The sequence below is a fragment of the Apium graveolens genome, chromosome 6, assembly GCF_009905375.1.
Source record: "Apium graveolens cultivar Ventura chromosome 6, ASM990537v1, whole genome shotgun sequence".
In the NCBI taxonomy this organism is placed as follows: domain Eukaryota; kingdom Viridiplantae; phylum Streptophyta; class Magnoliopsida; order Apiales; family Apiaceae; genus Apium; species Apium graveolens.
The window spans coordinates 305,162,872-305,307,050 of NC_133652.1; the positions used below are offsets into that span (position 1 = coordinate 305,162,872).

Here is a 144,179-nt window from a genome sequence, read left to right on the forward strand (position 1 = left end):
TATATAAAGTTACGAGTATGAATCTATGATTCACGAGTTTTTAAATATTTTTTAAAGGATTTATTTACTAAAAATAGGGATTAATTGATCATTATATATTTTTATAAAATTATTAAAATATGATCAAGGTGCGAAATTTATTTTTTATCTCTGGAATAGTCCCAGAGACTTTCTAAAAATAATAATTGGACTTATTTTTAAAATGATTTTTACAATGATTTTTAAAAGCATATTGCTATTATTGGAGATTTAATTGTAAAATTTATATAAATTGAACCGGTTGCTCAAAAATTAATTTAAAAATACGGGTGAAGAGCTAATTTTATGTTTTGCTTTATAAAAATAGAAGTTTAGCTATTTGCACTTTGTGTGGAGATAAATTATATTTTTTATTATGTTTTTGCATAAATAAAAGTAGAAAAAGAAAAGAGAAAAGAAATTAGTTTTTTATGTGTAAAATTACCTTGGTTCCTATGCACCAAGTATATACCCTTTCCCCTCCATTTCTTTTTCTTTCCTGGTCTCTCCCTTTTTCTCTCACTCTCTCGAGCTCTCCCGTTTATCTTTCTCGCCAGTATCTCTCTCGGTTTCTTTGGACAAACGAGTTATATACTCGAATTTTTGAGTAAATAGTTCGGTTAATACTTGCATGTTACTTGTTGGTAAATTCTTGAGAAATCGGTGAGTTTTCGTCGAAAAAAATCCCGAATGGGGCATCCCCGAGACCTTGCCGCCGTCGGTGATGAACTCCGGTGAGCCGACAGTTGACTATGATGCATGTCTGAGTCCTATAATCTGTATTAAAGCTAAAATAGTTGGTGCATGTCAAAATGTTTATGTAAATTTATATTTTTGAATACGGGTTTATAAATTTTGATTCGAGTAATCATGAAATTGATATATATTTAGTCGATTAAGTTTAAGCCATGATTCTCAAATTTTAAGAATTGAAATGACTACTTTTATTAGGTTTTGAATTCGGGTTTTAGGCAATTCCGGTCAAATTATATGATTTTTGTGATGTACGAGTTGAATTATATGTTAGGATGAATGTGCATGTGAGTTTGATTATAGAATTGGACCTATGATTCAGTTTAAAAGTGAAAAAGGAATTGAGTTCATGGATTTGATCCTCGTGTTATAATGGTTCGATTTAGTGATAGTGTTATGTTGGTATTTGTATAGGTCGAGTTGCATGTTATCGTCGTGATTTGGTGTGTTAAGTTGTTAAAGCTATTAATCTTATAAAAATAAAGGTTGCATGTTATATGTTTCTAAGTATAAACGATTAAAGATCTTGGTTAAATGTTGTTACTTGTGATTGTGATATAAGGGAAAGCGTAATTATGAATATTTCATGCCCGATTTTCGAAAGAAACTAAAGAGTTATATAAGGAATATAGTTGATATAATTGGTCTTAATTGCAGTGTGTCGAATTATGTGACTATGTGATTGTTTGCTATACGTAAGGTGTCAAGTTATTCGGTGTTATAAAGCGTAAAAAGGTGTTAATCTATTACGTGTTACGTGTGATACATGTGTATTAAGATAAATGAATACCGAGATTGGGGTAGAAAGTTAGACGTTCTGAGAAACGTCAGGAATATGATAAGGTTTCTAATTAGGGATTTTTTGTGTTGTAGATTTGGAAAGCGGAGGCATTCAGACTAGAAAAGGAAAAAAAGTCTTAATGTGGTAATAACTCAAGTTCCGTGAAACAGGAAAGCTATCTGAGGCAAATAACTCTGCCTTCTATTGTGAATTGATTATAGAGAGAATATTGATGTTATACACTAATAGAGTAAAAAAATCTTCATATTATTTTTATCGAACCTTGTGATAAACCCTGTTATTAACCCCTTATTTTAAGCACTTATATCATGTTTTCATATTTTGATATTTTGTTATCTTTGTGACCCTTGACCCAAGTGACGTAATGAACCTTTCATACTTCGTACCTTGTTAACCTAGATTCCTCTGATATTAAACTTATGCCATGAATATGTGTCGTTCATTGAAACTATCCTGATAAAAAGCTTTGATATACCTTGATTAATGTTGATCATTTTTTGACTTACAATCCCTATTATTCCAATTTGCTAATTTTCCCTCTAATTCTTGAATTGAACCTAAGAATAACTTTTGACTTGAATGAGTCCGAACGATTTTCCATATTTTTAATGTTAAAATGAATCTAGTTAAAAACTTCCTTGTCCTCCAAAATAAAGGTTTTCCAAAATGAATTACTAAAAGATTGGATAGAGACGTAAGAGGCTACTGGGACTAGTCGAGTCACATAAGAGACTAGCGGAGCCAGTCCAATATAAAGGCTGAAATAATGCTATAGGTACCTTAATGACCAGATCGGGGTTAGTACGGGCTGATCACCCGTATTATATTTAAAAGATGGATATTCCAATCAAGGGTTCTTTATTGTTAAATAAAAGTTTTATAAATGTTGCAACAAACGTTATGCTTATCTTTTGATTTGAAATTGAATAGTTTGAATTGAATCTTCTTTAAAGTTCTGAGAAACTTATTTCGAGAACCCTGCAATGCTACTTTTACATTGATGCTCAAAAGCCTGGAGCGATCTTCTCTTAAAGTGTGAAACTCTTTGAGAAACCTATCGATTGATCTTGAGAAATGTTGAGTATACAAACTTGAATCTTGAGAGTTTTGAAACCCTCTTTTGACACCCCCTGTAGCGATTGGGATTTTTGCGATGTATTTATATGAATAAAGTGTAGTTTTTGTGCTGTTACGTGGATTTTATGGTTTATGTATAATTTCTGTGAAATAGTAATAAGGAACGGATAAAGTCTCGTTCCAGTTTGATGAGTCAGCTAAGGGCTTAAGCTGTGATTGTCGGGCCGTCTAGTGTTATGTGAATGTATGAAGTATATTTGATGTTCCTGTGTAACTGTATGTTATTTGATGGTTGTGTGAACGAACCTATGACTGTGGGATTCCAAATGAATATAGTTGATTTTATTGGGTCTTATATATTTTTATAAAATTATAGAAATGTGATCAAGGTGCAAGATTTATTTTTATTATCTTTAAAATAGTCTAAGGGACTTTTTAAAAATGATAGTTTGATTTATATTGATGTTATGATATTTTAAAATGATTTTATGGAATTTATTTCCATTATTTGGGATTTATTTGTAAAATCTAACTCGCTCAAAAATGTATTTTAAAATTCAGGAGGAGAGCTAATTTCATGATCTTTATTTTAAAAATAGAATTTGTGATATTTTCTAATTTTATAAAGATGATTTATATTTTACAAAATAATTTTAGTGTTAATCAAGAGAAAAGAAAACAGAAATTCAGAAAATTGATTGCATTTTACCAAAATGCCCCTGCCATTTTGGCTATATATACAAACCCCTCCCTTTTCTTTTTCTTTCTTCTCTACCCGGTCTCTCTCTTCTTTCTTTTCTTCTCTCACTCTTTCTCTCTCCCCCCTCTCTCTCTTTCTCCCTCGGTATACTCTCTCTTTCTTTTTGTTACTTCATTTTACGTTTTGTTTTTTTAATGCAAAATGGTACGTAGTGTGCTGTTTTGATATTTTGTTTTTTTTTTAATTTTTTTATAATGTGCAAAACGTTAGTTAAAGTAGCGTTTTGTCTCAAAACGGTATATCATATAGTATTTTGTACTAAAACGGTACTTGATCTACCGTTTTGCGCATAAAAAAATTCAAAATGCCAAAATATTACACTAAGTACCGTTTTATGTATTTTACATAAACGTTACGCAATGTACCATTTTGAAGTGACATTTGTGGCCCAAAGTTATACAAGGAGGAGAGGTGCCATCTCCTCCTCCTTGTTCATGCTAGTAGGCGGCACTAGCTTGCATATTCTTGAAAGTTACGTGTAACGCAAGATCTGTATCTGTATATATATTTTAATAATAATAGTATATAGGATTTGATAATAGGGTCCAAGCCATAACCCTAGATTCTAATGGCTGCGAAATCATTTTATTTATTCTTCAATACCGATGATGCTGGTCCTAGTTTGTACAAAATTGATCTGCCGCCAATAAAATCAATGAAAAACAAGTCACCTTCGCCTCCGATAATAATAAATCCAGTACTAGAGTTATCAGAGACTGAGTACTAGGGGATGGTTTATGTTTTGTCGGCTGGTGAAGTCGTTAAGAGGAAACTGATGTCTTGTACTTTTTGCAACCTGACCCCCGACTTGTTGAATACAGGAGATTTAGAGAACCCTGTTAGGCTTTTTGAGAAGTATGATCCAGTGGAGAACAAATGGCATGTTCTTGATGAGTCCGCGCTGAAATCCCTGGCTTACCTTGAAGGCTACATTGTGCTGGAAGACCAGCACCAGGTGGTGATCACTTCGCAGGAAAAGAATAATAATACTAATTGGGTTCTTTTAGTTTATGATCTTGATCGAGATTTTTGGCTGCGTAAGTTCTCTCTCGATCAACACATGCATAACCTTGGTATCAAGGGGCCTTGTCTGTATTTGGGGGAAGGCTTCTGTTATGGAGTTAAGCCCGACGGCCTGAACCTACCCACAAAGTCCGGGCCTTTCTATTGGAATAAGGAGGATGGGGAGTTTAAGGTTACCCCTCCTTGCAGAATTTCGTATGTTCATTCCCAGGATGATTTTCTTGGTGCACCTGAATCTCTCGAAGCTGTTTCTAAGCTACAGCATCTTGGCGGCGACTACTTCCTTTATGTTTCTGCTTCCCCTGACTGGATTGACAGGGGCACTAGTAAAATCATGATCACCATTTTCAAGGAGCTTCTGCCCACTGCTGGAGCAAGCACACAAGTGGATACCGCCTCCTCTTTCAATGCCAATGTTGTCTTTTCCCAGATATATGTTTGCAAGACGGATACTCTCAATCTCAGCTGCATCTTTGTCCCAACTGTGAGGCTTTCTGTTTCTTTGACTTGTATCATGTCTTTCAATTTTGAGCCCTTCCACTGTCGTTGATTTGACACGTATCAGCACATCGGGTTGGACATTTATTTAATTAATTCACTCTTTATCTCATTAGATGATTAATTGCATCTCTCTAACATGATGCACCGCTGGTTTCATGTTTTTCTTTTATCCTTTTAGTGACCAGTTGCTTATGATTGTGGCTTGTGATTAGACAAGTGAACCTTTCTGTTAGTGTTCGATCTGCACATATCAAGTAGCTCGTATTATTTGACTACACATTCATGTTAAATAAGATTGATGAAAGGCTTTCGATATATAATATATTATTTAGCACCTATATACTATAGTTGGAAAGCTTTCGGAATTCATTGAGAAGCACTTTCTTATATGTAGTAACTAAGCAGGAAAGAAAAAAAATATGGAGTAGAGCTATTAAATGCAACAAGAAATGCAGTGATTTTACTATCATTATAAGGAGTTTTTTCCTCTCTTTTTGGTCACTCTTAAACCCAGAGAAGCTTGTGTTGGTCATTTTATTAAGCTAGTTGTTCCTCGTATAAGATTATTGAAGCTAACTGACGACTAATATGAGCCTCGTGTAAGATTAGGATTGCTTCTGATTATACCTAAAAGCATCGGATGAAGTACTGAATTCTTTTGAGATGCAAAAGCATTTATACATACGTTAAGACTTTTCTGGTGTGGCTGACATTGGATAGCTTAACATTTTTAGTTAAGACTTTAAAGTCATTATACAGTATTTTAGTTAACATTTCATTTAGACACATATCTTGGTTCATTTTAGTCATTTTTTTAAGGAGATGTTAGAATATTGATTAATAGAACACATTCAGATACCGTGAGTGCTAATATCTGCAATGTTTGCATACATTGCAGTTTGAGGACCCTCTGATTGATGATGAGGACGATGAACATGATGAGGATGATGACAATGGCGAGGATGACGTTGAAGGTAAGAATGTAGAAAGTTGCATAGTCTTCTTTCTGCAATTTGTCCAAATCTATGAACTATTTTGTTCATTTATGAGTTTTTTAGTTCAGGTAAACTGGTAAAATTAGAGATTAGCTCTGTTAGAACCAGTTTTCTGCGTGAACAATTATTGACCAAACACCTCAGATTGCCCTGCATAGAGAAGAATGCTAGTAATTGTCCACCCGATTCACCTTTGGTGTGAGAATAAGTTAACTGATTTTAGGTAGATAAAAATGAACACGAGAGCTCTGAGAATATGTGAGAGTGTGTATTATGGTTTCATTATGACTTCCTCAAAAATGGGAAGACCCCATGGCTTCTACACCATCGGCCATTGAGCCGGCCGAGGAGAATGGTGTTTTACCAACTCCAGCAATAAAAAGAGCCTTACTCATAGTGACAATTTTTTTTATACTTTTCTCCCTTACCCAAGCGGCAAGGGAGGTCGGCCCGGACCTCAACCGAGGATTGATGCTTCCTGCTGACCAAGAAGTGTACGCTGCGGTGGACCTCTCTGATTCTTGGAATGAGTTGATGACACAACTTTCCCTGGTATGCCACTTTTTCCATGTTCTCACTAAGTTCCTCTTTCCCTATTACTTTCTTCTTCCGTTCTGACATATTTGTCTTGCGATTACTTTCAGGTTGTTCCTTGGGCCGCTGCTGTGGTCGACAAGATCCAGGATATGCAGATCCGGACGAGGGACGTGACCCAAGTGGAGGTTCGGGCAACCAAGGCCGAAGAAGAGTTGGCTAGGGTGCAGAAGGAGCTTGAGGTTTCAGTGATGCAAGCATCGTCCTTGGCTAAAGACAAGAGGAACATGGAGGGAGACTTGACCAAGCTCCGTGATCGCTTGGACAGAAGGACAGTCGAGCTGAAGACGTCTCGGAAGCAACTGCGCAAGGAGAAGAAGAAGTTAGTGCTTACTGAAGAGCGCTGCTTTCAGATGGGCTTTGACGAGGCTGTCACAAGGGCGCATGGGCAAGGTTGGGACCATAAACTTCTCCTGGATGAAGGTATGGAGGATCCCGTCGACCGAACCGATGTAGATGAGGCTATCATCGTCTCCTCCGGCCCCGATGAAGATATTTCTAATTGAATCAGTTTATTTATTTTGTTGTAAATTCTGCCTTCTGGCGCTACTTTGCTTGCCTTCATGCTTTTAACATTTACAGCCTTCGTACAAGTACAGTGGTTTGTTTTGGTCACTTATTTTGTGTGTGTTAAGACTTTAAAGTCATTATACAGTATTTTAGTTAACATTTCATTTAGACAGACACGTATCTTGGTTGAATCTTAAGATTTAAAGGTCGAAAATAAATATTTGTCCTTTATTCTCTTTTAAGGTAATTTTTTTCATGGAGGTGTTAGGATATTGATTAATGAAACACAATACCGTGAGTGCTAATACCTGCAATGTTTGCAGACATTGCAGTCTGAGGATCCTCTGATTGATGATGAGGACGATGAACATGATGAGGATGATGACAAGGGCGAGGATGACGTTGAAGGTAAGAATGTAGAAGCTGCATAGTCTTCTTTCTGCAATTTATCTACATATATGAAGTCTTTTGTTCATTTATGAATTTGTTTAAGTTCAGATAAACTGGTAAAATTAGAGATTAGCTCCCAAAAGTTTTTTTATTATTGAGTCTTTGTATGGATTTTAAAGAATCGGTCTGATCTGTATTCGACATGTCCTGTAACAGTAAAGGGCTGTAAAAAATCAGATACACCAGTGCTAATTGGTCTGATGTGTTCATAGTTCTCGCTAGTATTGATTATGCGGAACCTTAAAAAAAAATTAGCAGTTGCTTGTTAACTTACGATACTAAGACTACTGTTATGTGTCACCATTTGTTTTAGTAGTACTACTTATAAGCATGAACTAGCCCAGAGCTTCCCACGGGCAGGATTAGAAGATGCAACTGCTCAGGAGGACGAAGATGTGGTGGAGTTGGTGATGACTCAAGCAGCGGTGTCAAGATCAAAAGCTGTGAAAGCTCTCAAAAGTTACAAAAAATGTGTATTGTACCTCAGATGTTTTTATAGGTTACATAACTGTATTATGGAAAATCAGGTATATAAGATTGTGTAGACGAACTTTATTGTGTATTTACTACATATCTGCATCACTGTGTTCTTTCTTTTAGCTGCAATTTTCCGGGCTCACCTTAAGTTTTGCCTTTCCAAGAGATTGGAGGTTTTATAATTGTAGCTCATACTTGTGCGAAGTTTCTGAAAAATACTGATTACATTATTCTCCCACCTTCTGCGAGAAGAGTACTAAGGCAACCCCTATATTTAGTATCCAAAGTTCACGAAGAAAGAGCACACTTGGTGGTCTTTCTTTTAGCTGCAATTTTCCGGGCTCACCTTAAGTTTTGCCTTTCCAAGAGATTGCTATATTCGTACAATATGCTACAACTGATTTTATCTTTATTTGTTACTTTGTTTTTGAGGATAGCAATGAAGCGGAAAAGTGTTGCTGGGAAGAACAATACTGTAACATCTGTAGATGCAATACTGATCACACACTATTGGACTGCCCTAAGATATCGACAATGATGGCAATGGCTTGTTCTATCTGTTGTGAACCCTGTGAACTAAAAGAGCAACAAGATTTGCCGAAGAAGCTTAGACTCAGAACTTGTGCCCGTTGTGATGACATTGGTCATCACTGGAGTAAAGACTGTCCTGATCCAATTTTCGACGAATGTGATTTCTTCTAATCACGACACCTCACTGCCATTGGTCGTAATCCACTGGAGTATGTAACCCTGATTCTGTTATATGCTATTTTGTGTTACGGTTACAATATCCTTCACTGTTAACCTACTAACAGAGTTTAATATGTATTAGGTGTCCAGTGAAAAATAACAAACTTGAGAGTCAGTTACAAAAGTTTAGGAGACCGATGATATGTTAGCTTCTTTTCTTTGTAAAAAATTGTATGTTCTTCTAATGCACATATAAAATCTTGACAAAGAGCATTGTTGGATGTAGAGTTCTGCACTTTCCTTTCATTTGTTGGCCCGAAAATCCCTACATTTGTTGACAAAGAGCATTGTTGGATGTAAAATTGCCAGTACGACGTATGACACCATGAAGATTATCGGAAATAGGGTATATAAGCTTCACATTAAAACTTTCTTGAATGAAGGAACTCCTTGATCCGACTATTGTATTCTGATACGATTCATCCACGTGTATCGTTATTCTTGACAACAAAAAGAAAACAGATGAGCTTGTGATTATCATTGTTGTTTATCCCATTAGAAGTTTGTCTAGCATAAGTCATTATTTCAAATATAGTAGACAGACAGTTGTGATTATCATTTGCGATATCTTCTAGTCACGAACACTCACTGGCATTGGTGGTAATTCACCCGAGTAAAGACTGTCGTGATCCAATATTGGACGATTACTCTCTTAAGTCTGATGTTGATCTTAAAGATGATCATAAACTCTATTTGTCGAGTATACATAATCAACTTAGGTGCAGAAGATCAGCATGGATCTGTTGTCTCAGATCAGTAAACAAGATATCTCAACAAATGGAATCATAAACCGCTATATGCTCTGGATACTACAAAAAGGCTGCAACAACAATTGCATTGGTAATATATTTTTGTATATGCCAAATTTTGACTTTTTTTAATAAAAAATCTATAGTGAAAAATAACCATAAGTACACAGAATTGGTAAATTTTAACGTTAATTAAACTTTTTTTTGAATGTTAAATTTTAGATAATTCATTTAGGATTTTATTAATTATAATACTATGATACTTAATCTATTTAAAATCTAAATTCGTTGGTTAGAAATGATGAAAAATAAAAGTTTAAAAATTTATCCGTATTATAATACTGACAATAATAATGATATATTGAACATGAAATCATAATACAAATATTTGAATCCTAATCTAGTTGTAATATATTGATGGGACAAATCCGAATCAGATTCGATTCACAATATAAATATTTGAATCCGAATTTAATTGTAATATATTGATGGGACAAATCCGAATCAGATTCGATTCACAATACAAATATTTGAATCCGAATATAATTGTAATATATTGATGGGACAAATCCGAATCAGATTCGATTTCTTGCACTCCTCTTTATGTTATGTTGCATTGTATCCTTATATATAGAACAACAATCTCTCGGGATTATAACACAAATACTGGAGATCCTTTTCTCCAGTTAGCAATTTTAGTTATATAGTGTATTCTAAATTACTATGGGAGAAAGAAAAGTGTTGAGCAAGTACTATTCGCCTGATTTCATAAAAGTGCATGCAAACAACAACCAAATAAAGGTTCGTATGATGCTGTCCCTGAATATTCGATGCAATTTATGTGGAAATTATATTGGGAAAGGTACCAAGTTTAATTCGAGAAAAGAAGAGGTTATCGGGCAGAGATATGTAGATACTATCAAGATTTTTAGGTTTTACATCAAGTGCTCCGCTTGTTGTAGTGAGATCACTGTGATAACCGACCCACAAAATTCTGATTATATTGTCGAGTCCGGTGCATCCAGGATTTTCGAACCTTGGCGTGAGGAACAAGAAACTAGGGAAGTTGGGGATGCTCTTGAGAACCGGGCTCGGGGTTTGAAAAGAGAGATGGGGGATGTTGTTGCGTTGGAGGAGTTGCGGTTTATAAAATCTAGACATAATGCAGATGTTAGTGTTGATGCATTGATTAATCACCTGGTGCCCGAGAAGAAGAAGGATGAGTTGTGTCAAGAGGATGATGAAGCTTTGATTAAATCTGAGTTTGGTGGACTGGAAGATGAAGAAGAAGATATTTTAGATAGTAATAATAATAATAATATTGGCTTCAAGAAAACAAGAGTTTCCGGGGATTTTAGTTATATTTGTGGTAAAGGATCTTGTGCTACATCGGGTGGTAAACTCATTCTCAGTCACATTTGTGCCATGAAGAAAAATCCAGAGCAGAAAGCATTGGAGAGAACAGGAAATAAAGACAAGACGAAAGACGATCAGGCTAAGAAGACACTACAATCTTTGTTCAAAGATTATGAGAGTGATGAGGAGGATTCCTAAATAGGTGCCTGAAAGGTTGTTCATTCAGTTGATCACTGTTGATTTGTGATTTAATCAAGATTTGTTTGTTTAAATTAGCCCTCTATTTATTATCAATATGTGTGTATACAACTGGCTAACAGTTCACTTTATGGGATACTTTTACTGTCATCTGGTTTTATTATTAAACTCATTACTATTTGTTTATATTAGCAGTTTGATAGCTAGGCCTTAAAAATAATGAAGATTAGAAGAAGAGGAAAAATAATAAGCTGATCAGATATGCAGCGTCGTGTGTGCTGTGATGGGTGACTATCCAGCGCGGTTATTGAACTTGGAAACTAACCGCCACTCATACAAGGGAATTTGAATGACTGGATAATGTGATTCAGTGACAAGGTTAGTACTTTGGCTGTACTTGATAGAGTTTTTTCAGTGTCATCTGCGTTATCCTGGGAAGTTATTAGCGTAACATTCCTCAACTGGGATGTTTAAATTATGGAAGTAGTATGAAACTCAAGAAGTTTGTGGCTGTTTAACGAAGCATGAAATTGCTCAGAGTTCAGCTTACAAGTATCTAATCCACATAATTTTGTTTTTCTGTGGCTGTTAACATGTTGAGTTATTTGATTACTGCCTGATAGAATCAAAACTTCATTACTATTGGCTGACCAAGCTTTTTTCTGCATTTTGCATTTCTTTCTACCATAGGAATATGTATCTCTGCAGATAGTGCTAGTTGTAATCAAATAGATAAGCTCTCTTACTTTATTTGCTGATATCATTATGAATAAGTGAAGAAGGCCGTTGAGAGAGACCGATAAGAAATAAATGGCCTAAAGATTACCCTGCACTCATTTAATATCCCTTTTGGCAACAGAAAGTCTTATTGAAACCACTGAATTCGGAATATGGTCAATGGTCACAGTCTCTGAGCTATCTAAGCATATGCCAAGAATTCCTTCCCAGTCTTTCCTTGAACATAACCTGCACTGTATTTGTTTTCACTAATATTCTTTGAATTTGTCTATCGTGTAAATATGTAGCATCTCGGCCTATCCTTGTAAAGATATATTCATTATTTAAGTCTCTATAACAGTTTCAATATCCAGTCCAGGGGTCAACAAGCTGCCAATAGTCAGTTTCCGAGCTTTATCCAGATTTGGCAGCCCTGAAATCCATCCTGAAGTTCACATCTCTTTATAAGGCCGTTTTGACGTTTCAAGGCATCAGAGTAGACAATGTTGTGCTCTTTATGCATCTAATCTGAGGTGCTCGTATTTTACTTCCTTTTTCTTATTTGTTCTTTGTTTCAGAAGAAGTAAGGATATAAATACTGTGAATGTTCTGATGTTAATTATTCAATTGTTGTATACATGTGTTTCATGACTAGAGTTTGTGTAATGTGCATCTGGTTGTTATCCTATTATACATCTAGTTGTTCTGTAATATGCTATTTTGTGTTACTACAATTGCAACATATGACACCATAAAAATTATCGGAAAAAGTGGTATAAGCTTTACCTTAAAACAGAGATTTTATATAATCTTTTAAAATTTGAAGGTATTGAATTATCGCTTGTATCGGAAGGTGATTTATAATATAATAGAATTATAACAAAAGATACAGTGACTCCTTAATACGGAGATTTTATAATAGAATTATCATTCTTGCTTTTCATTTTAGATTTTAAATGGCTTGTTTTGCATATTTCCGACAAATAATATAGGAACAAAATTTTGTTTACAGAAATTTTCGGATTTTATGAACTGTTCTAAAACCTCTACAAAATAAGTGCAACCCCTTGCCACAATGTTTTCATGAAGTTTAGCAAGTTAATCAGTATTATTGGGTTTCAATAAAATAAAATAATAAATATAAATTATTAAATTATGAAAACAAATATGGAATCGGTATAGGTATTGATCAACCAAAGTGGTATTGTACATTTTTAAACGCCCAGCGCAACATCTCCACCAAATTTTAAAATAAAGAGGAAATGATATATATCTAAACGCCCTAAGCAACATCTCGACCAAATTTTAATATACAAAGTAGAGGATATAAATGTATGTATGTATGTATGTATATAACCTCAGACCATGAGTAACCCCATCTTGAGCCTGCTGGAAAAACGACAAAATTTGTGTGCCTACGATGATAACATGCCGGAACAAACGCCGAAGAAGCGTTCGAAGATTATTGATTTACCCAAGATCGATAGTGGTACGCGGTGATTTATGTTCTAGGGCTTTTTATGTTTTTTTTTTTTTGAATAAAACGTACTTGCTTATACTAATTTAAATCCAACTCAAGGTTACATGAAATAAAATCTGGAGCAGCACTAAACCACTCCGTAGGACCTGACATATAATATGCAGCTTGTGCTAATACATGAGCCACACTATTCGCAGATCGACTAGCAAAAACAATCGACACTTCCTTAAAGTGTTTAAGACTACTACTACAAGTTTCAACAATAGTATCAAAGTTTGATCTCCCTCGATCCCTCTGAAATGCATCCACTAGTAGCTTGGCATCTGATTCAAAGATGCACTTTTCTGTTCTCCATCCTCGAATCCATTCTAGAGCTTCTTTTAAACTGCACGCCTCCGCCTCTCGCACCTGTGCAGTTCCATGCAATACATTGCATCTTGCTCGAAGAAAACGGCCTCTGCTATCACGAGCCACACAACCAATCCCAACGTTACTGCCTCCTGCACAAAACGATGCATCGATATTTATCTTTATCCACCCTTCCGGTGGTTTCACCCATATTTTGCAGTGTTCAGTAGTCACACTCCGGTTTGCACCCTCTGAGGCTCGAGCACGTTTCCAATCAGCCACCAAATTAAGTGCCATGGCCTTAATACCAAAAGCAGACATATGGACTCTCTCCCACACCCATTTATTCCTCCTCGTCCATAAACTCCAACACATCAGACCCACCATAATCCATTGTTCCCGTGTACCCACTTCAAGCACTCGTTTAAGAATTGACATGACAGTATCATTTTGTATGACCCTGACCACATTTTGCAATCCCACTGAACTCCATACTTCTCTTGCAATACCACAAGTAAACAGAACATGTACTGCATCTTCTACATCTGCATGACACCAGGAACAACAAGAAGAAACATTCACCATTTTACTCCGCAAAGCCATTGCCGTTGGTAAGACATTAATACATGCCCTCCATAAGAAATTAATCATCTTTCCCGGTATTTGCAAACCCCATATCTTCTTCCAAAAGATTCGATCCAACCCTGCATATTCACCTCGAATTTTCCTGTAGCAACTTTTAACAGAGAAAATTCCTTTGTCTTCTAATGCCCAATACCACGAATCTTCTTTACTCTGTATAGGAAGTGGTATTTATAAAATGAGTCTCCTATCCCGTTCATTGAACAAATCTGAGACCACCTCCACATCCCATGTTCGTTGAGTTTCATCCATCAGATTCTGCACCTTGATATCCTGTAACTGTTCATATGGTTCCGTTGTGATATACCCATCATCCAGAGCAGGAAGCCAAGGCACCTTCCATACTGTAGTCGTCAAACCATTACCAATCCTCTTACGTACCCCCCGCTTCATCGTTTCCTGGGTTTCCATAAGACTCCGCCAAAGATAACTTGGATTTGAACCAAGTGAAGCATTTAAAAAATCTGAATTTGGATAATAACGTGCCTTCATGAGTTTACCAACCAAAGGGTTGCTCTCCACCATCAGCCTCCATGATTGCTTTGCCAACATCGCTATATTAAATTCATTCAATTTCCGAAAACCCAACCCCCCTTCTTCTTTGATTGTGCACATTCTATCCCACGATAACCATTTAATCCCCCCATTCGTTTCCCCCTTCCCCCACCAAAAGGCGTTCATGCGTTTTTCAATCTTGTCAGAAACTGTATTAGGTATCAAGAATAACTGCATCCAAAAATTAGGTATGGATTGCGCTGCTGTTTTGAGCAATGTAACTTTCTCATGTCTTGATATTATTTGATTGTTCCAGTTCTGTAATTTGTCATCCACCTTTTTTACCAGGAAGTCAAACTCCCCTGCCTTATTCCTTCCAACACGCATTGGAACCCCCAGATATCGTCCAGGTGTTTCTGTTTCTCGAACACCCAGTTTATGACAAACCGCATTCCTACATTCCACAGTCGTGTTAGGCGAGAATGTAACCACTGACTTGTTATAATTCACCATCTGACCTGAATTTTGTTCATAACGATTCAATATCCCTCTCATTACCCCTGCTTCACTTGCATTTACACGAAAGAAAAAGTAACAATCGTCGGCAAATAGTAAGTGCGATATTGTTGGTGCCCCTCGTGCAACCGTACACCCATGTACCAACCCGACCTGCTCACTCCTTCTAATCATGGCACTTAACCCTTCCGCACACATTATATAAATATAAGGTGAAATATGATCACCTTGACGTAATCCCCTTTGAGGCACAATATTACCAAAAGCACCATCCTCATGTGAGAAGCTATAAGACACAGATTGCAAGAACTTCATTACTCGAGTTATCCACAGCTCATGAAACCCGAATTTTACCATCATGTTGTAAACGAAGCCCCATTCCAAGCGATCATACGCTTTAGAAATATCAATTTTTAAAGCAGCCAATCCATTTTTACCTTGTGTCTTCCTCTTCATGTAATGATTTACTTCAAAAGCTAACATTGCATTATCCGTAAGTAATCTCCCTTCTATAAATGCACTCTGCCTATCAGATATAATCGATCCCAAGCACATTTTCAATCTGTTAGCCATAACCTTAGAAAGAATCCTCACCAATACATTACAAAGCGAAATGGGTCTAAGATCAGACATGGTTTGAGGCACTTTCACCTTTGGAATTAAGCAAATTACCGAATGATTTATACCATCAGGAAGAACACCTGTGTCTATGTACTGCTGACAAAACCGGACTACATCATCACTCACCACACTCCAAAAAGATTGAAAAAATGCAGGATTAAGCCCATCCGGACCTGGTGATTTGTCCGGATGCATAGAAAAGACTGCACTTATGACTTCCTCTCGTGTAACCTTAGCTATTAAATCGTTATTTTCTGCTTCTGACACCCGTTTTACAGCCTCCCCATCTGCAATATTTCCATCCTCACCCGATGCAGTAAACAATTGAGAAAAGTACCCCTCTACAACCTCTTGAATCTCCTGTTTCGTTTCTCTCCAGACACCATTTACGTCCTTGATTCTTTTCATGCGATTAGACTTTCTTCTCCCAGACGCATACTTATGAAAAAACCGTGTATTATTATCCCCTTCCCGTAACCAAAAATTTTTTGCCTGTTGCTTCCAGTACACCTCCTGTTTCTCCAACAGATTCATGTATTGCCACCTAACTTCATTATACAGATTAATCCCATAAATATCTCTTCGTGAACGAAGTTTTCTCAGCCTTGCTCGATACTCCTTACCCTGTCGCTTGTATTCTGAAGCTAAGCCACCTCCCCACTCCTTCAAACGGACAGCACATAAATTAATTTTATTCACAATATCCAGGCCCAATGCTTCATTCCACCCATTCCGAACCACCAACTCACACTCCTTTTCACGTAACCATGAGTTCTCGAATTTAAATCTGCGCTCCTTTACTTGATATACCTGCTTATTCAAATTTAAGAACAACGGCAAATGATCAGACGTAGCTACTTTCAGATTTTGAACCTCCGCTTGTGGAAATAGACTGCACCAATCTTGATTTGCTAAACCCCTATCGAGTCTCTCTTGAATCCAGTTCGGCTTACCACGAGATTTTTCCCATGTATACTTATCCCCCACGTAGCCTAAATCCTTCAATCCACACTCATTTACTACATCAACAAAACCTTGAATCAAATGAAACGGATGAGGTCTCCCCCCTCTTTTTTCATCCGCACTCATCATATCATTAAAGTCCCCGATAATACACCATGGAAGATTCGATCTACCCGCCAAATCCTTCAATAAATTCTATGATTCTTGCCTTCTTCCCCGCTCCGGACAACCATAAAAACCAGTATATCGCCATCGCCCAACTTGCTCGTTTACCACTTCGAAATCAATGTAATGGGTGCCCCCATCTTTTATCTCACACCCTCCTTCATTCCTCCAAATTAACGCCACTCCACCACTATGGCCTTGAGCATCAACCGACCAGCAATCAGCATAATTCAGAGCTTTACATAAATCACTTATTTTTTTCTTTTTTGATAAGGTTTCTGATAGAAAAATAATACTAGGTTTTATTTGTTGGGTAAGCTCTTTTAAAAACCGAATTGTACGTGGTTTACCCAGCCCACGACAATTCCACGATAACAGACTCATTGTTGTAGGCGGGCCTGCACAACAGGTCCCGCCTCTAGCAAGTTTTTTGGCCCGAAATTAGATATATCCAGCCCATTTGACTCCACATTAATTATCGCACTTGTATCTACCATAACATCCTCATTCCCCCTCTTTCGTTTTGAATCCATGACAACTGTCTCATCCTCACTTATGTTCCCGCTCACCTCTATCCCTTCCATAATTTTAGCACTCAAATTATGTTGTCCACTCTGTTGAGAACACTGGCCAAACCGTATTACACCTGTCTCTCCACTAACTTCGGTAATTCGCCCGTCTATCTCCATGAATCTCTCACCCATATTTTTCGCCTGATCCGCACTACCTGGTACCTGAATTCTACCGGAATTCGAACGCCAATTCTGTCCTCCATCCCCACCATTACATAACCACCGAGCTCCGATATTCTGATTCTTCCCCCCCCTAGTACGAGCTCGTAACCACGTCCCATATGACCTCTCGATAGTCTTATCAGGATTCGCATAGACAATGCCACAATCTCGGTCAGAATGTCCAAGCAAACCACATACAAAACAAAACGTACTTAATCGTTCGTATTTAAAATTTATCCATGACCATACACCTCCCTCCCTCTTGAGCTTCATTCTTCTCTTAATCGGCTTATCAACGTCCATTATAACACGAATACGATAGAATACTTTCCACCCTCCATGAATATTCTGAGAATCAGCCTTCACAAAAGTTCCCACATAGTTCCCTACATTCTCCAGTAACTTCTCTGACATCATGCCTACAGGTAGATCGTAAATCTGAACCCATATCTCCATTTTATTTAACTGGACTGAATGGGCATCCTCATTTGCTTCTAATTTGTGATGTAACAGAAGGTTTTGTTCGAAAGTCCATGGCCCCCCCTCAATGACTTTTTGTAAATCAAGAAAATGATAAAATACGAATGAATACCGTAATCCACCTAAATCATGAATCTCCATACCCTCCCTAGGTCTCCAGATGGATGCCAACACATTCTGCATGGCCTGAAAATTGATATTCTTCTCTGTTAAAAACCTTCCAATCAACACAAATGTTGCTTGTCTTTGTGTATTCTCGGTTACCCCTTCGATCTGTTCTCCGCCTTCTTCCTCCTCCAATGCTAGACGTGCATACATCGCCTCCAAACTCATTGTATTTGACCCCATTTACGTAACTGAACAAACTGATAACAAATGATTAAACCCTTGTCACATGAACAAGACACTTGCAATTATGCAAGACGGCTTTTTATGTTTTTAATATTGTTATATTCGTACAATCAATCAATAACCGGGAAAAATACTCCTAAATTAGGGGATGTAGTAGCATAATTGTAACATGTGATCAAATTTTGTAATTATGAAAAGGGCCACCGTGTATTTTAATTAAAAACGGTTTATCGGTTTATGTATAACATATTTTATTAATTACGAGTTAACCAAATATTGTTTCCTTTTATTTTTTGGGATAGCAATGATGCCGCAAAGTGTAGTTGGGAAGTATGAACAATATTGTATGATCTGTGGATGCAATTCTGATCACACGCAATTGGACTGCCCTAAGACATCAAAGATGATGGGAATGGCTTGTTGTATATGTTGTGAACCCTGTGAAATCAAAGAGCATCGAGATATGTCGATGAAGAAGCTTATACTCATATCTTGTGTCCGTTGTGATGACATTGGTAGTCACTGGAGTAAAGACTGTCCTGATCCAATATTCGACGAATGTGATTTCTTCTAATCAAGACACCTCACTGCCATTGGTCGTAATCCACTGGAATATAGCATACGACATGTTTCTTTTTCTTTTAGAGGACCTTTGGAGTTTTTTCTTTCCTATGTTTATGTATTATCTACTCTTGTCAGATTCTACTCTTGGGTTAGTAATATTCATGTTGTGTTATTTTCAAGTAAAACAGTCTGCTTGTTTCCATTCTGTTGTGACTTTTAAAGATCTGGCCAGGCATGTTGTAATATTTCCCTGGTTCTGTAATATTCTTACTGTTACAATTACAACATAACTTAATGTTAACTAATTAATTTACATTTTTCTTTCATCTTTGTCCCGAAAATCCCAGCAGCATTTTTTGTGCTTTTGGTCAGCTGGTTTTGAGAGAGCGGCGATTGTGTAAAATGGCCAGTATCCTTGGTTTTCCCAGAATTATCATTTTCGTTCATCCCTTCATTCAGCTTCAGAAGAAGTTTGTCTTGCATACAGTTACTTCTTCTGAAGGAAAACCTCGGGTAGTGGCACTACAACAAATCTGGCCATTTACGACGGGTTTTTTAACTGAAATTATCGTAATTTAGCCATTTACGACAGTCCTGCCTTAATTTACAGCAGATGTGAGCATCTTCATTGCAGCGTTGAGAAGATCTTCATTAGTCATTACACAGTGATTGCTCACAGAGAATGCTATCAACACCAGTACTTCGGTAATCAATGATCTGCCCCCAACAAAATTACTACTTAAGATTAAATCTAGCAAATTAGAGGCGAATACGTCTGGTAACAAGCTCATATAATGACATGAACCTGCTTGTCACTCGGTCCGAAATATGCTTTAGCAGATATATAATATAGCTGTGAATGATCCCCGACGTAAACTAGCATAGACAATCTAGCGGTCCCAACTTGAATCGAGTAGTGCTAGTTGCACTGAATTTTGTACAAAATATTTGTACATAATAACATGTAGTGTGTTTTAATTGAAATAGACCCTGTATTTACATCAACAAAACCAATTAAAACACCCCACATCAAATGTTATGTTATTATGTACAAAATTTTGTATATCATTCTGTACATCAAACATTTTTCTTTTAGAATCTATAGTCACGGTAATAGTAAGTTTATAGTACCATAGTAAGTTTATAGTACCACCAAGACATTATATATGCATGTATAAGACAAATCCTTCAGAGAATTAATGATCTAGGGTTTAGCCCCAAATGTATATATCATGACCCTTGCTCCGAACAAAAAATTCTGAATTATGAAACTTCACACTTTCAGGCAAGGTATTGTGAGCAGAAAATTATTTTTTTCCTCCAAATTTATACGTCCATTTTCCGCCAACTCGTTAACCCCTCTACTATATTACTTAATAATATGTATCCATCTAATTTATTACCAAGATTACACCTAAACATTTAACAATTTAGGTGTGTTTGTTGATGTGAGGGTCGGAATATACACATCGATACAACCCAAGTTGTATATACTTGACAAAAAGAGTTTAAGATCATCATCAAAATTAAGAGTAGATATTACAGACCTGATTAATCCAACTTAGCAATCTGAAAACACATAATAACTTTGAAAAAAACCAATGATCCTCTGAGAGAAAAAGAACATGTCGCCTATATTGCAGTGTATACTATACATTAGAAAAAATCACATTCGTCAGATATTGGATCAGGACAGCCTTGAATTACCCACCAATGGCAGTGAGTGTTCGTGATTAGAAGATATCGCATTCGTCGAATATTGGATCAGGACAGTCTTTACTTCAGTACCGATGAGTTTATGAATCTTGGGCATATCTTGATGCTCTTTGATTTCACAGGGTTCAAGACATATAGCACAAGCCATTGCCATCATCTTCGGTCTCTCAGGGCAGCGAAATTGATCGTGATCAGCATTGCATCCACAGGTCATACAATATGCATCATACTTTTCAACAATAATTTAATTTGCAGCTCCATTACTATCCCCAAAAAAATAAAAGAAAGGATAGAAATATTAGGTTAACTCATAATTAATAAAATATGATATAAATAAATAAATTAGAGATTATTGTTTGATTGTACGATTATAGCATATTGGTGTCTAAAGCATATTGGTGTCTAAAGTCTACTTTGCGTACATGGTTTTAATTTGAGGTCTATTGGCTTTGAGTAACATGCAGCTCTAGAAGAGCAAAAAACTTGCAGACTAAAAAATAAACTACAAGAAGACCTAAATCTATTTCTAAGTAGGATAATTTGATCAAAACACGTTACTGTAACTGAGAAATAAAAAGGATGTATTGGACTATTAGTTCAGAAGGTCATACTTGTAAAACTTGAACCTAGATCTTGGTAGTTAATATTTACACTAGTAAGCATCACACGGTTAATAGCAAGGTGGGTTAGGTTAAGAGGAAACTACAAAAACATTATCATAATAATTAGGCAAACCACGGTAAGAAATGAGAGAATGCAACACCGTTGAGGCATTAAGACTGCTAAAGACACTATAAATAAGTGTAGAAATATTTACATAGTATTTTATTTATTGTATTTTTCTTTTGCTTCTCAACTTGTAAGACCATTTGATGAACCTTGTTCACTGAGGGAAGTGGTTCCATGCTTATAATATTTTGCTTCAGGTTGTCATAACTAGTGTTTAATCCCATAAGAAAATCAATCACCTTGTTCCTTTCATCTCTCTCTGCTATTTTTTTCATCAAACTGCAAGTACATTCTGCCATTTTTCCACACGAACATTGTGGAATACCATCTAAACTAGTAATTTGATCCCAAAATGACTTAAAAACTCCATAATAATCACCCACACTCATATTATTTTGCTTCAAGTCATTCAGTTCCTTTTTTAGCATATATAATTCAGGGGCATTAGACTGTCCATATCTTTCTGCTAACTCATCCCAAAATTCCTTGGCGGAATTGACAATCAACATTTGTTCAGCAATTTTAAGATTTACACTAACTTGTAACCAACATCTTAGCATATAATCATTTCTAACCCATTTGTGATAATCATCAGAACCAATAACAGGTTTAATAATCTTACCATCGATGAATCCCAAATTATTCTTGGATCCTAAAGCCATTTTGACACTCCTGCTCCAGTTAATATAGTTTTTCCCATCAAAGATAATACATCCCAGAGGTGTATTAGATTGATCAGAACTTCCCAAATAGAAAGGATCAGCATAAGGCACAACACCCTTCTTGTTACTTTCATTTCTTTCTCCCATGATTTCGTTTGAGTTTGATTTATAGATATATATGTATTTTGGGTTTTGGGTTTTGGGTTTTGGTTTAATTGCATATGTTAATAATCATTTTAATACTAGCGTGAATACGATAAGAAGTGATAATAGGACTGAACTATTTCAGTCAGAGTGTTCAGTTTTAATGGCCGAAAAAGGGATCAAGCATCAAAAAAGTGTAGCAGGTAATCCTCAACAGAACGGAAGAGTGGAGAGAAAGCACCGTCACTTAATAAAAACAGCCAGGGCAATCAAGATTCACGCAGGACTTCCAAACAACCTATGGGGTGAGTGTATTCTTGCATCAACTCACATCATTAATCTACTACCTAGTTCTGTTCTGAAATGGGAAATACCTTTTGAAAGGTTAATGAAACGATCTGCAATTTATAATCGTTTAAAAGTCATTGGTTGTTTGTGTTATGCCAGCAACACTCAAACAAAAGGAGACAAATTTGCTCCGAAAGCAACAAGATGTATTTTGCTTGGTTACCCTCCTGATCAAAAGGGATACAGGGTGCTTGATCTTGAATCTAAAAGAATTTTTGTTTCTAGAGATGTAGTTTTTAAGGAAAACATTTTTCCTTTTAAACAGATGGTGGAACAATTTTCTAACATTCCTTACAGCTTACCTGTTAATATTAATGTTGAGGATGCAGATGAAATGGTCTTAATTGATCAAGAGCAAGATGCTCAAAATTTGGAAAATATTATTGAAATGGAGGATACTTTTGATTATAATGAATCTGATAGGATGGTTCACGAAAAAGCTTATTTGGGAGATCAAAATGAAAATATTTTGCTTCAAGAAATAGAACGTACAACGGAAACACGTTCACAACCAGAAATTATAATAAGAAGATCAGATAGAGATAGAAGACTGCCTTCAAAATACAAGGAGTATGTTTGTGACAAAAGACTTCAACAATTCAAAGATAGGGAGGAAGAAGAAGTTGGAAGTAGTGCAAACGTAACACATATTAAGCTTGACAATGCAGATTATTATACCCCGGAGTATGTAAAATCCTTGAATAATGTTTTGAAAATGAAGGAACCAACAACATACAATCAAGCCGCTCGGGATCCAAGATGGATAGCAGCAATGAAGGAAGAAATAGACGCACTAGAAAAGAATGAAACTTGGACAATCGTGGATCTTCCAAAAGACAAGAAAGCCATTGAGAGTAAATGGGTGTACAGAATGAAGTTCGATGAACATGGGAATGTGACAAGATTGAAGGCCAGATTAGTTGCTAGAGGAGATAAGCAAGTTGCTGGAAAAGATTACAACACAATTTTTTCTCCTGTTGCAAAATTTGCAAGCGTAAGAATTCTTATTGCACTAGCTACTTCAAAAAATTGGAAATTGCACTAATTAGATATTAATAATGCCTTTTTGCATGGATATTTGGATGAAGAAATATATCTAAAGATTCCAGATGGTTTTAGTTCATTTGGAGAAGAAAAAGTTTTTAAACTTATCAAAAGTATATATGGGTTGAGACAATCTTCAAGACAATGGAATGTGAGGTTCCAGAAACCCTCTAGTCGCCACTTACATAAAGATACAATTAAAATTGCTTTTAAGGCATCAAGTTATGACTGTTAACCTCCCTAGAGCACTAGGAAGCACAAGTGAGGGATCTAAGAGCTTCCTAGTCGCAACTTAGCATAAAAACTAAGTCACAAGTCCCCTAGGTTGTGTGTAGGCACAAGTAAGAGTCCCTATACTCCATGTTGGTACAACTTGTTGTTGGAAAATATGGGTATTGAGCCCCACATTGTCAAGTCATTTTGAGCCGTTCTTGAGTGGGTGACGCTTGGAGTATGTTCTTCTCCGTGAGAGCTTTCCGAGGCACTTTGAAACACTCAAAATGGTTAAGGGATTAATTGGATGTGATCATCTAAAGTTGGTCCCTTGAAGGTGGAAATGTTGTAAATAAACTTGTATCCCACATTGAAATGGAAAAGGGGTTTCCATTGCTTTATATAGCATAACACTTTAGTAGTGTCTAAAAGTGTTACTAAGGTGTTGCTCCATCTCCTACGCGCACCCAGGGGGGTGTAAATTGTGGGATTTCGAGGGGTAATCCGAGGCTTGCGAAGCCTTCGGGCTTGCCCGCGCATGTGACGTGCGGACACGAATGTAGCAGAAAATGGGCCCGAATAATCACAGACTAGTTTTGCTAATTTTATTTCCACTGGGCTTCGGCTCAAATAATTATTCCACTTTTGATACGGATAATTATTATAATTTAATTTGATGAAATAATAAATTTGATTCAATTACGGATTTGATTTATTAATCGACAATTAATTAACGCGTTTAATTAATTGTAAAGAGTAGCGCACAAGTCATCCAGAGTCTGTATATAATATCGTTACAGGGATTAGGGTATATCATCTCATATGATACCACACACAGCCATCTCTAAACACAAACCCTATTCTTCTCTCTCTGCTCGGTGATAGTTTCTTGCTCTGTTCTAGCTCGTCGAAGGTGCTGTTTGTATAATGACACCGTCTTCTCATTTTATCTTGGGAAGCTGTCGTCTCGCACATACGGTGAGAGGCGAAATAGCTTTAAGGAGACAGTTCCTTTCAACTGGACTCGAGAACTCTCTCATATCCTTATCTCTTTCATTTATTTTTTGTTTTTCACAGTTATACTCGCGCTCTATTATTCGCACACACTATTAGATGACGATAATGAGAGTGACGAAAGTGAAGACGAAAGTGAAGATAAAAATGTGGGGGTAGTAAGAAGGAGAAAAAGACAACGAACCGAGAAATCCTATGGGTCTGATTTTATGACCTATTTGCTCGAAGAAGGTGACCTGAAAACCTATAAAGAGGAGGTTACGTCACCTGATGGGCCTATGTGGAAAGAGGCCATCAAGAATGAAGTTGATTCAATTATGCAGAATCATACTTGGGAATTAGTGGACTTGCCAACTGGTTGGCAAACCATTAGGTAGCAAGTGGGTTTTCAAGAAGAAGTTGAAACTGATGGCACTATCGATAAGTATAAGGCTAGAATTGTAATTAAAGGATACAAGCAACAAAAAAGCCTTGATTACTTTGACACATATTCTCCTGTAACGAGAATAACGTCCATAAGGATGATGTTTTCTATCGCTGCAATGCGTAATCTAACTGTACATCAAATGGATGTGAAAACAGCTTTCCTAAATGGAGACATAGATGAGGAAATCTATATGGAACAACCTGAAGGGTTTGTCGTCCCTGGACAAGAAAGGAAAGTTTGTAGATTGGTGAAATCATTGTATAGGTTGAAGCAAGCGCCTATGAAATGACATGAAAAATTTGACGAGGTCGTGCTGGCCAATGGCTTCAAAATCAATGATTGTGATAGTTGTGCCTATTACAAGGATAATGAGAACAACTATGTCAAGGATAATGACAATGGTTATGTCATGATGACATTATACGTATATGATCTACTTATTGCCGGAAGCAATGATAAAATGATCAAATCTACAAAGGACATGTTGAAATCAAGATTCGACATGAAAGACATGGGACTAGCAAATGTAATTCTAGAAATTCAAATTTCTAGAACAACAGAGGGTCTCGCATTAAGTCAACCACATTATGTTGACAAGATCCTTGATAAGTTTCTTGAGAATGACTTTGAGAAAGTTAGGACACCTATGAATATGACTTTGCACCTATCCAAGAACAAAGGTATAGTTGTTTCCCAATTAGAATACTCGAGGATAATTGGTAGTCTGATGTACCTCATGAGCTGTACAAGACCAGATATTGCATACTCAATTAGCAAGTTGAGTAGGTTTACGAGTAATCTGGGAGCTGATCACTGGAAAGTGATCATAAGGGTACTAAGGTACTTGATGGGAACTCTAGACTATGGACTTTACTATGGTAGATACCCAACAGTATTAGAAGGATATACTGACGTAAACTGGATATCTAGCAAGGAAGCACTTAAGTCTACGAGTGGATATGTGTTTACATTAGCTGGAGCGGCAATATCATGGAAATTCTCGAAACAAACGGTGATAACTTATTCCACGATGGAAGCTGAGTTTGTGGCACTAGATAAATGCGCCAAAGAGGCTGGATATCTACGTCAGTTTATGGAGGATATTCCAAGATGGCCAAAACCTGTAACTGCAATAGGGATTCACTGTGATAGTCAATCCGCTATTGGCAGAGCACAGAGCATGATGTATAATGGAAAGTCTCGTCATGTACGACGACAACATAGTTCAATTAGACAATTGATCTCAACTGGAATTATCACTATTGACTACATACCGTCAAAAGATAATATCGTGGATCCATTAACCAAAGGGTTATCAAGAGAAGTGGTTGAAAAATCATCGAGAGGGATGGGCCTTAAGCCTATTGCTTAACGGCATCATGGTGGACACCCAACCATTGCTGACTGGAGATCCCAAGAACTTGGTTCAATGTGATAACTAAATCATGATGACCAAATCACTGTGGGGATAACCCCTGCCATGTTCCTATGATGAGGAAACAGTGAGACCCGTAAGGTACGAGGTTCAGCTTTGAGCTTTTAATGATCTTTGATGAATACATGGAGTTCAGGAGTGAATGCATGGAATTCAGTTGAGTAAACGCGGGTTACTCTATAAGATAAAGATCACCCATGTGGGAGAGAAGTGGGGCCGCTTCAAAGGAGAATTGCGAGGCACAATTCTTTAGAAACTCCTGCAGAACCAGGACGATGTTCCATGGCCAAAATGGATATACTCATGGGAGCTGAACGAGTCAGAAATGATATAGTGATAAGTATATCATCGTTTACACAAACGGTCGAACAGTTCAAGGACAAGCACGTCTATTGTCTACCAGTAAAGTCGGTATGCTTATTCGAGCGAAGGTTCAAGGAACATTCTCTACCTATCGTATGCTATATCTGATCGAAGAAACTATCACCAAGTCAAACTCCGTGTATCTCTGTCTGGTGTGTGCTACTGAAATGTCAATCTCATCCATGTGTGGGATTGTTGGAAAATGTGGGTATTGAGCCCCACATTGTCAAGTTATTTTGAGCCGTTCTGAGTGGGTGACGTTTGGAGTATGTTCTTCTCCGTGAGAGCTTTCAGAGGCACTTTGAAACACTCAAAATGGTTAAGGGATGAATGAGATGTGATCATCTAAAGTTGGTCCCTTGAAGGTGGAAATGTTGTAAATAAACGTGTATCCCATATTGAAATGGAAAAGGGGTTTCCATTGCTTTATATAGTATAACATTTTAGTAGTGTCTAAAAGTGTTAGTAGGGTGTTGATCCATCTCCTACATGTGCGCGCAGAGGGGTGCAAATTATGGGATTTTGAGGGGTAATCCGAGGCTTGCGAAGTCTTCGGGCTTGCCCGCACGTGCGATGTGCGGACACGAATGTAGCAGAAAATGGGCCCGAATAATCACAGACTAGTTTTGCTAATTTTATTTCCACTGGGCTTGGGCTCAAATAATTATTCCAGTTTTGATACAGATAATTATTATAATTTGATTTGACGAAATAATAAATTTGAATCAATTACGGATTTGATTTATTAATCGACAATTAATTAACGCGTTTAATTAATTGTAAAGAGTAGCGCACAAGTCATCCAGAGTCTGTATATAATATCGTTATAGGGATTAGGGTATATCATCTCATACGATACCACACACAGTCGTTTCTAAACACAAACCCTATCCTTCTCTCTTTGCTCGGTGATAGTTTATTGCTTTGTTCTAGCTCGCCGAAGGTGCTGTTTGTATAACGAACCGTCTTCTCGTTTTATCCTGGGAGGCTGTCGGCTCGCACATACGGTGAGAGGCGAAATAGCTTTAAGGAGACAGTTCCTTTCAACTGGACTCAAGAACTCTCTCATATCCTTATCTCTTTTGTTTATTTTCTGGTTTTCATAGTTATACTCGCGCACTGTTATTCGCAAACACTGTTTTAATTGCATATATTAATCGCAGATTGTGTTAACACTTGTATCAAGAACTAAGTAAACTTTCTTGATGTCACAAGTAACATGACTTTTTAAAGCAAAATTCCTTTCTAGTGCTACTTGGCGCAAGTGTGGCTTCAAATTGATACAGGGACGCAAATGAATGCAAGTGGACAAGGAATGCAATCTATGATTTCAAAATACTTGGTTACGATTGTGCCATGTGTTAAATCTCTCTCTCACCTACCTACCAGTCTATATAATCAAGCAGATGCATATTGGAATAGCCTCTCTCTCTCTCTCTTTCATTGAATATTGTGAAGCTCTTGCAAAATTATTCTCAGCACCTAAAAAGCTTGATTTGACAAGGAGAGGTCATACCCAATTATTTACTCATCATTTAAAGACTTACACATTAAACACACTCATCATTTATAGCTTTTTTGATTGTATTGTTAATCATTTGATAAGAGCTATAGGTTTTTAGAGTGATTGATACAAGCCATATATTTGATAGCTTGTAACTTGTATTGGTTTTAACCATTTAGAACTTTGAATATTTGTTTACAGGTGTAAGCAACCCATTGCGGTTTAATTTCTTAATACAAGAATTATTCCGTGAAACTTCTTATGTTTGTTTATTTCATTTTATAGTTTCAATATCCGCTGCATTTTAGAGTAAAAACGAAGAACATACATTCACCCCCTCTCTGTATGCAACTTTTGGACCTAACAATTAATATCAGAGCTTGTTGATCGATATACAGATCATATCCGTTAGATTAGCAAGTTTTGTTGTTGATTTTGGTTGTACGGAGTCTAGGAGTGCTTTCGGGGTGTAGATCTGATTTGGGATTTAGTTGGTTTTGACTTGATTGGATTTTGGTATTGTTGACTGACTCGGTATTTATGTTTTGAGACGGTATATTAAGGTTCCTCAGTTTGTTAAGTCACGATATAATCTATGGAAGAAGAAAATAATTTTATATATTCGAGCTTCAAATCCAACCATTACTAGATCTCAAATGTCATGTCCTGAATCAGAATGGACTGCTAGGGATAAAGAATTGAATTCTTTGGATGAAGGCCTATAGCTTATTCTGGTGGATTCTATAGATGATGATATGAGTCACCAAATCATGATATGTGTAATTGCCAAGCACATGTGGGAGACCATAAAACTACTGATGGAAGGAACTAAAGACGTTAGGCAAAATCGACTGGATATTTTGACTTCACAATATGAGGTTTTTAAGTCCTTTCTGAGAGAAACTATAACTCAAGTTTTTGAAAGGCTTGATAAATTGTTGAATGAGTTGAGTATCCATGGCAAGACTTATCCTTAGAGAGAAGTCAACGGGAAGTTCATGTCGGTCCTACCTCACTACATAGAGAATAAAGCTTCATCAGTTCATGAACGTGCTGATTTTGAGACCATGACACTTGAGAAGTTATATGGTAAAATAAAGACACGTGAAATGGAGCAGGAACAAAGGAAAATCATCTATGGTGGTGGTACAATTGATAGTAAGAATGTTGAACTGCTCAAGATAACCACTCTTGTTACAAGTGATCATAAAGAGCTTGATATTACTGCTGAAAAGCCTAAGTCTAAAGTTAAAACGCTCTTTGAAGTCGAGATGAATTATGAAAACCTATCTGAAAAAAAGTGATTACTATACCACCGAGGAACTGCAAAGTATAGAAGATCCTACTATGGCCAACCTAGCAAGGACGTTCAGTAACATCAGGTTCAGAAGGAAACAAGGCTTTAGGGGTTCTGAAAGCAGTAATCGTGGACAGAGGTCAAGTTCATCTTGGGGATCTGGCTAGAAGACATGGATGATAGACAAAAAAAAGTTCAGATGCTACAATTATGATGAGGTTAGAAAGTCCCAACAAGCAAAGGATAAATGGAAAGCTTATCAGAAGAAGGACTCATGTTGCTCGAGAAAGTATCCATTGAAATCTTATATAACTGAAGGAAATAGTTGGGATGATACTGATGATGAAGAAGAGAAATATGGAAATCTGGCATTGATGGCAGAATCTTCCTCACAGGTACAATTCCCAACTGTTCGTGCTTTACATGCTGATAATTTATGTGAGAATGAAGATTGTTTTGCTTTTAGATAGACTTTCTTGGTGTACGACCATGCATTTTCTCATCATTATCTTAAGGTACAATGCAATACAAAGGAATGCGTTGAGCAATATGCTACCTTAAAATAATTATATGGAAATTATTGTACTACACTAAGATGCTCTGAGGCTACTGTAGTTGACCTAAAAGAAGAACTAAAGAAGGTTAAAGATGAAAATGATAAGTTAGTTCTTGATAGGGTCAGTCTGGAAAATCTTAAGTAGACAAATGCTTATTTAAAAACTTAAGATTGAGAAGCACCTTGAGACAGAGGAAGAGCTTATTAACAAGAATTCAAAATTACAAAATAAATTGCATGCTTTTACTGATTCTGCAAATCTTGCTAAGAAGCTTATAGTTGATCAAGTAGTTGGTGGAAAACGAACTTAAAAAATCTTCTACGAAACGTGTAGTTGAGGATGACCCTAAGGAGCCCCTAGTACACCTCATGTTCTTAAAGAAGCTAAAAAGCCTATGTTAAAGAAAGCTATTGTTGAGCCCTTCTATGAAGATAATTTTTTTATACATCATGAGATGCTTGTTGAGGATCTTGAGAGCTCAAGGAGATAAAAGGCAAAGAAACCTATGTCTTTTGCTAGTGATAATGATTTATCTTTTACTGGACTAGGTTTTACTTCCAAGACTAAGAGAAGTAGAAATAGAAATGGCAGGATAATAGCTAATGTCCCGAGGAAGTTATGTAATAATTATGGTTCTGCTGGTCACCTTACTCATGCTTGTAGAAAGGTTAAAGTAGACAATACTAAAAATGCTTATATGCATATTATGCCCAACATGCCTAAAGTTTTTAAGTGTAATAACTATGTTTGCATGCCATGTGTAGTTTTTTTCATGAATACTTATCTCGATTCCACACACTCATATAATACATCTCATAATCATGATAAGCATGCTCATAAGAACACTGGTAGATCAAAGACTGTAAGCCCTCCTAAATCTAGGAAAGTGGCACATGTCACCAAGCACAAGAGCAAGTTTGTTGGTGCTTCTTCAAGTGACAAGGAATCGGTCGATGATAAAGCAAAAAATATTAAGCCTGTAAATTTTGTCAAGAAAAATGTTAAATATTCAAATGCTTCTAAGTTTTCTGGACCCAACTTAGTTTGGGTACCAAAGAAAACTTAATCATCTTTGTTTTCAAGGTGTTAAACAGAAGAAGGTCATGTGGATTCTGGATAGTGGATGTTTGTTAGAGCGAAAACACGTGCTAAAATTACACGCAAGTATACGCGTTCGTAAGTAGTATAAGATATAAATAAGATTTGTTCCCACATAGACTCTTTTTAGTTAACTTAAGATTATGCACCTATGCAACAATGGTATGGCTATCTCTCAATGCTAAGACAATAACAAGTTGAGATGTTAATAACTAAGATTAAACTAACATACAAATAACTAAGAGATTAAAAGTGATTGAATTATTATATGAGACAAACATGAGACTCTAACTTCATTACTACTTCATTCACAGTCATTGTTCTTAATCTTAGCACATGATGGTGATGACAACTAATTAGATAACATGAAACTAGTAAACGTCAACTGTCGTTGTACGAATACCCTACTACCAGACATCCACAAAAGAGATAGAAGCTGAATAGACACCAATTATGTTGAGACCCTACATGTCTATAGAATTTGACAACATAAAGATTTAATAAGCAAGTTATCTATTGTGATTACATAGGGCAAGTAATATGGTTAAAATTACCTACGAATCATGCATAATAAATACATAAACCTATACTAGCATGGCAAGTTCTAAACCTCTATATTCACTTTCGCTTCAATAGAGATTAACATACTATCTTATATGTTAGCTACGCACATAAGACGGATAAGCACAACCAATACTAGGATGCCCTTGAACATTTGCGGTAAGTTATGGTTATACCTGCAACTACGAATGACGAAGATAGCAGTAGCGGATGGGATATTCTGCGGCCGGGGAGTTTTCTTATCCATGAAGTTCCGAAGTCATGATTGAGCTTTGGGCCATTATAATAAGGCCGCATCGCTGGGAACTTCTAAAGCAAATCAATGTTCGAGTTATAATAGGAAGTTGGTTCGATAAATTCTATTAGGCCGCGGAATGAGAAACCAAGTCCATCTAGGTTTCTTGTTCCCCAAGACATCCTGCTTGATCATATATAAAAGGAGGTACATAGGCGCATTGTGAGGGTACGTGTTTGAGAGCTCTGAGAATGAAAAAAAATCCTAACAATCTCAGCCATTTCTTAAGCATAAATCAACGCACTTCGGTGATTTCTCCGATCACCGACCACCGTTGTATATCTTTATTCCGTCCGCGAACCTTAAATCTCTGTTGACCAAATTCCTCCGATAAAAGTTTGTTAAATTTCTGATCAGATTTTCTTGAGTTTTAGTGATCAAAATCGAAATCTACAATTGACGGGGTCTATCATTTTATCAAACGAGGAGTTGATACATATTAACAATAATTGTTTACTCAATAGTCCATGTTTCATTTATATACAGGGACAAGTAACAACAACATTTTGCTCAAATTTATTTTGCTAATGTTGACAATGGAAGATCATTTAAGGTATTATTTCGCTTTCTTTTTTATTTATATGCATGAATAATATTTTTCTTAGAGTGATTCCTTGATTTTTTTTAAGTTCATATTTTTCGTTGCTTAAGATTCTTTTCGTGTGTAACGTTTAAATATGTATGTCAACCTCTCTATTTATATATTGTGTATGGATAATATTTGTATGTGTGTATTTGTATGGGTGTATGGGTGTGTTTGTGAATCTTTACTTATATCACGCACTATTTTGTCATATACTAAGTCGAATTTTTTTATGAAAACAAACTCTCTACTGTTTCAGATTGTTAAATGCATGATCTGCGTATATCTCATCCTACTATAAGTGATATGATCGATATGTTTGATTTAATTTATATAAAGTTAAAATATAAAAACTAACATTAGATGTTACTAAACATGCAATAAAAAATCACACAACACAAATAATAATATGATAATATTATAACAAGATCGTACTAAAATTTATCAAATTTAGGTTTCAGAAAAATAAAATATGATTAAAAAATAAATAACAACAAAGTTAACGATTTACATGTAGTTTATACTTAACTTTCGGGAATATATGATACTGTTGCAAGATGTTAACATTCTTCTAGGTTTTCTTTAGTTAAGGGCAATCGGTAATCTGAGATGATTATATTTAACATGTGCTTGGAGTCAAAACGGTAGAAAAAATGACCATTTTATGATAAAGTACATTTTACTTGGTTGAATAAATGAATTTCTTTAATTCAATTCAGGATGATGCTTGCTATCACAGGTAATATAATATCGTACTTGTTTCAGCTTCTAAGTGATATGTTGTTTATTGGTTATTCTGATGGTCAAGTTCACTATATGTGTTCTTTGATAAAGGACCTTTATAGTTGTGCATAACTATTCAATTTTAATTATTATTTTTATTTTTTTAGTTGCTATAACAACAACTTGACGCAATATAAATTTGAATTTATAATTAAACTATTTTTAAAAATTTGAAATAAAATTGAATGAAAAAAATTAAGAAATATATTGTTTAAAAGTAAGTTAAAAAAATGAAGAAGGGCTACTATCGACCGTTCTTGGTTAATGATAAGCTCTATTTTCTTATTTTTGCTTAATTTTTTATCTGTCTAACAAATCTCTCAACTTGTTATTTTTTACCGGTAATTGGGTTATTTTATCCGTTGACGGGTTTATTTCTCTCTAATTGTAAGAGTTTGATTGTATTTGTTTGTCTGAGAGTTTGGTTGTATTTTCAAGTCCGAGGTCATAAAGTTTGGTATTTTAATCATGATTCACTAATAAATATTTCAGGTTTGTATGGTGTTATAATCATGGTCAATTTCTCGATATGTTCTGACATATCAAGTATATTTAATTATCACTGTTACACCAAATTGTTAGATTATCTCTTCAGAAAATTACATATTTCAGTAATACGAGTGAGAGACGCGCTATAGTGAAAGATATACTCAACGAATATAGGTTTAATGAAGGAGGTCTTGATTTGTTCTTTATAATATATTCGTCGAATTTTGATTATTATTGTAGATGTCATACGACTTCTGATTAATGAATTGCTTTACCTTTAAAAAATATTTGTAAAGAATTGAACATATTTTATGGTAATGGAATTATGAAAGGGGCGAGCTCCATGACATATATAGATATATATATACACACACACACATCAAATAAATATAAATAAAATCTAAATATATGAGATAATGGAATTATGAAAAGAAAGAAAAAAGAAGAAGCAAACAGTGACAATTAAACAACTAACCTTGAGTTTAGCTTTATTAGACAAGTACACAGCAATGAAAGCCACAAATATGGAAGCAATCCCTACACACAAGATGGTAAAATCTTTTTTTGCTTCGAAATATTTAATACGTTGGCAAAGATATTTTACCGTCTCATTTGTAAAAATGTTACAATCGGGAACTTGGATCTCAGACATTGAAATGGAGGGGGTACGTATTAAAGGAAATGGAAGCTTGATGTGGAAATAATAAGGGATCAACTACTTAAGAATGACAAAATTTTACTGGCTTCTTCATTTGGTAATGGTATCAGTTAGGTTTAAAAGAGAGTAAATGTTGGAGAAGCTTCTAACCTTTTCAACAATATATATATATATATATATATAAATATCGTCCCTTCCAAATTATTTATTGTATTCATACATGGACAAGTCTACGTCCGAACAAAATTGAAAATAAAGTGCTACCCCTATATATAAAGTTATTGTGATTATTTTTACAAAAATATAAATTACAATTTACTTAAATAATTAATAATTATAATTTTACTTTAATAATTAATTATCTATTATTTAAAATCGAATGTTAATGAATTAATTGATTTCTTATTTCCACCGTTTAACATTTTTTTTGTCGTTCTACTCTATTTCTGAAGAAACCGAGACAGTTAAAATTTAATACAGAAGACCCTCCTAATACTGTTATTAGAAATTTATTGAAGTAATAATTGTAATTTTTTTAGAAACTAACTTTATAACCCGTGAAATGCACGCGCAGAGGCAGATCTAGGGGTCCCCGCCCCCCGCCCCAAAGATTTAGATAAATTCTAGGTAGGATGTATTCGAAACATACCAATGCCGTAGATTTGTTGGTAAGCACAATTGATTTTTATCCAGCAAACCAGGGTTCAAATCCTCTCTATTGTTTTTTAGATTTCTTCTTTCAGAACATGCTAATCATTCTTGGGGTTTTCACTTTAAAATTTCGGAAGCTTAAAATTTAAAATTATATATCCCTGATTAGACCTGAAATTGAACTAAATTCTTTCTTTTTCTGAAATTCAACTAAATTTTTTCCCTTTTTTATGTTGTTTATGTAATTCAATAATAACAAAATGCTTATTTTTACTATATTTGGTTTCATATTTATAGTTAAACTTGTATAAAAAAAATTCATCATTTTTTCCGGACCCCCTTGAAAATTATTTCTGCGTCCGCCACTGTCCACGCGCATACTCTAAATTGTGTTAATTGAAATTGTTTTCGCTGTAATTGTTGACAATATATTTATGTTGTTACCTAATTGATGGATAATTTATTTGTTTATGCATATGATACACTCGAAGGAAGTAATAAATTATGTTAGTATACATTTTTGTCAGTTCATAATTAAATGGTATTTGTAATATGTTAATACTTTAAAAATATAATAAATATAAGTGATTATGCGTGCTCGATGTGTATGAATCACTTTAAATATAAAATTATTATTAATTTGTTTTTTTAAATATAAATGTGTTTATGTGTTAAAAATATGATTGATGAGTCATACTATATAGACAATTAACGTTAGTACTGTAAGTTAACTCACTGAATGATATTGATACTTTCTGTCCCAATAACTTTCTATTTTGGGATATTCCAACAGATTGTTAACATTTCTTAAAATAACATATTATCTTTAAATTGCTCCAAAATTTACCCCCGCTTTCTTAAATTTTCTTCAACACAATTTTTTTAATCCACCTTCTTAATTTTTTTGTGGTCGCCCTCTTGTTGCAATAAGTATATCTCTATTGATTGTAACATTTGAATAACGCTAGGTGTCAAAATTTTAGGTATCTCGTGACTATCATCTTCTTCTTCATCCGCCTCCGATTCATTTTTATTTGATTGACTTAGCAATGTCTCAACAATATTTTGTTCCATTGGAGTGTAGCAAATCTCTTGCTCGGCCAGAAAATCAAGTAATTAATTAACATTCATTGGATTCTTATAAAATATTGCATGTTTTGTATTAGGTCTTTTAGCTCTTGAATAATAACTTGCGTGTCATTATCTTTCTCCATAACCACCTGTTCTGGTGGGACAATACAACTTTTGCAATGAAGAAAACAATTTGCGATGCTTTGTGGTTTAACATCCAATGTCCATGTTGCCACAACCATACGAATTGCTTCCAGGATATCAATTTTTTCAGGATATGGAGTATTAGCCTCTAAACGTTCAAGAAGCTTGCGAGTGAAACGACGACGGTAGTATGCCTTAATAATATGAATAATTCCAGCATCACATGGTTGCAATTTTGATATCATATTTGTTGGGAGATAATGCACTGTCGTGTTTCCAAGATTTATTTGATTTTGAAGCTCTCCCAGACTCCCAATGGTATATGTGCACTGCAATTGTCAAGGAGAAGCAACACTTTTCAATCTTTTACGTGTTGATTAAAATCTTTAAGCCATTCTAGGAAGAGAGTTTGTGTCATCCAAGCCTTTTGATTTGCTCGATATTGACACCTAAGATTTTTTCGATTAATATGCTTAAAATATCGTGGATTTAAGTATTTTCCAATCACCCATAAGGGAAATTTGTTACTGCCATCTCCATAGTGCATACAACCACAATCATTCTTTCCTTGTGTTGCTTGCGACCTTCGAGTTGTTTCGTTGCCAAAGAGTTATCATCCTAGTTTGATCATATTTTTGTTAAAGTCCATGCATCCATGAAAACTCATGCAAATAAATTAAATATTAAAAAATAAGTTTTACCTGTATTCTATAGAAGAGTCCAGTTTCATCCATATTATAAATGTCTTTCCAATCGTATTGATCAAGAACATTCTTCAAACTAGGAATCACATCTTCAACTGCTTGCACATCCACAGTTCCGCTTTCTCCAAAATGTCGAAAAGATTTTATTCCATGACGTTGCTCAAATCTCTTCAACCACCCATTTGAGAAGTCAAATAACTTTGCATCAGGATACACTTTATTAAGAAAGAACGCGCCTTTTTCCTTCATAAGATCACCAGTGATGTTAATCTTAGTTTGATACGTATGAACCCACTCCAACAATGCCGTTTCCATGAGCGGGTATGTAACCATTTTCTGGCGCCTTGAACTCTCACTTACTTTATCAATATTGAGTAGTTCTGCAATACGATGAAGTGTATTGGATATGATAGATTGGGTAACTTTGAGATTATGTTTCTCCTCCAACCACTGTTGTAGATTTTTTTGAGTTACATTAGGGTGGTCTTTTTTGTACTGACATAATTCTTTTCGAATTTTATCAGTAACATGCAAAGATTGTTTAAGAGGCATATTTCCAGAAGAGTAGATAACTTTTGATAAGGTTCTCTAATTTATACATGTAACTTTTAAAATTGAAAAGTGTCCATGAATGAGATCGAATGGTCATTACTTTTTGTTAGAAATTTAGGAAACTACTGGACTCTGGTTATTTAAATATAGAAATGTATTGAATAATCATTTTTTATAATTCTAATTAGTTGAATATAGACATATAAGAGGTACAATGTATATTAGTAGTTAAAATTAAAATTATATTATCTTATAATAAAAAAATAATAATATCTCTTATGTGATAATTTTTCCCGGTTCCTAGGGTATCACTTTAGAGTGGTTTATTTATTGTATGTATATATACATGTATGTATGTATTAGTGTATGTATGCATATATTAATTATATAATAATTAATAATTTATAATAGATGATGAGGTGAAATGAATGTTATATAAATATTAATGTAGGGGTATAATCGTCATATTAATTAAATTACCTATCAAACCCCCTATTATTGTATTATTTATATACTGCTCCCTCTGTTTTCTTTTATATGTCGTTTGATTTTTTTACACACAATTCTAAGTACTTTGACCGCATAGATAAAATAATATTTTTTCTAAATTAAAGTTTTATTTAGATATTTTTATTCACAAAAATAAAATATAAAAAATTATTATTCTAACTATACGGTCAAAGCACTTAGAATTGTGTATACAAGAGTCAAATGTCATATAATAAAAAATAGAGGGAGTAATAGATATGTGCACTTAGACAATAAAATCTCAAACTCCGAAAAGAAAGTATAAAATAAAAAAGATAAAATAACACACCAACTTATTTATAATATATATGTGTTATTTTCAGTCCTAATATTTGTTATAAAAATCGGCCGATTTTTCAAAAATCGCCGATAAAACGCTCAAAAATCGGTCAAAAATATTTGTCTAATTTGACCGATTTTCGATAAATCGCCGATTAATTATCCGATTTTTTAAAAATCGTCCGATAAATTGTAAATCGGTACCTCAACCGAATAGTTCCGATTTCCGAAATCTGTAACACTAGTCCTAATGCAGCAAACACGATCCTATCCAAAATATTGATTTTTTAAATTGTTTCCCTCATATTTATTAATAATATCATTATTTTTCAACTAAGATGAAAAATATTAAATATTTTTTCTTAAAATATCAAAAAAGGTGGACTCGAAAGAAAGAAGAAACAAGACTTTTTTGTTGGTCATCATCTCCGTCCAGAGATAAAAAGAGACGCGCGAGAGAGAGAGAATCTAGAGAGAGAAGAGAGGGGGCGAGAGAGAACACACACATACACACAGTGAAGAAACCAAATCAATCGTCTCCGCGAGCTAGAGCGTGAAGAGATGAAGAACATATTTAAAAAGCTACATATAGGCGGTGGTGGAAGCAATCACGATCCTACTAGTACTAATTCTAATACTAATCCTAATCCTAATCGATCGAATGATACTAGTATTGGTATTACTAGTACTCATCGATCGAATGAAACTAGTAATACTAGTATTAACAATAATAATACTAGTATTACTAGTACCGGAACGACTGGTGCTAGTCTTCCGTCCACAATTTCGAGTGTTTCCGATCATCATCATCATAATCAGGATTACTATACTTCGGAAGAGGAATATCAAGTTCAATTAGCCTTAGCGCTGAGTGTTTCCGGTCGGGATTCTCCTGATATTTCACAGATTCATGCTCCTACTAGTCAATTTATTCGCGATTCTCCTGCTGATTCCCTTTCTCGCCAGTATTGGGTGGGTTACTGCTGTTTTGCCTTTCGTTTTCGCGAATATATATGTATTTTGGGCGAATTATGTTTATGTTTACTGTATTTTAATGCTTTCCCTCTCATTTTGCAAATAATTTTGTATTTTAGAACTGTAGCTTCTGATATGTTCAATTTCTTAATTATGTTTAGGTTGCCTATGCCTTGTAAGACGTAACAATTATTGTCGTTGCCAACACAGCATGCTTTTTATTTTTCATTTTTCCGTTGCTCTCTCTCTCATTTTTGCGAATAATTCTGCATTTTAATACTGTAACTTTTGATATGTTCAATTTCTCAATTATGTTTAGGTTGCCCGTGTCTTGTAAGTCTAACATTAATTGTTGTTGCCAACACAACGTGCTTCATGTTGCCGTTGCTTTCCCTCTCATTTTCGCAAATAATGTTGTTATTTTAAAACTGTAACTTCTGCTATATTCAATTTATTAATCCTGAATGATCATTGATATCCTTGGAAGGCAGGGCCCTAGAAGGTGTCGGTGTACAATTAAATCTTACAAGATGTGTATTTCGTTCTTGTTCTGCTCTGTGTATAATAGATAGTGTGAATGGGTTGCCTATGTCTTATAAGTCATAAGATCAATTATCATTGCCATCATAACATGGTTATTATCTTTATTATTTTCTTGTGTAGGATTATGGTGTGCTTGACTATGAGGAGAAAGTGCTTGATGGTTTTTATGTTGTGTATGGACTTGACATAGATTCAACAAAACATAATAAGATGCCATCCCTCTCGGAACTTCAATCAGATACCGATAATTCTGTGTTTGAGGTAGTAGTTGTTAACCAAAAAGTGGACCCTGCTCTGGAAGAGTTGATGCAAGTAGCACGTTGTATTGCTTTAGACAGTACAGCTGCCGAGGTTAGCCTTTTAGTACATAGGATTGCTGAACTTGTTACTGAACAAATGGGTGGCCCAGTACGGGATGCCAATACTATTTTACAAAGATGGATTGAGAGTAGCACAAAGTTGAGAACATCACTTCACACCAGTGTGTTACCCGTAGGATCATTGAAGGTTGGCTTGTCACGTCATCGTGCTTTGCTTTTCAAGGTAAACTATTAAATTTAAATGTAAAGTGAAACCATTTGCAACATTGTTTTTTCATCCCAAATGGAGTTATAATTCATCTAAAGAATTTTCTTTAAATTATTTGTTTGGCATGAGTTTACACCCCTAAACTAGCAAAATATCTCAGAAAAGCTCTAACAAACCCGCATATGAAATACCACGTTTAAAGAAACAAGAATAAACCCTAATTTATCTCTAACAGCTCATATATTTTGCACAGAAGTCTTTTATTTCCTTATCTGATCACACCAATCTCCAACAGTCTTATAGATTTCTTTTCACACATGTTTGTCATTTTCATCTCTCTGACCTCTCTCCCTTTACCTCTTTATTCTATTCTTTCTGAAAGTGAATTCCCTTCAATTGTTAACCGAAGATGATGACGAGAGAGAATTTGAGGGCTTGAGATTGAGATAAATGATTCAAATGCGTTTTGATTGGTAAAAGTTATTCATATATTTTTTGAGACCATGGTAAATGTTATTCATTGATACTACTATAAGTGATATTTCTACTATGCAAGTCATTTTAATAATGTTTGAAACCAAGTCAAGTACTATTCCATTGTACATTTGAGCAATCATTTTTGGAGTTATATTAGCTTATGATAAACAATTAATTAACCAATTTAATTTTTTTTGGCAGTAAAGTGAGCATATTGCTTCAGTATTGGAAGATTGTGCATGTTTTGAATCTGCAAATTTTACAACAGTTATTACCATTAAAGTGTTAAGATTAAACTGACATTCTAGAAAGTAATTTTAGTGCGGGGGTTCTCTTTGCTCATGTGTTCTACGTGTGAATATTAGGTCCAAATTTTCATTTGCCCTTTTTTTACATGCACTATGTGAATTTATATAACTATCTTATATATGTTATGTCTTGCATAAATGTTGATATTAGGTTTTCTTATGGTAAGTAGAAAGGTTCTTATGTTATTAATTAAAAAAAGCAATGTCAAATTTTGTTACAAATTGCTTTTGCTAAAGCTACAAATTTTAGAAGCATACAAGGAGAGCAATTTGGCTGTAACGAAATGCTGCTTTCAGCCAGAAAATTAGAAATAACTCTTTTAGGATCTTGGATAGCAATGCCAAATGGGCACTAAGAAATCTAACGCAGCAAACTTTTATTAGTTTACACTAGAAGATTTGGTTCTTTTAATGTTTATTTCTTGAGTAATCGAATGGTATTGTGCACGCACGGCACGCCAAAGATCAATTTTCTTGCATCTTGTGTGCAGCTTGAGTAGAAGGCTAATGAGTTTAGTATTGGGTTATCTTACTTGCACCATCTAGATATAATTTGTTTCAATAAATTAAAGTTTTTTTTTGTGTATGTGGATCTCTGCTTGAGGTCATAATTTGTATTGTTTTTTTTTCCAGCACTAAAAGCATTGGCAATTTTTCATTCTCTATTTTCCCCAATATTAGAACGAGAAGTCATTGATTTCTTTAGTATTTTTGAGTGGAAGGATTTCCTATGTAAGGCTTGAAGCCGTGAACTGACCTAGCAATAAGTGAAGAACCAAGTATTTAACTAATTAACTTAACTATAGCGTAGTTAATACCCCTATTCTCTTGGTAGTAAGATAAAACAGAAGGATGTGTTTGGCTTAAGTGAAGTTTTTGGCTTATGCAATTTGGGTTGATGAAGTTGAAGGTTTTTAATGGCTAACAGATATGACTCAACAACCCTTATACGGGATAGCCAAGTAGTTCCAAGAAAGTTTGTAGGGCATATATTGTTTTCGCGGGTTTTACATAAATGCTATACTTGAACAAGAGGCTTAGTTATGTAGAATTAGCAGTTGCTCCCAGCATGAAGGCGTTTGCGCACAAAAATTCATTTATATACATTAGAAGGCATGATTTCCGTTCAAACACACATGTCTATATATTAGAAGGCACAATTCCTGGGATGAGTGCACGGTTTCCTGTGCCAACCATCATTTTGTCATTCATGTTTATGTATTAAATTTCTACATGTTATGGATGCATACGGAACAGCAAAGGATTCTTCGAAAATGCAATCAAAATAAACTTTTCGTAACAAAGGCACCCCTTTGTATTTCACACTTCACCCTCAATCGAAAATCTGAACTAATATTGGTGGATCACCATGACCCACTGAGGGAAAGCAATTAAAGGTTTCTGTATAAATTCTAGGAATTGCAGATTATAAGATTTTTTAAAATTCCCAAGTTCACGACTTTAATGATGTTTTACCCACTAGTACTAGCTCAAACCCCACTGAAATATTGATTTATTTACTCTCAGGTTGTCTTCTGAATTGAGATTTCTCGCAAGTTATGTCATCCCTCTAGTTAATTTAAATTATGACATTGTTTATAGTAATTGGTATATATCTGTATTGCACTATGCTGCACTCAATTTATGTATCACGTCTGCAAAGGATTTACCATAGATTTTATTTTTACAATTTACAGGTACTAGCTGATCATGTTGGGATAACCTGTAGACTTGTTAAGGGTAGTCATTACACTGGTGTTGAAGATGATGCTATCAACATTATAAAATTGGCAGATGAAAGGTATATCAATGATGCTCCATAGTGTTCGCATAAATGAGATTCTGATCCCAAGAGTTTTTTCTGTGTTTCTGTGGATTAATAGAACGGGGAACCACTTGATACTTCAACTTTCGTGTTCTTATTCTCACCCTATTATGTTTCTTATATTGGTTGACTTTATAATGTTAGCAAACAGATTAACTGATAGTACTTGTGACCCATGGTTGTCACGGCGGTAAGTCGACTTGACGGGGTCCGGGTAAGCGACTAGTCCATATTAATAATAGATTGTATAATTATAATATTTCTGTGTGTGTATATATATAACAATATAACATAATTATAACATATACTACGTGGTTGTAACAGTAAACAAACTGAACAAGCAAACAAAATCCAAATTTCATGAGTGTTATTTTACAAATTAAATGTTCTGGGACTTAGTTTAGTTCTCTCCCCCCTCTCCCCCAATGCGCGGTGTGTCATTTACACTACAGATCGGGTTTAAGTGTTTGACTTTGCGTTCTTTATTTTATTTTTATTGAAATTCGGAGTATTGGCCGGGTTTGAAGAGCAAGCCAACAGTCCTAGTCAGTCCAAGAAAAACGACTATTTGACTAGTTGAGCACTGTGACAACATGTTTGTCATTTGCTATCTCTCTCTTTCTATACATGTTTATTTAGATTCTGTAGAATGATCTCTCTCTCTCTCTCTCTCTCTCTCTCATAGCATAGTAATGAAACAACAGAACATATTTCAAGAAATAATTTCTTGTTGTTTTTTTGCTAAGTGTTGTTTTTTGATCTTTAACTGTCATTAGAATAGCATTTTTAAATTTCAATTCTATGCATCTGTTGGGCTAGTTTAGTGAATTAATATTTATTGCACAAGCAGACAGACCCCAAAGTTTTTCCTTGAGAACTAGTAAACGCAAACACTTCATCTACTCAAGTGTTGGTTAGCAGCTTCTTCTCACCTTCTTATCAAGGTTGTGTGAATATTTAGACTTACAGTTGTTTTACGGACTAACATGCATACGTAGAAACTTCCTGTAGATCAATATAACTGAGACCTTTTTTGTTCTTTACCAGGCAATATGTTTCTAAAAAATATTGGTTTTTTGCATCTAATTTTTTTTTGTTTGAACTAGCAGTGAGTTCTTAGTGGATCTTATGGGAGCCCCAGGGACGCTTATACCAATGGATATCTTTAGTAGTAAGGATACGTCTCTCAAGCCATACATTCCAAAGTTGAGCAAACTTTCCAATCTTCCGCCAACTAATGATTCTGAAGATGTTAGTTCTAGTTTAAGTGCTCAATATAAAATTAATAGTGAAAGTGTTGCTGGCAATAGTTTACCTGTTGGTGGAAAGCCAGGTTCTGAGAAAACAGATCTTGTTCCTTCAGCGTCAAGAGCAAATGGGGATGCTGAAGCAGGTACATCTGGATTTAAAAAGAAAGGCAGTAACAATAATCAGTTGGATCATATTCCATCGTTGGCAATTGGATCGTCTCTATACAAAGGTGGTCGCGGGCTTAATGCAGTTCCTGATGGCTCAAGAATGAATGTTAATGTAGTTCCATATACCCAAACAGGCAACGACGAAGCTAAAAATCTCTTTGCAGATCTGAACCCTTTCCAGATTAAAGGATCTGGGAAAATGTCCATGCAGAATAAACCTAATGAAAACAAGATTAATGACTTTCAAAGGGTAACAAATAATGTTGCTTTAGGTCGACCTCCGGTACCATTAAAATGGAAGAACACTTACGCTTACAATGATACCTCAAGAGAGAAGAGATATGGACCTGTGCCAGGTGCCTTTAGTAAAGAAAACCGTGAAGCTAATAGTTATGGAGTGCCATTTGCTTCAACTAGTTCTTCTGTAAATGAAAATTATACCGACAATTCTAGGGTAAATGATAATGTGGGTTCTACCCCAACTGGATATGCTGAAAAAGATTCCTCAACTGGCAGTTACATGCCCAGTCAACTGTCCAAAATAGAATTCGGAGGAGTGTCATCATACGAGGATCCAAGAAGTAGCGATACAGAACAGGATCAGTGGCGGAGTGATGATTTTGACACAGCGAAAGAGCGCTCCGAGATGGTCAATAGCCAGAGTGAGAATAGACCTGCGAAATACAATTCGAGTTCGAACAGCCCTGAAATTCCTAGTTCATCAGTTAATTTTGGTAGAACCAAGGTTGAGATAGATGATGTATGGGAGTGTGAAATTCCATGGGAAGATCTGGTACTTGGTGACAGGATTGGATTAGGTAGGACAGTTTGTCTATATTTACAGTTGTTTTTACGTTAATTATATCTGAATTTCTGAAGTCAATATTCTCAGAGTTTGTGGTGCAGGTTGCGAATATATATTTAGATGCATTAGTGCACCCTCAAAGAGTCTCTACTGCTCTGTCAGAAGTCAGAATTACTTTACCAAACCTATCATATGCCTAACACTCCAGATTCACAGTTTTGATACAAATTAGTAATGCTTTTTATAGTCCATTTTTCTAAAACTAATTTTCTATTGTATTTTTTCTGGTATAAGAAATTATGACCCCTTTCAGAAGTACTTGAATCTTGAGCTGTATGTTATCCAATCTATCATAGTTGATGTGACCTAATATTGTATAGAAGTAGAAGTACTGTAATTGCTATTTGGGAGGTCTTCCGCTGTCTACTCGTTAATATGTATTGACTCTGATTAAATGCTTGTTAATATATTTATGGCACATCACATGCAGGTTCATATGGAGAAGTGTACCATGCAGATTGGAAAGGCGTTGTGAGTGCTCCTTTATTCCACAGAATCCAATTCTTGTTTAGAATAAGCGCATATTGATATGATTTCCTAAAAAAGATTGTCATGCATAACTGTTACTTTACATTTTCCTAACTAGTGGGTTGCACACATTGACGCTGCAGCAAAAATTAGTAAATTACTCTCGTACTAAACAAACTTGTACCATTGGAAACTCCTATAGATGAAAAGTTATTCACATTCAACAATTTGTTTTCCTTGTGAATCAGCAATCATGCATCTTAAGCACAGAAATATACTACTAAACTCTTGCCTAAATTTTATTTGAAATTTGGTCACGCGTCTTGACGTTTCTACAAATTTTTTTAGTCAAATATGGGTCCAGGATTAGACATTAATTTTTTTGTATAAAATTCACGAACTGGAAGCATTTGTAAAATTTAATGCACTAAGAATCTTTTTAGGCTCATGCAGCATGTTTTTCATATTTTCTTCTTTTCTCCTTATATGTATTCTGCACAATGAAGTAAATCAGAGTTCAGTAATTGTAATACATATTAAAAAGCATATCTTTGTTCTCTCAGCGACAATGTAAGTTCTTGTGTAATTTTATTCACCTTCTTATCTAGTTCTTTAGGTTGTTTTGGGCATGAAAACTAGTGCTTTTAGCTTGTTTTTTAAAGCGTTGATTGTCTCAGCTATTAAAACTCACAACTGTATCATAGCTACTTTTAAATGGAAGTCTAATATTCAAACTGCGGATTGTGGGTTGTGCAGGAAGTTGCTGTGAAGAAGTTCCTTGACCAGGATTTTTCTGGCGCTGCTTTGGCCGAGTTTAAGAGAGAAGTAAGCATTTAAATACACGCACACACACACGTAAATAAATATATTTACCTTTAAAAGGATGGAGAAAATAGGCTAAATTACTAGGAAAAAAAATCAGATGCTAGTTTGCCTATAGAACCCCTAGTGTTTATTGAGTTGCATCTCGAGAACCCTTAGTATGGCCATTGTAGCTCTAGCTTGTTTAATTTGGATTCATACACGTCGATAATGTTCCGTTGTAGGCTTGTAGCTGTAGTAAATGAAGGTTTATTATTCCACTACCTTACCTAAAATATTTTTAGTAATCCCCATGTATATAGTAGAGTTAAACATTTTCATAAATGCGATTGATTCTGTCCCTTAATAATAAAATAAATAAATACAAATTAATGTTTTTATTAATTGCTCCAAATCAGGGGGTAATATTGTCCTTGAAACACTCTTATCCTATCTTTATAATTTACTTGATTATTTTGTTCCGCCAAAATTAGCACTAGAAGTACAAAGGTTCTGAAAAAACAGTGTACTCAGACATGTATGAACTCTGGTATGAGTAATAGTATGACATGAATTAAGAAACAGAGCAGGAGACTACAGCAGGATTAGGAAGACTGTTTCAGAAATACATATATAATTAGAGGAAGTAATTTTACATTAGGGTAATGGTAGACTTGCTGTCAATGATGTTACTAGTATCCTTTGATCATTTACTTTTGTTGTGGGCATCACAACGAAGATTGGGGAATTTTCTAAGCAAAGCACAAGAACTGAAAATGTACAAAATGGTTTTATATTTCAGGTTCGCATAATGCGTGGATTAAGACATCCAAATGTTGTTCTTTTTATGGGTGCTGTGACTCGCCCACCCAATCTGTCCATCATCACCGAGTATCTCCCCAGGTATAATGTCCTCTTTCCTTGATATGCTAGTGGTTTTTATTTAGGTAAGTTTCCTTAAATGATATTAAACGAGTTGTATACATTATACCTATCACACGTAAAGCGAGTTGTATACATTATGATATGTAGTTTTTATTGGTTACTGATATGCAGCTTATCATGGACCATTGTACTATTGTAGCTATATTTTTACTGTTATTTGCTGGTCTTTTATTGGAGTATATGTTATGTTCATTCAGCTTTGTGGGAATCCCACATGCATCTTTCTACTTTTGCATTGCTAAATTAGCAGGTGGTTCTTTTCTCCTCTGAAATCTTTCGTTATATAAATGGAATACAGGAAGAAGGAAGAGAACGGAGAAAAATGACAAATTAGTATTAAAGACAAAATTAGTAGGAGCGTTTAATTGATACTTCTTTTAAGAGTAATAAAAACTTCACCCTTGTAAAATGATTCAGGGTTTCTATCCTTGATTTTATCCTTGTCTAGTTTGAACTCTCTTTTTTTTCTGGTCCACCACCTCATGGTATTTTTTTTTTGCTTTAACCTTTTATTTGAGACAACTCTCTTCATTGGCGTGTCGACCTCTCCAAGTTGTCTCGAACATAACAATTGTAGAAACTATTACGTAGTGTTAAGGTAGAGATTGATTTTTAATTAAGTTGGGCTGCTTAGATTACTTGGTTGCTGGTAAATTTATTATGAATTGTCGTATAAATATAAAGAGTTGCTCCAACTTCACTTGAAATCCTCCTCGTCGGTTAGAAGAATATGAGATGCCATTTGTTCGCTCTTGTTGGACGAAATATTTAGGCATAGTTTTCTGGTTTTGACAGAAATTTGGGAGTAAGATGGCCGGATATTGGGGTTTAAATACTTAGTACGGGTGGGAGATATTGAAAAAGATTAATAAACGTCAATTGAAGAGGGGGGTTAAACCTATCTTTACATTTATTGAAACATCAACCGATCTGAAGTATGTTGTCACTCCAGATACTGATAAGACTAAACAATTCATCATAATCAGCTATATCAAGTAATGATGTTCCAATTGTGCCTATAGGCCCAACAGTTAGGTCGTTTAATAAAACTAATATAAGGGAACCTCTGATTCTGATAATGATCCACAACCATGTATAAATTAGGTAGGAAAGAATTTTAGAAATCTTAATATAAGCTACCAAGTACAGTAGTATATCTTTCTCCTTCCTAAATAATAATTCGAAGTCACTGCATCACCTATCAAGCTAATTAATTAGATTGTTGTCTATTTTATCATATTTTCATGTTTTACATCTGTTTTTGGTTTGTAGAGGAAGCTTATATCGACTTATTCATCGGCCTCATTCTCAAATCGACGAGAAGAGAAGAATCAAAATGGCTCTTGATGTGGTTAGAAGCTCTAGATTCTGAAAAAGTACTTTTATTTACAATTTATGCTAATTTACTACTTGTCTAAATCACTCAATGCACTATTATGCAGGCAAAAGGTATGCATTGCCTGCATGCCAGCAGACCAACTATTGTTCACCGTGACCTGAAGTCGCCAAATTTGCTGGTTGATAAGAACTGGAATGTTAAGGTACTTTTTTAATTTTCATCTGCTGTCTTTCCTCCCCTGTCTTCCTCTCTTGTGCATTCCTATAAATTCTTTAGACGGTTGACTTATGTGGTCTTAACGGGTCTTAGCGGGTCCAGCTCATAAGAAAAGAAATACGAGGAAAGAATTCAAGAGGTGACAAAATAGGCTTTGCACTTGAATTTCTTATGCCTTAGAATTTTAATGTACATTTATCTTTTCCCATGTGAGTGGGAACACCTTGAATTGAGGTGCAACACCCTCATAGAGGCTTTACAAGACCCACAATGGGTAACCAAACTCATTACGTATTGAAACCAGTACAAATAGTGTTGACCAGCAAGAATTGGCACCCCTCAATGAGTGTACTAAAGCAACAAGCTCGCACTAGTTAAAAGTCTGCATAACCCGGGATAAAGAACCGATGCCCATCAAGGGATTGATTCATTCCAACACATTGCTGGGAAAGAAAGAGTTGAATTCTTATCCTCTACCTAGTTAACCTATGTAGGAACAGTGCATACACCCATACTGGTGGTGCTGGAAGACACCAGTCACATACCTATTCAAAATTATGAAAGTTTTAAATTTACTTTATTTCTTTGCCCCCTCTTCCCAAATGTCATATTGTCACTCAGAATCCCGCTACCTTAGATTTCATAATCCAAATTTATGCAAGAATGGATAATTGAGTGACTGGATAGTGTTTATATATTGACCATTAAAAAGTGCAATTAAGACAATGTTCAATTACTGCCATGTCATCTTAGTGAGTATACCAAACTACTTTTTTATCACTCTTTATGAAATAAACTAAATAACGATGTAATGATTCTACTAGACTTAAACCTGCTTAGTCTCAAGCTTATAGCGCTTATTTAAAATCAGTCAAATTTTACTATAGATAAATTCCTTGTATGACTATCAATCTACAAAGTAGGGATTCTTTACTTGTGTGAAGAACCGCATAGGGGATACACGCGTGCAGTGAGAGGTGTCACCGGGGTGCGCCACTTGGAGTATCTACGTATTTTAGGCAAAGGGATTCATGGGGGTGCGGGAGGGGTAGAAAAAGTAATTTCAGTCCAATTAAAACAAACAAAATGAAAATAGGATTCTCTCTTGGAATAAATGTATGTCTATTTTTCAGATTTATATGTTATAGTATTATGGATTGATGATTTGATGTATGTGTTAATATGACTAAGTAATTAGTTTAATTTGAATGCCACTCTTGGTTTTGATAATTATGTATATATATGTGTGTGGGGGGGGGGGTTATAATCTATAATATTTTTTTGATTGCTCTATCCCTTCGCACCCGAATCCCCATTTTTTTGAATTTTCCGAATTGTTATACCCTCGTACCTCGCACCCCCACATCATCTTAGCTTTCAATCATCTGTGACTGAATTGTGGTTACTCATTGGCATCTTTGATGAAAACGGTTATAGTTTGAGCTGAAGGATAATCCTAACTTGAAGATAAAAATATGATTAAGTAAATCGTAGAAGATAGTAATTTGATATGCAAGTACAACGTATTCTTTTTTTTTTTATGATTGCATATATGCAAATAATAAATGTTTATTGCAGGTCGGCGATTTTGGTTTATCACGTTTAAAGCATAACACATTTTTGTCGTCAAAATCAACTGCTGGAACGGTGAGACAATTTAAATTATATCTAAATTGTTATTTCTCATTGCTGAAAAGCAGTTTCATATCCTTTGTGGACAAATCTCCTCTTTCTGGGATCGGAGGGATAAATTTAAGAAATTATTTTGCCCGAGTTCAGTCACATTTTAAAGCTCAATATCATTTATTGGGAATTTAGAATTAAAGCTTCTTTCTAATCCAACTCTTTTCTGTAACTTAGCCTGAGTGGATGGCACCTGAAGTTCTCCGCAATGAAAACTCAAATGAGAAGTAAGTAATGAATCCGAGAACTGCTGTTTTTCTTTTAAGATTATATTAATGTAGGATTGTCAATTACCAGTCATGTTGTCTTGTAATTCCAGCCAATTGCATAAAGTGCATCGAGCTAGTAAATATGATAACCTTGAAGTAAATTTTTTGCCTGTCCAGAATAATTAAAAATGTAGGAAGTTATGGGGCTTGCAGATGCTCACAACCTTTTTTTAGCTGTATAGTTTTCACCAAGTTGTTGCATGGGAAATGCACAAGATAGAATAGTAGTAAAAGATGATATATGAATTATGTGGGCGAGGATTAAACAGACCGGGGGGGGGATGTTCTGATTTATGTCTAGAATGAGAGAGAACTGAAAAAGGAAATAGTACAAGTTTAAAGGAGATAAAGGAAAGAGAGAGGAAGACCAAGTCTTAATTGAAGTTTTCACATATAAATGTTTGGCTCTGTTTAGTGTTTTCTATCGGACAAGTTTGGTCTTGTACAGGTCCGTGAATAATCTTAGTAGGAAAGTTCTCTGGTTAAGAATTCTATTTTAATAAACTTGAAGAAGTACATAAGAAATTTTGTGAAAGAACATTGAAGGTGACCTCTGTATGTCTTTATTGTCCAAATATTTATATTAGTATGTATGATGTTTAATTCCAAAGCATTACAACGCCTATATATGCTCCGTTTATGGTATTTATTTTAGTCTTTTAAAAAAATGGTTGTTATATTTTCATCGAGTACACATACAAGACGAATTGTGGTTGCAAACTTCCTCTAAAATATAAATAAATATATATGTTCCTTTATTGAACATTTGCCTCGTCTAGGCTAGTTGCAGCTTCGCAACATATAACAGCAAGCTGCATATTTTAACTTAAGAATTTGGATAATCAAATTGTATTTGTTCTTAATGGATGTACAGGTGTGATGTTTATAGTTTCGGTGTAATACTATGGGAGCTTGCAACTCTAAGATTGCCTTGGAGCGGAATGAATCCAATGCAAGTCGTTGGTGCAGTAGGTTTCCAAAATCGTCGCCTGGACATCCCCAATAATCTTGATCCGCTAGTCGCAAGGATAATATGGGAATGTTGGCAGACGTATGTTATCAATTAATTGTCTTTTTCCCGTGTTGCAGTATTAGAAGAACTCTTTTGTTTTGGCTAAGTTGGTTGTTCTCTACTAAATGCAGCGATCCAAACTTGCGACCTTCATTTGCACAGCTCGCAGTTGCTCTAAAGCCACTGCAGCGGCTGGCTGTGCCTTCACATGGTGGCCAGGAGAACTCAGTTCTGCCGCAAGAGATCCAGGTGGATTCCATGCCTTAAAACATGTTTTCCTTGATCTGAATACCCGGATGTGTAGGTATCGGTATATGGACTCCAGAAGCAATTAGCAAATATTGAAAACAGATAGAACGTATATTATAGAAAAATTAGGCATGCGTGTGGCAGCAGCGATGCTGAGATGTATTGGAATGAATGTTGTACAGTGGATCTCCAGTGTCCATGAAAGGTTGAAGTGGACAATTTTTGTTGTATATAATATCGCATCTTTGCACAAATGTTGCTACTTGTTGTATATGTTCATAAACTGATGTGATGCTTAGTATTTTGAAGTTTTTTTCCATTCTATATATCATCATCATTCTTCCACATTAATGCGGAACTTAGTGGAATAATTGTGTTAGTTTCCATTGGTTGACAGATGATGTTTTAGTGTGAATATTGGAAATTTTGCTCTGTGTACAGTGTTACTTGAAAAAGATTTAGGTTAGATTAGAAGCTTGTTAGAGCAAGTTTAATGGAGTGCTATCTTTGGTGCTATTGTTATATTATAGTATCAAATGCAAAAAAACTCAACTCCAAAGGGGTGTCATACTTAAATGCAAATATGCATATATGCATCCTTGGTTCTATATTTAAAACTAAAGATGCATATATGCATCCTTGCCACATCCTCTATTAATACAAATGGAGGGGAAAAATTAAATAATTATCGTCTTAAACCAAAGATGCATATATGCATCCTTGCCACATCCTCTATTAATACAAATGGAGGGGAAAAGCTAAATAATTATTGTCTTGTTCATCTTAAAGTATCAAAACAATATTAAATTAAGTAAAAGTTAAAAAAATTTATGAAAATTTGAAACTACTTATACAACTAGCATTAGAGAGCAAGTTTTATTTTAGAACCAAAATACACTTTTTGATACTATATTATAGCAATAGCTATAACTATAACTATTTTGCATTTAGTATTGGACTTACTCTTAGACTGCTAGTTTGATTTCAGAATGAGAAATAACATTGATTTAAGATGTTTCATGTATGGTTGAATTTTATATAATTTATTTAATCTATGAAATAATATAGTAATCTTAAAAATAAATGAACAAGAGCTAGGCGACAACCCTGTATAATACAGAGCAAGTGCAGCGCGAGCCCGACTATCTCATGTGGCGGAGAGAGGGAAGCAGTCAGGCCTTGCACATGCATTGGAGTGAAATTAGAAAGTTGGTCAAGACGGGCCTACTTGGACTTGGCCAACTCTTGTCTGTTGATTGTTTTTTTATTTTTTAATTATATTTTATTTTTCCTCTATTATAAACATGGCTATGCATACAGAACGTTAATATTAACATTATAAACCTGAAAAGAATTTGGCAGAGGACTTTGTATTGGAATAATATGACCAACTTTTTTTGTTAAGCCCGCTGTTGCTTATGTGACACACAAAATACAGATTTTGGCGGAGGACTTGGGTTTATGCACTGCACATGCTATAAGAGATTGTGTTGTGCTGTGACATTTTTAAGGTCTCGTTTGTTTTAATCCTAACTTGAAATTTCTTGGATACAGACAGTTTATTTCTCATAAATATAATAAATAATTATGTTTAGGATATTATTAAAAAAATCAACTTGAATAACACTCTTTATACATGTTCCTTAAGGAAAAAGACAAACGGAGGAAGAAGATGATTAAAAATGAAATAAGAAAATAAATAAATTTTAGTTCTCTCTTTTTCTCTTAGTGACGCCTTTCTCTTAAATACCATAACCGGCGGGGGGTTTACCGGTTTATCCGGTAAAAAATTCCAAATTCTTTTATTTATTTTGTTTGATTTGTTCTTTCAATAATCTTCCTCTTATGTAAAGAATTTCTATCATTTTGTTTAGGTTTGGTTTATTTTTCTGGATGTACATTATCAGTACTTTGAGTTGGGTTTTTTTCCGATTCAAATGGGGCTTATTGGAGTCGAGAATTTAGTGCCGATCTTCTGATTCTGATTGTTAGATCTAATTTTTTTTTATTTTTTATTTATTTCCGTTTTTTTATTTCGATTTTTGGCTTGTATTTTCAGGTTATTTTCTCTTCTCGGTGAGAGGTTTGTTTTTCGCTTCTTGATTGTAAGTGGGGGTCTTGATTCAGTGATGAAAACTTGTATGAAATCGTTCTGGTCAATAACTCAAACAATAGCTCATCGGGACATAATAAGAGGGTACTAGTCATTTAACGTGAATGAATGAAGTGGGTACTTGTATTTATATATACATCATCTTTAAAATATTGCTTAACTGTCTTTTTATGAGAACAACCGATTACAATTTATTATTTGTTCGATTCGATCATATGTGCAGATGCCGTATGTTTTTTAATTAGTGAATTAACATCTTTGTTCTTAAAAAAATGATTAAAAAATGAAGGATAATAAATATTTTATTCATAATAAATGAAATAAGAATTGATATGGAGTTCCTTTAAAATAAGGTTGAAGAGGAGTATCTCAAATTTTTAAGAGCTATCACACGCCCTAGCATAGCCTTTCCCGCATAATCTCTAAAAGACTATTAGTGATTTCTTATAAATATTATAAAAAGTTAGATTTAAGACATTATCAACAACATTGTTTCTATATGTTCTTTATTATTATAATATTAAATTCATAATGGAAAAGAGAGGATTAAAAATCGAAAGAAATGAATATTCTAATCATGAAAATAAGGTAAAAGAATAGTATGTTAAATTTTTATGAACAACTAACTAATCTTTTGGAGTGAAATTTATGCCAAATTTCATATTTTTAAACTTTAAGAGGTCACATACAATAACTAGTTTTTTAGAGTAAATTTTATATCAAATTTCTTATATTTTATTTTTAAGGATTCATTTAACTAGTATTTTAGAGATACTTTAAATATATTTTATCCGTTATTTAAAAAAATTATGTCCAAGGCCCAAAATCGAATCTAATAAACTATATAAGGGGATAAGGAGCTCACTGTTTTAACCTTTGTTTTTAATCGACAAAAATCTACAAACCCTAGTTTTTTCCCCAAATCTCTTTATCTAATTAATTATCTCTACAACAACCCAATCACAGCAGCTCATAGTTTTGTAATGGCGAATCTGAATGTTGACGATGAGTTGAAAAACGCCAAGAAGCCTGTGTTTCTCACTAAAGCTCAACGCGAGCAGTTAGCTCTTCAACGCCGTCAAGACCAAGTCGCCGAGCAGAAGCGTCAATTGCCTCCTCCACCTCAGCCACAACACTCTGAGAGAGATCATAGTCACTCTTCTCGACACCGTTATGAGAGAGATCGGGAGAGAGATCGAGATCGGGAGAGAGATCGAGATAGGGAGAGAGATAGAGATAGGGAGAGAGATAGGGAGAGAGATAGGCAGAGAGATAGACAGAGAGATGATGAGCATAAGGAGAGAGAGAGATTGAGAGAGGCGAAGTTAGCGGAGAGAGAGAAGGAGAAGGAGTTGGAAGCGATTAAGGAGCAGTATTTAGGATCGAAGAAGCCGAAGAAGAGAGTGATTAAGCCGAGTGAGAAGTTTAGGTTTTCGTTTGATTGGGAGAATACGGAGGATACGTCGAGAGATATGAATGCGTTGTATCAGAATCCGCATGAGGCGAGGTTGTTGTTTGGGAGAGGGTTTAGGGCTGGGATGGATAGACGAGAGCAGAAGAAGCTTGCGGCGAAGAATGAGAAGGAGTTGAGAGATGAGATTAGGAAGAAGGATGGCGTGGAGGAGAATCCGGTTGAGATTGAGGCGCAGAGGTTGAAGGATCAGGCTGCGGAGTTGTATGATACGTTTGATATGAGAGTTGATAGGCATTGGTCGGATAAGTTGCTTGAGGAAATGACGGAGAGAGATTGGAGGATTTTTAGAGAGGATTTTAATATTTCGTATAAGGGATCGAGGATTCCCAGACCTATGAGGAGTTGGACGGAGAGTAAGTTGAGTTCGGAATTGTTGAAGGCGGTAGATAGAGCGGGGTATAAGACACCTTCACCTATTCAGATGGCTGCGATTCCTCTTGGTTTGCAACAACGGGATGTTATTGGTGTTGCGGAGACAGGGTCTGGGAAGACTGCTGCTTTTGTGCTTCCTATGCTTACTTATATAACTAGGTTGCCTCCAATTACGGAAGAGAATGAGGCTGAGGGTCCTTATGCAGTTGTGATGGCGCCTACTCGAGAACTTGCTCAGCAGATTGAAGACGAGACTGTTAAGTTTGCTCATTATTTGGGGATTAAAGTTGTTTCGATTGTCGGTGGTCAGTCTATCGAGGAACAAGGGTTTAAGATTAGGCAAGGTTGTGAGGTTGTGATTGCGACTCCTGGACGTCTTATTGATTGTTTGGAGAGGCGATATGCTGTTTTGAATCAGTGTAATTATGTTGTTCTTGATGAAGCAGATCGAATGATTGATATGGGTTTTGAACCACAAGTTGTAGGGGTTTTAGATGCAATGCCTTCCAGTAATTTTAAGCCGGAAAATGAGGAGGAGGAGCTTGATGATAAAAAGATTTACCGTACAACTTACATGTTTAGTGCTACCATGCCTCCTGCTGTTGAGCGCCTTGCTAGGAAGTACTTGAGGAATCCTGTCGTCGTTACTATTGGAACTGCAGGAAAGGCAACTGACCTCATTACTCAGCATGTTATTATGGTAAAGGAATCAGAGAAAATGTATAGGTTGCAGAAACTTCTTGATGATCTCGGTGAGAAGACTGCCATTGTCTTTATAAACACTAAGAAGGCTGCTGATTCCCTTTCCAAGGGTTTGGATAAGGCCGGATATCGGGTTACAACTTTACATGGTGGCAAGTCGCAGGACCAGAGGGAAATTAGCTTAGATGGTTTTAGGGGCAAGAGATTTAATGTTTTAGTGGCCACTGATGTAGCAGGAAGAGGTATTGATATACCTGATGTGGCACATGTGATTAATTACGACATGCCTGGTAATATTGAAATGTATACACATCGTATTGGACGAACTGGTCGAGCTGGGAAGACGGGTATAGCCACAACATTCTTGACTTTGCATGACACCGAAGTTTTTTATGACCTCAAGCAGATGCTTATTCAGAGTAACAGTCCTGTGCCACCAGAGTTGTCTAGACACGAGGCTTCCAAATTCAAGCCTGGTTCTGTTCCCGACAGACCACCTAGGCGCAATGACACGGTTTTTGCTCATTGAGACGGCGCTATACTATGTGTCAGGATGTCAGAAGCTCAAGAATTTCTGTTGCAACAGGCAAGTACCTTTTAAATGAAGTTCGGGTATCTTGATGTACTAAAATCGTAACTGACTATGATACTATTGTTTTGATTAAAGTTATTGCTTTTGTGCTTTCACTTTCTGTTAAAGCTGATATTTTTACAATTTATTGTAAGAACTGGATGTTTCCTTAGATTGATAAATGTCTTATGCTTTTCTATATCTTTCATGTTGTTGCGTAGTTTGCCACATGTCAGAGTAATTATGATGCGGGACAAGGTGTTATTAAATTATTATGTGTCTGTTTTCAATCATTATTTAGAGATAAAATTGAGTGTAATTGTAATTCTTATGTAGGGAGTAGGGTAAGTATATTGGATTTGTAGATTAGGATGTTCTGGGTTAAGGTTTCTTGTTTCTTTTTTGACAAATATGGCTTATAACCTTACAAATGAGTTTCTGTTCTCATAAATTCTCGGGGTGAGCGAGGATCGAACCCAGTACCTGGGGACGACAGAGGATAAACTCTTAACCAATTGAGCTATCCAACCGTGCTCGGTTTCTTGTTTCTTATTAATATTATATTTACTGGACCGTCATTTCCTAAGGTAAGATTAAATTCTTTTATTTTATCACATCTCTAGATAATTAAATTTGATAAAGACAACAATAACGCTGAACAACTGTAATTTTGGGGAGCTTTTTATAATATTTTTTTGCTAAATGGCTTTATATAATCCTTATCAAGCCAGCTGGTGAGAATTCTGTTTCAAGGCCATCAGGGTATGCCATGGTACGTGGAGAAAAACATCAGGTTTGATCCTGAAATTACAAATTGGCATAATAAATATTTTTCATCTTTCCCAGGTCTTTAGGACGAACCTTTGGGATAAACCTCATGTTTTTCTGATTTGTGTTTGCTAATAATGAGTTTACGACAACTAAAAGAAGTTTGAGAAAACGTTAAAGTACAGCTCTGTTAGATTTGATGGTGTTTTGATTCTTATTTTGTAGATTAATCATCCAATTTTTGGATTAGAAAATTAGAATCTCAATATAGCAACAAATTGTGATGTGATGGGAGGCTTTGAGACCTTATGATATAATGTGGCACAAGCAGTGTTGTTAGTTCTGACTCGATAGGTTTAACATATGTGGTAAAGAAAGATCCTTCTCAATATGCGGAGATCGAGATCTGTAATAAAGGTCCTAGGAAAGCTATCCCGTAGTAAATAAGACTAAGGTCTTAGGAAACAAATTATAAATTATCATACATTATGATCTGGATTCAAGGCCATCAGGGTATGCCATGGTACGTGGAGAAAAACATCAGGTTTGATCCCAAATTACAAATTGGCATAATAAATATTTTTCATCTTTCCCAGGTCTTTAGGATGAACCCTTGGGATAAACCTCATGTTTTTCTGATTTGTGTTTGCAAAAATGAGTTTACGACAACTAAAAGAAGTTTGAGAAAACGTTAAAGTACAGCTCTGTTAGATTTAATAGTGTTTTCATTCTTATTTTGTAGATTAATTATCCAATTTTTGGATTAGAAAATTAGAATCTCATTATAGCAACAAACTGTGATGTGATTGGGAGGCTTTGAGACCTTATGAGTTATGATATAATGTGGCACAAGCAATGTTGTTAGTTCTGACTCGATAGGTTTAACATATGTGGTAAAGAAAGATCCTTCTCAATATGCGGAGATCGAGATCTGTAATAAAGGTCCTAGGAAAGCTATCCCGTAGTAAATAAGACTAAGGTCTTAGGAAACAAATTATAAATTATCATACATTATGATCTGGATTCAAGGCCATCAGGGTATGCCATGGTACGTGGAGAAAAACATCAGGTTTGATCCCAAAATTACAAATTGGCATAATAAATATTTTTCATCTTTCCCAGGTCTTTAGGATGAACCCTTGGGATAAACCTCATGTTTTTCTGATTTGTGTTTGCAAAAATGAGTTTAAACGTTAAAGTACAGCTCTGTTAGATTTGATAGTGTTTTCATTCTTGTTTTGTAGATTAATTATCCAATTTTTGGATTAGAAAATTAGAATCTCATTATAGCAACAAACTGTGATGTGATTGGGAGGCTTTGAGACCTTATGATATAATGTGGGGATCTTTCAATATGCGGAGATCGAGATCTGTAATAAAGGTCCTAGGAAAGCTATTCCGTAGTAAATAAGACTAAGGTCTTAGGAAACAAATTATAAATTATCATACATTATGATCTGAATTTTGGGCTAAAATTTAAAACCAATAGATAGTTTTTTAGCCAAAAGAATTCATGGTCCTCATAATCCAAGGTTGTCACAACAATCTAACAGTTACATCCAGTGTTGTTAAAGGCGCGCCGAGGCGCACGAGGCGCAGCGAGGCACACTATTAGCGCATAGTTATTACCGAGGCGCAGCACCTTCAATGATGCGCGCGCCTAGACCCCTGAGGCGCAACGAGGCGCAAAAAACATTAAAAATAGTCAAAAACAGCCCTAAAACCCATACTTTTTTAAGCCTATAGTGTTTAGAAATTCATGTTATGAATAATAACAAAAGTGAAGATATATCCTTACATAGACATGAATATTCTACTTCTTTTCTACTTAGTAAAGCAGTGTGTGTATTATGTATATATATAGTTTAAATAAATAAATAAATAAATATATATATATATATATTGGGTGGGTATACAAATATATATATATATAGTGTATATTCTTACAGCTGTAGTGTTATACATACTAATATATCATGTATTTACTTGTTCTTTTGTGTTTCCGGCTACATACTAATATATATGTATGAATTTACACCGTAAAAGGAGCAATGTCTACCGAAAATACCGAAAAAAGTGATAGTAAAAAAATTAATCCAACATGGAAGTTCCTATAAGTGTCATATACCTATTTGTGGTGTTTTTGCATAATTCTATAATATATAATTTGTTTTCTAAATAAATTCTTTTCACTTCGATAAGGCGCGCGCCTCGCCTCGCGCCTCATCGCCTAGGCTCCAAGGGACCCTAGCGCCTCGGTTCGCATCTCGCCTTTAATAACATTGGTTACAACGTAGACCTCTGAAATGTTTGAAGTTTTTCTTTGGTAATTTTACCTAATGCTGATTATATTGCAGGCCATCTCTGTAAGTTATGATCTGATGTTTACCTCTCGGTGTTGAGCTTATGTGCTGTGCAATCATTCCCTCCTGTATGTTTCTCTAGTGTTCTGTTGGACAACAAAACTGGATTGTCCAGTTTCTTCTCTCAATTAGATTAGGGAACTTGGGTATACGTCGATGCAGGCTACCTGTCCCAAATGCTAATGCAGAATGCAGTCAATGACGGGTTTTTTCAGACACAGGCCTGGCTAAAAACGATGATGAACAGTCTACTAGAGAAAGAGGCAAATAAATTTCTGTACTCTAGTGTACTCTACATAGATCTTAACAAATTGAGGTATTCTATATTTCTGTGATGTATTGATTGGCAGCCATCAACATCTTTACTCACGCAGTTAAAAAACGTAGGGGATGTGGTTCTTTTATGGTCCAATCCTCCTGAGCCCTGATTGTTTCTTTTTGAGGCCCAACTGGAACCAGTAATAAGTGCATTGTTAAAGAAGCAATGGGCCTGTTTGGTCAGGGCTTATAAGTTACTTATTGACTTATACCTAATGTATAAGGCGGATTTTCAGCTTGATGAGTTGAATGTTAGTAATGATTGATGAGTTGAATGTTAGTAATGATGTACTTTTTCTCAACTTATTTTAATTTTTTGCGTTTTTATTAACTTTAATTTTAAAAAATATATTTTTAAATGTTAATCTAATCTAAAATTCAAGAAATAATATGATTATATTCAAAAATTATTTATTTTGATTTATTAAATTAAAAAAAAATCTGACTTATAAGTGAAATTATCCAAGCATTCATATAAATTATAAGTATTTATTTACTTATCACTTATAAGCTACTTATTTATTTTAAATCATAAGTTATTTATTTTAAGATTTCCCAAACGGGCACAATATAACCTTCTGTTTATTGAAAAATTTCATATTTACATATATTTTGAAAAATAAAATAAAACATAAGTTACCTATTTTTTGAAAAGTAGATGTTATAGGTATTTTTGGTGGAAATAATAAATTATTTTCAGAAACAAGAAAAGTCAAACGGCACTAGCAATTATTTTGCTTATTTTATATAAATGAGGTGAATTTCACGTATATTAATATTAATGAATTATTATGGCAACTAATATAGGAAATTCAAAATCAGCTTCTCTGGTAGTACGATTCTGCTGTCAAAAGCTTTAAGTAATTATTAAACAATTCCTAAAATAAATTAATAGTCACATAAGTAAGGAAAATGCCCGGTAGCCAAATTGGTTCTGAAAATGATTAAATATTAACTTTTCTATAATAAGATGAAATTCGTGTATATATAAAAGTACCATTTAAAAAATATCGTCACAAAATTTGAAAATCAATTCGGGATACGTAGCACTGCCATAAGTAAAATGGGAAAAAATGACAAAAATACCTTTTTTTTTAAATTTTGTGACAAGAATACCATTTTTTAAAATGTTTGGCCAAAAATACCTACGTAATACGCATTTTAAAATTGGGTATTACTAATACGCATTTTAGAAATGAGTAACTTGTATAAAATAAATTACAAAAAAAAAATTAAATTTTTTTTTGGATACGCATTCCTGAGATGCGTATCATGACTTTGCAATGCATGATACGCATGTCAGGAATGCGTATCATGATTTTACTTTTTTATTTTATTTTTTTTTGTTTTTTTTAAATAATACTAATTTGTCAAATGCGTAATAGCCTTACCCATTTTTGAAATGTGTATTAAAAATGTATTTTTTGCCATATCTTTCAAAAACGGGTATTCTTGTTACATTTTCTAAAAAAAAATATTTTTGGCCATTACCCGTAAAATGGCTTTTTTTTGTGATTAAACCTGATACATGAATGCAACCTCTAAAACAACTCCTACAGTATTTAGCAAAATGGCCCATAAAAGTAGCATAATATCAACTCTAGTGATTGTAATAGCTCTGATCATGACAACAGAAGTACAAGTGACCAAAGCTGTCAAGTGCAAAATAGGTTTGCTGACCGCTTGCTACATGGCCATGAAAACCCCATTCATTCAACCAACAGCTGAATGTTAACAATCTGAGAGCACAAGAGCCTTGCTTTTGTACATTCATCACATGGCCCTTTTTAGTCTTTACGAAGACACAATCAAGCGATTTGTTGAAATTGATATATACACATGTATCGCCTTCACGAAAACTAGTTTGAGTTATCGATCGTAATTGCAATCCCATATAAATCTTTATCACTGAATCAAATCTCTGAAAATCCGGCAGATCTAACGTCCAGAATATCGAATCACACCAAAACACACCAAACTCTCACAAGGAGAGAATAAACAAAACCCAAATAAATTGGGAACAAATCTCACCCAACAAAGATTTTATCAAACAAAAATACAATCTTGAACGATAAAAATCCTTACCCGGGGAGGAGTATTATTGATAATTATAAATTTATAATATATAAAAATTTATCTCATTTTCTTTGAAAAATTCTATATATATAATATATATAATATAATTTTGACTAAATTGTATTTTGGGTACCCTAAAAATAATTAAATTGTAGGTGATGGCTAAATTATAGTCTTATAACTATAACATAAGATTAAAATGAAAAATCTACTTCAATGCATAATTATACTTGATCTTATAAATGTATAAATGGATAGTTGATTTTATATTAAAGATTAAAGATAGTTAAAGTTATATTTACCGCACCATTTTATTATTAAGGAAGTTACCAACTATTCATGTGACACATCAGATTTGGGGAAATTTTTGGGATAAAAATTTGGGGTTTCTAGCATTTTCCTAAATGAAATGTATGTTGATTTGATTTAAATGAAATTTAGGAGAGAGAATAAATTTAACTAAATTTGAAAAGATTTGACCGTAAAATATAAGTAGTATTGGAGTTGAAATTCTATTCTAAAACTAAAATACACTTTTTAGTCTCAAATTATAACCATATATATAATCATTTTAGTTTTAGTATTGCCAATGAAAAATTGAAATTTTACATAATTTTAAATGATCTTCAGAATTTATTCATAAGAAAGTGCTGCACCTAATTTGATTTATTGATTGAAATATCGAGTGTTACTAAATTTACAATAGGATAGCCAAGATTGTGGAATCTATGTCATGCTTTCATAAGGATTAATCTCATATAAAACCACATATGCAATCCGCATAAATACCCAAGTTAATATATTTATATCATTAATATAATTTTGGGATTTTTACATAAATATCCAAGTTACAAAAATATTTGTAAAAATACAGATTAATCTCATATAAAACCATATATGCAATCCGCATCCGTATTTTTGTAAATATCTTCATAAAAAGTGGTATTTTTGGTAAATTTCCTATAATTTTTTAAGAACTTGAATTAACGCTCAATAGGAGAGTTTTATATAAAATTAGTGCGAGTTAGTGAAATATGAATTATCGTACACAATTAAAGTTATAATGATGTTTCACCTAAATAATTATATATATATATAATTATATTGTTGGGATCGTATTGGATCCGAATCGGTTCTAATTTGAATAAAGGCCCCAAATGTTATTTTTGGAGGGTAAATGACCCTCATTGTCACTTTTTGAACAATTGACCCCAAATGTCACTCGAAAACGGAGTTTCGGGTGAAGTTTTTGTTATTATTGAAAAACGCGATTTCGCGTTCTGTTTTTATTTTTTTTTCAAAAAAAAATTTGAAAAACTCATTTTGGATCTGCGTTTTAAATTTTTTTTTTTGCATCCTGAAAAAAACTCGGTTTGAAACTGTTTTTTTACGAAAAACTCATTTTGAAACGCCGTTTTTATATCCATAAACTCAAGACGAGACTGCGTTTTTTACCAAAAAAATTCTGAAATTGCGTTTTCAGCAAAAACTCGGTTTGAAACCACATTTTTCAAGAAAAACACGAAACGAAACTGCGTTTTCCTTTTATTTGAAAAAAATAAAAAATAAATTGTTATAGAAAAACTCAACACGAGACTGCGTTTTTCGTCTATTTTTAAAAATTTCACCCGAAACGCCGTTTTCAATTGATATTTGGGGCCAAAAATTCAAAAAATGACATTGAGAACGTTTTTAATCTAGAAAGTGACATTTGACACGGCTTGAATCGGTTTTGTCTCGATGCGAAAAAAGTAACAAAACGAGGTCTCAAAGAATGAGAATTTGAAATTGAAGGGGGCAAATTGAAAAAATTAGAAGAATATGTTATGACATACAAATGTCAAACAGTCTCATATATGTACCGATTGATTTCAATTGTGAATTAGCATTAGCTGAACCTCACTGCGTATTGATCGATCCATCATAGGTTAGTTTCCTAAGTATGTGTCAAGAGCTAGTATAATACCATGCAGAATTCAACAAAATTATGATAAAGGAATTTTCACGTACATGATTAATTTTTCGAATATGAATGCATGCAGAGAATCGACATCAGATCTAGCATCACAATGCATCGGCGTGCACGATCCTGCTCCGGCATTCCAAGAAAGCCCAACACGAAAGCCGCGGCGCAGCGGCTGGCTCATGTGATGTCTTATAATCAGTCAGGTGGTGGTGATGAAAATGATGAGGATGATCTTGATCTGTTGGATTACAATGCTTCTACCATCGGCCTCGGTGTTGGAGGCCGGGCAGCTCGACCTCGTTTGCCGAAGGTATTGTAATCACCTCGTGTCGATTATTATGTCAATATTCTTTCACCACTTGTAATGTATTTAAATCGAAGGTCGTTTGGAAAGGTCTGAGAGTGTTAAGGGGTGGTGGGGAGTCGAACCTGAGTCTTATGTCAATATTCTTTCACCACTTGTAATTTATTTAAATCGAAGGTCGTTTGGAGGGGTCTGAGAGTGTTAAGGGGTGGTGGGGAGTCGAACCTGAGTCCTATGTCAATATTCTTTCACCACTTGTAATGTATTTAAATCGAAGGTCATTTGGAGGGGTATGAAAGTGTTAAGGGGTGGTAAGTGTTAAGGGGTGGTAGGAAGTCGAACCTGAGTCCTCTCGCCAGCTTAAACTCTGATATCACGTTAAGGAACCAGTCGCTCTAAAACCTCAAGTATTAGAAAAAGGCCCTTTCCAGAATCTTATATTAATATTCTAACGTAGACAACGGTTAAACATCCTATATTTCTTGATAGCTATCTAAAAACTTTGTTTAGTTGATGTATAATTATGTGTCTCATGTCAGTTAAGGTTAGCCATTTCTAGTAATGGTTAAAACTGTAATCTTGTTTCTGTTAGGCAAACCGTGCATCTACAGCAGACCAAACTTCACCTATGCGATCATTAGCAGGCAGCAGGAGACCTGTCAATTCTGGACCAGGAATCCGAAAATCTGCTTCTTCTGCTTGTTTGGAGCAACACTCATCTGATCCTTCTACCCTCTCTATCCGTCCCAGTTTAGCCGTTAAGACTGCTCACAATATGCCCTCAAGTGTACCCGTATCACTTGGGCCAACACATTCTGGGAAACCTGAAGAGAATCAGTCTAAATCAAGAAAAGAACATTCTGGGATAGCTGCAGAGAATCAGTCTAAATCAAGAAAAGATAGAAGGTACACTTGGAATGAGGAGATTCAAGTATTATCATCAATAAGTACCACTTTCACGTCTTTTTGTATGTACTTCAAGCATAAAATTCTTTCGAGTCGTTTTCAGTCACAAATTTCCCATGCATTTTGGTATTTGTTGTTATATGATCTTGTTAGAGAATGGCCCTTCCCAGGATCGGAAAGGACCATTGTCTAACATATCTTTATAAGGATAAATTGTGGATTCTATGGTTGCAAGATAAACTAAAAAATTTGTTTACTTGTCTAAATTTTCTTTCATCTATTAGGAACTAATGCCAGTGAGGTGAACTTGATATAAATTCCAACCTTTTTATGACAGTCTACTAAATTTTAGTCAGCCGAAGATGTAAATAACTCTCTAGGTGAATTGCAGTACTATTTTCCAGTCTGTCTTTTGTATCATTGCTAGTTTGGTAATAATATTACCTCAAAGTTTTTAAGGTTCTATTTGTAGTTTAGCAGGTTTTCTGTGGATATGGGTAGGACGAACTCCAGAGAATCTGGTAACCAACGTCCTGCTTCTATTTTACAAGACGAGGTAAGAAAACATTTTAAGATGATAACTCTTTTGTTAAGAACTTACAGTTTTTTATAAGCAAGAACTTACAGTTAACGAGAAGTGAATCTGTTGCAGCTCGATAACCTACAGGAAGAAAATGAAATTTTACTTCGAAAGGTGATGACAAAGATTTTTTTTCTTTCTGAATATAAAATAAGGTGGATTTAGAGTAGTGTATTGCCAGGATCTGGATAACAGTATAAATGGTTAATATGTATTTTTTGCTCTTGTTGTAAAATCTGCTTTTCAGCTTCGTTTTGCAGAAGAGAGGATTGGGGAATTAGAAGTCAGAGCCAGGCAGCTTGAGAAACATGTAAGTTTTTATATTTTTGGTGGATTTATCTGTTTAAGATTTGTCTGAAGTGTAAATTTTATGTATTAAAAAGTAGTGTTGCAGACATTATGGTAAGTTTGAGGATAAATCTGCTTACTGAATAATGATTATTGTGATTTCAATTCCTTAATTTTCACATATACTTCCTATGCTTTACTGGTATTCCAGTTATCAGCCGTCTAAAATTCATTATTGAAATTCATAGGTTGTGGGTCTAGGAGAAGGTGTATCCATGGAAGCACGCCTTTTGCGCAGGCAAATGTTAAGAGTTTTCAAATTTTGTAAATATTATGTTGTTGTACTTGAAGAATTGCTTATGAGAATCATTCTGCTTGCAGGAAACAAGCATCTCTGCAACAAAGGGAGGTCTGTATTAAGCTTGCGAATATATAGATATTATATGCATGCTGTATTTTCTTAAGCACAATCTTAATATTGAACGTTTAAGGACATAATGTTGCACATTGTGACAGACCACTTCCAGTAAGCAGCACCAGCAGCTTAATATATGAGTGTGCACCGGAACCGTATGTCCTCACAGGGCTGGAAAAACAGGTAAGGTATTTGACTATTTGTTACTAACTTACTCTGACATTACTATGTTTCTTGTTTAAACTAAAGTACCATCATAGCTTCTGACTGTGCCAAAACACTGCAATGGGCTTGTTTATGAAAACAAGAAGCAGTTTTGCTCATAAGAAAAGCTCACATCCACTAGAAAGACCCTGTTGCATAAAAAGTAGAAGTCTAACCTTGTACTAAACTTGTACGAATAATATTTAGGGTTGCCTGTTCCTTGAAAATTGTGTGACATGGAGGGAGATACTCAGATTACGATAGATATTAGCTGCAAATTGTTAAGTAACCAGTCGGACTAAAACCTTAAGATAGTAGAGGAAGGCCCGATACTTTTCATAACAACAAATATAACCAATAACAGATATTTAAATTAAACAAATGGGGGTGGGAGGACTCGAACCCGAGTCCCTCCCTAAACCGAGGGTTGATACCATCTTAAGTAACCAGTCGCACTAAACCGCGACTAAAACCTTAAGACAGTAGAGGAAGGTCCGAACATGATATTATACTCTTTAACACAAATATGTAAAGAAAACCTTTTCAGATTACGAACACAAATACACAATCATTAAAATCAAACTGTAGTAAATAGATATTTAGTAATATGGGCTCAAGATTTTCACAGGCAGACTTCTGATGATTTAAATTGAAATGTTTTGTAGGTAATCATTCAGAGCTAGCTGCAGCGAGATATGAATACTGATCATCATTTTCCCCTCTTCCAGAAGAAGTAATAGCTGCTGGACAGATGCCGAAAGATGAAGATTCACTAGGTCTACTGCAGTGACAATCATCTGTGATCATTCTACGCTGTTTTGGCATCAATAAAAGGAAAAAATGGCTGAGTATCAGATATTGCAGGCTTGGCTTGTTATTTCGGGAGAAGAGCAAAAGATCATGGAGTAGAACCAGACATCGCAGATGACCATCAGGCATACAGGATCAACCAAGACACACAGGAGAGCCAACCTCACAACATGCAGTTGATGGTACCATCCTTTTCGTCTTTGCATACTCATTAATATTTAAGACATTTTCTGCAGTACATGTAGCTATTTTCATTACTTCAATGTATTGGTTCGATTTCAGTTGATCGTGGTCCCATGGAGTTGCAGAAGCTAGGGATTGAAACTTAACAATGGGAAGAATCTCAGCTATGAAACTGCAGATAGACTCGAGCTATGAGGATAGAAAAATCTTTTTTTTTTTTATTTTCTCAATGTAAACAAGAGAAACAGTTCCTGCCGAGTTTATTAATTGTGTGATAATTATTAGAATACATAAAATCTGGATTATTGGATGTTGGAATTCAAAAAATAAGGACTCACAAAGAATTTATTTTGTTGCATATATATAACTAAATATATATGTGTGTAAAATGGATTCTCATTTGAGTAATTCCTTGTGTATATATATATTGGAACTTTGGTGTGATGAATGTATTTTTAAACATTAAAGGTGCAATATTTTATTATTTTTTTGGTATTATATATTTTTCATTCAATTTAATGAACTCGTTTACTAAGTCGTGTTTCACAACGGACTAATCAACTTAATTTTAAATTAAATAATTTTTTTTTCCAATAATATTATAAATTTTTCAGGTTTCTTATTCGTGTTTATCATTCTAAAACCCTAAATAAATATAGAATACTAAAAATCTCCCTCTAATTAAAGGATGAAAAACCAAAATATCTGCCATTTGGGCGGTTAGTGCCCACAATACCATTTCGCGGGAGGGATTGAATAGCATGTCTAACATGCGTATTCCTTTATTTAAAATTTTATAAAGAATACGCATGTCTGACATGTCTGACGTGTGTATTCACCGCTACAGAAACAGTTAATACGCATTTCCAACATGCGTATTCCTGCTACAGTATCAGTGAATACACGTTTTAAAATGCGTATTCTTTGTTACATTTTAAAATTGTGAATACGCATTTGTAGCACACATAGTCTGTGGGTATTTTGGACAGTCTGTTCCGCCGGTGGGTATTCCGCGCACTTGAATGTGAAAAGTGGTGTATTTTGAACATTCTTTCCTAATTAAATATGTTTACCGCAAATGAGTCGCTCTCTCGTTGTTCATAAATCTAATATCATGAAAATTTATCATTTATTAATCAATAGTCGATTTTATAATATCATGAAATTTAATATTAATTCTTTTAAAGATTAATTTAATTTAGGATATCTTCTTATTATTTTTTTCATGATCTTATTAGTATTTTAAATTTAAAGTATGAAAAATAATGAAGATGATTATTTTGATTGTTCAAGTTAATATTAAATGATAATAATAATTTTAACAAATTTTAGTACTTGAAATTTAAAAGAAATTAAGATAGTACTTCCACTTCAGAAAGTTTAAGAAAAATCTATTATCTATTATATATATATATATAATAGAAACTAATTTTAGAATATAAATATGAACTAAATAATTTTTTTTTAAAATTACTTCAAAATATACCTATATGGTATGCAAATTGATCGTTGAGAGATGGAGAAAAATACAGTGAAGTCGGATTTAAAAAAAAACTTACCATTTGACGGGAAAAATCAAATTAAAAAATGGAGGGGAAAAACTGAGATTGTGTGTGGGAGGGTGCAGGTTAGTTCAGTGTGGTGCTTTTAGGGGGGACCATTAGATTAGATTGATCTAATGGTTTAGATTAGTTTCTAAAAGATTGACTGCCTCGTTAAAACCTTGTAAGGAAAAACCCGGTGGGATAAAAACCTTAACGAAGGAAAAAGAGTACAGTCTCCCCCTGAATAAAATATCTCACATATTGACATCTTGATGTAATATGTTCTTCAATCTTCGCATTCCGAAATTATTTCGTAGCTTTTCAAATATTGATGTCGGTAGTGACATTGTAAGTATATCCGCCAGATTATCACATGATCAAACTTGTTGTACCTCAATATCTCCATTCTCTTGTAATTCGTGAGTGTAGAAGAATTTTGGTAAGATGTGTTTTGTTCGATCTCCCTTGATATATCCTTCCTTTAACTGTTTAATGCAAGCTGAATTATCTTCAAACAAAATAGTGGGGTCGTCTGTAACATTTGATAATCCACATGAATGCCGAATATGTTGGATAATGGATCGTAGCCACACACATTTCCTACTTGCTTCATGAATTGCTAGTAATTCTGCGTGATTTGATGAATTTGCATCCATGGTCTATTTTGTAGATTTCCAAGAGATAGCAGTACCGCAATATATGAATTAGTAACCTGTCTGTGATCGTCCAACATTAGGATCTGACAAGTATCCAGCATTTGCATATCCAACCAGCTGCGATTTCGAATTATTTGGAAAGAATAATCCAAGATCAATTGTCCCGCGAAGATATCTCAATATATGCTTGATTCCATCCCAATGTCTTTTAGTTGGATCTGAAATGAACATTGCTAATAGATTCACAACAAAAGCAATATCAGGTCATATTTTATTTGTGAGGTACATAAGAGCGCCAATTGCACTGAAATATGGAGCTTCTGGTCCAAGTGGATCTTCATCTTCCTTTCTGGAATGAAATGGATCCTTTTCAACTTCAAGTGGCCGAACCACCATTGGTGTAGTTAGAGGATGAGATTGTTCCATGTAAAATCGATCAAGAACTTTTTCTGTGTAGGTTGATTGATGAACAAATATTCCTGAAGATAAGTGTTCCACCTGTAAACCTAAATTGAACTTTGTCTTTCCAAGACCTTTCATCTCAAACTCATTTTTCAAATAATTAGCAGCATTAGTAATATCTTCAGAAGTACCTACAATATTCAAATCATCCACATATATAGCAACAATAACGAAACCAGTTTGAGATCTTTTAATAAACACACATGGACATACTTTATCATTAACATACCCATCATTCAATAGGTATGCACTAAGCCTATTGTACCACATACAACCAGATTGTTTCAGTCCATATATTGATCGTTGTAATTTAACTGAGTATAAATGACGAGTCTTAGTCTCATCCAATTTTAATCCTTCAGGGATTTTCATATAGATATCACTATCAAGTGATCCATATATGTAGGCTGTCACAACGTCCATCAGACGTGTTTCCAATTTTTTCATACAAGCCATACCATAAGAAAATGAAAAGTAACTCCATCCATCACAGGAGAGTAAGTTTCCTGATATTCAAATCCAGGCCTTTGAGAGAATCCCTGGGCTACGAGCCGAGCTTTATATCTTACAATTTCATTTCTTTCATTTCGTTTTCGTACAAATACCCATCCGTTCCCAACAGGGACCACACCAGCCGGTGTTCAGACTGCAGGTTCAAATAAATTTCTCTTGCGCAAGGATTGCAATTCTTCCTGGATCGCAACTTTCCATTTTGGCCAATCATCTCTTTGTCGACATTCTTCCACATTTTGTGATTCTGGATCGGAGTTCATAATAATATCACATGCCACGGAAAAAGCATATTCATCATCAACTTCAATACTCCCACGATCCAATAATTTTCTGTTATGTACATAACTCAATGATATCTCATAACTTTCAGGTATCTTTGCTTTTACGGAAGTATGTGCCACTTCAGGGGAAATATCCTCTTCTAGAGGCAATACCACTTCTGGTGGTTTTGTCACTTCCACTTCAGGGGTTTTAACCTCTTCAGGAGGTGATACCACTTCTGGGGTATTGTCTGGAACATTTACCACTTCAGATTTTGTGGTTTTGGATCGGAGTTCATAATAATATCACATGCCACGGAAAAAGCATATACATCATCAACTTCAATACTCCCACGATCCAATAATTTTTTGTTATGTACATAACTCAATGAGATCTCATAACTTTCAAGTATCTTTACTTTTACGGAAGTATATGCCACTTCAGGAGCAATATCCTCTTATAGAGGCAATACCACTTCTGGTGGTTTTGTCACTGCCACTTCAGGGGTTTTAACCTCTTCAGGAGGTGATACCACTTCTGGGGTATTGTTTGGAACATTTTCCACTTCAGAGGCATGTCCAATCGTTTTCCGTTTTCGTGGTACAACATCTTTTACACTAATTGGTCTACCGCGCTTCTGGCGTGGTTTTGAATTATTAATCAATTCGTCAGGAACTGATTTATGAATAGGTATTTCAACCCTTGTTGGGGGCATTAATGGCAGGTATATGTGATTTAACAATATGCCTAGAATCACTAAAAACATCCGGCATTTGATTAGCAATATTTTGCATATGAATAATTCTTTGAACTTCAGATTCGCATTGAGTAGTTCGCGGATCTAAAGCATTTAATCCTGATATATTCCATGTCAAGTCAGGGTTTATCTTATACAATAATTTATCTCCCCCTAATATCGGAAATATTGACTCATCAAAATGACAATCATCATAGCGAGCAGTAAAAACATCCTCAGTTAGTGGTTCAAGATATCTTATAATATATGGTGAATCAAAACCGACATATATACCCATCCTCCTTTACGGTCCCATATTTAACCTTTGAGGTGGGGCAATGGGAACATATATGGTACAACCAAAAATCCTAAAATGAGAGACATCAGGAATTTGACCAAGTGCTAGTTGATGGGGAGATTGTTTATGATAGGAGGATGGCCTAATCCTTATTAGGTTCGCAACATGTAATATAGCATGACCCCAAACAGATGTAGGTAAGTTGGCTCTAAGAAGTAAGGGACGAGCGATAAGTTGAAGTCTTTTAATCAAAGATTCTGCCAAACCATTTTGGGTATGTACGTACACTACTGGATGTTTGACTGAGATTCCTACCGTCATACAATTATCATTGAAAGTTGAGGATGTAAATTCAGCAGCATTATCTAAACGAATTAATTTAATAGGATGGTTAGGAAATTGGGCTCGTAACTTTATTATTTGGGCAAGCAGTTTGGCAAAAACTAAATTTCGGGTAGAAAGTAGACATACATGAGACCATCTCGTTGATGCATAAATTAAAACCATGAAATATCTAAATGGGCCTGAAGATGGATGAATGGGACCACAAATGTCACCTTGGATCTGTTCTAAGAACTTGGGGGATTCGGTTTGAAGTTTAACAGGAGATGGTCGAACAATTAATTTTCCTAGAGAACAAGCTGAACAAGGAAGTTCATCTCGTGGTATGATCTTATGGTGTCTAGGAGGATGTCCCGTAAAATTTCCTATAATACGATGCATCATAGAGACTCCTGGATGACCAAGTCTATCATGCCACATAATAAGGGATTTTGGATCAACGATTTTGGGAATAGTGACATTATAAGACTCAATGACCTTTATTTGTGTGGTATACAACCCAGAAGAAACTGATGGTAATTTCTCCAAGATTTTCTTATAGCCTGAGGTAGATGAAGTGATTAGGAGATATTCTTTTCCAACCTCACTATTAGTTTCCCCGTGAAAATCATTAAGACGAATATCCTTAAAACTTAATAGGTTCTTAGTTGACTTGCTAGAGTATAGGGCATTTGGTATATGAACCTGTGTTTCATTCGGAAGAGAAAAATTAGCCTTTCCAAAACCTTCGATTATATTAGACGTACCCGAAATTGTCCATACTTGTGAGTTGGTTTTAGTTAACTGAGAAAAATACTTCTGGTTTTGTAGAAATGTATGAGTAGTAGCGCAGTCAGCAATACATATATCTCCCATATTTGTGTTGTGTACATATATATATAAGTGAAAAAATTACTTTATTAAGATAAACAAAGTACAAAAAACTAGAACATAGAATAAGAACATAAAACAAGTACATGGAAGTAGATGTCAAAACAAGTAGATGCAACACATGACATAAAAGAAGTGCATATGAAAACTAGTCATCTAGGCCATAGTAGATATTAACACCATTTTCTAATTCATTTGTGTTCTTAATCATCGGTTCATCATTATATCTAGCCAAGTTTGTTTCCATCCTTTGCCCATTCTGCTTTTTAGATGACTCATAAAGTTCTACAAGATGTTTGGGTGTACGACAAGTACGAGTCCAATGCCCATGAGCCCCACATCTAAAGTAGATATCTCTAGTATCCCCTTCTGGTGGTGCCTTCCTTTTATTTGGCATCTCATTCTGCCACTTCTGGTGGCCAGAGTTGTTGTTGTGTCCATCACACTGCCACTTCAGGTGACCATAGTTATACTAATTACGAAACTGACCACGAAAATTTCCGCATCCATGATTCCGTCCGTAATCTCGTCCTCCTCTATGCCCTTTTCCACATCCATTCTTCTGTAATGACGTGTTATGTACTTCAGGTAATTGGGCAGAGCCTGTGGGACGTATTTGATGATTTTTCAATAACAACTCGTTGTTCTTTTCAGCTACAAGAAGGAGATATATCAGCTCACTATATTTTTGAAAGTTGCGCTCCCGATATTATTGCGCCAGAATCATAGTGTTGGGATGAAAGGTTGATAGCGTCTTTTCAATCATGTCAACATCAGTAATATTCTCACCACACAAGGTCAGTTTTGAGCTTATTTTGAATAAGGCAGAACTATACTCAGCAACATACTTGAAATCTTGTAACCTTATGTTAAGACAGTCATACCGGGCATGAGGTAGATGAACAAGTTTTTGGTGATCAAATCTATCTTTGAGATTATTCCAAAGGGTGAGTGGGTTTTTGACGGTTAAGTATTCAGATTTTAAATTTTCATGAATGTGATGCCTAAGAAAAATGATAGCATTGCCATTTTGTTCAACGCTTGGAGTTTTTCCCGATTCTATGGTGTCTTTTAACCCGTTAGCACTAAGGTGTAATTCAGCATTGACTACCCAAGATAGATAATTATCCCCAGATACATCCAAGGCAACAAACTCTAATTTTGCAAGATTCGTCATTCTAAATAGATTTTAAACAAGATATAATATGTCACATAATATTTAAACAGGCAAGTTGAAATAATAACTTTATACAAAAGTTACGACGGCATAGCCAGCCATAAAACTTTTGATTATTACTTGAGGACAGCGCCATATTTATAGTAGTATTACTTTACGGTAGAACCATTTATAGTATTACTTGACGGCAGAGCCATCTTTATAGTATTACTTGACGGCATAGCCATCTTTATAGATTTCAATCAATAACATATATAAATATGTAACAATAATTAGAATAAAATGAGTAAAAGAAGTCGTACCTCTTTTATGAAATAGTTTTAGTTGATAGAGACTCGTAGGTCAGAATAAGTCGCACCTCTTTCGAGAATCAAGGTTCAGTTGGCAGAGACTTATGCTGATAACGTGATATTAATAAACTATAAACTATAGAGTAAGAAAGAAAGAGAGAGATCTCAAAAGTATTATTACTTCTTCTGTGATTGTTCAAATACAAATGACTAGGCAAAGCTTCTATTTATAGTAGAGCTTTATCAACTATACTAAGAAAACTTAATAGGTAAGTTTTCTTAGTCAGGTTAACAAAATCTTGATTTTCGTGACAAGATTCCAATATTAAATTAAGTCTTTCTTGATAAGTATCGCGAGTATTCCTTAGTAAGATTTGACAATCATTATTATAACAATGTACACTCGAGAGCCGACGGCCTGCAAAATTTTAAAAAGGGGCATTATAGTAAACAATATTAAATATTTGTACATATCGACCCCTTTTAACTCCATGGTCGTGGGTCCCTCCTGGCTTTTTGCATGCAGAGAATTGTTGAAATATCGTACATTTTCAAAAAAAATTCAAATTACATATAGTTGTTGTAATTTATTTGTTTAAAAAATAATATATGAAAGTTAATTTGATGGGCCACTTGCGTAGTATACAATGTTTGGGTCATATCTGGAATTCTAGAAGTTTGATTGTGACGATTAAACAACCCACAAAAAACTTGTGAGAAAAAATTTAATTCAGAAGTAGTTTTGAATTTAAAATCCAGTCAAATCAGCTCAGAATCTGAGTCAAAAAAGTCAATTACGAAATTTTACTTTTTCGGAATTCCGTTCTTATTATGAATAAATATTAAAAATCAGATTACCTACTTTAGGTCCTAAATTTTAGGTAAGGAAAGACCTATAATAATTAAAACTTATTTTACAATATTCAAAATAGAAAAGAAAAAGAAATTGCTACTAACATATTCAAAATGAAAAAGACTTATAATAATTTAAACTTAATTTAACTCATTCGAGATAGAATAGAAAAATAAGTTGATATTAACAATTCGAAATAGAAAAGAACTCTATGTTTTTTCTTTACATCTCATTCATACCCACAATAAAATATTAATATTTATTAAATAAAAATCCAAATCAGTGTAAAATAAGAAAAATATCAAGATAAAGTGCATACTCGTTTGTTAGTGTAAAAATGTAGATGAATTATAAAGAAGAAGCCTTGCAAGTAATAAATAGATTTTGATTTAGTTGTGTCTCGAAGCATAAGGGTTGTGAAGGATAATGATGTTTGACATAAACCCATATCCAAACTTGTAGATGTTATTATACACACAACTTAACATAAATTACATGCTCTAAAATATATCATGTGAGATTTTAACTAACTTCCAAATTGAGCTATTGCGCCACCAAAACATCTATATAGGAACAAATTTATAAATAATAAACATATTTATGTCCATATATGTAAATCCCTTATGATTTTTAAAAAAGAAGTAATTTCTTGTACCTGCGAAACAAAGAAAACAAAAAGTTAATAAAATTATTGAAAGAATCATCAATCGACCAAAATATTTTTTTAAAAAAATATTTATTTTCATATATATAGGATCTTAATAAAACTTTATTCTTGAATTGAATAGAATTTTAATTAAATTCTACTTTTATATAAACTTGGATTTTATTTCTACTTCTATATGAATTTGGATTTTATTTTCTAAAATATATGAGCTAAATAAGGAAGTTTTCTATTCTATATAAATTTGGATTTTATTTTATTTCTACTTCCATATGAACTTGGATTTTATTTTCTAAAACATAGGACCTAAATAAGGAAATTTTAATTTTTTGAATCAAAATTTAGGAGCTCTAGAAAAAAGATAAATATGATTAAAGCGATCCCAGAGCTCCGGGGGGTTTTCCTTCACATATATATAAAGACTAGTTTACTAAGATGCACTTTACAATGGCCTTATAAAATTTTATTTGATTATTTTTGCATTTTCTATTTAAAATTGATTATTATAAAATTCTAAATAATAAATATAATAAATATACAACTTTAAAAACCACTCTCCTGTAAAACATGTTTACTATAGTGAGACCATTCCCGTTGTGTGAATTTCTATATTAATATAAAAAAGACAGTTGTTTATATTATTATTTTGATATTATCTCCAATATAATTATATTTATCACAATTATTATTTTTTAAATTCATTTTGTTATTATTTCAAAATATGTAATAAAACATTAATATTAAAATTTTACTTCTTAAGTTCTTGTGATGAAACATAATCTCATTAAACATGTTTAATATAAGTCGAGAACATCGACGATAGATCGTGTGTTGAACATATTAAAATTAAAAAATAACACATACGAATCAATCAAAGTCGTGCACAGATTGAAATTATGCTCCAATAATAATTAGCTCAGCTGGTTGAAACCGCGGTTTTGGGTTACCACACCAAAGTCCTAAGTTCGATTTCAAGTCAACACTCAGATTTATGTAGGGGATCGCGATGATGGGATGTTGTGCTAACTCACCACAAGATTAGTGAAAGTGCGCGCAAACTTTGTAAATTGATCTTAGAATACCTACAAAATTAAAAAGAAAAATATTAGAACTTCATATGCATAAAATCTCACATTCACAGAAAAATATAAAAATATCCCACCATATGATTAGTAAAAGTGCGCTTAAACTTTGAAGGTTCTCTTAGGTTTACGAGATCAAAAGATAACATAGTAATGAAGCAAGGTAATAAGTATCAGGATCAATAGGTTTCTATAAAGGATCAACAGGGTTTGATAACAAGTTATTACAAAGAACAATATCAGGATTTTTAAAAAATCAATAACAAGCTTATCATAAACACTATAAGGATTCATTAATTTATCATGGCATTGATAATATCCTCTGTGATGCCCTCAATCTCGGCGTTAGGAAATGAGGACTCACACAGCTCTAATCTATCAATTAAATATGCATAAACCCCGATTAACTACTAACAGGATCAACAGGATAAAGTATGAGACAAGATCACAACTACCAATCACAAAATATATCTTACAACCCCAAAATATTATTAAATAAACAATATCGATTCCGGCTGGGAACCGACAGATAACCCATTGTATCTTTATACACTTCTTTCTAGGCGCGAGCTCACTCATAAAAACCACTACCTACTCTGGCAACCGGAAGCCCTCAACACAGTAGGGACCATAGACCACCAGGTACGCTCTTACGAGCAGTGCGCCTAAGCCTGGCCATCTTCTTGCTTAACTGCCATGGTTAGATTACGACAAAACAAATGAGTATAAAACTCAGCAAGTAACTATATAGCAGTTCTATAATATCAAATCATAATACTCTTTAACAAAACTAGGGCATTCTACTTTATTTAATCTAGGTGGCAGATTTCCATCTTTTTGGGATAAGGAAAGGTATCTGAAGAATAGTATGGGGCTTTCAAGGAACAAGGCTCGAAACAGGACGAAAGCCGACATTCATCACAAATCATTATAGGATCAAAATAGATCTTTCGATAGAGGAAAGCAACAGTATTTCAAGATATAGAATCAATCATATGATCAACAATTTCAAGAATCAGGGTTCTTGAGCTTTAAGCTCCACAATGACATAATCAACTCTTTTCAAAGCAATATAAACCATTTTCATTTTCAAAATCAATTTACTGAACAAAAGTTTCAGTTTCCTTTTTAAACAATCACTTAGAACCCTTGATTGGATCACTTTATCTTTCCATTTCATTATATACGGGTGATCACTCCGTATCGACCTCCATTCCGGTCTTTAAGGTACCAATCGGCATAATTTCAGCCTTAAACTGGACTAGCCCCGCTAGCCTCTTACCATGACTGGACTAGTCCCACTAGCCTCTTACGTCCCAATCCAATCCATCAGGAATTCATTTGGAAAACCTTGAGTTGGAAAAACAAGTAGGTTTTCAAAAATTCATTTTATCATTACCAAGCATTTGAAATCATTCGGACTCTTTCAAGTCGAAACTCATTCCTAGATCAGATTTTTAAGGAAACAAAGTTCAGGGAGTGATTCAAAGATACGCAAGGAACAATTCATAAGAATTCTGTATCAGGGATAACAAAGCACTAAATTTGAGGGATTAACATTGGTGTAGGGATCAATAGGGAGATTAAGAGAAACAGGTTATCATTAAACAGGGTTAACAAGGATAATCAAAAGGTTCAATACAATCCATGGCTTAATAGGTAACTTGAACAGAAAAGACAGATAACCAAAGGGTGAAATCAATAGGCTCATCAATAACAGGATATCAAGAACAAGGGTACTTCAAATCAATATCAGGGTTTCATAAAGCAAGGGTTTCATATTTAAACAGTTCAATACTATACATGGTATGAACAACATTCTCTTTACAATCATTTACACAAGTAATCAGAGTTACTTGCCTGGATTTGCTTTCCTGAAGGTTGTACTACTGCCACCTAGTAAATCATTTCCTTTCCTAGCCTGAATGCCCTCACGCTCCGAATCTACAATAAAACCAAAATCTTACTCAGATTCTCAACTCTCGTTCCCGGAACGATCACTCTATACGATAACTCGACTATATCTTTGACTCGAGTATACGGATATGTCTTATACATATAAGCACATAGCACATAGCACATAGCACATCCCTTTTCTCGTAGCTTTTATATCCTTATATACTTAACAATCAAAGCGTACTCGCTTAATCTTGGCTATTTCTCAAATCATACTAACATAACTCTTTTACGACCATAGCTATCACTTATAGCTCTTAATAACAAATGATTTAATTTCCTTTTTCTTTTATTCCTTAATTCGAACCATACATACAAAACACATCCACATATATTCAATTTCAACCTCATATAAACAAACACAACTAATGCAATTCACAAGGATCATTTAGCACTTAAACTTCATTCCTTTTTAACCAAAAATCCGAATCCTACTTTCATTAAAGATCGAAATCAACACTTTCGTTTAATTACCAAAATTCGAACATAACACTTCTTAATCTTTGTCATGCAATCAAAATCTCACTTAGCCATTAAATAAACTTAATTTCACCTTTTTATTCCTAAGAACCCATTCGAGTTTTTCATAAATCAACATACAAGAATGGATTTTAACATGCAAGGCAATACATCACATTTCCCACTTATTTTAGTTCTTAACTAGATCATTCCATTCACTTAAACACCAAATCATGCAACACCTAACTCATTCAACCAACATGCATTTACTTAATCAATAATTAACCCCTTTTATCTTATTTTCATTCGGCAAGAACATAATTTTCAACTCAAGGACTAATCAATAACATGCACTAATTGATCTTCTTTAAAACTATCATGCAATCACTTTTAGGCCACATAAATTTAGTATTCAACAAGATTAACTCACAAAAACCGAATTCCTCTTCTTTATTTAACAAAAAGCCAAGGTAAAATCCACATGTAATCCTCAATTTTTGATTTTCTAAGCAACAATCATATGCACACATTCATTTACTTCCTAACACAATCAATGGAATCATTTAATCAAGCACACACTTGAATTTCATCAAAGAAGCAAAACCCTTTTCCAAATTTTCAAGAAATCATGACATGCAACACTAAAATCAAACGATCACACCATAGAAAATCCACCGGCTCTCCTTTGGATCATGGCCGGTGGTGGTCGAACTTGAGAGAGCCCATAACGGATCTCTTCTCGAGTTAATGACCTCCAATCACGCTTAAATTCACTCTCATGGTTATGCATCAAGAAATGGTTTTTCTTGAACACCACCATAGTGATTACTCAACAAAATCTTTATAATTACTTACATGAAAGTAGGAATCAAAGTGTATACCAAAAATAACAACTAATGGTAGCAATATCTCGGTGTTTTAGTGTGTTTTAATGGTTGCATGCAAGTGAGAGAGGTGAGAGATGAGATAGCCGAGAGAGAGTGAGAGAGAGTGTTCGAGAGAGAGAGGGGAGAAAGAAAAAGATGAGAGAAAAGAGTGAGTGCACGGGAAAGAAGAAGAAAATGGGGGAGGAAGGAGTGATTTATACTCCACCAAAATAAGGGCAAAATAGTAATGTAATAACTTCTTTTTGACTCACACATTCTTTCTCTTTTTACTCGAATGCAACAAAATTCAAATATAAAATATTTCTCTCTCGGAAAGTCGAGAATTATTGAAAATGACAATTTTAACACGTAGGTCTCGAAATTAGCTTTTTATCCATTACTTATAATAAGAATTTGAGTGAACGGTTGATTTTATATGAATTTCGCAAACTTGCTTTAATAAATACATTTTTCATATAAAATCAATTCAAAAATGCAAGGACCAACAATTAAATTCACTCATCATTTTTAAAAAGTCTCTAGGACCATTACGAAGATAACAGAACAAATCCCATGTTTTTATCTTACTCAAATGATTTTATAAAAATGCACAAAGGTTAATTAAATCTGTATTTAATTCACATAATTCCTTTAAAATCCACAAAATTGACACAGAACACATAGTCATACATACAGTCAAACAATCACACATGTTCAGTCACATAACGACTCAGGTCTGATCATAGAACTTATCCTTCTTTAATCTTTATCCTCTTTTACGCGTACCGGTCACGTTCAACCTGACGGCCCGACGCTCAGCGTTTCGATTACGCTTCTCAACATCTTTACCAATCAACACGTCACTTAGGACGAAATACTTTATTTACTTTTTCATTCACTTCATTCAGTCATACATAATTCACATTTTATATTATTTAATTCCATATTAGGACGGGTTCCGTTCTACCTGACGGCCCGACACCACAGCTTATCTTCTAAGCTGACTCTTTAAATTGGAACATTTTTATCCATGCTCCTTAACTCTAGTATACAGATAAGATAAATAATCATCACTTAGTCATATAATTATGATCACATCACATAACACATTCTTTATTCTCTTAATTACGACGCAAAATTCTCAGTCGTCACAATCTACCCTCCTTAAAAGGATTTTGTCCCCAGAATCTAGTCTAAGCAAACAGATGGGGATGCTTTTCTTTCATTTCGCTTTCTAATTCCCAAGTCGATTCCTCGACTAGTGGATTTCTCCACAATACTCTAACTAGAGGTACAACTTTATTTCTAAGCGTCCTTTCTTTTCGATCCAAAATTCGCACTGGTTGTTCCACATACGACAAATCTGGTTGGATTTCCACTGGTTCCAACTCGATCACATGGCTCGCATCAGCATTATACTTCTTCATGAGAGATACATGAAACACATCATAAAGATGTTGTATTTGCGGTGGCAGCGCCAATTCATACGCCACTTTCCCAACTTGACGCAATACTTCAAATGGTCCAATGTACCTTGGACTCAACTTTCCTTTCTTTCCAAATCGAGTTAAACCTTTCCAAGGAGATATCTTCAACAAGACTTTGTCTCCAGTTTTGAATTGCACATCTTTTCGCTCTTGATTCGCGTACTTTGCATGTCGGTCTTGAGCTGCAATTAATCTCTTTCGTATCATTTCAACCTTTTCGTATGCTGAACTAGCTCTGGGCCAATTAACTTGCGCTCACCAACTTCGTCCCAATAAGTAGGGGATCTACACTTTCTTTTATACAACGCTTCATAAGGCGGCATGCCAATACTCGCGTGATAACTATTGTTGTAGGAAAACTCAATTAAGGGCAAATGATCGTCCCAATTTCCTTTGAAATCTATTGCACAGGTTCGTAACATGTCTTCAATCATATGAATTGTCCTTTCACTTTGTCCGTCTGTCTGCGGATGATATGCCGTACTCATTTTCAATTTCGTTCCCAAATGATCATGGAATTGTCGCCAAAATCTCAAATTAAACCTTGGATCTCTATCAGACACGATAGATACAGGAACTCCATGACGCATCACGATCTCATCCAGATACAATTTGACCAACTTTTCTAATGAAAACCTTTCGTTTATCGGCAAGAAATGTGCTGACTTTGTCAGCCGATCGATTACTACCCAAATCGCATCGTGATTTGACTTGGTTTTAGGTAATCCTACCACGAAATCCATCGCTATATGTTCCCATTTCCATTCGGGTATGTCCAGTGGCTGAAGCAATCTGCTTGGCCTTTGATGTTCCGCTTTAACTCTTTGGCACGTATAACATTTACTTATCCATTCCGCAATTTCCCTTTTCATGTTTGGCCACCAATAATTTTCTTTCAAATTCTGGTACATATTCGTACTCCCAGGGTGAATTAAAAATCTCGAGTTATGCGCTTCTTGCAAAATCTCGTGCTTTAGTTCCAAGACATTAGGTATCCAAATACGTGAGTTAACACGGTATATCCCTTTTCCATCCTTTTGAGCTTTAATTTCTTCTCCCATCAACTTATCCTTTTCGCGATTCATCACTTGCTCTTGACATCATCGAATCTTTTCCAAAATTTCAGGTTGAAACAACATTGCATACATAGCCTCACCTCCACATTCTGGAGTCTGCACCTCAATTCCCATCCTTTCAAAGTCCTTGATTAATTCTTCCGATGACGTTAACATATTCAACCTTTCCTTTCGACTTAAAGCATCAGCTACCACATTTGCCTTTCCAGGATGATAGTTTATCGCACAATCATAATCTTTGATCAATTCCAACCACCTTCTTTGTCGCATATTCAGTTCTTTCTGAGTAAAGATATACTTTAATCAAGCACACACTTGAATTTCATCAAAGAAGCAAAACCCTTTTCCAAATTTTCAAGAAATCATGACATGCAACACTAAAATCAAACGATCACACCATGAAAAATCCACCGGCTCTCCTTTGGATCATGGCCGGTGGTGGTCGAACTTGAGAGAGCTCATAACGGATCTCTTCTCGAGTTTATGACCTCCAATCACGCTTAAATTCACTCTCATGGTTATGCATCAAGAAATGGTTTTTCTTGAACACCACTATAGTGATTACTCAATAAAACCTTTATAATTACTTACATGCAAGTAGGAATCGAAGTGTATACCGAAAATAACAACTAATGGTAGCAATATCTAGGTGTTTGAGTGTGTTTTAATGGTTGCATGCAAGTGAGAGAGGTGAGAGATGAGAGAGCCGAGAGAGAGTGAGAGAGAGTGTTCGAGAGAGAGAAGAGAGAAGAGAGAAAGAAAAAGAAGTGAGAAAAGAGTGAGTGCACGGGAAAGAAGAAGAAAATGGGGGAGGAAGGAGTGATTTATACTCCACCAAAATAAGGGTAAAATGGTAATCTAATAACTCCTTTTTGACTCACACATTCTTTCTCTTTTTACTCGAATGCAACAAAATTCAAATATAAAATATTTCTCTCTCGGAAAGTCGAGAATTATTGAAAATGACAATTTTAACACGTAGGTCTCGAAATTAGCTTTTTATCCATTACTTATAATAAGAATTTGAGTGAACGGTTGATTTTATATGAATTTCGCAAACTTGCTTTAATAAATACATTTTTCATATAAAATCAATTCAAAAATGCAAGGACCAACAATTAAATTCACTCATCATTTTTAAAAAGTCTCTAGGACCATTACGAAGATAACAGAACAAATCCCATGTTTTTATCTTACTCAAATGATTTTATAAAAATGCACAAAGGTTAATTAAATCTGTATTTAATTCACATAATTCCTTTAAAATCCACAAAATTGACACAGAACACATAGTCATACATACAGTCAAACAATCACACATGTTCAGTCACATAACGACTCAGGTCTGATCATAGAACTTATCCTTCTTTAATCTTTATCCTCTTTTACGCGTACCGGTCACGTTCAACCTGACGGCCCGACGCTCAGCGTTTCGATTACGCTTCTCAACATCTTTACCAATCAACACGTCACTTAGGACGAAATACTTTATTTACTTTTTCATTCACTTCATTCAGTCATACATAATTCACATTTTATATTATTTAATTCCATATTAGGACGGGTTCCGTTCTACCTGACGGCCCGACACCACAGCTTATCTTCTAAGCTGACTCTTTAAATTGGAACATTTTTATCCATGCTCCTTAACTCTAGTATACAGATAAGATAAATAATCATCACTTAGTCATATAATTATGATCACATCACATAACACATTCTTTATTCTCTTAATTACGACGCAAAATTCTCAGTCGTCACAATCTACCCTCCTTAAAAGGATTTTGTCCCCAGAATCTAGTCTAAGCAAACAGATGGGGATGCTTTTCTTTCATTTCGCTTTCTAATTCCCAAGTCGATTCCTCGACTAGTGGATTTCTCCACAATACTCTAACTAGAGGTACAACTTTATTTCTAAGCGTCCTTTCTTTTCGATCCAAAATTCGCACTGGTTGTTCCACATACGACAAATCTGGTTGGATTTCCACTGGTTCCAACTCGATCACATGGCTCGCATCAGCATTATACTTCTTCATGAGAGATACATGAAACACATCATAAAGATGTTGTATTTGCGGCGGCAGCGCCAATTCATACGCCACTTTCCCAACTTGACGCAATACTTCAAATGGTCCATCCTCTCTATAACACATAACACATAATTATGATCACATCACATAACACATTCTTTATTCTCTTAATTACGACGCAAAATTCTCAGTCGTCACATCCTCTCTATAATCGAATCATAAGAGAAGGCAGAGTTACTTGCCTCAAATTGCTTTCCTGCTTAATGGGTACTGAGTTACTGCCACCTAAGATTTCCTTCCCTTTTCTAGCATGAATGCCTCCTCTATTCAAATCTACAATCCAAAATAGAACCCCAATTTAGAAACTTAATCCACTCTCGATGTTTCTCAAAACGCTTAATGATTACCCCAATTCGTGATAACACTTCACTTATATATTGAGTATAATCACAAATTACTCACATAGCACATAATAGCATACACATATATACTAAAAATCTATACCTTAGCAAACAATCGCGATTCATATAAGTCGACAACAAAACAACTCATCCCTTTATTTTTAATCCAAAAATTCGAACCAAAACAATGGGGTCAAATCAAAAATTTTAACATGCAAAAGTCCTTTGTTTTATAAAATCTTAATCCAATTATTCCTATATCACTTAAACATCAAGTACCTTTGACTTAAACATCAATTACCTTTGATATTAAACTCTTTCCCCTTTTTATTAGTAAAAATTCGAACCCAACATCATAACAAAACCAAATAAAATCACATGCAACCATTTAGAATTAACATGCATACTACTTAACATCAACTATATTTAAAAATCATTTCCCCTTACGATTTTTATCAAAAATTCGAACCTAACGTGTGTCAAAACCGAATAAACCTTGAAAATCAACATGCAATAATTTTTAATAACAAACATAAGGGTTTTGGTGACATGCATCCATTTTTATCCATCTAAGCACATAATCATCTACCAATAATCCTTATACCCAAACTTTTAAACATAATATATTGATTTATAACCAAGAACTTAAATAATAATCAAACAACCAATCATGTAATCTATATCACATCATTTTTATACTAAATCACTTTGAAAATCACATTTTAACAACTCACCGACTCTCATTTGATCACGGCCGGTGGTGGTCGAACTCGAGGGTGCCTATGCACGGGTCTCCCTTCGAGTTTTGAACCTCGAAATCATATAATCTAGTGTATTATACTCTCTTATGATCATACACCAAGGAATTGTATTTTCTTTGATATAATCAAAAAAATGATGTTGTGAAAACTTGCTTAAAAACTTACATGCAAAGAGTATATAAGTAGAGGATTAGAAAAGATGAAGATCACTGGAAAAAAATTTGAATTCTAGCTAGTATTTGGGGTTGCATGTAGGAGAGAGGGAGAGAGGGGGAGGGAGAGAGGGGGAGGGGGAGGGCGAGAGGGGGAGGGGGAGGGAGAACTTGGATGAGAGAGAGAAAGAGAAAAAAAACAGTGAGCTGAGAGAGAGGAAGAAGAAGGAGGAGAAGAAAGTGGGGGGGGGGAGGCAGTATTCATAATAGAGTGCAGGGGCAATTTAGTAAATAGCAAAATCCTTTCTTTTCTTTCTTTTCTTTTCTTTCTATTTTGATTCACAACTAATTAAAATAATGTAATTACTCTCCACTTAATCATAAATAACCAAACTTTCCTTTATATAAAAATAAAAACACAAAAATAACTCTCTTCTTATATTTTATACAAATTATTGCACAAATAGATTATTTATTATGGATCTTTACAAATAACCCCAAATAATATAAATAAACTCCATAAAATCATTTTAAAATCTCAAATCATCAAAATAAATCCAACTAATATTTTTAAAAAGTCCCTTGGACTATTTTAAAGATAATAAAGCAAATCCCGCACCTTGATCACACTTGTATAATTTTATAAAAATGATTAAAGATCAATAAAATCCTTAAAAAAATCATTTAAAATACCACTGAGCACAAATTTGAACACGTATACATCAAATATCATGCAGACACACAGGATCATAAAATATAATTCACATTCGCACTCTTAAACACTTTAATCCTTTTTAATATGTGTCTCGTTCAACTTGACAACCCGACAACATAGTTTAATCCCTTAGCTGACTCATCAAACTGGAACGAGTTACTTTACGTTCTCAGTTACAATTATACAACAATAATATTTAAACCATATAATCATTTAACCTTTTATTTAATCACATAAATCCACATAAATCATAATTATAGCACAAAACTACACTTTATCATTAAATTACATCGTAAAATTCTCAGTCGCTATAGAGACGATATGAGAGGCATCACCTAAACGTATCTGTATTCTCCTTTATTTAAGTAGATTGATATTGATGCCGCACAATTTTAAGCATTTATCAAGGCTCGCGTAAGGGACAATGATAATATTATCCAAATATATATATATATTTACTATATAATATTTAAATTTATGATATGATAACTTAGTAATGAATGGCTTATATCAATCCTCATCTGAATTTTAATTATATATTTTAAGAAAAAATTTAACATTCTTTATTTTATTTGATTAATTTTAAAATGGTCCCAAAATTTTCTTAAAATTTTTTAAATGATCCAAAAAGCTCTTTAATATTATTTTATCAAAATTTTTGAAATGGGCCAATAAAATTTATGCATTGGGCCTTCAGATGCTTAGGTTCGGTTTGTGCGTAGGAAGGTCGTTATTCTAAAAAGTCCACTTATATAGAGTATAAGGTAGAACCTTCTAGGCTAATCTGGATATTATGATAAAAAATCAATCTAATAGATAGGTATAACTATAAGTTGAGAATTTTCTTTGTATATAAGCACAAACAAAAGTTACGCCATTGTTGTATCTATAAATCTCTTTCTGTCAAATTCATCATACATAGATCTTTCTTTCATCGACTTTATCAACATTTCAATCGAGATCTCTCTCTCAAAAATCTTACCCGGTGAATTCGTTTCAGATTGTAGGATTATAGTTTAATCAAGATCGCCTATGTAATCTTGTTGCCGAGATTCAATCTTCATCAGGTTTATTTCTTTGTCTTACTAATAAATGCTAATGAATTTTGATTCAACCACTTAAATCGATATTTTTTTTATCAATTGAGGATAGTTTTTATTAGATCAAGTTTATCATGGCTTTTCTGACAAAAAAAATTACCATGGATTTTTTCACTGTTTATATTAATCTATGCTTCATATCGCTGATTTATTTTTGTGCTTTAGATATCTTTAAATTCATTACGATATTTTTGTTATATGATATTTTCGTGCGGTTTTAAATTTCACATAAATGTCAATATAAATTTCTTGTAATTTTTTTTAACTCTAGCGTAGAATATGATAAATGACTAATAAGAAGAAAATTGTAACACCCCAGTCCCACATCAAGGAGATTTAGGGCTTCTGTTTAGTTTATAAGGTACAGTAATACTACTATGTGCACTAACAAATCATGATCTTTTGGGGTCTGTGGTGGGCTTGTCGTAACCCAAGTTGGCTGCACTCGGGAAAATATGCTTCGGCTTATTTCGGACTCGTAATCGGGACTTGACCCAGTTTTAAAAAAACGCTCAGAATTTGATCAGGGTTGTCACATATGGTATCAGACCCGACTCTCGAAAGCTTTATGCGTCAAGTTGCCGGAGGTGGGGACACGAAGGCTGGTGGTATTATCCCACAATGGCAAGAGGTCCGGAGGTGGGAACACGAAACTAGCCGGTATTATCCCACAATGGCTAGAGAGGCAAAGATCTGGACCTATGGGCTGTCTGTTCGGCCTGACGAGGACGTTAGGAGTTTAAGTGGGGGAGTTTGTAACACCCCAGTCCCACATCGAGGAGATTTGGGGCTTCTGTTTAGTTTATAAGGTACAGTACTACTACTATGTGCACCAACAAATCATGATCTTTTGGTGGTCTGTGGTGGGCTTGTCGTAACCCAAGTTGGCTGCACTCGGGACAGTATACTTCAGCTTATTTCGGACTCGTAATCGGGACTTGACCCGGTTTTCGAAAAACGCTCAGGATTTGACCCGGGTTGTCACAAAAATAACATGCTTAAAGTTTAGGCATGACTTTCATCCTATTTTAGAATCAATTAAATAATTCGTTGGTTTGATTAATTTCACTAAAAAGGTTTAATTATACTACATACATTGAATAGATTTGTTGGTTTTTATAGTTTTATTATTCGAAAAAGGCATGTTGTTAATCCAAAAACAGTTTCAAAACCACAAAATTCTTATTTTTACTTGTTCTTGGTGCTTTTTTATTATATACGATATTTTTGTTATATTATATTAATAATATTGTATAATGAAGAAATTTAGTGTTGATAAATTTATCGAGGATTACTGAAATTGTAGTAGTTGTTAACGATAGTAGACGACATAAGACCTTAGGATTACGGTCTGGTAATTTTGGGGGTGATAGAGATTATATGGAAGATTTATCTACTCTTAAGATTAAATAGGAAATTATATCTTTACGCAAGGATCGTATAGTACCATATAATGTGCATGTATATCCTATTTAGAGGAATCAATCCAGATGTAATTTTGGGAGAGCAAATAACCTAGATAGTCTAGGTTTCCTTCCACAAAAAGTCTATGGGATCGGGGCCACCCATTCTAGTGGAATCATCATAGGATTTTGGAGCCCACCTATTTTTAGTGAGTGTGGCGATCAAATCATAGATACGAGAACGTCAGGGTCAACGTCCATCTTAAACTACTTGTAGAAATATAGGTTTCAGGAGGCTAGCTTTGAGATTACTAGGGTGATACCCTTTGACCTCCCTAGAAAGGAAATATTTTCTAGCCTAGGTAGGGCTTAGTCATCTTTCATAACTGCAATAGTAGATGTACATCGATGATTTAAGGCATGACCCATGATTTCCAGTGTTCTCCTAATAGTTATTTAAGAAAGTCCCCCCCCCCAACTCCTATGTCCAAAAGGGTGAGGCCCCTTAGGGGGAGATGCATTCCTCATGTGATAAATTGATTCCATATTGGGTGGCCCATATATTTTCCTTCCTTGTTAAATAAAGTGGCTCCCTATTGTGTTTTGGACGACGTCCTATAATTAAAGGGTAGTGTATCCATTGAATGTGGATTGGTCCCATCAGATGTATCCTCCTAATTTTTCTTTTCTTTATATGGGTTGGGTCATCTTCTTTCTTCTCATGAGGGTGATGCCTCCATATAGTGTAAGGCTTGTCTGAGGTGGAGACATGTATCAATTGTTCTATTCCTTAAAATAGAGTTACATTCTTATCAGACAATATGAGGGCGTCGACCTCTAAGGAATGGAAAATACCTTCTGTGAATATAGAATGGGAATATTAAAATTATCTTTCATTCTTGTTCATGTTGTATGGATTAGGTTGTTTTTCCGGTCCAAAGTGTGTGATGCAATATGATTCGGATGATGCCAATTTTTTGCTATAACAACTACATCTAGTTTCTTGCAAGAGGTATTTGTAGAAGGAATTTACTTTTCGATTATTTTATTTTCTACCTCTTTATGTATCGCCTGCTTATTCTCATCCCTTATACTAAATTAATTTATGCATGTTTCTTCTTTTGCCTTAAAAGGGAGACGTCATACAAGCACGAGCTACTGATGTTCATAGACTTTCGGTGTTAGGTGAGGCCCTTTAAAATGGGTGACATCTTTTCTTAGTGCATAGGCATGGGTCATGACCTTCACTCTTCAATACAATTCTAAAGAATTCTCATGTGTTGCGATAAAAATAGGCAAGGCCTCTTAAGAGAGCAACACCAGTAAAGATGTGGAACTGTCATCTTACTCCTCTATCTTAGTCATCATTTTGGCAGACACTAATTAGAGAGCCCTTAATGAGTGACGCATGTAATGACATGAGGTTAGGCCTTACCATCAAACGATCTCATTCGGTGTTAATAGCATTCTCGGTCTTAAAGGACGACATTGATGCCACTAAAGGGTAACGTTGTTGGAGAAATGGTCTTGTTAACAATTCTTCTAAGGATAAGTACTTGATTGAGTTTGAAAATTTGGAACAAGATGGAGACACCATTTATAATGGGAGTCTTCATTGAAAAGTGGTTGACATATTTTGTATATTAGATTGTTTTATCTTTTTCTATTAGTAATTTTCATGAGACTAGTCCATTTTTGAATAGAAACTGATGTGGATCTCTCCACAAAGAAAGGAAAAATAAGAAGAAAATGGATAAGAGAAGAAAACGATATTTCAAAAAAACACGATCAATCCGAAAACGTGAACTTTGAATCTCAAATTGCTTAGATCAATCCAGAAAATAAGTAATTTGAAATCTAACCTTCAAAACAATCCAGTAATTGAAGTTTAGAGAAAAGAAAAACTACTCATAGTTAATCTCAAAATACAAGTTTTATATCATCCATTGTCTCTCTTAAAAGATTACATGAGAGGGGTATTTATAGGCTTAGACAATAACCCAAACCCAATAGGATTCCAAGAGAAATTCAATATTATCTTGAATTTATCCAATATCTGAATCCTTCCAGGAAACAAATTTAAAACCAAACCTGAATAGAAAAAAGACAAAAACCAAATCCAAATAGGAAAATAAAATCCTAAGTGCTTAAAACAAGAAAAACCATTTCAAGTGAAAGGTAAAAACTTGCAAGAAAAATTCGAATTAATAATTATATAATAATCAGCTACTTGTCCAACTTCATGCACCGCTCCTTTATTCCTTGTTGTCCAAGTAAGCTTCATAACCCATCTTTGCATCCTCTCCAATTGAGCATCACCACAAGTACACATAACCAAATCCAAATTAACATATTCATTCCTTGATCCTCATCATTCTCCTCTCCTTTGAAGAAAACTCGCCCTCGAGTTCTAAAGTATTTAAGAATAAGCACACAACGAGGTGATTTCTCGTAGAACTTGAAAGCTTTAAATTTCAATTCCATCAGCAATATCTTTGGAAGTAAACTCGAAAGAATAAGATAGTTTGATGAGATAGGTGCATTCAACAAGTTCTCTACCCCCAGAAAATCATTATGTTCCACTAGGATGATGTTGTTTTCCTTGTACACAACCTCTTTAGTTTCGAACTTCTCCTTTAGTATCTCTTTTCCTTCAACAATGTCGTCACACACAAATTTAGGAGATGCATCTATCTGATTTTTTTCAACAACCAAATTCTCAACAAGTGACTTTCTTTCTTCATGCTTCTCTATCATAGCTTCTTTTGTAACCGGTTCATCCTTGATATAGTCGCCACATGTAATATCTGGTAATCAACAACAAGATCCGCAACATTCTTCACACTGACAAAGTCTTCTTCTTTAGTTTCTTCTGAAAGAGTAAACTCGTGAAGGGAAGACTTCCATTTCTCGTCTTTTTGAAAAGATTCAAATTCCAATGCAAGATTGCATACATCATTAAACGAGATATATGGACTTGATTTAACCTTTCGATAAATAGGCAAATTCAATCCACAAATAAATCTTTCAATTTTCATTGTTTCCGTCTCCTCCGAGTCACAAATAAGACGCAATCTATAAAATTCAGAAGTATACTCAGAAACACTCATAGTACCTTGAGAGTTGGATGTCATCTTCATTATACATTCAAATTTATAATGCAAAGGAATATATTTTGCAAGAAGTTTCTTCTTCAGAGATGTCCAAGTCATAATCTTTTCTTTTCCAGATCTAACTCTTTTTGTGTTTAGATTATGAAACCACAAGCCTGCTTTCTTTGTAAGTTTAAGCATTGCAATCTTGAATATTCTCATCTCAGTCCAACCTGTATAAGCAGAAATCTTGTCGACTTATGTAATCCATTCAACAAAATCATCTATGTTACCCAAACCTGTAAAATAACCAAGCTCTATACCAGGATCATAGACTTCATCGCTATCTTTCACCTTAACTAAATTTTTATAAAATTCATCAAACCTCGATTCCGTTAAATTAGCAAGCTTTTGAATACGTTTATCAATCTCATCCAATTTTTAGATCAATCCAGAAACTAAGTAATTTGAAATCTAACCTTCAAAATAATCTAGTAATTGAAGTTTAGAGAAAAGAAAAACTACTCATAGTTAATCTCAAAACACAAGTTTTATATCATCCATTGTCTCTCTTAAAAGATTACATGAGAGGGGTATTTATAGGCTTAGACAATAACCCAAACCCAATAAGATTCCAAGAGAAATTCAATATCAGCTTGAATTTATCCAATATTTGAATCCTTCCAGGAAACAAATTTAAAAACCAAACCTGAATAGAAAAAAGACAAAAACCAAATCCAAATAGGAAAATAAAATCCTAAGTGCTTAAAATAAGAAAAACCCTTTCAAGTGAAAGGTAAAAACTTGCAAGCAAAATTAGAATTAATAATTATATAATAATCAGCTACTTGTCCAACTTCATGCACCGCTCTTTTATTCCTTGTTGTCCAAGTAAGCTTCATACTCCATCTTTGCATCCTCTCCAATTGAGCATTACCACAAGTACACATAACCAAATCCAAATTAACATATTCATTCCTTGATCCTCATCAGGAACACCTATGGTTGAGGTCTTAGTGGGCGAGGGCACTTAAAGAGGGAGATAACTTACATAGACTGTGAGACTTTACTAGTGGCAAAAGTTGTTAATAAGTGAGAGTTTCCTCTTTAATTCCTCGTTACAATCTTTCGATATCAATCCTGACAAAAGGAGAGGCCTCAGAGAGGATGTTCATTGATAATATCTTCAATTTGACAATGTTGTTGATATGATGATAGGTAAAATAGTTCTACAATCAATCAAACAAATTTGCCAAAAATTAGTTTAGGCAAAACTAAAAATGAAATAATTGTATAAAATTTGAAGTACTATTAAAACATATTTGATTAATCCTTAATCACATATCTCATTAAGGACGATTTATGCTTTCTTTCATCCAATTAATCATAAATGTAATTAGGAAAGATGACAAGATCCAACATGTTTATGGGAGTAAACAAATTATAGATTATAGGCAAGCAAAACAAGGCGAACCTTATTGTTCATTAAAGTAATGTCAAATCTTAGTAAAGAATTCTAGTTCCACGATAATTATTAGCAATAGTTCACAAAAGTCGCTTGGTACATAAATCCTTGAATAACTATTTCATACTAATGGAAAAATATTCGTAGCAGTTCGAAGGTGTACAAATTAGTGGACAGCATACGTTCAGGTTTAGAATATTTTTTTACCTTATATTGGAAAAAAATTATTATACAAAATCAATACTTTGACCAACTAACTTTTGCTAGATATTAGAAAAATGACTTAAATAAATATTTTACACATTATGATTTTGATGAACCCTCATAAGTTGACAAACAACTATTATCTTGAAGTATTGCAAATAATCTAAATTTAATTGCTTATTTTTGTTAATTTACGTCGGTCAAAGTTTTAATTTTGGATAGTATTTTTTTTAATAAAAAGTAAAAACTATTGTAAACCTGAACGTGGATCATCCTCTAATTTGTACACCCTTGAAATTCTTTAAATATTTCTCCATTAATATGAAATAGTTGTTCAAGAATTTACATACCAAGATACTTTTATGGACCATTACTAAAAATTGTTGTGAAACTAAAAATTCTTCACCAAGCCTTGAATTACTCCGATCAACAATAAGGTCCGTCTGTTTCGAATTTCTATAATCCTTAGTTTGTTTACTCCCATAAAGATATCCGATCTTTCCATCTTCCTTGATGAAATTTTTGATAATTTTGATGAAAGAAAGGATAAATCATCCTTGATGAGATTTATGATTAATCAGGTGATAGGAAGGATTAATTACATATTCTCTAATAGTACTTTGAATTTTATAGGAATGTTCCATTTTTAGTATCTTCAAATCCTCGTTGCAATATTCTGATATCAAACTTGAAAAAAGGCGAGGCCTCTTGAGTAGAAGAAAAGGATGTTGACTGATAGTATCTTCAATTTGGAAACGTTGTTGATAGGACGATGGGTCAAATGAGTTCTATAATTAATCAAAGAAATTGGCCAAAAATTAACCTAGGCAGGAGTATAAATGAAATAATTTTAATTACTATTAGAGTATATTTGATTGATCCTTCTTATCACCAGATTAATCACATATCTCATTAAAGATGATTTATCATTTCCTCACCCAATTAATCACATATCTGATCAAGGAAGATAAAAATATCATCTATCATTATGAAACCCCACAAACTAGAGATTACATGTAAACAAAATAAGATGAACTTTTCTTGTTGACCAAAGTAATTTCAAGGCATAGTAAAGAATTCTAGGTCCACAAGAAATATTAGCAATGGTTCAAAAAAGTAGCTTAGTACATAAACCCTTGAACAACTATATATATCATACCAATTTAAAATACTTGTAACAGTTAGAGGGTGTAACAAACTAGAGGACAACCCACGTTCAGGTTTAGAATATTGTTTACCTTTTATGGAAATTAAAAATTATTATACAAAATAAAACTCTGGCCAATTAATTTTGTTGGATATTAGAAAATTGACTTATATAAAGAATAGTGGGTCATATCTTTATTTGAGCCATTTTTTAGTATCTAACAAACGTTAGGTGGTCAAAGTTTTGAAAATTGTATATTAATATTTATTTATTAATAAAAAAAATTAAAACTTGAATGTAGGTCCTCCCCCAGTTTGTACACCCTTGAACTTCTATAAATATTTCTCCATTAATATGAAATAGTTGTTCAAGGTTTTATATGTACCAAGTTGTTTTTGTGAACCATTGCTAAGAAGTCTTATGAAACTTGAATTCTTTACTAATCATTGAAATTACTTTGATCAACAATAAATTTCATTTTGTTTTGCATGTCTTTAATCTCTAGTTTGTTCACTCTTACAAAGAAGTGTGGTCTTTCCATCTTCCTTGACGATATCTGTGATTATTTGGGTCAAGTAAATGATAAATCATCTTTGATAAGATCAGTGATTAATATTGTGATAGGAAGGATTAATTACATGTTCTTTAATAGTTTTTCAAATTTTATATAAATGTTTCATTTTTGGTTATGGCTAAGCAAATTTTGGCCATTTTATGAATCCCTTGAATTGAATTATGCATAGTTTCTTCAATTTGAAAAAGCTGTTGATAGACGATGTGTGAAATGATTTATTTCTTGTACACAATATATATTGTTATCTTTGATATATAACTTATATATATATATGCAACTACTCAAATGAGAACCTCATTAAAGTGAGTTGAGATCTATTTCAACCAAACATCTTTTAAAATTGTTCTTAATCTAAAATATACATTTTAATCTAATCTTCTATCACAACCTTCTTCCTCCGACCTCCACCTACCACTGGCGTCGCCGTTACCAGCACCAAACTCCGGCCACCATTACCACCAACAAACTTAATCCACACCCACCAACCCCTAACCCTCACTCCACAAATTTTAATAACTCTCTCTCTCTCTCTCTCTCTCACACACACACACAGACATCTTATGTTTTTCTTCCCATGTTGCCTACGAAGATCCTTCACAATCAGACTTCGGCGAGCATCAAATCTATAATTTGTCGAGGTTATGCATTTACATTTTAAAATCATGTAAGTGATAAATTTTCTTAAAACTATAAGGATTTTTTTTGACATTTTTTCTAATTTATGTTAAGTATTTGATAATTTCGAGTTGTATTCAGTGATTATATCTATAATGATCGTCTAGTAGATAGTGGGGATTATGGCGGTGGTGGTGGTGACACGGGTAAGGGTGGTTATTAGTGGTGGCAGTGGAATGGGTATAAAGATTTCTATTTAACTGTAATGAGTTTATTTAAATGTGCTGATTTTGGGATGATGTTGGGTGATTTGTAAGTGGTGGTAATAGGGGGTGGTTGAATATGGTGTCCGGGTTGGTGTTGTGGTAATGTTTTCGATTTAATTTTGATAATATTTGTTTAATGTCGATGATTTTTATTCCATAATGATAATTTATGTATGATGTTGGTGATTTACTAGTGGTGAGTGACAGAGGTCGAAGGTGGTGAATGAAGTAGAAAGAAAATGATATTTGAAGATGAAAAGAGTAATAATATTAATGGATGGTGGGAGATGAATATGTAAAATATGTCAAATTATATGTTTCCACTACATTTTCCATATAGGGAAAGTCTTACAAAGGTTTTGTTTGATATTGCTGTTGCAGACAGCAACAGCAGCTTTTCGCTGAAAAGCAGTTGAAAAACTGTTTGGTAAAATTTAAAAGCTGCTTTTCGGAAAAGTGCTTTTAGCCTAAAAGCTACTGTTAGGAAAAACAAGTCACCCAATGCTTTTGTAAAAAGCTGCTTTTGAGCTGTTGTGGAAAGTAGATGCTGATTTCACTATCAAACATTACCAAAAGCATCATTATTTTTAATTTTTTGCATCAAAACATATACGTATCAAAAAAATTACCAAACAGTCATCTGATTTTTACAACAGCACTTTTTTCAGCAGCACTTTTCCTAACAGCACAGCAATTTTTAACAGCAATCCCAAACAGAGCCAAAGTTAGGCTCTTAAGATCATACTAATTTAACCATAGTTCATAGACAACCCTTTAATATAGAACTTCAAATTTTACTCTCAAATATGTACTTACCTTGTAATTAGGATCATAAGTACTAGGAACCAATTCCAACGTACTCTTAAAGGTTTTAGGTTGATGATCAAGAGACAGGAACATAGGATAATTGTTAGAGCATATAGGAGTCTAAATAAATAGTAATGACCATAGTTCATAGACAACCCTTTAATATAGAACTTCAAATTTTACTCTCAAATATGTACTTACCTTGTAATTAGGATCATAAGTACTAGGAACCAATTCCAACGTACTCTTAAAGGTTTTAGGTTGATGATCAAGAGACAGGAACATAGGATAATTGTTAGAGCATATAGGAGTCTAAATAAATAGTAATGACCATAGTCATGAATTCATTAACTAGGAATAATAATCATAAGAATGCAAGGTCTAAAGGTACCAACACTAACTTCCACATAACTAGAATTTTTCCAGAAGAAGCATTGTTTTGAATAATAATTGGTCATTTGAATGCTACAGGCCTACCTATACAACTAAATCACATAAACCTTTAACAGACCAATATCTAAATGGAATAGTAGAGATTTCTATCTGGACTTTCTAAATGATATATTAGAAATTTTTATTTGGACCTTCTCTTTGTTAAGAGTATAAACAGTGTTAAAATATTTTAACCAATTTTGTGCACATAAATTATTTAACCATCAATCTATAGTAGACTAAGATATGTGGCCTTAAAATAGGTTGAGGTATCAAACTTTAGAAGTAAACTACCCACTTAATTTAGATAATAAACATTTGAAAGACTCGTATTATGATATTTCTCTACAATAGTTTTCTCGTTTTCACTAATATTTATAACCACATTATCATCAAAATAACTTTAAAATAATTTGTCAATCAACCAAAGCATTTTTAAAAAAAATAATTGGAGGTTTCACAAGTACAATACCATTTGTTTAATTACATTCTCTCCATGATAAATAAATGATTCAGTAGCTTAAATGTATTTTTCAGTCCTCTAATATTCAGAATTAATGAAAACATTTTTAATAGAAAAAAGTGAGAATAAACCTTGCGCGCTTCTATAATTTTTGATTATGGTAAGTAATATTTAGCATATGGACTCTGTGCATATCTAAGAATTAACTAGCATAAAAACCCGTGCGGGGGACGGGCCATTTACTAGTAATATTTCGGAATACAATGTACGTAATTTTTGAAATTTCAACTTGCACATGTTTTGTTAGAAATAAAGTACATGGCCCCTAATAAGTTAGTTAAAGCGTGCAAATATATCATTGAAAGCAGTTTATACTTAATGATCGTTTAGACTGTTGAGTGATGGTATGTCGTGTCATATTTATAATTTTTTTGCAGACTTTGATGATTCATATGACTGAAAATATTTTGGATGAACTTGATCTTCGAGTTAAAAATTTGATGTTCATTGTAATTTGTATAGAACTGATATCTATGGTTGTAAGGTGATTGAATCTTGTTGTATATAAAAACGACAATGTCTCGGTCTAATTTCAGCATTCTAATGTTAAAATGTCAGTACCATGTTGTTAAATTCATTGTGATGACGTGTAGTTTGCAAATTCATTGTGTATATCTCATCGTGTATTTGTACTTGTACTGTTGTTGTGTTAATGTAACTTGTGGGTATCTATTACAAAATTTTATGATGTGATTACTGTGAGAACTTGTAGTAGTTAGGCCTTCAAAACCTTTTCTTTTTGTAATTCATATAAGATTTTTCAATATCAGTTCTTTTATGTAAAAATGATCTAGATAGCACACAAAAATATAAAAGGCCAAAATAATGGCCCTTTACGACACTCTAAAATGATAGATCTTATTATTTTTTTAGTTCATGACAGAAATACAGTAATTGTACACGGGTTAACATGCAATCAAAATATCGTGTCACAGGGTTAACATGCAATTAGAGTATTGTGCCATAAACTTTTAAATACTAAAATAATAATTAATTAACAGAAAGTTGTATGTACAGGGGGATTATGTATAATAGCACGTGAGTGGACCCCACCTATTATATAAATATATATGTATGTAGTCTGGGAGCACATCTCAGAGTTAGGAAGCATCGAGTAAACTCAAGAATTTCTATAATCACATTGTTTTTGGAAGGGGAAGACTGACTCGAATATAAATTGTGAATTCGCATAAGCTTTACCTCACTGCGTATTGATAGATCCATCATTCCACAGGTTAGTTATTATGCATTTGATTTGATTTCTGATGTTAATATTAAATTCTATAACTCTGGTACTGAAATGTTGCATGCAGAGAATTAATTGACATCAGATCCACCGTAATTTTATTTGGAAATGACGTCACCAATGCATCGCCATGCACGTTCCAACTCCGGCATTTCAAGAAAGCCCAACACGAAAGCGGCGGCGCAGCGGCTGGCTCAGGTGATGTCTAGTCAGTCAGGTGGTGGTGATGAAAGTGATGAAGAGGATGATCTTGATCTGTTAGATTATAACCCCAGCAATGCTTCTACCATCGGCCTTGGTGTTGGAGGGCGCGCAGCTCGACCTCGTTCACCTATGGTATTGTAATCACTCCTTGTCCATTCGTGTCGATTATTATGGCAATATTTGTGATCAGTGGCGGAACCATTTAAAAAGATTCGAGTGATGAAATATTTAATATGATAACTCCTGTGTGCGGGGTTGTGCGGGGCTGCTCCTCCAACGTCGCGCATGGATCCTCTTTGCGGTTACGGTGTAGTTGTTTTAGGGTTTCTGGCGCATCCGGTGTGAGGGTAAGAACTCGTTTTTGGGGAGACGAAGATAGATAGAAATGCAGGATGGCTGTGTGTAGCAAAACAACACCGGAACCGGAAGGGGGTTTGGGTCCCACACAGGAGTTATCATAATAATTATTTATTTTACTAATTTTTGAGAATCAGCCCGGGCTTAAAACGAATTTTTAATAATTTTTATGGCGGACATGAGCCTAAAAATTAGAAAATCGTTCATTTTTTGCTTAGCTAGGGCTTCAGCCTTGGTTAGCCCGAGTATAGTCTCATCCCTGTTTTTGCTCGGTTTTTTTAAAGAAATGAAATGAATGAAAATGGAATATGCATGGAGTGGAAAATGAAAGAAAATTTGTTCACCGATACTGATATCAAGTCATTCTGTCTCAGTTTCTTTCTTCCAATCAAACAGTGTATTACATTCTCTCGCTCTCTATATGGTGCTTTTAGAAGTAAGGAATGTGTACATTTTACCTTTCGCCTTTTACGTGGTGCTCTTAAAGGCGAGATGGTGTACACCATACCGTGCACATTTTGACTCTTTCGTGCAATGTACTTGTTCTGTCACTCTTTGCGATTTGTAGCTAAGTGAATTGTGCATGGTTGTGGCTGCAGTATAGCTATCTAAAAATTTTGTTTAGTTTTTGTGTAATTTTATAACCTTGTTGCTGTTAGGCAATTCGTGCATCTACATCAGAACATACTTCACCTATGCGATCATTAGCAGGCAGCCGGAGACCTGTCAATCATGGAGATCAACAATCTCTATCAGCTCGTCCATTAGTAGGAAACCGTACACCACCACCTCTCAATGTTCCTGAACAACATTCTTCATCCTTGGAAAACATTCGAACTTCTAGGCCTGTCAATAAAGTTGACCAACAGACTCCTTCACCTCGTTCATTAAGGGTCCAAGTACCTCAAGTTTTTAGCTCTGATAAACGACAACGTTCAGGCAGCATAGAAATACATGAGTCTGTTGATGACTGGGACGAGGAAGTTTCCCCCCTGGCAATCAGCCAAGTGCCTCAAGCTTTTAAGAAACAAGCTTCATCTGTTCGTCCATATTCACCTTTAAGATCATCTCGCGCTCATTCCTGGGATCACTCTCAATTAAATCGTACTTTATTATCTTCTCGGTCAAGTCAAGCACCTTCAGGGGAACAAGATCAACCTCTCTCTCCTCGTTCTGGATCAGGTGTACGAGCATCTGCTTCTTTGGAGCAACCCTTATCTGCTCGTTCTACATTATCTATCCGTCCCACTTCAGGAGTTAAGACTGCTCATATTATACCCTCAAGTGTATCGGTATCACTTGGACCAACACATTCTGGGATACCTGCAGAGAATCAGTCTGAATCGAGAAAAGTTAAAAGGTACGCTTGCAATGAGGAGATTCACATATTATCATCAATCACTTTCACATCTTTTTATATGTACTTCTAGAATAAACTATTACTTCAAACTTTTCAAGGTCTTATTTGTTGATAAGCAGGTTTTCTGTGGATTTGGGTAGCTTGAACTATACAGAATCTGGTAACCAGCGTCCTGCTTCTGTTTTACAAGATGAGGTAAAGAAAACTTTCAAGATGATAACATATTTTTTAAGAACTTACCGTTAATGAGAAGTGAATTTGTTGCAGCTCGACAACCTACAAGAAGAAAATGAAATGTTACTTCAAAAGGTGATTACCAAGAATTTTCTTTTTTTTACATATATAATAAGGTGGATTTAACGTTAAACTTTCACGTTTAGAGTTCTAGTTTCAGCATTTTAAGTAGTCTATGTGGTGGATCTGGATAACAGTATAAATTCCTGAGATAGGCAAATAGTTAAGTACACATTTTTTAATATGCATATTTTGCTCATGTTGTAAAATCTGCTTTTCAGCTTCGTTCTGCAGAAGAGAGGATTGAGGAATCAGAAGTCAGAGCCAGGCAGCTTGAGAAACAGGCAAGTGTATATTTTTTTTGGTGGATTATCTATTAAAGATTTGTCTGAAGTGTAAATTTCATGTAGTAAAAGGTGTTGCATTATGCTAAGTTTGAGGATAATTCTAGCAATTTGGCGGTCTTTGGAGAACTTTCTGGTTACTGAATAACGATTGTTGTGATTTCAATTCCCCGATTTCACATATATTTTCTATGCTGTACTAGTATTCCGGTTATCAGCCCAACCGTCTAAAATTCAGTATTGAAATTCATAGGTTGTGGGTCTAGGAGAAGGTGTATCCATGGAAGCACGCCTTTTGAGCAGGCAAATATTAAGATTTTTTATTTTTTGTATATGTTATGATGTTGTTCTTGAAGAATTGCTTCTGAGAATCATTTTGCTTGCAGGAAAGAAGCAGCTCTGCAACAAAGGGAGGTCTGTATTAAGCTTGTGAATATATAGATATTATATGCATGCTGTATCTTTTGAAGCACAATCTTAATATTGTAATTTTATACATTGTGGCAGTCTACTTCCATTAAGCTTTAGACTATGCAAATTTAAAATTTTTCTGTAATGTCATTGACGATTTATATTTATTTGCTAGATCTTATCTTTATCTTAGCCAAGTATAAGTAGTTCAAAATTTATCAGAAGAATATTTATATTTCAGGATGCTCTTAAAGGTGTACAACAAACTTATGGCACAGAAGGTACCGGTAATGAAGTTGAGTTGCTTCGTATAGAAGCTGAGGTATGCCAACGTTCATGTCCTATCATTTGATTACTATTTCCCATTACTCCAATATCTAAGTCATGAGGAGTACAATTTAGTCTAATTCAATCTTTTGTGTGCTCAAAAGAGTGCTAAGGAGGCAGCAATATCTGCATTTGAACAACTTGAATCTGTTGCATACGAAGTTAATTCACTTAGAACAGTGACACAGAGAAGTATACTAACTCAAGAAGAGATGGTATGTGTGCGGGTCAATATGGTTGTAGTATATATAAGTTTCTCTAAACGTATGCTAATATATTGTTGTTACAGTTACTTCTTTTTCCTTCCGCAAGCAATTCTACATATTTACTTATATCTGTTATACTGACATTATTCTGGAAATATATTGCATAATTTTAGGAAGAGGTTGTTCTGAAGAGGTGCTGGCTAGCTCGCTATTGGAGTTTATGCTCTAAACTTGGTAAACTCTATACAATCATATTTGTAATTAGATGCCTTATTTTTTTCTAAACGTGTTTTATATTGCACAGGACCCGTGTTCCATATCAGACAGAATTAAATCAATTTTAGCCAGACATCCTTTTAATATTAAGACAAATTAAATCTGTTATGCTTTACCTCAAAACTGGAGCAGAACGTACTATATTTAGTTAATGATCTCTTACTGGACTGTAATCCACTTTCACGGTAACATAATCATATAAATCAAATTGTAGTCAACAGATATTTAGTAATATGGGCTCAAGATTGTCGCAGGAGGACTTCTGATGATGTATATTGAAATGTCTCGCAGGTCTTCATTCAGAGATAGCTGCAGCGAGATATGAATACTGGTCATCGCTTGCCCCTCTTCCAGATGAAGTTGTAATAGCTGCTGGACAGATGGCGAAAGATGAAGATTCACTAGGTTTACTGCATTGACAATCATCTGTGATTACTCTACGCTGTTTTGAATCCAAATGCAGGTTCTTCTGTTCCTTTATTTCACTTGATATACATTAACACTTTGCAGAGAACAATGATTTAAACGAAAGAGGAAAAATTCCACAAGACGTGAATGACTTTTTGGGTGACACAAATATTGAGAACATGCTGTCAGTGGAGAAAGGTCTTCGGGAACTGAATTCCCTCAAGGTGTTTGTAATATTTTCAGTTTTTAACGTTTAGATTTGGATTGCTTTAAACTGCAATGAGCTAAATAAGAGTGAGTTTTACAGGGATAAAATAGTAAGTAAAGCTGGTGTCAATTGTTAAATATCATGATTTGCCATTTTTTATACTTTGTCAGTAGTGTGTTATGTTAAATGAACGACTTTAATACTCTAGGACTCTTTTAGCTATTAAAAATTTTAACCTATTATTTATACGAAAAACCCTAGGTTAATGATAATGCAGAATCCCTTAGTCCTGGTAAAGCTAAACTGTAAAAGGAACATACATGTTTTATCCATGCTTTCTTTTGCAGTGTTAAAACCAGAAGATCCATCGTTTAAAGACTTAGGTAAACGAGTTACTTGTTCTGGAGCTCTTCGGTATTTAATTAAGCTGAGTTTACTTTCTTAAATATATTGCAACCTTTCACCGAGAATTCAGTTGAGTGATACAAAAATTAAGCTAGCCAAGTGGCCACATATATGCCTTCACGTTTTTAAAAAGTTACGTAAGAATTATCCCTCATATAAGCTTACTTGTAAAATAATAACATTTCTGTTCCATAACAGGAGAGACGATTTTTGGACTCAAAAGTGTCTGCAGAAATTTTAGTAACTTGACTAATTAAAAGATGCTATTAAAACTTTAGTACAGAAGTAACACTTATTATAACCAAATAGGGCAAGTAATTGGAACTCCCCAAAAGGGAAAGAGAGCTTTAGGGGTGTGAGGGAGCAATATAAATTCAATTGAAGTCTTTGGAATTAACGACTGTCAGTGAACTTTCTTCCTTGTTTCTGCATTCCTCTATGAATTTGAAGAAAGTTAATTCAGTATTAAAGCATAATTAGCTTTGATAGAGTAGCCGGGTGATGCTGGCTTAACATTTATAACAAAAATGAATATTCTTCCTGTTGTGACCTATTAACTTGCCGAGTCTGCTGTTCATTTCATCCTTGTCTGAAGAAGATACTAACTTCTCCCCCACCCCCCTCTCCTGAAATACAAAAGATAGAGAATACTCTAGCAATTGCGTTGGCTCAGCAAAGACCTCGAGATCCACAGGAATCATGTTTAAAAGGTATGCAGAAAATTCTGTTTATTAGCGAAAAATGTCTTCAAGCACTTTTTAATCTCTTTGAATTAGTCAATTTTACATCTGCAACTTTACTTCAAGCTAATCTTCCCTACACCATGTATTCTAATTAATACTAGAAATGTTTTTTGATCCAACTTATATGCATCTCGACTAACTGAAAGCTATCGATATGATGTTAATTCAGTACATATGAAAAAATGGGGACTAATGCATATCAAATAAAATGGATAAACTCTTGTACTAGTTTAGCTAACTGAAAAACAAATTCATGCTCATTTTTCTTTCTGTGAGACGAAATAGAGAATTCCTGAAAAACTTGTTACCTTGATATGTAGTACAAAATTTTTTACAAGCAACAAGAACTGGTCCTATTATATTATTCTAATTTATGCTACTACATATATCACGACTATAAGTAATTTGACATCCTAACTAACAGTAGTAGTGCAAATTAAAAATGCAGGATAGTTGTACTGGTTCATGTTTCTGCTTTAAAGTTCTGTTTTCTTTTGTTTTAGCTGAAGTTGAGCTACCGGAAGAAGGCAAGAATTTCATGGAAACAATAAGTAAGCTGATTTTATATTTGTAAATGAGAAATGTTTTTCTGAAACAAATTAAGTCTCTCCTGTCTGTCAGAATTGGCAACATACATATCAAAGTCATCTAATTAATTATTAAGGTATCATTGAATCTTAATGACATTATTGTTGTGGAAGTAGATGGCTAAATCCAAGAGTTGTAGGGAAAGATTTTAGCACATAATAGAAGGAAATTATTATGCATCCGCTTGTTATTATGGATGGGAGGGGCTGACAGGTCTACTGTCAAAAATGCGATCAACATATTATTATGCATCCATTTTTTCATATCATAATAGATTACACATTTTATATTGGTACATGAGTTCTCTCTGGATTGATAGGTGTGTGAGTCTTTGAATTTCAGAATTTGACCATACCAGTCATTATATGTGCTAGAATTTCTGAAACAAATTAAGTCTCTCCTGTCTGTCAGAACTGGGCGAGGAAGAGCTGAATGATGTGCATTTTAAGCAGGTATTCCTAACTGGTAACTTTAATGTCTCACTATCTGTAGCTTGAAAAATATTTGAATGAATAAAGCTACTTGAGCTTAAAGGCTAAATGGCGATTTGGATGTTTACATAGGGAGTGTAAATAAATATATATTTTTAAAACTCAAACTTTGATCAATTGAATTGTTCAAACCCTAAACACCTTTATTAAATCATTTTTCCTCCATGTATTTAGGGATGATTTTAGTTTCTAACTAATTTGACACTTCTATATTTTACTACTAAGCCGGAACATTGACAGTTTAGTGGTCGGCAGGTGATCATTAAGCAAATACGTCTTCTCATGCTAAATACGTTTGTAAAGCGAAGTATTTTGTTCCATGTCAGATATTTGATTATCAGATTATGCAGGCTTGGCTTACTTATTTCTGGAGAAGAGCAAAAAATCATGGGTTAGAACCGGACATTGCAGACGAGCGCCTGGAATACTGGATCAACCAAGACACAGAGGAGCCAACCTCACAAGATGCAGTTGAAGGTACTGTCCTTTTCGCGTCTTTGCATACTCATTGGTGAAAGCATCTTCTGCAGTACATGTTGCTAATTTATTTTCTTTTTAAGATACTAAAAAAATCTTTCAACTGCAGAAAAAAAAAGGTAAATATCAAGTTTAAAAAAGATCACATTATGTTATCAAGCAATTGCATATCTTCCTGCTAACGTATTGGTTCCATTACAGTTGAACGTGGTCTTATGGAGTTACGGAAGTTAGGGATTGAAACTCAGCTATGGGAAGAATCTCGGAAAATAGTTGACCCAGAACCTCAGATGAAATTGCAGATGGACTCGAGTTTTTGAGAATCAAAAAAACCATTTCCTCTTTTTTCTCAGTGTAAACAAGTGAAACAGTTCTTGCATTCTTGAGTGTATCTGCAATGTTTTTCGACAACTCAGACGCTGAAAAGGTTTGTGCCTTGTCATTCTTTCCGGTAGCCAATTGTTCATTAATCTTGTTAAATTCAACTACAGACACTAGAGATTTGAACAATTTGTTAATCTAAAGTGTTTTTTTAAGTTTCGTGAACACAAACTTACATGTCAGAAACTTGGCAACATCACTTCAGAAAGTTGCGATATTTTTCATGAATTACAAAATATTTTTTTGACTAATTTGGCTTATATGCCTTACAATTGAGTATCTGTCCTAACAAATCTTGGGGGTGAGCGAGAATCGAACCCAAAACCTGGGAAGACAAGAGATAAGCCCTTAATTACAATGTTAAAATACCTTGCAAATAACATCTCACAACAAAATGGTGAAATCACATTTCTGACAAAAGACAATGAAGTTGTTTTGATATGTGAATCTATGATGCCTTGCATGCAAGGAAAACTCTGTTATGATCGTATGTTTGCTGACTTCTAAGTTTCTTTCGTTAAGAAAGAAGTTTACTTTACAACTATCTGAACCAAAACTATATATCATACTACAGCAAAAATGTAAAATCCTAATGATGGACTATACATTTACAACTACCCCCAACATTGTTGAATCATTGTAGTATTGTCCCCGTCCAAGGATGCAGAGAAAAGAGTGATTGACAACAAGCTACACTTAGCCTGATTTTGATTTGTATTGTTTGAATAACCGCCTTGACGACAAAGGAAAGATGATCTCACTTAGATTATGGATATAACCTCTGTCGTAGATATTCTTCTTAACAGGTTCTGTATCCTTAAGTGGAGATCTTCGAAAGAAACTCTTCCATTTGCTCTGCGGAGGCTTCTGTTCATGGCTCAGCTGACCTAAACTTGATTTAAGTGCTTCCGCACTTGCCTTTGCCTCGTTGACCTTCCTCTTCCAGCTCAAATAATCTTGCCACTTAAAAGTCTGTGAATTCAAGTAACTAAAATATGAAAACCTTGAATTTCCGGAGTAACTTAACTAGCAATTAGTCATACAACTGATTCGTCACTTCTATAGATGTTGGAGGTGCGCCAGTATGTTCTAAGAATTCTGTAAATTACTTACATTTTACTTAACCCTCCCCCATCCCCATGTGTGTCATAAACTAAGAAAACACAACACATGTAGGGAAACAAAAGCAACTTGTTAACAGATTTCTCAACCGCTAATTCGTTTAATCAATAGCCTGTTCGATTTAGTAATAATCAACTTTTGATATTGACACTTTATAAGGTTCTACATGACTAATATGCCTAAGATAGTACGATGATTTTCATACTCAAGAGACTCATTATATGCCTGACATGGACATATCCCATTCAGGAGACTGGAGATTCAGGTACTCCACTTACTATCCAAAATCATCAAAGACATTTTCTGCTACCTCTTCGATTGCTTCTACACATGGTCTAGCTTCAAGCATTTGGACTCTATTAGCCACAACTTGCATCTCACAACATGAAACTGTATATTATAACTGATTTATTTATCATGTATAGTTGCAATCAATTCATCTATATTCTATAATATATATAAATCACATATGATGATGTTAATAGACAGCTCCTCCAGTTCACATTAGACTAAACAATAAGCAGACAATGCAATAGGCACAACTGAGATGTAGACGATGCATTAGGCACAGCTGAGACATGCACTAGACTTTTTAAAACTTTCAATATCCTGCCACATTTCATAGAGAAAATTCTCGAGTATAGACCATTTTTCCACCTAATTTAAAGAAACGTGTTTTTCTTGAGTTGGTTCTTTTGGCATAGTTCGAGCAGGGATATAACGCACAAACTCCAAGCAAATTTCTTGTCTATAAACTTTCAAATTCGCAGGCGCCTTGGATATAGTCAGGCTTTAATTTGGTTTCACCTAGAACTTAAAGAGATAAGATTTTATTTTTATGCAACTGAGTAAGAAATATGAGTAAGTTTTTTTACTGCAGCAAAACTAACCCTCCCAAAGAGAGTTTTAGGCTCCCAATATCTTTTTTAATGGACTGTGAGATACAAGATTAATTTCTGACGGTTATATGTTCTTAAGCATTTTTTGAGGACTTCAGAAAAACCTTGACAATACAGCTAATCTTCACTGCTTATTATCAAGAAACAGCACATAAACAGGTAGTAGGTTTCCAAGAAAAATAATGGTTATCAGCTAGAAAGCCTAGAGATGTTAGTATGGATCTTAAATTGGATTTACCAAGAAACAGAAGAGATCAGAGTTTAATTTGACATGTTTGGCTGTCAAGAAATGATAAAGACGCTCATCCACTGCAGCATATCTACCTCCGAGTATGTTCTCTGGAGGATTGTAAGACTACGTGATTAGCCTTTGCCTATAGCTTCTGATGTTTATATGTATCTTAAGTCCTTTTTGAGGTTATTATCGAATAAAACCAATTCACAGAGGTCGTTTTCAGAAATAATTGTTTACCATCTTGAAAAACCTACAACTTTAGTATGAACCTTAAGTTGGATTCACCTAGAACCAATAGAGATCATGATTTCCTTCTGACAAATCATCTAGGCATATGATCTATAAAAACCTACAGCAGAATTTGTTCCCTTTCTGAGGTACTAATTAGAGGCTGTGATGCGGATAAGAGAACTGATATGGTAAATAGTGTTAATGGATAAATCATCATTCATATAAATTGAAATTAACCGAAAAATAGATAAGGCCAAACTCTTCAAAATTAATAGTTACACTTCAGTGATTTAAAATAAAACAAGAGGATAAGTTAAATAACCATTACTAAACTCAATCTCTAAAAACTTATTCCCTACTTTAAGTAAAAGATAACTACAAATTTTATCACCCTAATTATGGAAAACACAATTACAATATAATTAAAACAAAATATTATTGCAAACAATCTATTATCCAAACTATACTAGATAAGTATTACCCTAACTGACTATTATAATTATCCATAGTTTCATACGTATTGCATTGTTAGGTACTTCTAGTGTGGCGTACAAGTCTACTACTGCCCACGTTCTTGAAATGACCTTTGTTTAAAATTGGATAACTGGATCACCAGAGCTACCAGTTATATTTACATTCATATCTGTGGTTCATAATCTCTACACCCTTGCTAGAATTGCACTCACATTAGAATTTAATAGATGAAAATTTGGAACCACCATGCTACATAAGTTCTTAAATATATTAATCGTCACAAATTTGCAAAAGGATGAAGTTTTGTACCATTCCGTACTTCCTGAACAGTTTTGGCGATGAAAAATGATGATTCAATGCAATTTTAAGCGTCAAGAAAATTCAATGAGCCCATTTAAGTTTCTATTAGTGTTTTGGTTGCATAACAAGCTTCAACATTGTAATAATTCTGAACACCAATGTAATTTTTTTTTAATTATCCCCTAATTCCATGGATTATTCTTTTTTGAACCATAATTATACAGAGGAAGATAAAGATTTCACAGAGTCCAAATTTAAACAAACTGGTGAGCAAAACGAACAAACCTCATTTGTTGTGGTGTTGGTAAGGCAGAGATGTGCATGATATCCAAAGAAACCAGCAAGCAGCAGAGAAACTATGGCCAAAAAGACCATAATCAGTATCTGCGTGTTATATGATCCCAACAACCACTGTTACAAGACAAAATATTAGAACACAAATTCAAGATTAGCACAAAGACATATGTATAGATTACTTGAATGGGTATTAATACAAGAGAATTATATATATATAGAAGCAACAATAATGAAAGCAGAGTTTATAGTTGGAAGTTGGAACCCTTACTATCGAGAATTTAAAAAAAAGGTCAAATATCACAGCTAATTACTACCCAGGGCATCAACCAAATGGTGGCCTTTTTACGCATTAACAATAGTGAAAAGGCATGAAAAGTGAATAAATTGACAAAGATAACGTCAAGTCGGTATTCTGAACTAAGACCCTAGTGAAATTTGAATTTAAGTAAATCTTGTGCAAGGAACTCACAAGGGTCAAAGCCAATGGGAAAATGAAAAAATGAAGAATAAACCAACGGAAGGAAATTAAAATAAAGGGAAAAAATAGAAGTAGTGGAAGGGGAGCTATAAATAGAAAAAGATAGGTTTAATGAGGGTATACAGATATTGATCTGTGAAGTCGTATTTTATTTTGGAGGCCGCCTCACCTCGAATTGGGGCAACCTGTAACCCTAATTTTATCGTTATTTCAATTCAGTGTTTAAAAGATTACATCCATTCAATCCTTTACTCTTTACATCTTGCAATTGAATTAGTATTTCTTAACCAGTTCATAACATCTTGACGTCTTGAGTCTTGACGTACACCCTTGTACACTACTAACCCACTACCAATATTATTGGAGAGTATTTTACTTCTTATACCATTTTATTTACTTTTCATAAATCAAAAGAAAAGCTGTGGTTCTAAGTCTGCGTCTCATTGTTAGTTTTTGTTTTTTTATCTAGTTCACTGAAGATGAAAATAAAAGTGCTTCAAATGAAACAAAAACACAATTTTTTTTAAAAAAACTTATTGAAGTAATTTGCATCAAACTAAATTTAGAAGATAATTTCTCTAAATTTAGCCACAGAAAAACATTGATAATGTATGCATATATGGTAAGTCGTCTTCGTCCTCGTGCAGTGGGTTGAACAAGATGGGATCCCACTCAACTATACAAACTAAGAAAGAAAATGAGAAATTAAATTGTAAGAAAGGTGAAGAGAGTCCACTTACTTGAACTACGTGCGGAGCCAAACTGCTAAAATTATTTTCAATTCCATAAAATTCTGATATCAAAACATTGAAAAAAAACAGTTAAGAATCATATCAAACAAGGGGCAAATGAACACTGTACTTCCAGAGTTTTAATTTCATTGAAACAACTTAAGTTCTGAAACATACAGAAAAAATTGGGAAATTAACTTAAACTAACTCTATCGTGTTCTTTCAAATACTGTATTTGTACAAGAATGTGCACACAAACATAATCACCTATACCTCTAAAATATGGGTGAACTGAAGTAAGATTTGTGTCTAAATTTCAAGTGAACAAGAAAAGCACATCTTAGGCAATGAGAAAATACATAACTTTTTCTTTTTGCTAAGTGAAAATACATGACTTTACCGGTAAGAATATATATAACTTGTACTTCTTTCAGTTGCCCTGCAAGAATCAATGCAATGGCTACTGCTCCATAAACGCATAGAATGAAGTGCCTACAGTATACTGAAGAAAAGATTATTCATATAGTAAAAAAGGATGTGGTCCATGTACTTCTACGCATGGTTAAAGTATTTTGGCACTTGGTAAAAGACCAAACTGCAGAATCAAAAAATTGTGAGTTTTCCAAGATGAGGACAATAAGCTCGTTCTTAAGTTATGCAGTGCAAATATGATGTAGTACAGCACTCAGTGAAGTCATAACTTTCTCAGCAGATCAATTCATAATAACTTTCACTCAGTTATTGGTCAGTTATGAGTGGTTATTAAAAACTGATTCAGGTGAGAAATCACCCCTGGTGGTTACTAGCAGTTAGTATAAGTAATTATTATTACTTATTTGAAATAAATCAACCTATAGGGGTTTGCCTAGTGTCTTTAAACAGTTAACTATTGTAGGATTGTTTAAATAGGTGTAAGCACTTATTGTACTGCTGATTGATTGATACTACTAAGAAGAAAAAATACAAAATCTTGTCAATGTTCTTGTTTATTCTATATTGCTGAACTAGAATTCTGCGACGTTGATCGACAATTCAACACTTCTGCTACGCCAAGTGGTATCAGAGCCTTGTTTTCTCCTGGTCTGATGGCTATCGATGGTGGTAATGGGGGTGAGAGGGATGATTCTGACGTTGTTCGAAGAACCCTCGACATGGTTGAGCGGCTCGTAGAGTCTCAAACGCAAACCCAGCGCCAAATTGAGACCTTAGTAGCGGGTTTAACCAACCTTACGAAGACAACCACTCAACCTGCGTTTCAGGGTGGAATTCATGGCTTTCGTAGGGAAAATCGTTTGCAAAACCAGCGAAACAATGGGGAAACAGTTGTTAGGACGGGAAATAGGCAGAATGTGATGCATAGTGGAGATTCAAGTGATGAAGAACTGGAAAACATGGCAGAAAATTTGAGAAATAACCAATGGAGGAACAATTTTCAACGAGATGGTTATAACCGAGAAAAAGGGAATGATTTCAAGGTTAAAATGGACTTGCCTTCTTTCAATGGTCAACTTCACATGGAAGATTTCCTTGACTGGTTGTCAGAAGTAGAAAAGTTCTTTGAATTCATGGAAATTCCAGAGGAAAAACAAGTGAAGTATGTTGCAGGGATACCGTTCAGTTGATGATTACACAACAGAGTTCTACAGGCTGGCTTCACGTAATGACCTTGCTGAATCAGATTCGCAACAAGCGGCAAGATTTATAAGTGGGTTGAAGTACAACATTCAAGACAAAATTGCTTTACAAAATGCCCATACCTTGGGAGATGCAGTGCGCCTTGCCTTGAGGGCTGAAACAATGACTGAGAAGCCTCAAAACCGCAATTTTGGTGGAAAAATTTCGAATTCCTCAATTCAGCCTACAATTCAGCCTACACTTGAGCCTGCTATTGATTACCGTGCAACTCACCAACAAAAATCTGGAAAAACATCTGCACAATCGATTAGCACTCAATCTAATTATCCTAACCGAATTTCACAATCAAAATCTGCAATTACCACAACTGGTTCAAAATATAATACCACGTCTGCCAACCCTTATGCTCCATCTACAAGTGATAAATGTTATAGGTGCGGACAGCCTGGACATAAATCAAATCGTTGCCCTCAAAGAAGCCCAGTAACCTTAACTACTCATGAAGAAGAATATGAGACCGATGATGTGGGATTAGAACAAGAAGAAGAGGTAGTTCAACCTGATGAAGGAGTTTCTTTTGTCATTCAGAGGTTACTTTACACTCCACATAATGAACAACAAACTCAACGTAACAACATATTCCGGACAAGGTGTACGGTTAATGAAAGAGTTTGTGATTTAATCATTGATGGCGGAAGCAGCGAGAATATTGTTTCAAAAGTGATGGTTGATAAGTTGCAATTGCCTGTAGAGAGACATCCTACACCATATTCAATCGGGTGGATCAAAGAGGTTGGAGAAACAAGGGTAACTTGTAGATGTAATATTGCTTTCAGTATTGGTAATCGTTATAAAGATGAAGTTTGGTTTGATGTTGTGGACATGGATGCATGCCATATGTTGTTGGGAAGACCGTGGCAATATGATGTCAATTCTGTTCATATGGGAAGAGATAATACTATTAGCTTCTACAAAGATGGGGTACGCATAGTATTGGCTCCATTAGGAAGGTCATCAGAATCTATATTTCCTCCAAAAGATGGGCATAATTTTTTGATCTCTAGCAACATACTTGAAGACTCAAAGGAGACGGGAGAAATTTATGCTCTTGTCATCAAAGGAAACAACAAACCTGTAATTGATGTTCCTTCTCAGGTGCAACCTATACTGAACGAGTTCAAAGATTTAGTGCCGGATGAGTTGCCAAGTATTCTTCCTCCTATGCGAAATATTCAGCATGGCATTGATTTAGTACCAGGTGCTAGCTTGCCAAACATGCCTCACTACAGAATGAGTCCAAAAGAACATGCAATTCTTCAAGATCAGGTTGAGGATTTGCTATCCAAGGGCCTAATACGACCTAGTATGAGTCCATGTGCAGTTCCGGCTTTACTAACTCCAAAAAAAGATGGGAGTTGGCGGATGTGTATTGATAGTCGTGCAATCAACAAACTCACTGTTCGATATCGGTTCCCAATACCAAGGTTAGATGATATGTTGGATGACTTGGAAGGTTCCAAAATTTTCTCGAAGATTGATTTGAAAAGCGGGTATCATCAGATTCGTATTCGGCCGGGTGATGAATGGAAGACTGCATTTAAAACTAAAGACGGCTTATATGAATGGCTGGTAATGCCATTTGGTCTATCAAATGCTCCTAGCACTTTCATGCGAGTTATGAATCAGGTATTGAAACCTTTTATTAGCCGATTTGTGGTTGTGTACTTCGACGATATCCTGATTTATAGTCGTAGCGTAGAAGATCATTTATACCATCTGTGGGAAGTTTTTAGTGTGCTGCGTGAGAATTCTTTATATGTGAACCTAAAAAAATGTAGCTTTCTTACGGACAACCTGGTCTTTCTTGGCTATGTGGTGTCTTCTAATGGTATTCATGTTGATGAAGACAAGGTTAAAGCTATTAAAGAATGGCCTGGACCACAGAGTATTAGTGAAGTCCGAAGTTTTAATGGACTTGCTACATTTTATAGGCGTTTTGTTCGTAACTTTAGTACTATTGCAGCACCACTAACAGATTGCATGAAAGGAAAACACTTTGTGTGGACGGATGCAGCTGAGAAAAGTTTTAAACTGCTCAAAGAAAAGCTAACAGTAGCCCCTGTTCTTGCTTTACCGAACTTTGAGAAATTATTTCAGGTTGATTGTGATGCTTCCCTTGTTGGTATTGGGGCAGTGTTGTCTCAAGATGGACGACCAGTTGCTTACTACAGCGAAAAACTTAGTGATGCGCGGAAGAAATGGACAACTTATGAGTTAGAGTTGTATGCGATATATCAGTCACTTAAACATTGGGAGTACTACTTGATTCATCAAGAGTTTGTACTCTTTACTGATCATCAAGCCTTGAGAAATATCAAAAGCAATACTAACTCTAACAGAATGCACCAAAGATGGATTGACTACATTGAACGATTTACTTTCACTGTCAAGCACAAATCTGGCCAGCAAAATAAAGTGGCTGATGCACTCAGCCGTAGGGCTTCTTTACTGATTTCAATGAAAGCAGAAGTCATTGGGTTTGATTATTTGAAAGATCTATATGCTGAAGATGAAGATTTTGGCGAAACATGGGTTAAAATTACTAAATCTGGATTGAAAGTTGCTGATTTTCATCTTGAAGAAGGTTTTCTATTCAAAGGGAATAAATTATGCATTCCGAGAAGTTCTCTTCGTGAGCATATCATTAGAGAACTTCATGGAAGTGGTCTTAGTGGACACATGGGAAGAGACAAAAGTATTGTTTTAGTTGAGGAGCGTTATTATTGGCCTCAAGTAAAAAGGGACATGAATCGTTTTGTTCAAAGATGCTACACTTGTCAAACGGCAAAAGGAAGTTCAAACAACACTGGATTGTATACACCTCTTCCTGTTCCGGACACACCCTGGGTTGATATTTCCATGGATTTTGTGCTTGGTCTTCCTAGGACTCAACGAGGTATGGACTCAATCTATGTAGTGGTTGATAGATTTTCTAAAATGGCCCATTTCATACCCTGCAAAAAGACTTTAGATGCTTCTCATATTGCACACTTATTCTTTAAAGAAGTTGTTCGCTTACATGGTATTCCAAAGTCCATTGTTTCTGATCGAGACAGCAAGTTTTTAAGTCACTTCTGGCAGACTTTATGGAAAAGGTTCGACACTAGTCTCAAATTCAGCACAACTTGCCACCCTCAAACTGACGGACAAACAGAGGTTGTAAATCGAAGTTTGGGTAATCTTTTAAGGTGTATTTCGGGAGATAGACCAAAACAATGGGATTTGGCGCTTGCTCAAGCAGAATTCACTTATAACAATTCCATTAATCGATCTACAAAAAGATCTCCTTTTCAAATTGTGTATACCAGCATACCTCAACATGTAGTTGACTTGGTACCTTTACCAAAACTCCCCGGAAAGAGTATAGCTGCAGATCATATGATTGAGAAGATTGCAAAACTTCATGAAGAGGTTAAACTGAATTTGGAAAAGGCCAATGCAAAGTACAAAGAGGCGGCTGATAAACATCGTAGGTTTAAATCATTTGAGGAAGGAGATCTTGTCATGGTGCATCTACGAAGAGAAAGATTTCCAGCAGGAACCTACAATAAACTTAAAGCTAAAAAGATTGGGCCGGTTCGTGTGCTCAAAAAAATCAATGACAATGCATATGTAGTTGATCTTCCTGAAGAATTAGGCATTTCCAAAAGTTTTAACGTCAAAGACCTTTACGAGTATCATGGAGATATGGAAAGTCTGCTGCCTTCAATTGACTTGTGGACAAGTCTTTTAAAAGACAGGGAGGATGATGTAGTACAGCACTCAGTGAAGTCATAACTTTCTCAGCAGATCAATTCATAATAACTTTCACTCAGTTATTGGTCAGTTATGAGTGGTTATTAAAAACTGATTCAGGTGAGAAATCACCCCTGGTGGTTACTAGCAGTTAGTATAAGTAATTATTATTACTTATTTGAAATAAATCAACCTATAGGGGTTTGCCTAGTGTCTTTAAACAGTTAACTATTGTAGGATTGTTTAAATAGGTGTAAGCACTTATTGTACTGCTGATTGATTGATACTACTAAGAAGAAAAAATACAAAATCTTGTCAATGTTCTTGTTTATTCTATATTGCTGAACTAGAATTGTGCGACGTTGATCGACAATTCAACACTTCTGCTACGCCAAAATAAGAGCAAAAAAATGCTGAAGGCAATAATTTTGGAAAAAAAATAACATAAATTTTGGGTTGTGAGTTGAAAGCTATTGTTTGTTAAATAACTAACCAGATAAGAAAAGCCACAAAATATCGGGTGTTTCTCTCTCCAATGCAATTGTTCTGCAAAAAAGAGAGACATTAAATGTAAAATTAAAAGGAAATATTAGTGAAGAGTGGGCAATGCTACATATTCAAAGAAACAAAATAGAGGGATATAACAAGTCAAAAAATAATTCAAAATATATAGCTAACCATCCATCCACAATGATGATCAAATCGGGCAACACAACGATCACATATACTGCAGTGCTTGGACCTAGCAGGTCTACATAAGCAAGTGAGTAAACCTATCAGCATATAGTGGAAATAGTATATCAAGTGCACCATGCTAAACAAAATGAAACTCACTTTGGAAATTTGCAAGTTGAACATTCTTTCTCTATATAGATGGTGTTGTCATAGGGATACACAGACATATAACGAGTAAAATTCTCATTATTTACAGTTCCAGGATCAGAGAAACTAGTCAATAAAAAGAGTAAAATACCCACACCAACTGCGGCCACGCTTATGTACCTGCAACGATAATAAATGACCAAGAGTAACTTTAGAGTGACATCTAAAGGCAAATGACAGAAAGCGTGAGGCTAATTAAATAGGGTGATACCTGTGAATTCCACTAATATAATGCCCGGGAATATAGTTAAAGGATGACGACACAATAAAGTAATAAGTAACTCCGATAATTGCTAGATACATAGCCTGCATCACAAACTCGAGGGAAACAAACTTACTCTCATTCTCAGACTATTTTCAATAAGTACATGTACTAATATCTGAGTAATATATGATATTCGAATTGCTATGCTCAATTGTAGTGGCAACATTACGCCTTGCAAGTGACTGAACATTTAGGCGTTTAAATCGGAGAAATGAAAGATTAATAAGAAGTAAGAACTGTATAATAAAAAAAATTGAGAGAGAGAGTGAGGAGACCTGTAAGATAGGATTAGGTCGATCACAACAATAGTACTCGATTGAGAGAATGGCATTGGTGCCTTTTGTACCAAATACATAAGTAACAAAACGCCTGCAACAAACAAACAAACAAACAGTATTAGAGAGAGAGAGAGTGAGAGAGTAGAGAGGGGAGAGAGAGAGAGAGGGAAGGGAGAGAGAGAGAGAGGGGGGGGGAAGGGAGAGAGAGAGAGGGAAGGGAGAGAGGGAGAGAGAGAGGGAAGGGAGAGAGGGAGAGAGAGAGAGGGAGAGAGAGAGAGGGAGAGAGAGAGAGAGAGGGAAGGGAGAGAGAGAGAGGGAAGGGAGAGAGGGAGAGAGAGAGAGGGGGAGAGAGAGGGGGGAGAGAGAGAGAGAGAGAGGGGGAGAGAGAGAGAGAGAGAGAGAGAGAGAGAGAGAGATGTACTGGAAATAGTCGTAAGCGCCGAAAGTGAGGAAGACATGGATGCGATGAATGAAAGTACCGTCGAAAATAGGCCAACGGCCGCAGAGAAAAGAGACGACAACCAAAAGAGTGATTAAACCATGGCAAACAAGAACCCACTGAACGCCCATTTCAACAATCTGCTAACAACAACAATAAGCTCCCTCCCTCCTCCTGCCTACTTCGAGATTTACAAGTCGTTGCTTTTCTACTTTTCGTTTCGGAGACGGTTGACCATTATTTTTCATATTCAAATCTAATTTACACGCGTTTAATCGATTTAATACCTTTTTCGTTTATTTCGCTTTTCAATTCGTTTAAGCTAGTGTATACACTTTTCCACCTAATTACACTTCTCCCCATCTTCCAAATACGAAGATCTATATATTTTTATATTAATTTAACATTGTTATAATTGTTAATTTTCATATTTATGATTTTTTATAATTATTAAAATTTTAAGTATATAATAAGCTATTCCCTAACTTATGATGAATTGTGTAAATTGTTTTAAATTAATTATTAACTAAAGTTATTTTATATCAAAACATATATATATATATCAAAATTATTATCAAATAGTCATCATATATAACCGTTCCTTTTATAATTGATTGAATAATGTTACTGGCACAACAAAAGTTACAAAAAATTGTTATGACATGGGTGATGTGGCACAAAAAAATAATTTAATTAGTGCTATTAATATAAATGTAGGAGTCCATTTATATTTAGCCAACAAACATGTGACACATAGCATTTGTAACTATTTTGTTAACTCATTTTGTACCTCTAGCATTTTTCTTTATAATTTATAAACACAATTAAATCAAACCATTTGAAATAATGGCCATCAAATTTCTCAAAAAATTATTCTTTAAGAATCAATAGCTGTAAACTTAATTTTCAGAACAAATTCACATATAAGTTCTGTACATCTGTCCTTTACAAATATAATTGCGGATACAAAGTCTGCAATGGTCCCTTAGGGACTATTGCACAGGACTTTCAAGCGGCAAATTATCTACATATAATATAAATCAGAACTTTTCAATCAATTAAATCAATAATGGTAAAATCCAATGATTGCTGCAATGTTGTTGTCAGAACTTCTCCATCACAATTGCACGCATGAAATCTTCTGGTGCTGCAGAAAAGAGTTGAACAACACATGTTAGATGAATGCCTCAGGCTTGTTGAAGAAATATTTGTGCAGCAATCAACAATGAAATGTAACTATCTCGTTTCTAAGTCGACACTGTTATCGAGTATAAGATCTGTTGGGGCCATCCTCTAGTTTTAAAGCGACCGATTACTTAACATGGTATCAGAGTTCAGTTTAGGGAGGTACTCGGGTTCGAGTTCTCTCACCCCATTTATTTAATCTAAATATTTGTTATCGATATTGGTTGTCTGTCGTTGTCAATCATAGCGAAAAGTATCGCACGATTGATGGGGAGTGTTAAAGAGTTCTGTTGGGGCATTCCTCTACCACCTTAAGCTTTTAGAGCGACCGATTACTTAAACACAACCACACAAATTAATTATATCTTGCATATCAAATCTTCGGGATTTTTGTATGAAAGAGTTGAAGACCATATCTTGGAGAATGCATTCTCAGGAACCTCACTATGAATGAAACTTATAAACTTCACTATAATGCCAGAACACACTGGAAATGTCAAAGTCCAACATACAACACATTCTCTCAACACCTACTAACTTCATTTACCTTTTATAATTTTTCCCTCAAGCAACCGCGTCACATAAAATGGAAAGGCAAGCAACCACAACACAAATCCAAATAAAATAAAATACAAGAATGCACCAAATTTTATGGATGAATTAGTCTCAATTTGAAATTTTGAAAATATTCAGAATGCCTCGAAAACATTTCTATGGTGTTATTTGCCTACATATGATACATAAAATTTTACTATATTAACGAGTTTCAGCAGCTAAATTGCGCCACATTTAAAATCGGAGCAGTTATTAGTTAAGTTTTGGTTTTCATACTTATAAAAGGCACTTTATTGGTTTACTGTGGTCGGCGTCTGTATTTTTCATATGCTTTTAGTCTCTCAACAATCTTTAAGTGACAGTCAACCTCCTTTTTAACTCTTTCATGGTAAACAATGTGTTGAAAAATGTGGGTGCTTTCTCTCTCTTATCCCTAATCTACCAATCCTTATTTTCATGGCTTCCAGATTTCTCTCTTGCTAGGCCATTTAGTGGTTGAACATACATTTCGAGCAGCCATTTAATAGTTGGACAGCTTATAATAACAAAAGCAACGTACCTTTGCTTCCTGTGAAAAGATTGAATTGGCCAATGGCTTGCCTAAGGAACATTTCAACTCCACTGACAATAAGTGCTCCAGCATTTTCTGCATCTCTTAAAAGCGTGGTTTTTCTAGGTGTGTAAACAGCATCGAAGACTAGCCTGTAATCCTTTAAAGTACCCTGAAAATAGAGCTAGGTTTTATGCTCCTGTAACCAGAATTTAGCTCTTTAGTAAGTCAAACGAATAAGAAACCTGAGCCACTGGAATTCGATCTGTTCTTGGATGCATTCCTAAAGGCGTTGCATTTGCAAGGATTGCTCCTTTTTCTGGTTGAAAGTTGGGCAAATCCTCATATGGCCGAGCTTCTCCGCAAACCGCTTGTGCAAGAGACTTCGCCCTATCTGTTTAGATAAAAGTTTAAAGGTTAGAGAGAAGATTCTGATGGCTTTGTCCAATGCTTCATGAACTAAAGCCGGAGAATATGAGGATTGACTAACAATTAAAATACAAGTTATATAAGTGGCATTTTAGTGGTCTACTGCCATGTTTGGGCTCAATTGATTGTCAATCTTGTGAACCAGAAATAAACCATTACTCAGGGAACAAAGAGAGAAAAACTAACATATTAAACTTTTGTCACATTTTTAAAGTAGGCAACTCTGCATACGTACCAAAATCAATATCAAAAATGGTGACCCTTGCTCCCCTGGTTTTGGCACCGAACGCCAATGCTCTTCCAGCACCTCCAGCACCAACCACCACAAATTGTTTCCCGCTGATTGGGGATGGAAATGAAGCTTCTCCATTAACACATCCTAGAGCTGGAAAATGTAGAGAAGTGTTATAATTTACATGCATGAAAAATAAGGTAAGAAATTAGAACAAGTTGCAAAAGATGATGAAGTTATTTACATCTAAGTTCTCCAATTTACAGTCTAATCCAGTACCAAAACAAACATACTGAAGAGGTTATGCATGGCTGAAACTTAGAGAATAGAATAATCATTAAATATGTTATGGCCTTATTGGTGGTTTAATCTGTAAATTAGGATTTTAAGTTTTGTATGTTATTGTTTTTCCCCCAGAATATATAGATGGATTGTGATAGATGGCCCCCTTTATATATGAATCAGAAATATAAACTTGCAAAACCTTCGTAGTACGACAAGCATGCTAGATTCTTTAAAACCTTATCCAAATTTTCACAAAAATTCTAAAACTAAACAAATAATGAAGTTAGGTTTGTCTATGATGTTTATATCTCACCAAAACATCGTACTTAATTTAAGATATAAATAATTTGGACAACAACAAATGCAACTTTTATTAGAGAAACATTATTGTCAGCCTCAGCACCTTCCTCAATTGCAGTTATAGAAGCTTCACAATCTGTATTGTAACCAATTAGCTTCCCGTCACTAGACCTTCGTACAATTGTATTGACAGCACCTATAGACTGATATATCATGCAAGAAGTGATTATTAGATTAATAATGCGACACACAGGGTTACAAGCACGACTTCATACAGAGGAAACAAATTTTAAGGGAAAATACATAACAATGAAAAACACAGAAGTCTACAGACATGAACTTTAAAATCCAGTAAACATATGGTCAACCTGAGCAAGTGGATGAACTTCATCACAGCACCCAATGACTGCTTCCTTGTATGGAATTCCAACACTAAAATTCAAACAACGCAATGTCATAATCAATATTGAATACATTAGAATTTAACTGGATAATATTTACAAGGATATAGAGTTAATTGTTATATATGACATAGATCTGTAAGATGAACCAAGGATTATCCATGCTACTTTATTGAATAAACAAAAAACCGAAAGCTAAATTATAGTGGTTCAGGTTTGAGGCTTCCCTTCTAAAGATTACCATATAATTATTATCTTTTCCTGCCAGTGTTTGGGACACTAATTGATAAGCCTTAGTTATAAACATAAATCTTATTTTTCAAATAACATGTTCCAAATTACAACTGATTATGGTAACGGATAAGATAATGAAGAAAAGAAATACCCAGTATTTAACAAGAAATATAATGCAGTTGAAGGGAGAACATACCTGTAACCAGCAAAGTCAGGACTCGAATAGACCGTAAAAAAATCATTAAGATCATCCACAAGCATTGGGACATAAACCCCATTGTAGCCTACATGTCTGAAGGTAGGGTTATGTAAAATAGGGCCTTTGCTATGGCTTACTGGTTTCGAGATAAGCCCAAAAATTTTGGTGTCTGCATCAATATGCTCAACTCCATAAGCTTGTCTAAGGCTGTCTAGAGTAGGAAGACCCAGAACTGGATATCCAGCAAGAGATCCGTAGACAAAAAGACTACCAAATTTTGGCCCCAGTAACTGACTTATAAGACCCCTTTCCCCTGTTGAGTATGCAATCAGCGGAACCTGCAAGTTGAGCATGACAATTTAATACATTGCAAGCCTATGATACTAATACCCAGAGTCATAATAATGTGAAATATATAAATAATATGAAGATATTTGTTATATGAATATATGTAGGCATATGTCCATGTGTGGTATGGTATACATGCAATAGTTTTGTACTTCTGGCGTCTTTATATCACAAATCTGTATTTGTTAATACATTAGGCAACACAAACATTAAACATTTTACATACCTGAGAATGCGAAAGCAAATGAAAGATCCTTGTTAACTCTGTAATACTACTTGTGTTGGAAACAAGTTTGATGATATCAGCTCCAGTAGACTGGATGTGTGCAACAAGCTGGCTCAAATCTTCTTTTGCAGAAGTCAATGTATCCAGGAAACAAGATACAATTATTTTGCTTCTGCCACTTCGACTGAATTTTTGTTCCTCCATAATATCAAAGGCTACCTGAATAATGTAATATACAGATACTTATTAATACCAAGAACAACAATATTCAAGTACGCAAATATCATGAAGTTGCTTTCATTGTGTAACAACTTTATACATCAATGCCATTTTATTTGGCATCAATCTTAAATTTCAGCAGTTCCCGTAGACATGCTATTCGAAATGATTGCTACCCAGAAAAAGGAGACAAAGCCAACGCCTTGGTTGCTACTGCTGGTGGCTTCTTCCTTAACTATGTATTTTTTAATAATACAAAATTTAGATTCTCTACATGTGCAGATTGCATCAAAGTAGAAATGCAGACTCTGGTTAGGCTCTTATGATCGATACAATGTGTTCCAAATTAGTAAATTGCAGCTGTTCTAGAAAGTATAAACATTCGTATAAGCCATATGCCACTACTACCTTGAGCTCAATATCAATATAATCTGCTCCCAGTTCTTTAGCTGAACGAAGGACTTCTACCCGTGTGTTTTCATCTCCTTCATATTCACCGCCTTCAGATTTTGGCCTGAAATTATACAATCTCGAGACTAAAAAAATTATATTAAGAAAACCATATCCTGCATTGATCACCTTTTCACCAACTAAAAAAACAGGATTATATGACAAATTGACAATGCTAAGTCAAACTACCTTAGAATCAGTTCCGTAATGCAACTTCTGTTTTTCAATTCCTTATATTGCACTAACTATAATCCCTCATCAAACAAATAATCAGCAATTCAATTTTTTAATACTCAAAATCTAATGTCGAGATTAGAGAATAAACTTACTCTAATATACTTCTTACCTAATATTTAACCACTACCTAAAGTCCAACAATACAACTACACCAGACCCTATTCATTCAATTAAAACACCATCTTAAAATGCAATAACAAAACCAAGATTTAAATAAGAAACTCAATTCTTTTTCGACGATAATTAGAAATCAAGATTAAAAACTAGTAATTTAATCTTTTAAGCAATTACAAATTTTTTTGTCATTTCAATTTAATTTTTTTCCTACTAACTAAAATTGAAGATAAATGTAACTAATAATCTAATACATGTTTTTTGTCAACATACATTACCCACAAACAATATGTGTGGTATAAACTTCTCTATCATCATCAAAATATTACGTTGAAATTCCTGTTTATAGGCGCAGCCACAACTTTAATTATCGGAACTTTCAGATAACTTAAAAATTAATAATATTATGAGTCAGCAGACGGAAACAGGTTCCGTCGCCGGCTCGAATAAATATTTATAAATATTTTATGGATGCCGAATCCGCATAAATAGAAAATTTATATATTCCAGTTAAACAAACTGACACATTCGTATTGTACTTGACGATGTTTGAACGGTTGACATCCCGTAAAGAAAACGAGGATAATATTTGAACGGTTGACGTCCCGTAAACGTAACGAGGGAGATACAACTAATCCATGACGTACCTGTAGACAACGATAACGGGTAATGGCCTGTTACTAAGAATCAAACGAAGATCACGACGAAAATCGAAGACTTTCAAACAATCCAACCTCAGCTCAACAACATCAGCACCTTGAGCTTTAGCCTTAAACATATCACTCACCATTTCTTCAACACTCGAGCTCATCAATGGAGCACACACTGTTGTTGTGTATTTTAATACACCAAGACTTCCCATTTTTCTAGTTTGATTTCTTGAAACAAGCGCAACGCATGCCAAGCAACAATGTGAAGATGTCAAGACAGTGTAATTGTGTATTTATATTGCAGGTGGTGATGCAATTTGAAATTGAATAATGTGGGGAAAGGTATTTATATGTGTGTAAAAAAATTGTTGATTAAAAAGGGTAAGAAAATTGGTGGGGAAGGTGGTGGTTGGTGAAGTTTTGGTTGGTGAGTCCTGGTTGGAGTCTACACATATCCTTAACACTGCATACGACATGTCTGTATTATTATACAAACTCGGGTTCGGTTCGGCTTTGGATTCAGATTCGAATCCAGACTCAGATTTCGGATGGATGATTGTTAGTCTTATTTATCTGTTATTATTTTTGTGAAATAAATTTCATATTGAAAATTTTATCCTTTTTAAAAAGTTTCAATTTATCAAAAGATGATATAAAAATATGAATAACAATAATCGTTTGTCAGGAGCCCGTTAATATATTTATAATTTCATGTCTTTGTTTGACGTGGATATATAAGGTTATTGGTGAACTCAACAGGAAGACAAATTGTTTGCGCACAGAGCCGGGACAGCTCCTTTATCCATTTAGTATATGTCAGCGGAAACGAGTTAAATTAACGAGCTCGTATTTTAAGATGTATATAAATTAAATTTTTGTATTTTTTTAATTTCTTTTTAGATTAAAATTTGAATATTTAACTTTTATTCAAAAAAAAAATTATAAATAACTTATATAATTACACTTTTGACGCATCTTAAAATGCGATCGAATACTCTTTCAGAAACGTAAATGATTAGAAAGAAAGGAAGGATTATCTCGTTAAAAAATTAAACTATCTTCACAATAATCGAGTTGAGTTTTTAGAAAACAAGTTTGCTATCATGCTATCTCGGTAAATCATATAAATATGTTATATATTTTATGTAAATTCGAATCTATTATATATCTAATACAGCAATAAGGGGGGTTCGCTGAGCAAATTTAATCATAAATACAGTAATTAATATCCATACATGATTTGTTTTAACCATTAATGCTCATTCATTATTATATAATATACTGATTCATTCATATAATTTTTATTACCTCAATTAAAACATCATTAATATTCTAGTCATTAAAAATAATTTCTTCATAAAATTTACATACTCTATTAAAAAAATTAGTATAAAAAATTTAAATGATAACCCTTGCATAAAAATTCATATAATACATAATTGACTTATTAATATCAATTAGTTGTTGCATACTTAGTATATATATTTATTTATAACTAATTATTATAGAGATGCATGCATGCATCATATAATACATAAATTATCCCATAAGTGACTTACTAATATCGATTAATTATTGCATATTTAATATATATATAACTAATTATTATATAAATACATGCATGCATGCATGTATTCATATATACATACATACATATATCCATACAAACACATGTACGTATGTACGTACATGTGTATATATATAACAATTTAGTTAGAGATGTTATATTTTCAAAACACGTTCTAAATTATCAGAGCAAAACAATAAAAATATTATATTATCCTGAATTTGTTTTTCTATTTGGCATGTGGCAGTCATGTCTTTTCCTTTTTATTTGCTTCAAAAATTAAAAACCTAATATTCATATGAAATTTATCTTTTAGTTAATGATTCAATTTTTTTGTCTAGAAAAAATAAAATTGTACTTATTTTTAACGTAAGTTAATTTCTAAAGACGAAAATACATAAATTATTAATTATCAAATTAATAATATAAATAAGTGAATTTTAAATATAAAGTAAAAATCATTATTAATAGTAATAGTAATAATTTTAAATTTCATTAAAAAATAAAAAATATTTAATTTGAATAGCAGGTCTATAAAACATATATATTAAAAATTCTAATAATAATAATTATTATTATTATTATAATTATAGTAATAATAATATTTATTATTATTAATATTATTATTATAAAAAAATAAATAATATTAATACATGAGAAACTTGAGTACAAAATCATGTTATTTATAAAAAAAAAAGTGATAGTACATTTAAATTATAATAAAATTTATTTTTACAAAATATTATTGTTCATCGTTAATCTTAATGACAAAATATATATATAGATAAAAAGATATGCGAAAATCGTACAAAATCTTACTATTAAAATAAAATTTATTTATTTATATTAATTGGTCAAAAACTTGAGTAAAGAATACTTCGTCTCTCTTCGCCCCCGCCCCGAAAAACAGCACAGCGCTCATTCGCTTCGCACCCCAATTATGACATTCCTCCTCTCCCACTTCACACCCACCTTTAATCACACAGTTAACTGACATATTTAATCACACAGTTAACTGACATATACCATATTTATCATATTATAATCTACTATAAATATTTGCGAATTAAATATTAAAAATAAATGAACTAGAGAAACTTATATATTAAATATGATTATGTGTATCGCAACCATTTATACCTCTAACTGAATAAATATTTATATTTAATCATGTCATACTTTAAGTGTTATATTCTTATATTTACACAAAAAAAAATTAAATTCAGGACTTTCATATATTTATATATATACACACATATATGTATATAATATATATATATATATTCTTATATTTACACAAAAAAATTAAATTCAGGATTTTCATATATATATATATAGACACACACACATATATATGTATATATAATATATATACACACACACATATATATTTTTATAGGGAAATAATCATGAGCCAACGTGGGTTGGGGGGACAGCCAGCCAACCCACAGCAATGAAACATTGCGAGGGAAAGCAATGTTTCAATGCAGGTCTTGACTTCCGCAATGAAACATTGCGAGATGTCGCCATGCACAGGACACATTGGGCATTCCTATTTCATTGTTGGGCCGCAATGTTTCATTGTTGGTTAAACTCCCAATTTTTAATGTCCAGACTGTCCCTCTCTTTAGTTTATTATAATATTTAACTTATTTATATAAGTATAAAAATAATATTAATGTTCAACAGTAATTAATTTTTTAAAATATGTTAACATTAAATATAAGTATTACTAATATTTTAAAATATTATCAAGTTTAATAATAAATTTATCAATTTAATTTTTTCTGTACTTTTTCTTTAAATTATCGTATGAATAATTTTAGTTTAAAAAATAATATTATTAATTTTATACTTTTTAGTGAATTGAGTTATTTTAGTTTAAAAAAATTATCAACAGTCAAACTTATTTTTTGTGCAAAACTTATTTTTGTGCCAATATTAATAAGAATTGACTGGTCAATAGAGCAGAAGTTTGACCGACACACCGCAATGAAACATTACGGCAGTTAAATTGACTGATCAATAGAGCAGAAGCTTGACCGACACACCGCAATGAAACAATGCGGCAGTTTGGACACGCCGCAATGCTTCATTGCGGCAATTTCAACAGTCAAATGAAATTTTTTCAGCAAAATTTTTTTTGTGCCAAATTTAATTTTGTGAATTTTAAAATTCAGATTTTCACCTATAAATAGTCCTGCCTCATCTCATTTTTTTTCAACATTCTCTTCTCTATTTTCATTCTACATTTTCTCTTCAACATTATCTTCTCTAATTTCCGAAAAATGGTTTTCTACTACGATTTTGACAATAATAAGGTAATTATAGATGGTGTGGCTTACAACGGGTCCGAAGGAGAAGAAGACATGGAAATAGCTCTCCGTCGTATTCAAATGGCGCTTGAGCGCAAGAAAAAAAAAAGAAAATGAAGCTAAAGCGAAGGCGGAAAAGTCGAAGAAAAAGAAAGACGACGATAAGGGTGATAAAGGCAGTTCTTCCAACACCATTAAAGTTTGATCATTCTCGTCGACATAAAATGTTATTATGTATTTGTTTTGAAAAAATATTTGAATGTACTCCATTTATATTTGAATGAAATAAATTATTTAATGTTTTATTTTTCTTGTACTTGTCCAATTTATTTTATCAATTTTAAATTTTAATAAACAAATATAATACTAAAATTTGAAAATGTGAAAAACTAAAAAAAGAAAATTTATCAAATTTTCGTTATATATAAAAAAATATAAAATAATTTAACCCCCAAAATGTTAAACATTTTTTGGTAACAAACTATATATAAGTACCGCATTTTATTTAAGAAATAATTTTTCTTACTTATTATAATCATTATATTTTAACATCCATATAGTTGGATCGTCAAAATTTGTACTTTACAACTTACACGTCAAGAAATATCATTTGACATAACTATTATGCAAAATTTTCACAAAACTATGTAAAATAGTTGCATATTATAATTAAGTTACTCTTATAAACATTTATATTTTCAAAATAACATTTAACATATTAAATGAAATATAATAAGTCTATAAACTATTTTTTATAAATTTTTTTTGATTAATTTTCTAATTTTAAAGAAAATAACAAAAATAAACATCCCAACTGCAATGTTTCATTGCGGTGGACACTTCCCCCCGCAATGAAACATTGCTGGGGTACGTTGTAAAGTTTTTTTTAAACTGCAAATATTTACAGTTGTTGGCTTGGGGGTTTGTACAGTGCCGCAATGTTTCATTGCGGTCATCGCAATGAAACATTGCGGGCGTGCATTTAATGCACACACCTACCTTAAAATGTCTGTATTTTTGAAACATTGCTGTTTCACTCCTTCTTAACATTCTGCTCAAATTTATTCTTCTGAAAAAAAATGTTAGTATTCAATATCCATGGCTTCTTATTTATTTGATTATTCAAGTTCATCTAGTGATCATAACGATTTTAATTATGTTACCCCCCACACAAAAAAGAGGGTTTATCCTAAAATCTTTAATGATGATGAAGTAATAGATGTTGATAGTATTGAAGATAAAGTTAATGATCCGGGGAAACGAAAAACGCATAGTGATGATGATGTTGGTTTCGGTTGGAAGAATCACGATGTTCACGGTGATTCCGATGATAGTAATGATTCTTTTAATGGCGATGATGATGATAAAATTAATGATAAAATTAATGATGAAAATTTTATTGAAAATATGAATGATGTAGTTCCTTGTGTTGGTATGATGTTTGATTCGTTGGATGAAGCAGAAAGTTTTTATCGAGGTTATGGTCGAAGTATAGGGTTCGAGATAATTATTCGAAGTAGTCATAAGCATTCAAGAAATGGTGGTATATCGTCACGTTTGTATATATGTCGGAAGGGTGGAAGATTGGGTCCAAAACCCTTGGAAGTTGAAGATAGGGCTAAAGGGAAACGACCTCGAGATGTTATTCCTCGAACTTGTTGTCGTGCTCGTATGTGTGTTGCTCACAAAGTAAGCTCAAACAAATGGGAAGTAACCAAGGTCAACCTAGAGCACAATCATGCTATGGTTACATCGGATAAGGTAAATTTCATGCAAAGATCACGCAACATAGATCCGTTTACCCGATCTTTGATTGAGTTATTCAACAAATCGGGTATCGAGACCCCGAAAGTGATGAATTTACTTAGTGAGACGTGTGGTGGTATTGAAAAAATTGGTTTTTCTGCTCAAGACGTACGAAATGTAATACGTGACATTCGAAGACGGGTTTTTGATTCCGGTGATGCAGAGTGTGGATTGGTTTTGTTACGAGACTTGCAAAAATAAAGTGATGGCAATTTTTTCTACCGAGTGGATGTGGATGAGGAGAACCGGGTTAGGGGTTTGGTGTGGGTTGATCCTCGTTCGCTTAACGCATACAAGAATTTTGGAGATGTGGTGACTTTCGACTCGACATATCGGACTAATAGGTATGACATGCCTTTTATTCCAATTACAGGAGTGAATCACCACTACCAAAATATTTTGTTTGGATTTGCACTTATAAGGGACGAGAAAGAGACTACTTATAGATGGGTTTTGAAGACTTGGTTGGAAGCGGTCGATAACAAGCCACCTATTACCATTATTACAGATCAATACACCGCTTTAAGTAATGCCATTTCCGAGGTTATGCCTAACACCAATCATACATATTGTACGTGGCATATTAGTAGCAAGTTTCCCGAGAAACTATCTACTTTGTATACTCAATACTCGGAGTTCAAGACGGATTTTAATGCATGTATCTACAAGTCATTGTCACCAACGGAATTTGAAGGTAGGTGGGAGGACTTGAAAGAGAAATATGATCTTGAAAATCACAATTGGCTAAATGATATGTATGCAATTAGACGGTAATGGATTTTTGCTTTCACGAAACAACATTTTGCCGCCGGTATGACTACCACCTCAAGGAGCGAGTCTATGAATTCATTTTTTGATGAGTATGTGAAAGCGTCGACCGGTTTGAAAGAATTCATTGAGAATTCACAAAAAGCTTTGGACTCACAATATTTACGGGAGGTTCAAGCCGATTTTGACACCGAGTACAAGGAAAGGAGACTATTGTCTAACTCGTCAATGGAGATACATGCCTCCAAGATATACACAAAAGAGATGTTTAAGCGATTTCAAAAAGAGCTTCAAAAAAGTCAATCTTTTGTTATGAAAAGCATGAAAGGTTGTGGAGATTATTTTTCAAAGATGTATTTGGTAGAAAAGTCCACCTTGCCGGAGATTAATAGAAGGAATTTTTTCTTGAAGGTTTCCATCGACGGGAGTTATTCTTGTACATGTAAAAAATTTGAACATTCCGGGATGATTTGTAGACACATGATCCGTTACCTTAACAAGAAACAAAAGACGATGATACCGCCATATCTTGTAACAATGAGGTGGACAATAAACGGAAACAAAGTTACGGGACCTCTACCGTGTACCCCTCGGATGCTTGGTAATGCTGTAGAATCTCAAACGGCAAGATATAGTGGATTGTGTAAAGTTTTCCAAGGTTTGTCCGTTGTTGGTAGTTGCTCCGTTTCGCGGTACAATTACTTGATGAGCGTGATCAAGAGAGAAAAGGAGTATGTGATTAAGTCTTTTCCGGGAGAAGAGAGAGAGAAAAAAATAAATGAGGACTATGAAAGTGATGAAGAAGATGATCCGTTATTAGATCCCCCAAGGTCACAAACAAAAGCACGTCCAAAAGCGGGTAGATTCAAAAGTGGTATGGATACGTCAAGTTCAAATAAACAATTTCGAAAGTGCAGTTTTTGTGGGGCGAGGGAAGAAGGCCATGATAGAAGAAATTGTCCCTCGAGATTATTAGGAAAAAAAGGAAAAAAATGATTGTAATTTCTTATCATGTACTTTGAAATATTAATAAATTTTAATTAAATATTTTCAATGTTGTTAATGTTAGTACTTGTTGCCATTATTAATAATCCCAACAAAAGAAGTGAGTCCAAAAAAAATTTTTGAAAAAAAGTTAATTTTGAAGATTTTTTTTTTCAAAATTAGGCAGAAAGTTTTCTGTAAAACAGAAAAAGTATTATATAAAAAATAAATCATTTGCAAGTGCAATGACCAATCTGCAAAACCCAGATTACCCCCGCAATGAAACATTGCGGCATCCGCAATGAAACATTGCGGGCGTAAACCGGGCTTTGCCGAATTTCGCAGATTGGTCACTGCACTTGCAAATGATTTATTTTTTATATAATACTTTTTCTGTTTTACAGAAAACTTTCTGCCCAATTTTGGAAAAAAATCTTCAAAAATAACTTTTTTTTCAAATTTTTTTTTGGAGTCACTTCTTTTTTTGGGATTATTAATAATGGCAACAAGTACTAACATTAACAACATTGAAAATATTTAATTAAAATTCATTAATATTTCAAAGTACATAATAACAAATTCGGCATGACCTCTTTGTTTTTAAGTTAAACTTTACCTGTAAAATAAAAAAATCGGCATGACCTATTTATTTTTAAGTCAACCAAAAACCTGTAAAATTTCAAACCAAACCAAACTAAACTTAAAAATGAATGGCCTTGACATGTCAACTACAAACAAACCAAACTAAACTTAAAAATGAATGGTCTTGACATGCCAACTATAAACAAACCAAACCAAACTAAACTTAAAAATGAATGGCCTTGACATGCCAACTATAAACAAACCAAACCAAACCAAACTAAACTTAAAAAAAATGGCCTTGATATGCCAACTACAAACAAATCAACTAAAATAAATACATCTAACCAACCTAAATAAATACAACCAATCTAAATAAAATACAACCGAGCAAAATATGTACAACTAACTAAAGTAACTACAAGTCACTAATCAAATAACAAACTAGTGTCTCGCCTCTCTTTGTCGAATGCCCCACTCAGAAATGTGTCTAACAACCCCTTTTGATAACTCGTGCGCCATCCGATAGCGAAAAGTTTGTACATCAACTTTAGGGTTCCACACAGCTGATGGCAAAGAGATCCCGTTGAGCATAGCGTCCATGTACTTGGATACATATACACCACAATCATTTCCACCATCTTGCTTGGGTCGAGCATCAAGACCATGAACCCGGGTATATTTCAATGGAAATCGAGATGGATGCAAATAATTGATCATATGTGGGATCAACTTTTCCTGCAAATAACGGGAAATGAACCTAACAAGTCATTATTTCATTATTAATCTATTTAAAACTACTGGTAGGGAATTAAAGAATGATATTTCACGGGAAATGAACCTAACAAGTCATTATTTAATTATTAATCTATTTAAAACTACTGGTAGGGAATTAAAAAATGATATTTCACGAGAAATGAACCTAACAAGTCATTATTTAATTATTAATCTATTTAAAACTACTGGTAGGGAATTAAAGAATGATATTTCACGGGAAATGAACCTAACAAGTCATTATTTAATTATTAATCTATTTAAAACTACCGGTAGGAAATTAAAGAATGATATAGTTACCATAATGTAATACTGGAAGGGGTGAGCGATGTTCCCTGTTGTGTCTTTGTCGTCCCTAAGAGGATCAATGTTTAGCACTCTCATTTTGTTGAGATTAACAACAAACAAGAACCAATGAGAGCTATCACACGTGGGGAAAATGTAAAGTCACAAAACTGAAGAGGTAAGCTACCCCCTGTTAGCATAATCTCTAAAGAACCTCTCCATTGACTTCTTGGCATCACCTTTTAGGGTACTCGGAGAAGCCTACAATTACAAGTCAAAAAATAGGTTAACATTTATACAGCATAATTGATATCTGTTTATAGAAAAGCAGGTTGGAGCATTGGTATTTGTTTAATAGAGTACCTTCAAGTTAGGACAATACTCAAGTGCCATCACCATGAAAAAGCTAGGAGCAATGAAATACCTCCCGAGCTTGAAACTTTCAGTTCTGGGAATTTTTTCCCATTTTTCCCAGAGTTTATCCTCTCTAAGTCTCAAGAGCTCACCATAGGCATTGAGAACATCATCCTCCACCCAAAACTCTAGTCGTAAAGTTGTTACTTGGCTATGTGTAAGAGGATAAGTAACGCTCCGCTCACTGTGATCACGCCAAATGTAATCAACCTCTAAACTCCAGAAATGCCGATACAACCACCTCACTTTCCGATTTTTTAGTGGCCTTGTCATATCACCACGCCGCTCAGGACCACCTCGTTTCGCCGCATCCTCCGCCAAATCTTCAATTGAGTTCATCTACAAAATAAACAAAAACACAACTAGCATATTTGGAACTAGTTAATCTAAGGCCATTTACTTTAAAAAAGAGTTAAGAGTTATTACATCAAACATGTCCCGTAGCTCACTAGGAACAGAAGACTCGCCTATGCCCAAATGTACATATGGAGTGACAAGGGAGGAAGAGGCCTCTAAAGATTCTGGAGTAATAGGCATCTGTAATCCATAAATTAAGTACATATTTAACACTTAGTTTAATCCATTTATAACTAGTTGTAGGGAATTAATCCATTTTAATCCCATTTAGTTGACATAGTAGGGAACAAATAATACCTTTAGTGGAATAGGTTGAAATGTCATAGATCTGTGGAATGGTGTTGGAGTAGTGTAATCAACCTGCAATTGGAAGCTGATACATAAACATATTCAACACACGAAGCTAAAATATTTTAGGAGCATAGAATGACAATATTTGTTAAAGATTTGTACCTGAGGGGGAATGGATACAGCTGTGGGAGCAGGGGTGGCTGGAATATTAGCAGGACAATAAACCTCAACCTGCAATTAGAAGCCTGTTAGGTCACACTTTCACTGTAGAGGGGGTGAATACAGTGTTTATTACAATCAAATCAAACTTCAAGAACTTATGTAACAGAAAACAAACTTTATTTAAACAATAAACTCTGTTACAATCTGGAACTGTTATCTCTCAGTGATGAACAAAATATCACGAGAGCTTCTAGAGTTATAATAAATAATATTCTCGATAATGATAACACCTCTAGTGTAAACTCTATTTCTGTGTTTATATACTACACAGTTACAAGATATTCGCTAATTGATATGAAATATAATTCTGCTTCCTAAAATATATCAATCAGATATCTTCTATTCCAAGTATTCCATTCTTCACGGAATTCCTTCTTCATGCATATCTCTTCTTATGTTTATCTTGATCTTCTTAACTTTAATCAGCTACTGTCCTTATCTGATCGTCCTTCAGCACTCAAGTTCTGATATCTATCTCCTGATAACATAAGTACTGATATCCCTTAAGTTCTGACTTCCAGTACCTTAAGTTCTGACTTCCAGTATAAGTACTGATCAGTTAAGTACTGATTTGTTCTGTTCAAATAAGATCTGAAATCTAAACATAAAACATATTAGCCATAACATTATCAAATATATCTAACAATCTCCCCCAACTTGTAAATTAACAAAATATACAAGTTTAACAGATATTTGATGATGTCAAAAACATTAAGTACAAATGCATGAGAAATAGACAAGATAACTACAACTTACAGTCCTTAAAGTTTTTACCAATTCAACTTCTGATAACAACTTCAACCTGTATAAATATCAGAATTTAAGCAGTTGTAGATCTTCGACTTGGCTTCATCATTTTCCAATCTCTCTGATGTCAGGAGTTGTTCTGAGATAATTCTTCAACAAACATTTCTCAGCATATCTGAGTTCATCAATCATTCTCCGTTTGACATCTTTAAGCTCTGCAGTATCTTCACCAGTTTGAAATATTGCAGCTCTGAGATCATTAATCTTTGCTTTTCTCAACTCCCGATCTAGTCTTATGACATAAGCTTTGTTAGACTCTAGATTGAATTCAAGCCCCTTAATACCAAGATATGTTCTGATCTGTGCAGTATTAGGCTTCATATCAACAATATCACCATTGTGATTTCTGTACTTTGGAACATATCTGCTGTCAGACTTAACAGAATAAAGTCTTTTCTGTCTCTGAATCTGTTCCTTTAAGTAGTTTGCAGCAGTCTCTGTTATTCTGTCATCCACTTGAAGTAAGAATAATACATGCTCCAATTCTTCAAAATACTTCAATGGAATGGCATTTTGTCTTATATGATAAACCCTACCATCTGTCATGAAATACAACATGATGTATTCTTTCAAGTAGGTATGGTAAACCATCTGTACAGATTCTAGTTGATTCAATCTCTCAGGAGTTGCTCCAATACCTGGTTCACTCAAGGAAGTTGGATCATCAGTAGTGTTGTGTACTCTTCTTTCATCAGCACTTCCCAATCCAGTTTTATCTCTAGCTTCCTTTCCAGTAACTACTCTTGCTTCAAAACCACTTAAAGTAGTCTTCAAAGATTGAGTCTGTTTTGCTTTAGTGAATCCTGGTAGGAGTGTTTTAGATTTATCTTCCGATATCAAGTTAACTTGAGCACTGTCAGAGGTTACTTGCTTCTTCTGAATATCAGAACTTACAATTTCTTGACTCTGAACAACTTGAGCCATGTCAGAGGTTGTTTTAAGAATTTTTCTTGAAGTCAGAGCAAGATTATGTTTTCCATCAGTAATTTCTTCTTCCTCAGGAGGTACATAAGGCTTGATAGGTTCACCAACCTTTTCTTTACCCTTGGATCTTGGATCTATCTGTGGTTGTGATCTAGCCAAAGTTTCTTCAGTATGTATCCTCTCTTTGATCACAATGCCTTTAGGTTTTGGAAGTAACTTTTTACCAGAAGCTTCAGATTTAGATGAGACTTTCTCTGATTTAAGTCTGGCTTCTTCTTCCTTTAAACTTTCCAAGTCCATCCCTGGATTTTCTTGAAGAAATAATTGTCTTGACATTTCCTCATCAAGATCTAGAAGTTCATCAGAACTTATCCTTTTACCAGCAGCAGAACTTATTCTTTTCCCAGTATCAGAACTTGTTCTGTGACTAGCTTGTCTTGATGTAAATCTTCTACCTTGACTATGACCACTACCCATTCCAGAGTTTCCTTGGTCATCTTTTCCATCATCCTGTCCTTGCAGTGACTTGTTGGTTTTGCATTTGGACTTAATTACCTTCTCCCCCTTTTTGGCATCAGCAGGTAATAAAAGAGAGATAAGTAGTTCCACTGAGGTCTGGATTTTAGTAAGTTGCGATTGCTGAGAAGCTTGATTTGTCAGAATTTGATCAATCTGACCTTGTTGCTTCTCTTGAGTTTTCTCAATATAAGCAACCCTGTCAATGGTAGGTTGGAAGAACTTTTTCTTATCAAGTTTCCAAACTTGTTCCTGTTTAATAAAGTTCTCCTGAATCTTGTGTAGCTCTGCATGAGTGTTGGAATGAAGACCTTGTAGATGTTTAGTACTCAATGCAGTGACTCTAAGCTGGGTTTTAAAATCATCAGAATTTAACATTTCATCAGCTTTAGTCAAGTGCTCAGCAAGATGTAAAGCATTTGGAACACATGAAACTGAGTTCCATTCCTTAGTCCACTCCTGTCCTGCAGGAGTTTCACTCCAAGGTACTGGTGCATCCCTGATAACAAACTCCTTTAGCAGTTCAGACTTAGGAAGAGTCAGTGGAGGAGTATGTCCTGAAGGACCTGCTGCATCAGCATCTACAGTTGTAGCAGCTTCACCAGTATCTCCAACATTTGCAGCATCACCAGTATCTCCAACATTTGCAGCATCAGAACTTAAAGAATCAGTATCTTCTGATAAGACAACTGTATGAGTAGCAATGGAGGCTTCAACATCCTCTAATTGCTGATCTGATACTAAGTTCTGATCAACAGCCATATCCTGATGCTCACCTAAAATCTGATCATCATCTTGATGCAGAGAAGGTGTTAGTGATAACTCAGGAGTTTGAACAGCATCAGTAACAGGTGTTGTGGAAGGATTATTTGCTGTTGGAGCTTCTAAGAAAAGTATTTCAGGCACAACCAAGTTCTGAATATCAATTTCAGCACTTGTGCCTGGATCAACAAGAGATAAAGAAGGTAAATTAGCCTTGTCAGATACAGGTTCCTGAAATGGAGTTGATGGAGAAGAAGTGACTGGAGCAAATTCCGTGTCTTGTGAGATCAGAGATTCCTGATCCCCTTCCTTAGCTGCTTCCTCCTCATCATCTGAAACTGGCCTCTGTGCCCTCTGTTTCTTGTACTTCCTTGTTGATTTGGATTCCTTGGGAGTTGCAGGAACAGTCATACGTCTAAGCCTCTTGAGAAGCCTAGAACCCCCAATTGCAGAATCCTTCTGAGAAGTTGCCTTCTCAGCTTCATTAATCATAGGTTCTGAAGAAGGAACCTGATCTTCAGAATCTGTTTCATCTCTCAAAGTAATCCTCCTCTTCTTCTGAGATGTTTGAGGAACAGTCTTTGTTCTCTTTGGCTTAGAGGATGTAGGCTTCACAGTAGGTGCTGAAGAAGAAGGTTGAGCAGTCTGTGAAGTGGAGAGATATGATTTGAGATAAGTTCTGAGGGTAGGTTGAGTAGAATGAGAGGTAGGGACTGAGGTTGATGGATTTTGGTTATGGTGAGTTGGTTGAACATTTGAGTAAACAGATTTGTAAGTAGCTGGATCAGCATTTACCAGAATCTGTTTCACAGACTGAGGAATCTGTAATTGTCTCACCATTGATTTCTTTGTGTCAGCATTTATCAGGTCGTTAAAGTACCTTTTTGCAACCTTAAAAGGTGGGGTTTGAGAGCTGACTAACTGGGGTTCAGCAGTACAAGACGTATAAATAAGTTGACAGAATCTAGCAAAATAAACAACATCTCGATCCTCTGTCATCCTATCCCCAATAAAACCAATTATTCCAGTTGCAAAATCAAAATGAGTTTGATGGATAATAGCATACCCGATGTGCTGACTCAGAATTGGGATAGCATCATAATTAGAACATTTGTTCCCAAAAGCCTTGGTGATGCAATCGAAGAAGAAACTCCATTCTCTTCTGATATGAGCCCGTTTCAACTGTCCAAGTTTCGTCAGACTCTGTTCATATCCCAAATCAGTCATTAACCCCCGAAGTTCTGATTCCTCTGGTATAGAGAAGGTACAATCTTCTGGAAGATGTAATGCTCTTCGTACTGTACCAGGAGTGACTACATAGGAAGAATCACCCACTTGGAAGATAATACTGGGAGTTCCTCGTTTACCACCATCATCAAAAATTCCAGACCTCCAGAACCGCGGAACTTGTTGACTTGAAAATAATTCAGGCTGAGTTAAGGCGTACCCAACCTCACTATGTGCAAGAAGATCTTGCACAAAATGCAATTCAGATGGAGCGTCAGCATGATCAAGAATTGCAGCATAGTTGTTTGGAACAAACTTTGCTCCATCAATGATTAAATCCTTTGGTGCCATGTGAAAAATATTGAAATTCAAGTATGCCTGTTAGGTGTTTGAGATAATATCTGTATGAAAACAACGGAAATAGTAAAGTGAAGGAGAGTAAAAGTAAGAAGAGAGATAGAAGATGAAGAAATTAAAAAGATTAAAGAAATCTTCTCTCTGCTGTACTTATACAAAAGAAATATTACCGTTGGACACCTGTCAGACATGCAGTAATAACGGATAGTTACTGGGCTCGAGAAAACAGTAATCAATACTTACCCATTTGCCGAGTTTCAAGGAAAAACTGTTCCATTTATCAATGGAAACAATTCAAATTTTAACCCGTTATCACTGATTGGTTATTTTGCACTGCAACATTAATATTCTGAAAATGAATCATGTTAAAAATGACCGAGATAATTTCGATGAATAAGTGCTGACAAAGAATCAGAACTTAAATCAGAACTTAAGACAAAATTTAAATGGTCATCAGAATATCAAGCAGGATTTAACAACACAAGATAAAATAACTCAGAGACAAAATCTTGAAGTAACAACAATTTTCATTAATATATCAAGTCAATACATAAATGAAATAGAAATTACATCAATACAAGATTTTCCCTAAGCTTCTAATCCTAACGTCAACAGCTTTAGTCCTAGCTAAGAAGCCTGACAAAGCTGAGGATGAAGAAGAACAGGAAGAAGACGAGATTAAGTCATCTTCCTCTTCCTATCTTCGACAAACAAGATGGCGAGTCGAATGATTCGCTCTTGCTGACGGATAGCTTCCCGCCGTTCCGCCTCCAATCGATCAAGATGAAGCTGGTAGTCCATCTCGAAGAACAGAAGTTGGTTCAGCACCGCCTGTGGGACAGAGCCCCATATCTCTTCAGGAATGGCAGTTACATGCCACTCCTGCTGCCAGTCGGCGCAGCTTAGCTCCATATGAAAATTTTGGTAATTCAAAAACATGTTGTATCGAACCATGATGGTTTTGAAAAAGAATATGAAGTTAAGATTGTGAGAAAAATTGATGAAAGGGCTAAAGTGAAGTGGCTGATGATATAGGCAAGAGAATGCCAGGAGATGCGAAGATATTGAATGCAGACAGGTAGAATTAAATCTACCTCGTCTCCCTAGACTTTGAAAAAGAATAACAGTCATTGGAAAAGGAATGTGCACATGGAACAAGAGTGAACTGTTCAAGAACGAGTGTCATTATGTTTTAACCATAGACTATTAATCTTCCACTTCAACATTTCGAAATTAATCTGAGACTGTTACCAAATTTTACTCACAGATAAGTTAAGTAAAGGGTTAGACTGAAAAATCAGAACTTAGACCTATACCAGAACTTAACAGTCA

At 34.5% G+C, this 144,179-nt stretch overlaps 10 protein-coding genes across 13 annotated transcripts; 5 read left to right on the forward strand and 5 right to left on the reverse strand.

Moving 5' to 3' along the window:
• Nucleotides 1-10,140: 10,140 nt before the first annotated feature.
• Nucleotides 10,141-11,353, forward strand: LOC141663705 (uncharacterized). Its single transcript, XM_074469500.1, has one exon. The coding sequence runs from the start codon at nt 10,183-10,185 to the stop codon at nt 11,011-11,013; it is 831 nt and encodes a 276-aa protein (XP_074325601.1). The 5' UTR covers nt 10,141-10,182; the 3' UTR covers nt 11,014-11,353.
• A 1,935-nt stretch (nt 11,354-13,288) lies between these two features.
• Nucleotides 13,289-14,161, reverse strand: LOC141666388 (uncharacterized). The gene has a single exon (XM_074472377.1). The coding sequence runs from the start codon at nt 14,159-14,161 to the stop codon at nt 13,289-13,291; it is 873 nt and encodes a 290-aa protein (XP_074328478.1).
• A 22,626-nt stretch (nt 14,162-36,787) lies between these two features.
• Nucleotides 36,788-38,131, reverse strand: LOC141666389 (CENP-B homolog protein 2-like). The gene is made up of 3 exons (XM_074472378.1): nt 37,577-38,131; nt 37,404-37,493; nt 36,788-37,204 (listed from the first exon to the last, which is right to left on the reverse strand). Exons 1-3 carry the CDS (start codon nt 38,129-38,131, stop codon nt 36,788-36,790), a joined length of 1,062 nt encoding a protein of 353 aa, XP_074328479.1.
• A 1,211-nt stretch (nt 38,132-39,342) lies between these two features.
• On the forward strand, nt 39,343-53,167 carry LOC141668730 (serine/threonine-protein kinase EDR1). The gene is made up of 13 exons (XM_074475722.1): nt 39,343-39,910; nt 40,577-40,999; nt 43,467-43,570; nt 44,704-45,830; nt 46,308-46,348; nt 47,102-47,170; nt 47,949-48,049; nt 49,364-49,442; nt 49,534-49,632; nt 51,225-51,293; nt 51,507-51,556; nt 52,473-52,649; nt 52,742-53,167. Exons 1-13 carry the CDS (start codon nt 39,500-39,502, stop codon nt 52,875-52,877), a joined length of 2,886 nt encoding a protein of 961 aa, XP_074331823.1. The 5' UTR covers nt 39,343-39,499; the 3' UTR covers nt 52,878-53,167.
• Nucleotides 53,168-55,842: 2,675 nt separating this feature from the next.
• LOC141668731 (DEAD-box ATP-dependent RNA helicase 21) lies at nt 55,843-61,643 on the forward strand. 3 transcript variants are annotated; one of them, XM_074475724.1, is made up of 3 exons: nt 55,843-58,106; nt 61,217-61,290; nt 61,385-61,643. In XM_074475724.1, exon 1 carries the CDS (start codon nt 55,956-55,958, stop codon nt 58,047-58,049), a length of 2,094 nt encoding a protein of 697 aa, XP_074331825.1. In that variant the 5' UTR covers nt 55,843-55,955; the 3' UTR covers nt 58,050-58,106; nt 61,217-61,290; nt 61,385-61,643. The 3 variants fall into 3 exon arrangements, with proteins under 3 accessions (XP_074331825.1, XP_074331824.1, XP_074331826.1); XM_074475723.1 differs by having other exon boundaries at nt 61,217-61,643; XM_074475725.1 differs by lacking the exon at nt 61,385-61,643 and having other exon boundaries at nt 58,823-61,273.
• Nucleotides 61,644-75,102: 13,459 nt separating this feature from the next.
• Nucleotides 75,103-76,358, reverse strand: LOC141666390 (uncharacterized). Its single transcript, XM_074472380.1, has 4 exons — nt 76,285-76,358; nt 75,839-76,132; nt 75,444-75,516; nt 75,103-75,399 (listed from the first exon to the last, which is right to left on the reverse strand). Exons 1-4 carry the CDS (start codon nt 76,356-76,358, stop codon nt 75,103-75,105), a joined length of 738 nt encoding a protein of 245 aa, XP_074328481.1.
• A 13,441-nt stretch (nt 76,359-89,799) lies between these two features.
• On the forward strand, nt 89,800-109,336 carry LOC141664124 (uncharacterized). The gene is made up of 19 exons (XM_074470022.1): nt 89,800-89,990; nt 101,569-101,785; nt 101,865-102,133; nt 103,018-103,718; nt 103,838-103,913; nt 103,986-104,027; nt 104,234-104,296; nt 104,550-104,599; nt 104,683-104,710; nt 104,949-105,029; nt 105,139-105,249; nt 105,414-105,474; nt 105,808-105,921; nt 106,027-106,148; nt 107,178-107,247; nt 107,784-107,831; nt 108,280-108,320; nt 108,710-108,836; nt 109,038-109,336. The coding sequence occupies exons 3-19, from the start codon at nt 101,906-101,908 to the stop codon at nt 109,154-109,156; spliced, it is 2,082 nt and encodes a 693-aa protein (XP_074326123.1). The 5' UTR covers nt 89,800-89,990; nt 101,569-101,785; nt 101,865-101,905; the 3' UTR covers nt 109,157-109,336.
• A 358-nt stretch (nt 109,337-109,694) lies between these two features.
• Nucleotides 109,695-121,542, reverse strand: LOC141668735 (putative protein S-acyltransferase 17). The gene is made up of 10 exons (XM_074475731.1): nt 121,261-121,542; nt 120,837-120,930; nt 120,508-120,602; nt 120,249-120,416; nt 120,093-120,165; nt 119,908-119,960; nt 114,385-114,476; nt 113,994-114,046; nt 112,764-112,889; nt 109,695-110,189 (listed from the first exon to the last, which is right to left on the reverse strand). The coding sequence occupies exons 1-10, from the start codon at nt 121,407-121,409 to the stop codon at nt 109,914-109,916; spliced, it is 1,179 nt and encodes a 392-aa protein (XP_074331832.1). The 5' UTR covers nt 121,410-121,542; the 3' UTR covers nt 109,695-109,913.
• A 594-nt stretch (nt 121,543-122,136) lies between these two features.
• On the reverse strand, nt 122,137-128,328 carry LOC141668736 (bifunctional 3-dehydroquinate dehydratase/shikimate dehydrogenase, chloroplastic-like). Of its 2 annotated transcripts, none has more exons than XM_074475732.1 (10): nt 127,890-128,328; nt 126,847-126,955; nt 126,223-126,441; nt 125,646-125,986; nt 125,183-125,246; nt 124,918-125,017; nt 124,233-124,382; nt 123,814-123,962; nt 123,578-123,740; nt 122,137-122,425 (listed from the first exon to the last, which is right to left on the reverse strand). In XM_074475732.1, exons 1-10 carry the CDS (start codon nt 128,102-128,104, stop codon nt 122,382-122,384), a joined length of 1,554 nt encoding a protein of 517 aa, XP_074331833.1. In that variant the 5' UTR covers nt 128,105-128,328; the 3' UTR covers nt 122,137-122,381. The 2 variants fall into 2 exon arrangements, with proteins under 2 accessions (XP_074331833.1, XP_074331834.1); XM_074475733.1 differs by having other exon boundaries at nt 126,850-126,955; nt 127,890-128,326.
• Nucleotides 128,329-133,931: 5,603 nt separating this feature from the next.
• LOC141666394 (protein FAR1-RELATED SEQUENCE 5-like) lies at nt 133,932-134,354 on the forward strand. The gene has a single exon (XM_074472381.1). It carries the CDS (start codon nt 133,932-133,934, stop codon nt 134,352-134,354), a length of 423 nt encoding a protein of 140 aa, XP_074328482.1.
• Nucleotides 134,355-144,179: the final 9,825 nt, after the last annotated feature.

Bases quoted from the DNA above. Each gene is read 5' to 3' on its own strand.
- LOC141666389 (XM_074472378.1), bottom strand. From the start codon at position 38,131: ATGCCTCTTAAACAATCTTTGCATGTTACTGATAAAATTCGAAAAGAA. The intron at 37,494-37,576 runs GTAAAACTTATT...TGATCAAACTAG, and splicing joins GACTCTTCTATAGAATACAG to GATGATAACTCTTTGGCAAC. The intron at 37,205-37,403 runs GTAACAAATTTC...TGACAATTGCAG, and splicing joins TATGCACTATGGAGATGGCA to TGCACATATACCATTGGGAG.
- LOC141663705 (XM_074469500.1), top strand. From the start codon at position 10,183: ATGGGAGAAAGAAAAGTGTTGAGCAAGTACTATTCGCCTGATTTCATA.
- LOC141668730 (XM_074475722.1), top strand. From the start codon at position 39,500: ATGAAGAACATATTTAAAAAGCTACATATAGGCGGTGGTGGAAGCAAT. The intron at 51,294-51,506 runs GTGAGACAATTT...TCTGTAACTTAG, and splicing joins CAAAATCAACTGCTGGAACG to CCTGAGTGGATGGCACCTGA. The intron at 51,557-52,472 runs GTAAGTAATGAA...ATGGATGTACAG, and splicing joins AATGAAAACTCAAATGAGAA to GTGTGATGTTTATAGTTTCG.
- LOC141668735 (XM_074475731.1), bottom strand. From the start codon at position 121,409: ATGGGCGTTCAGTGGGTTCTTGTTTGCCATGGTTTAATCACTCTTTTG. The intron at 120,603-120,836 runs GTCTCCTCACTC...TTTGTGATGCAG, and splicing joins GACCTAATCCTATCTTACAG to GCTATGTATCTAGCAATTAT. The intron at 119,961-120,092 runs GTTAGCTATATA...TCTTTTTTGCAG, and splicing joins ATCATCATTGTGGATGGATG to AACAATTGCATTGGAGAGAG.
- LOC141666390 (XM_074472380.1), bottom strand. From the start codon at position 76,358: ATGGCTATGCCGTCAAGTAATACTATAAAGATGGCTCTGCCGTCAAGT. The intron at 75,517-75,838 runs GTATGACTGTCT...ACGTCATTACAG, and splicing joins GTTCATCTACCTCATGCCCG to AAGAATGGATGTGGAAAAGG. The intron at 75,400-75,443 runs GTCAGTTTCGTA...CTGAAGTGGCAG, and splicing joins TGGATGCGGAAATTTTCGTG to TGTGATGGACACAACAACAA.
- LOC141668736 (XM_074475732.1), bottom strand. From the start codon at position 128,104: ATGGGAAGTCTTGGTGTATTAAAATACACAACAACAGTGTGTGCTCCA. The intron at 126,442-126,846 runs GTAGTGGCATAT...TACATTATTCAG, and splicing joins TTGATATTGAGCTCAAGGTA to GTAGCCTTTGATATTATGGA. The intron at 124,383-124,917 runs GTGCTGAGGCTG...TACATTTTCCAG, and splicing joins TATAACTGCAATTGAGGAAG to CTCTAGGATGTGTTAATGGA.
- LOC141666394 (XM_074472381.1), top strand. From the start codon at position 133,932: ATGCCTTTTATTCCAATTACAGGAGTGAATCACCACTACCAAAATATT.
- LOC141666388 (XM_074472377.1), bottom strand. From the start codon at position 14,161: ATGGCTTTGCGGAGTAAAATGGTGAATGTTTCTTCTTGTTGTTCCTGG.
- LOC141668731 (XM_074475723.1), top strand. From the start codon at position 55,956: ATGGCGAATCTGAATGTTGACGATGAGTTGAAAAACGCCAAGAAGCCT.
- LOC141664124 (XM_074470022.1), top strand. From the start codon at position 101,906: ATGACGTCACCAATGCATCGCCATGCACGTTCCAACTCCGGCATTTCA. The intron at 104,028-104,233 runs GTGATTACCAAG...TCTGCTTTTCAG, and splicing joins ATGAAATGTTACTTCAAAAG to CTTCGTTCTGCAGAAGAGAG. The intron at 107,248-107,783 runs GTATGCAGAAAA...CTTTTGTTTTAG, and splicing joins ACAGGAATCATGTTTAAAAG to CTGAAGTTGAGCTACCGGAA.